We start from the raw sequence: 130,176 nt of genomic DNA, 5'->3' as shown, positions 1-130,176 counted from the left end.
TTAAACAAAAGCAAACTTGTTAAAACAGAAGGAAAAACTTAACAGATTACATAAGTTCCTTAATCGATTATAATGCGTCAAGATTCAGAAAATCCTATATATATATATATATATATATATGTGTGTGTGTGTGTGTGTGTGTGTGTGTGTGTCTTGAGCTCTATTTCAAAAAATGAGAATTACTATTACTTTCATAACTAATTGTTTCATTGAGTTTTGATTACAAGAGCGTTCAAGAAGTGATCTTGAAGAATCAAAGTGCAAATTGGGTTACTTACACATCAAGATTCTTTCAAGAAAGTGGGCTGAATTATTCTGATGTGATCTGCACCAAGAGGAGTGTGATTGGAAGATCAAGATTATCATTGACAATATGTATTTGTCTACCTGTGTGTGCTGGGCAGAGGTTTTGAGAGTTGTGAGTGTTCTCAAGTGTTGTAAGAGAGTGAGGGTATTCAAGTCTTGTTTGCTATATTGATTTTTGAGTGTGGTGAGAAGTGTATTGAGAGGGGTATCTTTGTATTTCTGTAAACTCAATCAATTTAAAGTGGAATCCCTTCAACTCAGGTTGTTGAAGGAGGACTAGATGTAGACTTAGGATTAGCCGAACCAGTATAGGTTGTCTATGTTGATCTTTCCCTTTACTCTTTCTCTTTTTATTGTTGATTCATTACTTCTTGTTTATTGATTTCAAGAAAAACACATATTTTAAAAAGTTTTTGAAAAGATTAATTTTTTAAAGCATAATCCAATTCACCCCCTCTTGGCTTGAGATATAAGGCATATCTTTTCTAACAATTGGTATCAAAGGTGGGAATTTGAAAATTACTCGAATTTTAATCGATTACTTTCTCAGTTTAATCGATTAAAATGTTCCTGATGGCCAATATATCTCAAACATTTGGAGAAGGTGCATCCACAAATAGGCCACCACTATTTGTATGTGAAGATTACCCTTTTTGGAAAATAAGGATGAAATTTTTCTTGGAATTAGTGGACAAAGGTGTTTGAGATGCTATTATCAATGGTCCCTTCAAACCAACAAAAACAGAGAATGGTAAGACAAAAGTTAAAGACTTCTCTGAGTGGAACGTAGATGAAAACCAAAAGGCTCACTAGGATGTTAGAGCTAAAAATATCATCTCCTCAGCATTCACTATTGATGACTTCTATAGGATCTCTATGTGCTCAACCACAAAGGAAATGTGGGATGTTTTAGAAGTCACCCATGAAGGCACGGATGAGGTTCAGAAAGCAAGAAGGAACTCTCTCATTCAAGAATATGAGATGTTCAAAATGAAGAGTGGTGAAACTATCTATGATGTACAGAAGAGGTTCACTCATATTGTTAACCAACTCCTTGCCCTTAGAAATTTTTTTGACAAAGAGGAAATCAATATCAAGATCTTGAAGAGTTTAAACAGAAGTTGGTAGCTAAAGGTTACTACTATATCATAATCAAGAGATTTGACAACCATAAACATGGCAACACTCTTTGGCAAATTAAGAGAACATGAGTTGGAGCTTGACAAATTAAAGGAGGAAGAAGAGGGAGAACTGAAACACACAAATTTCCCTCAAGACTACAAACAAAACAACTTCAAGAAGACACATTGAAGAAGCTGAATTTGAATCAGAAAATCTAAAACTGGAAGCAATGAAGAGTAAAAGAAAGGTTCAAGAATGCATGAATTGTCCTGCTCACCTAGAAAGAATTAAATACCTGATGAGTACTCTATCAAAATTCACTTTAGGTAGTTCAAACCTTGATGCTTTATTAGGTTCCCAAAGAAGTGTGTTCAATAAGCAAGGAATAGGGTATAAAGGCAAAAGTAATAAAACCAATGCTAAGAAGTTTAGTGATCTTAGCAAACCTTCTTCTATATCATACTTCTATTGCAATAACAATTGTCACTTATCTAAAGCATGCTACTACAAGAAGGTTAGTGTCACCGTAGGATTTTATCTTAATTTTGTCTTTGATAAGTGGCTTTACGGGTGACTTAGCTACAAGAGATTAAACTCTAAGGCCTGGTGCACTAGAGTCTAAGTAGGTGTCTAAGTGTTTTTAGTTTTATCTTTGCTTGTCTATGAGTCATCTTTTGAATTCAATAGTTAAATCTTATGAAAATTGGTCAAGAAAGTAGCCTAAGACATTATGGATAGGGAAAACTTGATACTTAAGCAGTATATGACTCATCTCTCTTACCCAGAAATTGTCTTTTGGTGAATCCTTAAAGCCTTTCCAAATTTGGAATACAATCTTGAAATTAAAAGATGTCCAATAATCCATTTCACCCTAGAATGAGTGCTCTTGAGAATCCCAATGCTTTGAAACAAATTTCTAGAGAGCTTAGAGAACTCAATCTATGGCGAAAAGAATAAATGCATCTAAGGCAAAAAGAAAATAGGATCAAGGATGAATTGCAGTATAAAGCTAAGAGAGATATTCCTTTCTTTTGTGAGGATATAAGTGCAATATCATACTTAGCTTGGGAGAGGAAAGTTGAAGAGTTGAATCCATTCTTTGCTAGAAGTAGTAAATCCTACATTCTTAGTATATGTATTTCCAGGCTTGAAAGGAATGCAAGTGAATGGTGGAGTGAAAGTCAAGATAGTGTTAAGAGAGGTAGAAAAATCCCCATTCATGATTGGAATGAATTAAAATCTTGTATGAGAATAAATTTTGTTCCTCCTTCATTTGAGAGAAGTCCAAAACTACTGAGAAAACTCTTTAAAGAGGGAAAATCATTCATTAAAGGTATAATGGTTTCTTTTGTAGGGAAGATGAGTTCAAGGAGAAACTTGAAAGAATTTTGAGTGAGAAAAGAAAAAAAGAGATTAGAAGGAGTAAGGAGAGTCAAGAGAGTTGGAGAAGAAAGATAAAGAGAAAGAAGAAAATGAAAGAAGTGAAAGGGAAGAAAATAAAAAGAGAGAAAAAGAAGAGTTTGAAAGAAGAGAAAAAGAGAGGGAAGATATTCTTCTCAAAGAGGAAATGCTATTGAGGGCAACTTCCACTTCCACAAATGCAATTGACCTAAGAATTTTAAGGGGAAGTTTCCAATCCTTCAACTTTTCTCCAATCATCATTAAGTCTTCAAATTTTAACTTCTCTTTTGAAAAAGTTGTCATTCCATCCTTTAACATGTTAAACTTCTCAAAATGTGGCAACTCACATCTTAAGTTATTGTTACCCTTGTGGTCACAATTAACTCAAGACAAAAATAAAAGTTTTTATGAAGAAGACTTCCACTTTTCGTCACAAACATAAATCAAAATATGAGAAGAATTTCTTCTAAAAATATCTTTCTATATATCTTATTGATGAAAATAAAACTAATACAAATTATATTTGATGCTTATTGCAGAAGGATATTTGATCCAAGAGGGGTGAATATGAACTTCCAAAAAGAATAAAACCATTACAAGATGACTTGCTCCCAAGACTTTGAGGAGCTTCTTCCACAATAAATTCATATATCCTTAGTAAAGACAACCCACCAGATTTGAGGACAAATCCTTCTCAAGAAGAAGGAGGGGATGGTGGAATAGGGTCAAGCCAAGAACCTGTCATAGGAAAAATATTTCAACAAAGGTCATATAGAGTGCCAAAGTCTATCAACAAGAAGCAATGAAGCTTGAAATCAAAGGAAATGGAGTAGTCAGGCGCCCACCACAAGCTAGAGCTTGCCTAGCCAAAATAGGATCCTAGTAGAGGCAGCAACTCGCCCAACGTTAGCATTTCCAAAAGCTTCATATGTTCTTTGCTGTCAGACCTGCACCAACGGAAACCATCTATCGCTCAACGTCAGCGAGCTGACTCCTTCCACATCTTTCTTTCTTCAAGCACAAGTTACACCTATAAAGGTTGAGCCTCCACGTGGCTTTTGATCCATTAATCATGATTGATGATCAACCTTGTAAGTAGGCATGAACCAGGGGTTGAATATCCTATAAATTCAGCATCCCACTCTTCGTAAACTTCGCTTTTGAGATTAATGTAGAGACATTTATTGAGATCACTCTAGAGCATTTCCTTTCTCTTGAGAGTCATTCTGAGAGAGTTTTAGAGCCTCCTATAGCCTCTCTCCCTAGCTAGGAATTATGTCCTAGTTCAAACTACACCATATGCACCACAATTGAAACAAGTTTTATCACCAATGTTCAATTCTTCCATTGTGTTTCAGTTCCACTTTGTCCAGATTCTTTTATGTATTCAAGGCATTGGTCTTCAAGTGAGAGTTGAGGATTTCATGCTTCCATTAAATGGAATTCTCAAATTTACTTATTCCATGATGAGACAAATGTCTAAACATCTTTTAATTTTAGGAGTTCTCATTAAATGAAAAGTTTGAAAGTTGAAGTGTTCTTAACAAAATAAGACTCAACATTCAAAAGTTCTTTCTACAAAGGTCGAACATTACATTTATAGCTTTTCCATGTTTGTGCTAAGCTAAACTATCGTCCTAAACATTAGTCGTGATTCACAGATTAGATTAAAAGTGTTTATACAACGTTTTTCACATCTAAACCTCAGGGACAAGAAGCTCAACAATCGATCTGGATAATGAATGAGTTTAGTAGCCGGTCTGGGTAAAGAGCTAGATAACCACCGATGAGTTCTTCCAAATATATTTAATGTGTTCCATAAAGCTTTTTCTAGAAAATATTTCATGCATGAGTGTTCTAGGAAACTCATTTCAAAAAACTTTATATGCATTATGATAATTTTTTCTAGAAATTTCACTGAGAAAAACTTGTTCCGTAATTCATTTCATATGTTTCATGAATTAGTTTTGGAAATTTCATTTTGAAAATCTTGTTCGGAAATTATATTTCAGAAACCTTATTTTGGAAATTTTGAAAAACTTGTTTCTAAAATTTTTGGAACTTGTAATTGGAAATTCAGTTTTATGAGGGTAAAATGATCATTTTGAAATTTTATGAGGTTGGGTGAAGAATTATGAGGTTCTGGAAGGTTATGTTCTGGGGCTGACCCATAACACTGAGATATCAGGCCCATTGGTTTAAAACGAAAAAAAAAGACCGTACCCCGATCCATAACACTAGTAGTATAAAAAAATGTTTCTGTCTAATTAATTCGAATCATGCTCCAAGTTGTAGCCGCTGGGAGAATGACTTCCTCTGAAACCTTGCGAAGTGTTGAAGAAGATGATTCTACAGCTAAGAAAAAACGCGACTTGTTCTACGATGTTTATGGACCCGAAGTAAGTTTATATATCTTTATTTTCCTTTTCAATGTACCTCTTCTTTCAATTTTTCTTAACTTCTTGTTCAGGAGAAGGTTTTCTTTTCGTTCCTCTCTAGTATGTTGTGTCTGAGCTTTTATAAAGAAAAGAAAAATAAAATCAAAATGTGGTTTTAATCACGAGGATGTGCAGTGGCTGTGTTTATTCAATGCTAGTTCTTTTTTTTTTTTCATTTTTTGTTATTTTTACGAAGTTATGTGGTTTTCTGTGAACAGCTACAGTTATATTGTCCCTTGAAATGATTCCCAAATAAGTTTTCTTTCTTGTGGTTGTGCTGTTTGCTTCTTCATGTGATTTTCTGCTGTTGGTGTATGATTAAAAGCAGTTGATTAATCGTTGTGCTTTTGCAGGGCAAGGCAGAGGTTGTTTTCAATTCACCAGAAGATAATTCAGTTCTTGATCTAAAGGTAAGTCTTTGCAACCATTGGTGAATTGAAATTTGAATCAAAAGTAGTCATGACTGAGGTGGTGAAGCAGGATATTCAAGGACTTGTAACTTGGGTGCTTGGGGAAGGATTTATGCCGTCATGGGTTTTTATCAAGGTACTAATTGTCTTTGATTTCAATAATTATTAAAAAAAAAAATTGTAGCTGTTTAGAACTTGTATTCCAAACTGCTTCCGTGGTTGTGGGAACCTTGTGAATTGTATCATGTTAATACTGGGATAGCAAGGTAAACAGCCACTGTGAAGTGACAAACCTAGCACTCGCTGTTCAGATGGACACAGACAAAATGAACCACTGATCAGCACATGGGGGCACCTGGCCACATCAGCAGTGGCAAGTCTCAGTTGTTTTGGCAGTCTTGCCTTGGTGTAAAGGGTTGTGGGAAGTAAAATGCAACAATGAAAGAAACATTTGTATATATGAGATAGACAATGGCAAAGGCTGGGTTTTAAATAGTGTGCTATAGTGACACTAAAACATAGCATCGTAATTGAGCAGTTTAGTTTAGTGGTACATAGCAGCTGTTGCAGATGGGGTAGCAGCATTATGTGATTCTAAAGAAAGCCCTGTGAACAACATGGGCTTCTCGGGAGGGCTATTTTAGATTTCAATTTCAAAGAATGAAATCTCCATCTGTAATCGTAGTGAGAATGATAAAGAAGACTTGATTTAGAAGATGTAGGATGTCGTGAATTTTATGTAGCTTTTCCAGAATTTGAGAATATATATATATATACACACACACACATAAACTATGTTAAAATTTTCAGAATACTACTGGTCACCATGAGACTTAAAACATTGGGCAAAGGAGAGAGAAAGAAAACAAACGAATGGAAACAAAAAAAAAAGTGATTTTTCTTTATGAGTTTTAAATTTCATGTATTGGAGATTTTCATTGAAAAATTGCAATTATGAATGTGATAACAAAATAAATAAAAATTTATTGTATTTCTGTACTTATTAATGATATATCTTAATTTACTCATTCAGTAATTTATGCTTTGCAATATAGGACATTCCTTTTATTGGGGGAATGTTGGCAAATGTTAATGTGATGATACATTACTGTTATTCCGGAGAGAAAGAGAATACCCGGAGGTTGCACAGCATCCAATTATTGCTTCTATAAATGCATTACTTGAAGATGCACTTGATTTTAGAAATTGAAAATAGGGATTAATACAAATTTGGTTAGGGTCAAAGTATTTGCTTGAAAGGCTTAGTTTTTAATTCCCGTTGCCAAACTATATCCTTTGGTATATATGACATGTAAATGCCACTTATAATCACCTAGTAAATCTGGTATATGACCTAATCATATATGGGGGGTATTTCCTCTCCCTTCCTACCAGATTATATTAGTAATGATGGATATAGACAGTGAACATTTGTAACAACAGACTTTCTCTGTTTCACTGGTAGTGATCTGAATTTTCTTTGTTATTTGGCTATATTTTGGGGTAAAATTCATTTGTTTCTCTATGTTGAGCGAGTTATAGTCTATGCAGTTTAGTGGTTCCGCTTAACATTGATTTTCTGGGGCATGTAACAGACTTGGAATGTTTAACACAACTAGTTTTATGTTAGTTTAACAAAAAGATTATTTTTGTCAATCTTTATGCTTGCATGCCACTGAATTTGGAAAAGGTTGTTAGACTACCCTAAAGTGCTTTAAGCTAAGAATAAATACATGTTGGCTGATCCTATACATAAAAGAATTAGTTGACCACTCTTGTCAATTTAAAAATAGCTATACTTTTGAATTCTGGACCTTTGTTTTGTACCACATATAACATATTACATTTTATTTCGACAGATCACTAATGTAGCAGTCTCATTACTTGCAGAATAAACCCCTTATTCCCAAAGTGGTTATGCTCTATATGCCAGGCCTAGATGCAGCCTTGTTCTTGTCGCTGTCTAAAATGCTTCACAATTTAAAGAAAATCTGTGGTAAACCAAGGCCTGTGCTGGCTCTTAGGTATGTAGACAATGTTGTATTTACTTGTTTCCTTCTTTCCTTCAAAATGTTCCTCTGCACTTAAACTTTTCTATTTTCTCTCCCTGGCTAGCTGTGTGTCAGATAGTATGCAGACGATAGATGCACTCCTAACATGCAAGATGAAAAGAAAAAGGGATGAGAATAGACCTGCTCTGACATCACATCAAGGTTTTCATTATTCAAACCAATATATACAAATGTCTCCTGTGAGGGAAATAGGTGTTGAATTTGAGGCTCTATAGATAAGTTATTGATTCAAAAGTTCCTGGAGTGACAATTTCCTCAAATGTTATCTTGCTGGAACCTGAAGTCCTCAAATTGTTTGTACTCAGCCCCGTATTTTGTCTGCTAATTAATTCTTAAAATGTTCGGTAACACAGCAAAAGGAAATAGCTTTAATCTGGAATCCTTTGTGCTTAATTATTGTGTACAATTGATGCATATTGACTGATGAGTTGCAAAAGTAAGCTATCAAATCCAAAGGATGGCTTGTCTTTTGGATTGTATATCTGTAATATTTGGGGGGTGGGGAACCAATAAACTTCTTCAATGATGGTTTATGATGGTTTATGATATTTTCTTATAAATACTTTATAATATTTATGAATTTTCACATGATTATTAGTTATCAAGAATGGAATCACTGCTAAATTAGCAAGGAAAAGTAGGCTCCTTGGCAGTAGGAATTTTTCCGGCTTCTGATATATGTACTTACACTGCTGATAATATACATACATATATACACACACACACACACATGCATATATATATATATATATATATATATATATGTGTGTGTGTGTGTGTACTCAGACCACCTATATATGTTTTGTAACTTGTCATGGTTCACTCTCAATTTTGACTAAGTTTGTGAGATTTCATTTATCTTAATTTTGAATTCATTTTAAGATTATTATTCTATAAATTAAACGAAAAAGGTTTTGAATGACAATTCAAATTAAACCCTATAGTGTGTTGTTTTTCCACTTGGAGCAACTTTATTTGAACTGTTCTTTATGGCACAAACATTAATGCATTGCTATCGCTATAAATTAAATTGCTTTATGAAATGTGAAATCTTGATGCAGAAGAAGGTTCTCATGATACAGACAGTCTAACATTTACTGAGCTTACGAAAGACATACCTTTCCCTGTTACATACTATACACTAACTGAGAAAGAGCTAGAAGAGAATGGATATTCTCTTAATCAACCAGGTGAAATTTACTCTGCTAGTGATTATATATGTGAATCTTTATGAAGTTGTTCTTACTGGGCGAATTTTTTATCTGCCCGGTTGATTACAGGTTTTCTTTCTACTTTGCCTGCACCTCCAGGATCTCCTTTTCATGAGATGTTGGCACTTGATTGTGAGATGGTATGTTAATCAATACCAGATTAATTTAAAGCTAACCTTTTATCACTGAGAAAATGAAGTTCTGGATGATGATGATAAACTTGTCCAAATTGTTTCAATTCCTAGAACTAATTCATTTAACATGTGGTACTTGAACTTCACGTTATTCCAGCGTAGCTTAAAATTATACTGACAGTCGTTTTATTGGAATGCATGGCCAAAAACTTCATTCTATATTGAGACAAATGAAAATAGTTATACCCTTTTTTATGTATATCCTTGACATATGCAATTTTGATCAATCTATTTTTTACCATTTGCTTAGTGCATAACAAATGAAGGTTTTGAGCTGACAAGAATTACTCTAGTGGACATCAAAGGACAGGTATTCACTGATTTTTTTTTCGAACTATTTGTTTGTGAAGAAAATGCATCTATTACTGTTTTTAAGAGGAATGGTCATTATTTTTAAAATTTCAATAAATATTTATCAATATTCTCATTTTTCATATCTTGTGCTTGTTTCATTCAGAATAACTGTTTCTATATTATTCATAGAGGAGCAGCAATTTCCCTTAAATAGAAAACAAAGTCTTAATAACTGAAAATCCTAATTTATGATGGATATAATCTATCCCTACAATTGAGCAATAAATATAAAATATTATGTCAGTCTATTAATCCTCTTAATTATGGGATGTAATTAAATCTCCTAATTGTGTAATTAAAACCAAACAAGGAAATATTAACTACAGCATAATTCATGGGTTTCTGACTGTTACTATGTATCTATTTCCATTGAGATGTATACAAATTACCATGTCCTTCCCTTCATGAAGCGTGTTGTTCTTGGAAGTAGTTATAAATCTCATTCTTGGGCGCAGTGATTGCCTCAAGACTGCTATAGTGGGATAGTACATGGCATGATGACCACTATTTTGAAGGACTACAAATACAATTAAACAATTTAACAGCACACATAAGTGCTCAGAAGTAGAAAAATTAGGTAAACAATATTATAATTAATATTCAAAACTCATAAGCTAGAGCTTAGTACATGAGGGACATGAAAATCAAGGAACATACGAAGAATCAACATAGAGACCAACGTGGAGACACATTATAACCTGTCTGAAAATAAAAATAATAAAACACGAGGCCCTGCCACTCTGAACTTGATATGGAAAGAAACAAAGATGCTATATAAAATTTGGGATTGGCCTGAAATGATACTTGAGTGAACGTTCAGTGGCAGATATGGAGGTCGGCCATAGCCAAGTGTCTGGGTTGTAACACTCAAATACTAGCCAAGTATGAAAGGTGTTATCCTGAATCAGATGTCAAACACGGGTATACAAAAAAACACCCCAAGAAAAACTAGAACGGTGAAAAAATTTGAATGAGTAAATAGTAGATTTGTTCTTGTGTTGTGAAAGAATAGCAGCTATAAAGTCTGCGATTTCCATGGTAGCAGCCACAAATTTTCGGCTGTGATTCCTCTCCTTCGAAACAGGTTGACTGTAAATAAGTAGCTTCACAAAGGTGTTCCCAATGCTCTTCTGCAGCAATGGCATTATAGTATGCAGTAGATAAATAGAAAGTTGTTTCCTTAGAATGCTTCATGACAAAACTCTTTATGCTATGCTGCATGTAATTGCATTTTTAACAATTCTATATTCTTTTGGCCAAATAGAAAAGAGCCTAGCTTTTTAATTGTTATTGAAGCTACCTATATATATGTCTGTAAAAGACTAAATCCTATTGGTTAGAGATTCTGTTTTGCTTGTCTTTTATTCTGTTTCATTTACAATCTTTAAGAAATTGAAGTAAGCAAGTTATATATTGAGACTCAGTCAGTTCTTTAAAATTGGGAACATTTAGTTGCATAGTAATGGCTTAATTTCTAAGATATATCTTTTCAGGTTTTGATAGATAGATTGGTTAAACCGTCAAATGCTATCATTGACTACAACACAAGGTAAGTTGTTTCAATATCAGTCAATTTGCCTGAATAAGCTCACTATTTAATATTGGATATTAAAAATGCTATTGCTTAATAAATTCATGAGTTGATCTAATCAACATCCATATTATAATTTGAGTCCCTATTTTTCAATTTGAGGATATCTCTCAATATATTTTTCCACATGCCACATGGTTTCATCATTGTTTAGCAGTTTGTTATATAGTAAAAAAAAAGTTCTTGAATTATTAATTTTTTCCAAATGTTCATTTTCCATCAAGACATTTCCTCTCAATTCCCAGCTTTAATTGCATATAAATTTATCTTTTTAAATTCAAATTTTTATTTTCATCTTAAATCTCAAATAACATTTTTTTTTCATTTTTTTACAATTTGCTTGACCCGTAGTTTTTTTTTTCTTTTTAAATTTTTTACATGAATTATACATATTTCTTATTAGTTAAAATGATTTTTTTTTCACATTTGTAAGTTCTACAAACATTAGAAGTTACCCATACAGCCATGCATTAGTTCAAAGTTCTAATGCTCTCACCTATGAAAACTATGGGTAATCCAGGTAGCGGGTGGATTATCTATATGTGTAACATTTCTCTTTTTCTTTTTTCCCTTCTGATGGGAGTAATTGTGTGCTTTGATTCTCATTTCCTTTGTAAAATCTTCTCACAAGGGCACTGTTTAGTTTATAGGAGAGGAGAAAAGGTAGTCATTTTATTGTTTGGTTAGCAGTGATAGGGTAGGGTTTTTAAAAGTTAGTCTACCTTTGTACCCTTAACATTTAAATTTCGAAACATTATTAGTGGTATTTCAGTCATTATACTTAAAATGCTTTAAATCTCCCCCAAATCCCCTGTATATAAGGGGAGAAAATATTAAATGAGGAAGGATTTTGTTCCCTTCCCTTCTATAAAATTGAACCGAACAGCAAAAATTTATAAAAATCCCTCCCTCCTCTTCCTTTCAGTTCCCTCCAATCGAACATTGTTATTGCAAAGTTGGCTTGGGGGTATGGTTTCCATCTTATATGGGATTGACTTTTCTTTTATGAAAATGAATAGATTAAATGGATGTTGTTAGGTATCCTAATGATCCTGGGAAAATACTGAGAACATATCAGAGTATTGTCAACTTTCTAGTGCTTGAAACCCTTGAATAGATTTAGAGTATTATATGTTGTTGTTTGGTATTGGCGGGATACTCTTATCTTCTGCAATTAAAATAAAGCTGTACAAAACCCGAAAATAAGTTTAAATCTAAAAAATCAAAGTTGAAATTGTTCAGTATGATCTATTTTTCTTCCTTGGATTTGAAAAAAAAATTGTCCGCATCAACTAAAAGTTATGTTGTGCAGATTTAGTGGAATAACGCCTGAAATGTTAAATGGGGTGACAACAAGTCTGAGAGACATTCAGGTTCTATTACTTTAGTTGTCTTGGTTTTGGTCTTTTGTCTTATTTCAGCTAATAGGGTCAAACTTCTGGTGCTGTGCTGAACCATTTAAGTTGAAACTATTTGTTTTGCTGATTTAGTTTGATTTGCTTCACATTTTCAGGAACTGTTCCTAAAGTTTGTTTACGAGGAGACTATCCTTGTTGGGCATTCTCTGGAAAATGATTTATTAGCATTGAAGATATCCCATGAATTGATCATAGACACGGCAGTGTTGTACAGACACCCCCGGGGAACATCTCATAAAAAAGCTCTACGGTTTCTTGCTAAGAAATTTCTAGCAAGGGAGATACAACAATCAACGAATGGACATGACAGCATCGAAGATGCTAGAGCTACCCTGGAATTGGCACTGTTGAAGATAAGAAATGGCAAGTAGTTCTTCTTCATGCATTATTGCTGATGCTGCAATCTCTATGTTGGAAGTTTTGAATGCATTTGTAGTTTAAATACATTTCCTGTTTCTGTATATAATCTGTAAAAGCAGATGATTTGCTTGACGTGTAGAGCTGTTACCCTTTTACGTGAGTGTGTAGGGTGCAGCCGTCATACCAGCAAGGTCATAATAATATGTATATAGTAATTTGGCAAGAACAAATGTGGAGAGGATGGGAAACATAGAAGACTATACTTCAGTGTGAAATAATGAAATTTTCTTTCAGCAAGCTTTTTGTTTGCCATATTGTTTTTAACGTTACTACTGTCACCCTCTTGAAACAGGGCCTGACTTTGGTTCCCCTCCATCCTTTACAAGGAAAAAGTTCCTTTCTATTCTGAGTGAGTCTGGCAAAACTTCGTCATTGATTGATGATATATCCATAGTAAAACGGTATGCCTCTGAGTCCTCTAATGCAATTCCAGTGATCTCTGATGATGAAGCACTTGCAAAGACCAAGAAGGAGGTACTTGTCATAAGCTGGTTATATTTCCTTGTTTTTTCCCTTCCCTTTAACATTTAATGACTACTTTATGCCTTGTATTTTTTTGTTTTAGGTGAAGAATGACAAGGTACATTTTATCTGGACACAGTTTTCGGAGCTACACTCATACCTGAAGAAGCAAGCTGAAGATTCTGATAGTTTGAATGAAAGACTTGCCGAGATGATGGCATTACAAACGTGCCAGAACAATTCTGCTAAACAGAAAGGCTTCAAGTTGAAAGCACCTGCTGAACTGAAGGAAATTATGGCTCGCATGGATGCTAGAATTTATAATCTCTACTTGTCTTTACCCACAAATGCTATGATGATAATTTTTACTGGTCACGGAGACACTGCTATTGTCCGCAGGTAGACATGCTTACCTTTTTCTATTCCAAGTATTTTATCTTTTGTATTTGTTTTAATTTCTATGCACTGACCACCTAACAATAATGTTGGAATAAATTAATATATGACTCTTGAATGATGCATTTTTTCGTACGAGTCCTCAATCCTCGTACATAATTTGCATAAAAGTTTCCATTTGTCCAAATCTTGACCCACCACACCCCTTTTGAAGGTTGAGGAGAATGCTTGCAGAGCAGAATGAAAGTAATTTATGCCGTGAGAAGATTGTAGAAACTTTGGCAGAATTTCAGGCCCAAGCAGAAGTAGCATTGTGTTTTGTAGGCGTAAAGCATTGAGTATTGAGTGTAATGAAAATGAACTGAAATCAATTTTTGATTGTGAACGTTGTAAATATAGTGGCAGAGGCCTTAGAGTAGTCATACGTGTATAATATGAATATGCCCCAAATGTATTGAATTAAATAGTTCTACATCCGTTAAAATTACTTAGTCATTATTTATTCTTGTTCTCATATGCATTCTTAGATACAGTATTTCTTAGTTTTGAAGTTTGAATGAACAGTTTAGTTAATCACTAGATTTATAAATTTTTTTAAAAGAATTTTATAGAACTGAACTTTTAAACTTGTTAGAGTGTTCACATTTTGATATTTTATTTAAATAAGTTATACTTTAATATTAATTTTTACTTTAATAACTATTTGTTGGAAATATTTCGGTTTTTTGCTCTGAATATCCATGGAAGGTTGGAATAGTACTGAAATTATTTTCATTTAATAGTTGAAAAAGTAAGTAAAGAATAATTTGCTTAAATAAAAGTTGAAAAATAATAATTAGAAATTGTATGCAAGAGTTATCCAAATAAAAAAGCAAAAGTAGTCCTTATTTGTAGATTTATGTTGTTTATTAAACAATTTTTATATGACAGCATGTTATTATGTTTTAATTGATTTATAAAATTATACATTAAAATATACCATAAGAAAATAATTTATTATCGTAAGTTAAATTAATGATGAAATAGTACCTTTTATAAATTTAAATTATACTGGTATTTAAAACTGCGTAAGTTTTTTTTTTTAAGTTTAAAAGTTATACCTTATATGTTTTAATTGATTTATAAAATTGTACACAAAAATATGCTATAAAATAAATAAAAAATTATTAATGTAAGTTAAAATTAATCATAAAATAGTACTTTTTATAAATTTAAATTATACCACTTGTTTCGGATGTGAGGGGCTGCGTCGTCTAATGTCTCCACGTCCTCTTCTGCTCGTACTCCGAATGTTTGGCTCTCCGTCCTCGCTCCTCAATTTCCTCCTCAGTGCGCGAGTGGGAGACCTGCGAAAGATTCTCCGATGCCAAAGTCAGTTTGAGAGCAATGACTTTTCTATCGAACAGTAATAAATGTGCAGTCAATGCAACCTCTCTACCACTCACCTTGGATCTGTATTTATAGTTTTCGCTATGGGCTTGGGATTAGTGAAAAGTTAATCACGGTCCAAATTCAGCCCAATAGCTTTTAACCATTACTTACCTTAAACTTAGTTAATTAGCGATGTGACCGGCCGGTCTCGCGAGGCTTGGCTTTATGACCGACCGGCGCATACAAGCAACCCGGCTGGTTAGCGGTATGACCGGCCGGCCTCATGCTCCCACGGGTGGCGAGCGGTAATGTTGCGTGATTGTGGATGTACGGACGCCTGGCCTACCGTGCCTAACCCTTCCTGTTTCCTAAGTAGAAAGGTAGTTTCTTGGGTCCAATGTGGTTACGTGGACGTCCGTCCTGTTTGGCGTCCGGTCCCTACTGGTACACCACTATTTAAAAGTGCAGTATACAAACTTAATTTTATCGTAGTTCATAGTTTTTCGTGCAAGAATATTTGTCTGTAAAAAAGGATTTTTGGATTTGAATATTATTAAGTTTTCTTTTTAAAGTTTAAAAGGTTATAAAATTGTATATTTAAATGCATGGTTAAATATGTTTTTAATTTTTAAATTTATATATGAAGTTGATATTTGTATTATATATTTTGGTTTCTAAATTTAAGATAAATGAATATAGTTGATTTAACCCATTAATGTTAACTCTATTTTACGTATTAAATGTTAAATTATTAAACAACTCGAATGTCAACAACTTAGAATATCATTTCACACAAAAAATAATTAACATTGTTAAGTAAAAAATATTTTTATTTATTTTAAAGTTTTAAGATTAAAATGTATTAAAATTTAAAATAAAGACGAATTTTAAAGTTTAGAAATGTCGTATACATTGTTGTAAATTTTGCGTGCAATAACATAAGAATATGTAAATGAAGGATTTTTGGATTTGAATATTATTAAGTTTTCTTTTTTAAAGTTTAAAAGGTTATGCCTTATATGTTTTAATTGATTTATAAATTATAAGTTAAAATATACTACAACATAAACATAATTTATTAATGTATGTTAATAATTTTTAACAGCTTTATATGAATTTAAAAAAAATTATAGATTTATCTAGGTACATACTTTGTGTTAATGATATAAAAATTTCATTTATATTATAAAGAGAATACTATTTTGAAGATAGATATGTTCAAGATATAAAAAACAAACTTCCAAAGAAAACTAAACCGCTCTAATGATAAGAAGTATGAAATATGTATATACTAAGAAAAAAGCTAAACTAATAACATAAAGATAAAACATCATTTAAAATCCTCTGTATTTTCAATACTTAAATGAACTAACTTATCCGCATGATGTTTCTCTTCAACAAAGTTATTAAAAACCTTAAACTCTTTTCCAAATTTTTTGTTTTTCTTCCCTTGAATCTTAGAAAATATAAACTAGACTTCTCCTATAAAATAGATGAGTTAAAGTGTAACATCCCAATAAATAGTAATTACCATTAATTAGAATTAATTACAATTAACAGTGACAGTAAACAGTCTTTACAACTAACAGAGATCAAAAGCCGAACGGCTTGAATTGTAGCGTTACAAAAGTCAAGTCCAAAAACAGCGAACGCTAACAACGAACGGTTTTACAAAATAAATAACCGAACGTCCTAAAAGATTAATAAAACCACTAACAGCTACTAAAGAGCGAGCGATCTACTGCTCGGCTTTAACCTCCACCTCGACTAGGTTGGCGTCCTCCAAATTTTCTCCTTCCAGCATATCTTCAAGTGGCGCCTCACCATCTGCTCACATCCACAACGGATGATCATTGCATTGACAAGACGGACGTACATAACCAGTAGACAACACCAGGAAATTGCAAGGGTAAGCTTAGGTAATTTAATTCATACATTTCACATACAATTTAACATCAGAAATTAACACACACGACATACATCAATGAATCACGATATAATAAATTATCCAACTCTTATAAATGACGACCGTCCGGACTGTATGAATCCATGTAACCGCAGGCGTTCGTGCACCCGGGTGATGTAGTAACTGGAACCATCCATCAGCTGCCACCCGAGGTTAACCCTATCAGCCTCAAAGTACTCAATAGGGCTAGGGTCTCCTGCCATTCCCACACATGACCTACTCCCCTCTACATGAGGACGAGCACTCACGGAATATCAGGATGATCAGCCATCAGCGATTTTACCATGGTCATACTACACAATTTCTCATATTCAGATCAGAGAGACGTTCCTCCCTGGAACGCTCGTTCAAATTCCAAAATCATAATTTCATCTCATATATGGTTCGCACATTTTATAATTCCCACAACATCACATTTTCAATCTTAGTTACACTTCTCTAAAAAGACGAACGTTAATTAACTGTATGGACGAACGCTATTTGAGATCAGGACGAACGCTATTTAAAAATCAATAATTATTCAATTAGTACGAAAGTTTAATAGGAGACCTTGCGCGATTTAGAACGGACGCTCGTTATAAGGCCGAGCACTATTTCGGACGAACGCTTGGTAGAATACCGTGCGCCGTTTAAGACGAATGTTCGACATAAGGCCGAACGCTTATCAAAGACGAACGCTCGACAGAGGGTCGAACGCTATCAAAGACGAACGCTCGACAGAAGGTCGAACGCTATCAAATACGAACGCTCGACATAAGGGCGAGCGCTACTTATCATGGACGAACGCTCGACATAAGGACGAGCGCTACTTATCAAGGACGAACGCTCGACATAAGGACGAGCGCTACTTATCATTTATCTTTTTGAACGAGCGTTCGGTCTAAGACCGAACGCCACTTAGGACGAACGCTCAATTAGCAATTCAAATGGGGACGCTCGTTCTAAGACAAAATCCTTTCCAAATGAAAGAATTTCACTCTAAATCAATTTTAGAGAAACCGAACGGTATATGACCGTACAAGGACGAGCGTATTTTATCAAGCAGAGAACATGATATTTTCCAGATTTTTTCAGTTTACAATAACTTTACAGTTTTCATACGATTCATAACTTATAATTTCTCTCCACCATAAATCTCATACATTACAAAATTCATATTATCATCCCAAACTATACAGAAACTTAATCATATTCCAAATCACACGTTTCATTCTCAGCATACAGTTCCAAACAATATTCATCATATACATCCAGTGCAACCATGCTCGTTCATGCATACTTAAACATCAAATATTTCATACATTTCAGACATCCAGTATACTTCAGGCATTTCATACACATCAGACAAGTATTAAATTAAATTACTAAAGCTTCCCTTACCTGGTTCAATAGTGCACTTCCAAATGCAAGGGTCTCGCTCGTTCTCTCACAGCTTTCTATCCAAGGAGTTACTCAACAACTTTCACTAAATTTAACATACCAAAAATCGTAATTAGATCAGACCTCTAACCCATGCATGCAACCAGAATTTGGTTCGCATGAACTAAATGGACGAATATTCAGAGACGAGAACTTACCAGTTCAGATCTCAGTTCTGTTCGGTTCAGAACGACGCTCACGGTGCAGGGAATGTTTCTACGGTATCTGAAATGGAATCGGAGTGGATGACGGTGAGTTATCTTAGAGAGAAGGTGAGTAAGTTTTAGAGAGAAGTTGGAGGATTTTAATTCAGATTTTCTGGGAAGAAGATGAAGCATGCAAGGAATGGAGAAGAGGTTTCCAGAAAATATTTTTCTCTTCCCACGCAGGACGAACGTCCATTCTCTGCCTGCCACTTGTTTTCCACTAACATTTTTGGACGTTCCCTCGGTGACACATGGCCGGCGCATGCAGAGTGGAGGTGAGTGGGTTTTGACGTGGCACAGTGCATTAAATGGGGTTCAGAGTGTGGGATTTGGTGCGTTAAATATCTAGGGTCTCACATAAAGGTAGTGGTGAGACATTCAAATCAAGTGTTCAATGATCTAGTAGAAGAATAAGTGATTTTTATGAAGGAAAACAAAGGAGGAACATGAGAGTGAAGTTTAAAGAGTTTAATTGAAACATTGGGTATCTAATATTTCCAACAAGTGCACTAGTTTAGTTGTAGCATAATAAGGTCATATTCACGTGGGTTTGGTTTAAAAAAACAATAACCTATGATATAGTTGAATTTGTATAAAGCAATTATAAAGTTTGACATATTTGAAAACAAGTTTGATTAATAACAAGAATACGTGATGTTGATCTGATGTTGGGATTGAACTTGGCTACTCTTCCTCCACTACACTATTATTAACTCAATATAAATTAAGTTCTTTTCTTTAGTGTACCTGAAAGTTCTCTTTATGGTAAGTATAAACTCATCATTGGCTTTTAAAACCTAAGGTTATCAAACTCAGTTTGATTTTTCACCCCTGATTGAATGACTCCTTACATTAATGAACAAGTTTATATATTCAACTAAAGCCTTAGATTTATTCCTAACATCTAACAAGCATTAAAATATTTGATTGGATTTAAACTTAAACTAGTTTTCACTTAATTTAAGTTCATGAAGTAAGATGAGTGATCAAGTCATCAAAGCAATAAACAAACACAAATCAAATAACCAACACTTAAAGCAAGAACATAATATATATTGGATCAAATACAATATAGAGTTAGAGAAATTACATTCAATCCCAACAAGGAAAAGTTTAGATGCTCATAATAATGAATCCTAAAACAAGCACAAGGAACTGTTATCCTTCACCCATGGTTCTCTTTCTAAGTGTATTACAATGGGTGCCTAAGAACTCTAGAATTGAACTACAAAATCACCATACAAATAACAAAACAACACTATGATTTTATAAAAATAAATTGTGTCGCTTCAGCTCCCAAGATGTTGGTCAGCCATGGTGTTTCCTCCCTAAGTAGGTTTCCTCCATGCTTGAGTTTATGGCTTAGTGGTCAACAATAGAACTTTCCTTTCCAATAGGGATGACTTGGGTCCAAACCCCTCAATTAGTCAAGGAATCATTTACTTGAAGAATAACAAAGAATGCTTCACAATGAACTTAAGAGCAAACCAATACCTCTTGGTTCACTTCAAAGAGAAACTTTATAAGCATCTAGCAAGCCATCTAGGAACATAAAATCACAAGGTAAAGGGAAGGAAGCTCCAAAATCAAAGCAACCAAAGTTAGATGGCGCTAGAGCGCCAAACACCAAGGGCGCCCAAGCACACGTTGGCAGCAGCCTCCGGGAGCTCAAGCACACGCTGCAGGAACTAGGAATCGTCCTCACGCACGAACTCCATCCAGCCAGCTCATTCAGCATGTGGACCATGTGACTGTGATGACCCAACACCAGATTTGCTTCCCTTCACGTGGCATTAGATCCCTAGATCATGGCTGATCAGCCTTGTAATTTACTGATGCACACAGGGGTGAATCATTTATAAGTTCACTCTTCATTCCTTGTAGAAATCACTTTTGAAGAATATTGAGTTTTACGCTGCTGATGCATTTCCAGCACCCTAAACTCTGTCCAAAAGTCACTCCAATGAGCTTTCCTTCTCCATCTAGCTTCCTTCCAGAGGAAGGCCACCTGAGCTAGATTCCACCCACACCAAACAACTCTTCAATCATCACCTACACCATTGAATTCACCTCTGCATCTTCGTTGCCAACTTTGGTTTCCATCTTCCACTGCATACAACCCATCACTCTTGTTGGAGCAATCTCATCAATAGGGTTTTCTCTTGAAGCCCAGCCACCAATTTTGGTGCTTGATGTTTCTTGGAATGAAGGTTTCTTCATTGTGGCTCAACGCTAATATTGATACTCATCCGCATGGCTCATATTTGAATATCTCTTGATTTCCTTGAATTTATGTGCAAAAACATCACAAACTCGTCCAATTCCATATTTTCTAATTTCTTTACTCCTTATCGTATAATCTAAAGTAAATGGGATTGTTTTAATAAGATTTATGTCAAATTCATACAAGATAAGTGTCAAAATTATATGCAATATTAAGTTAACTAGACTCTTATCAAGTGGCACCTATGAGCTTCGCCCATAAGACTCCTAGGGAGTAGAGGCACATGAGCAATTGTTGGTAGATTTCATGTGAGAGTTTCAACTAAGTTTTCCGAGCAGATATCACTAGTAATCATACTATTGATATGAAAATATGCTTTCTTTAATTGTTGTGTGAGACAACATGTTTTTGTGTGTGCATGTACGATATGTCGTTTGATTTTATGTTTTTTTATTGAAAAATATATTTAAACTTATATTGTGATGAAAACTATTATTATGACAGCTATTGTTTACATTAGCTCATTTATCTATTTGTGGTTGTAGTTTTCACCTATGATTATGGTATTTTATACGAAAGTAGATGATAATACATGTATTGAGAAAGATGCACGACAATAGAGAGAGTTGTCGATATTGGGAGACATTTAAGATAATATTTTAGTCTTATATTTTTACTTTTTAATAAAGTTTGTTTGTAAAAGACAATGTTTATTTTTAATGGAAATGAAGATTTATTTTAAATTATGTAATTTGTGTTAGTTATAGATTTTAGAAAAAAAAATATCGGATGTTACACTTATGATAGGATACGTTGAGGAAAGGAGAACAATTTTCCTCAGTTTTTTTAGTATTTTCGAAGAAATAAGCCTTTTTTTTTTGTCGATAAATATTTCGTTAAAATAATAGTTTTATATTTTTTAACAGTAAAACATATATTTCTCATATTACTTGGTGAATGAATTCTTTGATTTTATGTTTAAGTTTTTAACAATATGAGTTTTAATATTCTAATAGAGGTGCTACATCCATCTTTAATCATGAAGCAAGTGTCTATTTCTCTGTATCTATAAGTTCTTCCCGCATTAGTTAAATTTGAGAGCTAAATTTTGGTTGTGTAACTTAGTGATAATGTTAACTATATACTAGAAAGTTAAGATGAATTCAAAGTTTTATATTAAATAAAAATTAGTAAAATGAACAAAATATAAATAAAAAAGTTACAGAAATATATTATCTTAAAATTTTAGATTAAATATAATATATTGATTTCTTATCAGTTTATTCCTAGCTCATAAATACTAAAATATATGGACTTTGGATCACATCAAATTGTTATATTTGAAATTATTCTAACCAAGTTTGATTTATTGTTTTCTCTTAAAAAGTATAAGTTATTTGAACAATTGTGAAATAAAAATTATTTCCATAACCACTTGATGAGGATTACTTCCTACACCACCCCACATTACTCCCTGCACCACCACATTTTTTTGAAAATTTCAAAACTATCATTTATATTTTAAAATATCCTACACCTCTTCTTTTCTTCAACGGATATTGACATCCGTTGAAGGATGTAACCACATCCGTTTAAATTTTTTTTTTTGTTTTTTTTAGTTTTTAGTTCATTAATTTATTGTATTTTAAATTAATATATAAATATTATTTATTTATTTTAAATTTATTACGTAATTATATATAAATTAATTTTATTTTATTTAATAAAATAACTATTATTAATTTAATTTATGTATTATTATTTAATTAATTATCTAAATACTTTTTATATAATTAGTTAAACGAATGTGCCACATCCGTTAAGGTTTATTTTATTTTAATTTATTGTATTTTAAATTAATATATAAATATTATTTAATTTTTTTAAAAAATTTATGACGTAATTATATATAAATTAATTTTATTTGATTTAATAAAATAATTATTATTAATTTAATTTATATATTATTATTTAATTAATTATTTAAATATTTTTTATATAATTAGTTAAATGAATGTTGTAAGGGCCTGTAAATTTATAAAAGGGCCTTTGGACCTTATGTGGGGCAGCCAGACCCATCAGACTAAGGCCAACTTGACCTTGGGAGGGGCTCTTCAGAACCCATTTTCTTCCCCTGAATTTCATTTCTCCTTCTCTCTAAAACTCATGCCCTAAACTCTCTTTGCCTTCTCTCTAGATTTCCAGCTCAAAGAATCGTAGGAATTTGATTTTTGTGTTGCCCAAGCATCTGCGACGTAGAGAGCTCTATTTCTACCAAACGTTTTCTTCATTCCGACTAGTAAGTCGTTTTCCCTTCTCCTCCACTGTTTTTGGAACATAGGGCATGCCACTTTACTGGTTGCATGCAGCTGGTAGCTTGTCCTTTTGTTTTCTCTGTCCATCCCAGCTCTAAGAGCGATTTCCATCACATTTTTGGTGGTTGTAGGGCACTGTTTAGGTCCTTGCTGTGAGGTACTATTATAGCGTTCTAGTGGGTTGTGCTGCTCAACTTCAAGGTAAGGGGAGCTGGAACTTGCTTTCTGTTCTGTAGATTAGGGTGTGCCTCAGATAAATTGCTATTTGATGTGGGGAAATAACGTATGTATGGATTGTTATGTATGGGTGTTGTTTGTACTGGAATCAGAAATGTTGTATGTGAACTTGATTGCTCAAATGTCTGTCTAATAGTGAATCTGTGGAATTGTACGTATGAATTGGTAGGGATAAGGTTTGAGACTGATATTGAATGGTTGAATGAAGTGAAGTATGCTAAATAGGTGATTAGAACAACACTTAAGTGAATTAGGGCGTTTAGGGTCTTGTTAGAGGAACTGAGGTGGTCAAATTGAGAATTGGGTATTATAGATCATTTTGGTCAGTTTAGGTGGCTTAGGCAAGTCAATTGGGACCTAATTGGACCCCTAAAATGGTCAAAATCAGATTCAAGGTGGTAGAATTATATTTGGGCCCCTAGGTTGAGAGATTTTCAGTTTTCAAGTATAAATCAATGCATAAACACTCTAAAAAGATGTTAGGAAGGGTTAAAATCAGTTAGACATGTTTAATTCAATATATACTTCGAGTTGGAGGTGTTAGAAGTTCACCAAAATGGTTAGAATGAGTTTGGAGTGGTTGAGTTGTGCAAATCTGCAGAATTTCATTCTGCAGATTTTTCAGATTCGCAGAGCGAAGCCTTTCTCTCAGCGAGTCGCCCTGGCGAGGTGCTCTCTGTCAAGGCATTCGCATAGCGACTCTGTGCGCGATGTGAATTATAATAGAGGGTTGCTCTCTGTTTGGTAAGTCGCGTAGCTAATGTAGTCGCTTTGCGACTGTTGCTAGCTGGGAAAATTAGCCAAATTAATTCGAAGAGCGAATTTGGGGCGCTATGCGAGGGTTTAGGGTGTGATAATATTTATTAAAATTTTTAGTTTAGCATAGCGAACAAACTTGGTGCGCTATGCGAATTTTAGATGTCCCTTTGTCAGGAAAATTCGCCTATCGCATCAAGGGTGGTGCGCTATGCGAATTTTAGCTGAAAAACACTCCCTCCGTCAGGAAAATTCGCTCAGCGCACCAAGGGTGGTGCGCTGTGCGACCTGGTACAGTGAGTTTCACATTTTTCCTCATCTGTTTGAGCTGTTTGATGTTGTTTGACTGCCAGGATGTATGTATGTCTATATAACTGATTTGGGTGTATTGATTTTGCTACATGATTGAAGGTATGTTGTATTGTATGTGAATTATAGTTTGGAAGTATGTATGAAACAAAGTTGTGATTTGCGTAAGTGTAACAGTATGGTTGATGGACGTAATTCCATGGATCTCAAAGGGAGGTCACATGGTGGTGCCCTATGTTATGGACGTAATTCCATGGACCTCAAAGGGAGGTTACATGGTGGTGCCCTATGTCATTGGACGTAATTCCATGATCTTCAAGGAGAAGATACATGGTGGTGCCCTGTTGGTGTGTAGAATGATTGCATGGTAGCTCAGTCTTGGGGGTTTTCCTGACGCTCCAATGGTCTTTCATTCTCAAGTAGAGAGGATTGATCCATGTGGTGAGGAGTAGCAGGAGGTCCTAGTCTTGGAGGCTTCCAGTATGCTCCAGGACGCGGAACGGACTAACCTCGTGAGTGTGGTAGGGTGGAACCCATTGGCAACGGCTTTGCAAAGCAGTAGAGGCCACCACGAGTGCATAACCCGCCATAGCTCGGTAATCATTCTGGTTCGGACGAGTCGGTCTATAAAGCAACGAGTCGGTTTATAATGCAACAAGTCTTGTAATATCATTTACCATGTTTTGAGTGAACTATGCATGTTGTATGTGTGACTGTATAACATGATTTTTGTATATCTAGCTCACCCTTCTTCTTGTGTTTGTCTGTTGTTTGTGTCGTGTTTCTGTTGCAATGATCATCCACTTGGATGTGAGCAGAGGTGGATGAGGTACCCCTGGAGCAGGCCTTGGATGGTGATGATGCTGCAGCTTAATTTGTTTAGGATTTCTTAGTTAAGTTATACTATCTTGAAATACTCTTATGAACGTTTAAAGTTTTAAATTATAGCCATTTTTGGGATGACTGTAATTATTAAGACTTTAGCTGCAAGTTTGACTCCTAACTGTTCTCCTATATCAGAATTGTGGACTACCATAATATATATTTGTTATATTTTTGGGATGTTACATATGTTCCATATCCATTAAGGTTTATTTTTTTTTCATTATTTAGTTTATTAATTTACTGTTTTAAATTAATATATAAATATTATTTAATTTTTTTTAAAATTTATTAAGTAATTATATATAAATTAATTTTATTTTATTTAATAAAATGATTATTATTAATTTAATTTATGTATTATTATTTAATTAATTATTTAAATATTTTTTATATAATTAGTTAAACAGATGTGTCATATCCGTTAAGGATGTGTCCACATCCGTTAAGGTTTATTTACTTTTCTTTTAATTTTTAGTTTACTAATTTATTATATTTTAAATTAATATACAAATATTATTTAATATTTTTTTAAAATTTAATACGTAATTATATATAAATTAGTTTTATTTTATTTAATAAAATAATTATTATTAATTTAATTTATGTATTATTATTTAATTAATTATTTAAATATTTTTTTAGTTTACTAAAGTATTATATTTTAAATTAATTTATAAAGTATTTAATTTTTTGGTTTTTATAGTATATTACGTAAATAAAAAATATTATTAAAATAAAATTGAAAATAATAACAATAAATTAAAATATAAAAAAAAAAGTTAAAATTGGTAACGGATGTCAACATTCGTTCACGGATATCAACATCCGTTGAAGGTGAAACGGATGTTCACATCCGTTGAAGATAAAAGGGATGTTGACATCCGTTGAAAGTGAAACGAATGTTGACATCCATTTTATTGGAAAGACAAATTAGATATGAAGTAGTGCATGGAGCATTTGGTGGTGGTGGTGAAGGGAGCAACACTCCCACTTGATGATACGAGAACAATCAAACCATTTATTAGGGCTCAACATATGCTATCCTCAAGGGCAATGTTTCTTGCACCTCCATGATTTTAATTTGCACCTCCAAAGATATGATGAAATGTCCACTTTATCCTTAATGAAAAAAAATAATATAAACCAAATTCTTTCATCTCCCCCAACTTCATCTTCTTCCTTCCCAGCTATTGCACGGACAAAAATGATCATGAACTAAGAGTAACTTTAACAGGGTATCTAAAGTTGTAGATATCTTTAAAAAATAGTTCAGATTCTCTTGTTTCATTTGTATGTTGTTCAATTACCAAAATTATGCCAACAAGAAATTATGTGAATTCAAGCCTGAGCATTGATAATCGTTTAATTACCCCATTTACCTTCATCCATACATGCAGTATGACACATGAAAGTTTGTATCAGCATAAGTTGCAAGTTAGTAGTATACATCTGAGTTTGAAGCAAACATAAACATACAGATACACAGACTAAACAAACAAACAAATACTACATCAACACTACAATGAGTCTCAAGCAACAAAGAATTTATGTCGGTCACTTCCATGCTGAAGTAACAATTAAGTTTTTGTCTTCCCACCCAAAATGAAGTGCTCCCTTTTCCTCCTTTATCTTGAACCTGTCACAGTACTGTGTAATTATGAGTTTCCTAATTGCTTCTCTAACATTTGTGCTCATTGGACATGGAGTGAAGCCAGCCATGGTCAATCTTGCCCTCCATTTTCCGGCAACTTCGTACCGTTCTATTCGATCCTCGCCCTCACAAGCCACAATGTTGACAATGTCCTTTGCCAAGCATTGCCTTTCAACATTCATCCTGTCCTGGCTCTCCCTAGGCAGAGTTGCATCAAGAGTGTCAAACACAGCAGAGTAGTAATTGTATGCTTCAACAAATCTTTGGAGAAAAGGGGAGGTGTTGGTGTTCATGTCCTGCTCCACAATTGTCACAAGTTTTGGATTCAAGCACTTAACCATGCGAAGAAGTTGGTCTCTCTCGTTCACTGTGGATACAGTTTCATCACGCATGTGATGAAGCTGGAATGCAAAGTTCACTACAAGTGCTTCTCCCGGACGACAATTGAGCATTGATGGTGAGACAATTGAGGTCTTTGAAGCCACTGCTCGAAACTCAAATGACAATCCAAGTTCCTCTGCCAGCTTTTCAAGCCTTTTTCCTATGATGTTCATGCCACCAACAGAGCGCTGCACAGTCTCAGGATCATCCACCCCAGTTAATCTCACATGAGGTCGCCTACCTGGCATTGAAGCAAGTGCTTGTATTAGAGTTATGTACTGTGTTCCTTGGCTGATGTCAAAGTCTATTATGTGAACCTTCTTTTCATCTCTAACAGCCTCAACTATAGCACCATTTGCAGCGATGAATCCGAATTTAAAACACGGGCAGACCTCAAATAGGATCTGCATAGCTGCAAGACGATCTGAAGAAGGAGGTTCTTTGCATCTCAATGCTTGATAGATGCATTTTCCGGATGAAGCAACGCGAGCTGCAAGCCCTTCCACCATGTAGGCTGCAATTCTTTGAGAAGGTTCCCCCTGAATTGAGACCATTTGCCTGAGATTGTTTATCATAGATTTGGCTTGCTCTTCATTTCCTTCTGAAAGCGCTCTAGCACATTCATAAAGTAATTGTTTGGGGGTCTGGGGTGAGTTCTGTGAAGTTTCTTTGGTGGTGCTACTTATGCTGCTAATATTGGAAGAATCAGAGGATGAGGACTCCTTTGGTGAGTCATGAAGTAGCATACCTTGAAGTGGATTGGCCCACTCAGCCATGTCAGGATCAATGTCCATGATTTGGGCAGTCTCAAATATGTCTTCCTCCTCCTCTTCTTCATCCGAAAACAAAGCCTTCTCCAATTCTTGTAATTTTAATCTCATTTCACCATCAAAGTCAAGGCCATCAGGGCTCCTATTTTCCAGAAAATCTGATTCAAAACTGGACTGATAGGCATTGTGATGCCTTGTAGACAAGATACGACTGTCGAACGGGTTATTAACAATCACAGAAGCTCCTGAACTAGCTCGGAGAAGGTAAGAAGAGTCAGGGTGAACTGAGTTTCCTGATATGCTGGAACTAGACGGTTCTATCAGTTCTTCTGATGGTGAATCACGGAAGTACTTTTCATAATTCTCACTGGAGTAAGAATCTGTGATATACATGTTTCTGTGCTTATCCGGAACAAAATTGTGGGAGGACAGATCAGGTGTAACATCAGTTCCCTTTAGTGTGTAGAGCTTGGCATTCCTATATGATGCATCAGCCAACTCTGTAGATATAACCAATGACATAGTTCTCCTTTTATTCACTCAGCTCATACAAAATTTCAGTCTGCACCCAAAACATTACACAGATTAGTCAGGAAGATGCTATAAAATCAGCCATCAATTAAAACTACAAGGCTTTATTTTTTCCTCCCTTTCCTACCTTGAGAAATAGTAAAATGAATGCTCACTGATGAAATCTCGTTGAACCTTCTAGGATGTCTTCGCTGAGATTGGTGAAACAAAAGGGAAAACAACAATATTAGAAAACATTTTGATTTAGAACACAACCGATCTATAAACATATGAAGCAACTTATTAACAAAATTTAATAATTGGCCATCATCACATAAATTTATATGGAAGATAAAGCTTCACCTTGCATAGCAAAGAATTTCGTTCTTAAAATAGTGGTTTCACACAATATTTGGGACAACAACAACAGCAACAAGAACCTTAACCTGCTAGGCAAGGTCGACTACATCACACGATGCTATTCAGGTTGTTGAAAGACAAACATCTTGAGAGATACTATTCACCAAGCAACACAGTATTTGGAAGAGAAAAATATATTTAGTTTACACCCATGTGTACAATCTAGTGAAATGACTGCAGATGCTAACTGGATTAAATCCAATCACATAACCAAGCGCATTCTTGAAATCGAATGAAAATACCCATGAAATTAAAACTTTTGTATTGATCGATGATTCTTCAGACATTAATCTTATCTGACACTAAAAAAAAGGACTCATACATATATTGACAACAAATTTGCCTTTTTAAATAACTAGAAAGCACAAAAAACGAGTATCTTGGTTGGAACAAAAAATTGTGATTTCAAAAGTATAAGACTTCCAAGAACAGTTAATCACTCTGTGTTTTTTATATGTGAAACTAAAGGGTTAAAGAATCCACTGTGACGAAACAACGTTATTTCAAGACAACAAAACTCCCTTCCAAAAACTTTGTTGCAAATGCAGGAAAAGAAAAAGATGAAGGAGAAAAAAAATATATTTTTGGGGAACCAACCCTTGACAGGAAAAAGCTAAATACTCCCTGGAAAAAACACTGAATTCAGAAACTAGAAAGCAAAGACATTTTTTCTCCACTCTTGCTTTAATTCAACTTACAAAAAACACAAGAATTGCAACCGATACCTGTTATTCGGAACCACCCAATTTACAAAAATTGAACCACATAATCAATATTCTAGAGGTAGAAGAAATCAAAGAAAGGATAAAGGGTACCTGGTGCAACTTCTGGCAGATGAGGATGATGATGATGATGCTCTTGGAGACAGAGACAGAAACCCGGGTAAGGCTTTTGACCAAGAAGCAGAGAAATTTGATTATAGGCAACCCAAAGGGGCAAGCAAGACAACCTCTTGATGTCTCCTTAATATATTAAAAAAAAAGTTTCCTTAGGAAGGTCAGATTGGTGGAATAGCAACAAAACAGATAAACAAAAGATATGTTGACAAGGTACTTGAGAATTGATATACACAACCAATAAAATCTAAGAATAATAAATATAGACGTGGACAAAGGAAGAAAAGATAAGAAGACTTTTAAGCTTAAAGGTTCCAATGAATTAAGAATTGTGGTAAGTTAGGAGCAATTGAGCAACCCTAGTAAGAAAATAATATGAATTATAGTCTAAAGATGCCCATTTGTTTATTCACTATATATGATAATCATGACGACAATCTTAGCTTCTGGAACCGAGTGAAAGTGGTAAGCAAGTGGAAAAAGAAATACAAACCCACCTAGAATTAACGAAACTTCTTGGAATTCTCTGCAACTTGTCTATCAGCCGAAGACATTGGCCACACGAAACTATGATCATTCAATGACAAACGTACCCATCATAGACGGTCCAAGCTGCACAGAATGCCATTGTGGGGTTCACATAATCAGCAACCATGTGTGGCAATAGTGTCTTTTCACTATTCTCTCAACTTCAACCCTAATGTGAAAGGGTTGAATGATTCTACTACCTTGGCTCTCAAAGAGGGTGAGAATCCACATCTTTCCAAAAAAAAAAAAAAAAAATCTCATAGGATTTGGAAATTTTAGTAAAATTGTCTTTAAAAGGTGTAGAAGTAGAATTTACAACATAAATATATAAAAACATTCTAAGATTTTAGAATACTTAAGTCCTATTTGGAAAAAAAAGAGGACTTTTTGAAATAGACGCGTTGCCACATGAGTTTTATTCATGCGTTTACACCCGATCCATTTTTGGCGAATATACCTTTATCGGTAATTTATGTTTTGGATAAATTTAACATTTTAAAGTATGTTTAATTTCATAAATCAGTAAATATCATTTTAATTCTAAATTTAAGTATAAAAAATTGAGACAAAGTTTTACATTAAATTTTTAATTTCCATTCAAGTAAAAGTATTTTAAATCTCAAATATTTAATTATGAAATAAAATTATCTAATTGTATATTACTTGTACCTAAGTGAGGATTTAAGTATGGGTTTAAGGACAAATACCAACTTTTACACACAATCATTCAGAGAGATCAATTAAAAAAGTTGTTATTTTTACTTTTTGTGTAACACGAAGTAATCTTGTTCACATATGAATTGGATACTTATTAGTTTCAAATAAAAACAAGTTAATTTAACTTTATTTTTTTAAAGCTAAAAGTTTTGTAATATAACATAATCTATTTCGAATTAACTATATAACCTAGTTTACTTAAGTAGATTTTATTTTGTAATTTATTTATTTGCTTTTATATTTATTGTAGTCTAGTTAAAAGCAAATTGACTTAACAACCATATATATAACATATATATGAGTACTAATAATGTGTTAACCTACTTCACAATCATTAACTAGTGAAATAATATTACAGGAATATTAAGTGAAAATCAAAGTGATAACTTGAAAAAATAAACAAATTAAATATTTAAATATTTAAGTATTATTGAGCATGTTACTTTTGAAAGAGATAAAATGTGTTAGCTTAGATAATTAAAGGATAATAATGTTTTGACAATATTTTAACACCATCTCCGTATCATGTGATTGATCCATGTTGGTGTTTATTATTATTATTATTGATTATGGAGTAATTTTGGACTAATCAGATAATGATACGTAGATAATATTAAAATGTTGTAAAAGAAATGTTATCAAAATATTATTATCCATAATTAAAAGTAATACATAAGTATAATTATAATGAAAGAATGAAAATTATGTAAAAGAAATTCAAGGACCATAGTTACATTTAGCTAAAGTACAAGAATTTTTTTAAAAAAGATAATAAACCGAAACTAAAAATTAAGTGAAATACAGAAAACAAAATTATTAAACCATTAATTCTATATATTCATTAAATTTGAGTGCAATATCATTTGAAGGCAAATAGTCCACTTTAATAACTAACCGTGTTTTGTGTCAAAACTAATATATTTTATTCAAATATTAATTGTTTTCAGTTTTACTAATTATTACAATTTACAAGACATGTTGAAGTTTTCTATTCATTTTAAGAATAAAATATAGACCCATAATTATTTGCTCATCTCAGTCTTTTCACATAAAAATGTTAGAAACGCGCTAGAATCACACGCGTGGGACTACCCAACATAGCATTGTAACACTTTTTTTTTTATATCTCAAAATGTCGTGTGAAACTTCAATAGTGCCTTCTAGAGATGTTAAAATGGGTAACTCGGCCCGATCCGACCCACCACGGGTTGATCACTTAGTGAGTTAATCCAACCCGGCTAATTTATTAGCGAGCCAAAAAAATTCAAACCCGATCCGACCCACCACGGGTTGGTGAGTTAAACGGGTTGGCTCATTGACTCACTTAATTAACTTTTTTTTCACCTTCTTCTTCTCAGATTCTTATAACATGTTACTTTGATGGATCAAATTGAAACAGTAATAATTGAACCAATTGATATAAAAGAAAATGAAACAAAAGAAATACATTGTTATATATATTCTAAGCTATCAAGCGTAAAATTTTGCCAATTTAAATTAGTGAGACATACAAGAAACTACATATAGACGTTAACAAAAATATATAGCACAAGGTAAAATTGTCATGCTTGTAGATATGTCTAAAAACAAGATAAAACAAATGATATATTCCCGAATTATCCAATTTATAATATTATCTATCTATTAAATTAGAGTCCTGAATGGATAAATCCATAGTATTATGCTCTCTTGAAACATCTTCTTTATCTTCATCTATAATATTATCCAATCTATAATCTTAGGGTTTTATTTGAGAAGGAGAACTTTTGGAAAGACAGCAACGCGAAATGCTCTAATGCTAAGTAAATGTTGTGCATTTTGAATAATTAATTTAATTAATTTGATTTCAATAAAAAAATAGGATTTGAATAATTAATTTAATTAATTTAATTTAATTAAAAAAATAGGTGGGTTTGTGAGCCAACCCGACCCACCACGGGTTCAATCCGTGTGAGCCGGATTCTTAGTGAACCGGGTCAAAATTGGCTCGCATAAAAATTTTGCATTTTTTTCCAACCCAATCCAGCTCAAACTCGTGGTGAGCCGGATTGGCTCACGAGTTTCAACCCATTTTGATGACACTGCTTTCTCACTCATTTTCACTTTTATAATTTATATATATTATTGGTATAAAAATCATTTAAATTTTATTAATAATAACTTTGACCATATCTCTCCGTCCAATTGTATTCTTTTCATAATTTAAATATGAAATTTTAGATTTAATATTTTTTGTTCAGTTTCACTACCACACAAATAATACAGTTAATTTGTTGATAAAAACGTTATACAAATAACAAATTTTACATATCTAAATTAAAAATATTCAAAAATAATTAAGTAAAATTTAAAATATCATCATAATAATTGTTCCGGTAATTCAATACTTACACATTATTTAAATATATTTTCTTCCTTTAATTTCAAAATACATAAAATTGTCAAAGAATTTTATATTCTAAAATAAATAATACTTAAAATGATGATTGAATTTGAACAATTACAAAACTAAATAATAGTGTTAAACCACTAATTTTCTTTATAAATTTAACTCAAATTATTAACTTTTTCATTTTCTTTCCAATACCCATTACGTTTACTTCTTGGATTGGTACAATATGGAGATAGACTTAATTGTGTCATCAAGTTTCAATTTAACTTTTGAATAAAATAATTAAAAAAATGTTCCTTTATTTTAAGTTGGAGAATAAAATAAATAAATGAATGCAACAATGGGAACCAACTTTTTAATACCTAAAATTCCAAGAGTGGAAAATAGAAAATAATAATTGAAGGTTTGGACCAAGTCAAAGGTGTGCAAACCTAACATTTTCCATTTCAAACCTTACTTGTTGTCACCAACACCAATGTTGGTGGGTAACGTTGGACTATTTTCTTTCCCTTTTCTGCTACCGCGTGAGATCTTGAAAGCGAAAAGACATAAAAGCCCTCATACCCTATCACGTTATTCTTGAATAAAATATGAAACAATGCTTCAACATAGAAGTAACATCTTCAATAATCAAACTGCTTCCTTCTTGCAATTTTCAATTTCAACTCATCTTAATCTTATAAAATGCTATATCAATACACTTTTGATTTTGGTTGTTATAAATATTTAATTACATATTTATCTTGTATTAACATATCATTTATTTTTTTAATAATAACATAAATTGTAGAAAAATAAATATTTTTAATTTCAACTTATCTTGTATTAATGTGTCGTTTAATTGTTGAAAAAATAATGTTAATGTAAATTTTTAATTTTTTAATAATGACATAAATTGTAGAAAGATAAAATATTTTATGAAGTCTTAATTTATTATTTATAAACTTCACTAGTTACATTTTTTTAACTTTGTTGGCAACTTTTCTTGATTTTATAAAATTTATATTCTAATTAATGTTTTATTTAATTGTTCACAGAAATATATAATCTTTTTAAGGCAAAATTATTTTTTTATTCTTGTAAATTAAAATTTAAAATGCAATATAATATTAACATATTTCAGTGAACAATATTTTATAAAATCAAATTTTACACTTATAACCATGTATAAAAGTAATGATTGATCTAAATTGTGTTTAATAGATAATCTGGAAGAAAAAGATTAGTCAAACAAGTATTTTTTTTTTCTTGTGAAAAAAAGAACATAAGATTACTTACTAATATAGAAGTGGTGTTCAGATGATCTACTATATATATTTATTAGGTTTAATCATCTTAACTAATTTATATTATTTCTTCAATCTTATTTGAGGATTCATTTTCCTCTGGAGTCTACATTTTTATTTAATTTTATTTTTTGAGTAACATTTTTTAAAATTTAAACTGTTTTCATTTAAATTTAACTATTTTTTAAAATTAAATAAAACAAAATCATCTAAAATATATTATATTATGGAAAACCTTTTGGGTGTAAAACATTTGTAGTGATACTAATATATATATATATATATATATCCTGCAATGAAAATTTAATTGTGTATATGAACATTATTTAGTGGGAGGAAAAAATGAAATACTCTATCCAATGGATTTAAGACTTGTAGTGTGAAATGAATCAAACATGTAATCAATCACTCTCGTGTTATTCATAGAAATTGTAAAAATTGAAGTGATTAACATCCACACAAGTTATATTTATTAGTAATTTAGTCTTTATCTTTTTCCTCTATCTTATCCAAACCACCAAAACAAGAGAGCTGGAATTCTAAGATAGGAAAATAATTGACGCAAGAATTTTAAAGATGAGATGATTTTACTCGTTTGCTATTGTTTATTATTTATTATGTTTGAGTTGTATGATTAGTATAATCACCCTTTGATTTTATCTAACAGATTTTCATTATCGCATTTTCAAAGTGTGTAGACAGGTACAATGAATATTCTCACAAACTTTATGACTAAGTGCATATCAATGTTTTGAAAACCAAAATTTGATAAGCCATCTTTTAAATCATATTAAGTTAATTAAGAAAAATAAAACCCTAATTGGATTTTATCTAGTGAAATGATCTAATGTCAACTTAATTTTTTATTTATTAAAAGTTGTAGTTATATTTAATGTTTGACCAAGTTTTAAATAATATTATCTCTATAAAAATATACAAAATGTTGGGTTTTTTAAACAAGGGACCCAATGTGTCCATTTCAAACAAAGGAACACAAAATGCGGCTTAAAAAAAACAAAGGAGAGAAAACTAAAACTGTATTCCATTTAAATTTAAAATAAAAATAAAAATAAAATGGAACTAATTTTATCATTTTCTTCTTTATCTTAGAAACATGAGTTAACATGGAGAGGACGAAAATGGAAGCAAGCTTGTTTTCCTCCTAAAGTCTATTTTACCTTTTTTTTTCAAAAAGCTGATTATGTTTTACTTTTCCTTTTATAAAAAAAATAATCTTCTTAAACTTTAATTGAATTCTAATTAATGGAGATTATAATTATTATTAAATTTAAGTTTAACAAATTACAAGTTTGATTTTGAATGTTATTAAATAATTAAGTGTAAAAATAAAGTTTTGTATATCACGTCACCTCAATCGCAAAATATTAAGTTTAGTCTAATAGACATAAGTTGTGAGTGGACTTATGCAAGCACAGTTTAAAATGTGATTTTTTTTATAGACATAAGTATTAAATAAACAATAAGTATATTTTGTCTTATAGAGGTAAATCTTAACCATTTCAATGTCAAACTTTAATAAATGCTTATTTTATATTTGTAAGAATTGTACATTTTTTCATTCTTGTATGAAAGATCTCCTAGCGTCTTGCCAACATCAAAATATCATATAAGGTATGTTGCAAGATAATGCTTCATGTGAACAACTTTTTTGGAAAAAAAGTAAAATGTCAGTATTGCAAAGCTAGTTATTTATGTCAAAAATGGAGAGAAGCAAGCTACCTAAGCTTGTGAAGTTTTATCATATTCCATGTGTTTCATTATTTTAAAGCATACATACATTTAAGAAGAAGTAGTAGCAAAAGAAAATCCTTATAGATTTGTCAAATTAGTCCATTTTAAAGGACTTGACTCTAACCCACAAATAGAGATAAAAAAAAGCTTACAAGCATAAAAGATCTTTTATTAAAAGATTTCACAAGATCAAATATCCATATAACTCATGAACTAGGATTAGTCCATGACCTTCTTTTAATGTGTTAACTATTTTATTCTTAATAATATATTCATAATAAAATTAAAAGTTTTTTTATTAAGTTAACATATCCACTAATCGTCATGTTGTTGAATCAAATTATGCAATTGTATTAACATCTAGTTTCTTATTTTTCTTTATAAAATTGTTATATTTTTATTCAATTTTAATATACAAAAATATTTATGTTATATTAGAATTGTTTTATAAAAATAATAACTTATTTGATTTTTATGGATTGGTTTTGAGAAAAAAAACCATTTCTTTTTAATTAAATTAAATTAAAATATGCTTATTATATTTTAGATATCAAAACTAAAAATTAGTTAAAAGCTTATTTATATGTAATCTTTTTAAATATATCAAAATAAATTCATAAAAACTTTCAAAACACGAAAAATTTTAAAGAAAATGTCTTTTTGCAATTGTATCCAAAATATAAGTAATTTCTGAACTTATAAAAAATGGCTTACTTTGAACATTTTTTACTTATCCGCATTTTTAAGCTTAAACAAAATCAACATATATTATTATATTTTCAAGTTTTCAAAATCATGAAATTATGTATCTAAAATATGGTTATAATTAAAAAATTATTTTGAATAGTGTTTTATAAAACCAATATTTATATATTCTTTAGGAATAATAGATTAGAAGCAAATATAAATTAACTTTCATTGTTCAAAATTTATACAAAATAATCATTACACTACTTTCTATCAACATTGCAAAAAGATGTTTGGAGTGAAAAATAAGAAAAGAATATTAGTAAAATATCATGGAAACTGGACAGAGATTGTAAAGCAAATGAAAGGAAAAATTGAAAATGCATATGTGTAACTTCGGGGCTTAGGACTTTTAAAAATCCCCCCATTAAGTGCTGAGCCATAGCCACTAGTGTTGAGCCATGGAAGTAGAAAATACAGGACAACATATTTTAACTTTTTGGCTAAGCATAACAAACTATAGCACTATAGTTCAGCCACATGATAACAATTATTTTATGTGTTTTTATGTATATATGTTCATAAATAAATTAATTTCTTCATAACTTTTACCTTGTTTTAACCCCAAGTTTGATATGTTTTTATGTTTTCTTGAATTAGTATATGCTTGTTTTTCCTTTAGTTTCTCTTTAGCCCTAAACATCTTTCTTTTAGTTCATTTTTCTTCTTCTTTAGTTCCTATACTTAAAAGGAGACCTTTTTTTTCTTAGATAAGTTTTAGTATCTTGGCATTCTAATACACATCCTAATACACATTTTTGATCATTTTTAGTACCTATGCCAAGAAAAAAAGAGAGTTAAAAATGCCATATGCTTAATTACTACTAAAATAATGAAAAAAATGAGTTAAACATATTTTTCATCTTCCTATTTAAAAAAATATGTTTTGTTCTTAAACTAAATTATATTTTATGAGTAATGATATTTTAATTTTAACATTACAAAAAGACAAAATACATTCATTTCATACTCTAAATTAATAATATTTTAACTATATTTATATGCTAATGATTGGTATATGCAACGAGAGTCTCTTGAACCAAGTTTTTTCTATGATTTAATTTTGAAATGTAAGTTGTTTTTAAACGAAGCCAATGTGATTTTAAAAGTTAGAATCATAAGGAAGGGAAATAGTATATAACTATCTCAAAAACAATACATTGAGAAACTTCTTGGAAAGTTTGGATATTATGACTTTAAATCAGTGAGTACCCCTTATGATACTAACTCTAAATTAAAGAAAAATAGTGGAGAATCTCTTAATCTAGTATACCCAGATAATTGGGAGCTTATTGCACTTAATGAGCTTTTGTAGTAGGTAGATTGAGTATGTATACTCCATGTCCTAATAAGGAAAATTGAGATGTATTTAGTAGATTTATGAGGTACTTAAAAAGTTCAATGAATTATATCATTGATTATAGTGGATTTTTCGTTGTATTAGAATGGTATAGTGATGCTAATTGGATAAGACAAACTTGGGATGGTGTAATTACATGAAGATCAACCAAACAACCAATATTATTATTGTTATTGAAATGACTAATAGTGATGTTGAGTGGTTGAAAAACTTAGCAAACATTTCTTTAGGAATGAAATTAACCCATATGTGATTTTGAATCGACAATAGTTATAACTAAAAACACTTGAGACATATATATTTGAGACATAATATAGTGATACAGTTTCTGAGGAATGAAATTATTTCTATTGATTATGTGAAGTTACGAAATCTAGCAAATCGTCTAACAAAACCCTTAGAAAGAAATATGATTTTAGAAACATCGAGGACAATGAGACTTAAGCCACTTACAAACAAACAAGTTATGGTAACTCAACCTTATTGATTGAAGATCCCATGAATAAGGTTCATATGGGGAAAAATAAGTCATTTGTTAGTTCTGATAGCACTAAATTGATTTTGAGTTAGTTATATCTATTCCTATGACGTGTGTGAAGTTGTTAGAAACTGCATTATTAAGAGGTTAAATGTTGTAATAAAAATTTTATGTGGTTTAACAATGTTAGTTTAAACAAAGTTTGTAATGATTTTCATATCCTTTATGGGTGGTGTATGATTTGCAACATACATTTGATAAAATTACCTATAAGAGTGTCGAGTGAGGTGTATTATGATTGATAAAATGCTGGTTCATATAACTTGCTATACAAACTACATTGTGTGTTGAGTTTTTCAATCTAAGGTTGGTTCATATAGCTTGCTATATCACCTTTGATGCATAACGTCTAACGCTCAACGTCGGATAACCAAGTACCCAACATTAAAATTGACTGGTGGCAATATTGTAAATAAAATCACACGATTGACGTCTGTTGGTTAGAGGAACAAACGTTAATTACCTTTTTGAAGTCTGTTGGTGAAAGAACAGACGTCTTTTAGTGTTCAAATTCATAAAAAATTAAGCGCAAAGATATTTTAAGAGACTCATTAGACGTCGGTTGGTTAGAGGAACATACGTTAATTGCCTTTTTGAAGTTGTTGATGAAAGAACATACGTCTTTTAGTTTTCAAATTCATAAAAAATTGAGTGCGAAGATATTTTAAAAGACCCATTAGACGTTTGTTGGTCAGAGGAACAAACGTTAATTGCCTTTTTGTAGTCTGTTGGTTAGAGAACAAACATTTTTTAGTGTTCAAATTCATAAAAAATTAAGCGCAAAGATATTTTAAGAGACCCATTAGACGTTTGTTGGTTAGAGGAACAAACGTTAATTGCCTTTTTGAAGTCTGTTGGTCAAAGAACAAACGTTTATTGGTGTTCAAATTCGTAAAAAATTGAGCGCAAAGATATTTTAAGGGACCTATTAGACGTCGGTTGGTCAGAGGAACAAATGTTAATTACCTTTTTGAAGTTTGTTGGTCAAAGAAAAAACGTCTTTTAGTGCTCAAATTCATAAAAAATTAAGCGGGAAAATATTTTAAGAGACCCATTAGACGTCTGTTGGTCAGAAAAACAAACGTTAATTGCTTTTTGAAGTCTGTTGGTCAAATAACAGACGTCTATTGGTGTTCAATTTCATAAAAATTTTAGCGCAAATATATTTTAAGAGCGCGAGAAAGAACACTTGCTTCACTATATGTTTGTGTGCACTTTCTTCATTGCAGGTCGAACGTCTCTAGGGAAGCTTTCGGCAACCACCAAAAGTAATGTTTCTTCCACTTAACACAAATGTCCGTTAATTAATGACTTTATGTATGATTTCCTTTCATTTTAGCCGATTAGTTTCGTGCATATAAACCATTTGGAGCACCTTTGAGTTCTTTTTTCCTCTTCGACGATGGTTGTCTTCTCCTCACCCTCACAATGACACCAGTCTACTACCTCACCTTCACAGTTAGTTTCATTTTTTATTTTTTATGTGTGTTGGTTGTTGCATTTTCATTGGTTATTGCACTTTTCTTTGGTTACTGTTTCTAAAATTCTAGAAATTTTTGTGGTGTATTCTTGTGTTGTATATTGATTTTTCATGGTTTCAGTGAAAGAAAATATTGATGAAAAATTTTAAAAAAGCCCATAAATTGACGTATGTTGTTCTTACAACAGATGTCAATTAACGTCAGTTATAAATGCAACAGACGTTAATTGACGTCAGACATAGAGAAATATCTGACGTCAATTTGCTCTATGTCAGACGTTGGATTGTTCTATTCTGACGTCAATTGACGTCAGTTAATGTCGAATTTTTTAAATTCGACGTCAATTTAACGTCTACCAATATGACGTCAGTCTCGAATTCAACATGATAGGCCGAAAAACACCGACGTTATACGGTATTTTTGTACTAACTTTTCGCTTTTTTTATTATTTGAAACACATGGGTTTATTTATTAGTTCTGAATCCTTAGAGAGATATAAGAAGTTCTTGTTGTATCCTATGAGATGTGCGAATACACGGTAGATAAATCCTTAAGGGTAATGATTGTAAACACTTTAAGAAGTCTGACTTGCTTGTGATTTTTGTTAGCTTATACAACAACATCCTCCTACATCAAGATTAATTATATAGAACATTGTAAAACTTCGTTTGTTACCTAATAAACACTTAATTGTATGTTGAAAATGATGTTTTACATTTGTAAGATATAAATATAAAGTGGATATATAATTAATTTAGAAAGGAAACACAATTTTTAAAAATAATTCCGAAACAAAAAGAATATTTAATCTAAAAAAAAGTTTAATGTATGAGGTTGTATGGAACATACAGTTTTGCTAAGCTTGGGTTAGTAGTTATAACCATTGATATTTGGAATATGATTCCTCTTTAATTTACCATTTTTTTTTCCTTTTTCTCAATTTGTTCCTTATACTCTTAAACGGTGGTGAATGAAGTGCATTAAAAGACATATAATATTTTTTATGAAATTAATTAGTATGCGAATGTTAGTTAATTTTAGGATTGATAATAAACTTCATTTTAAGTGGGTTAAGTTTTAACTCCTTCTATTATTTTATATTTTTTAAAATACAATTTTCATTTTGTTTAATATGTTAGTTAATTTTAGATTGATAATAAACTTCATTTTAAGTGGGTTAAGTTTTAACTCCTCTTATTATTTTATATTTTTTTAAAATACAAATTTCATGTTGTTTAATATGTTTCAAGGAATTTATTTTTGTATTTTTATAAAAAGGGTTAGATTGGTCTCCCAAACTTTTGTTAATGCTTTTTTGTATGTTATTTTTCGTGATGGCATATAATTAATGAATTTTTAAGTGTGTAACTGAGATATTAAGATTCATAATGATATATAACATGTGTTTATAAAAGATATTAAAATAGAAATTAAAAATAAAAACTTATCTACAGGAGGCAAATTGATAATTAAATGTATTTGTAATTAAGTAAAAATGAAAGAACTTTTAAAAAATTTGAAATACGTTAATTGATTTTAATTAATGTTTACTTTTTTATATTTGTTTATGACATGTTTATTCTAACTGACTTACAGTTATTTGACTATTTTTTTTTTCCTTAGTTTGTATAAAAAGACAGTTGTAGCTAGCTAGTATGTTGGGCCTGGGCACATCGAAATCTTCTTAATCTTTTCCATTTCACAAAAAAAAATGAATAATCTTTAACATTGACAATTTGCATTACCTAACCAAGGAATTTAAACACTCATTCAGACTAATATTTAATATTTAAACCAAAGTCGTTGAGATTAAGAAAGGAATCCCAAGGAAATTATGTTACAACGTCAAAGGGTGCTTTTAAAGGTCACACGAAGCAGAGTTAGTGTTTTTGCCTGCCATCCCACGTTTGTTTATGTATAAATTTTAGAAATAATCTTTTTAATGAATTTTAAAATTTATTGAATAAAATTTTTTTTAACGAATTTTAAAATTTATTGAAATTTTTTTCAAAAATTTCAATAAATTTTGAAATTTGTTTGAAAAAAAATCTTTCAAATTTGTTGAAGGAAAAAGAGAGTAAAATATAAGATTTTTTGAAACGTAGAAAATAATTTTTAAATTTAAAAAAAATGTGGAATTGCATGAAGAAATATAGAGTGGTGTAAGAAAAAACACTACGCAGGAGTTTTGTTGTGTTAGAAGTGGAATTGTGCATTTGTGCCTTTTCCTATTATGGGCCTTTTGAATCAAATGGAAATTCATTTGTGTATGGAATTTTCCTTTTTCCATTATTCTTAATATCATCAAACAATGTTAAAGAATTATTCTTTTACAAGCGCAGCTTAGGTTGACATTTGCTAGTTTTAAGTCAAAGTCTAAACTTTGAATTTTCAACGACATTGAACCTTCAAATTGGAATATAAGTAGTTTGAATTTATGTTATTATTTGCATACATTATGGTTCTATTAAGATAACAATCCACCTTTAAGCCTAGATTTTTTTCACAGTTTTATTTTTAAGACATTTCGTTTGTTTTCACATAAAACACTAATATTTTGATTTCCAAAAATACATTAGAATAATCAATTTAAAATATGAAAATTCATCACATTTTAATCTTTAAAACATACACTAGAAATACTAGAGTGAAATAAGGTCAATTGACTATGAGTCACAAGTTAAATTATTATATTGTAACTTGTTTTGCTCCATCTAAGTTGTCGGTGAGCTGAGTTAAACCAACCCATTAATCTATTTTTTTTAAAGTGTATTAAAAATTTAAATTTAAAGTTTATAATCTTTAACATTTTAAGATTTTAATGTTAAAAAGTGAAAATTTACGTTTATTGTCAATTTATTTTATAAACTTAATTTCTTTAGTATTAATAAAATTAATATTTAAATAAAACTTAGACTAAATTATTAATACACTTTAACCCTTTTAATAAATTTTTTATTTAAATAAAATTTCTAAAATTAAAAAGTTTATTCAAATTTTGACAAGCTAAGTGCCAATTCACTCCTAGGAGAAATGGATTGAGGCGTGTAGTCTTTTCAGTTTAGTGGACCTCACCTCATCCATTTTTGGTGAGTTTTTGTTCCCTCCAAACGTAGTTGTAACAAAAGACATATTACTAAATATTGTTTCTTTTATTAAGTTTATATCCACTCTAAAGAGTGACATTATATATAATTATATAATTGAAAAAAACAAAAATAATTTTATCTATACTTATATATATTTACATTTATTTTCAAATTTTTCCTTTAAATATATATTTTTTAATTAATATAATTTTTTACCAATTTTAATATTTTCTTAAATTTGACCATTTTTTTTATTTTACAATTTTTTTAAACTTAATATTCTTTTAATTACAAATCTATCTATAAAATGAATAAGAACAATTTGCAATACAATTATAAAACTTATTTATATTTAATTTTATAATAATAATAAATTTATTATTTTTCATTATCATATTTCACTTGTGTTAAAATAATATATGTCTATTTTTCGTTAAAGATAGATACCAAAAATTACTTTATTTACTCCAAATTTTAATAAATGACTTTGTGTACACCAGGAGATAACTAAAATATTTTAGAATAATTTATTATAGCCTAAAATGTGGTAAATAAGGTGAAAACAAATAAATAAGTATTATATTATTGCGCCTATTCCTCTTATGCTAGCTCTTAGTTATATGTTTCACAAAAATATTTATGAATTATTTTCAAAAGTTTTAAAAGAAAACGTTAATGTATTATTGCAAAAATATTTTAAAATATTTTAGAAAACCTATTCAATTTTCATTCGGAAGCTAGCGTACTATTTCAGAATAACTTTTATCACACTAAAGTTATTATACAATGAACAATTGTTGTTTAGATTTCTCTGAAAGTTTGGTAGAATGTCTTATTATTATATTAAAATTATACAATGGACAGCTGTTTTCACATTTCTCTGAGAAGTATCATAAAACAATGATTATTTGTAAACTCTGTCGTATTATATTATTGGATAACAATTCTAAAACAACATCGTCTTAGTCTAATTTTCAAAAATGCTACCAACACTATTTTACACCATAGTCATCATGGTTAAAATTCTAGTCTAAAGGTGTATTTTTACAGTAGTGTCTGTCCCAGATTTATGTCATTTTTCACATTACTAAGTACTTGCATCTCGTTAATCATGCACCAACCAATGTCAAAATCAGTTTAATTAAATAATAGAATATGTATAAAAATATTAATAAAATATTTTAGTTTTTATAATCTGTTATAATTATATAATAAAAAATGATTTTTTGTGAGTTGTTTGTTTGTCATAAAACCTAAAAAGCTGGTTAATAAATATAAAAATACAAAAAGAAAAAGAGATAATAAATATAACATTCCATCTCATTATTAGTTGTTATAATTATAAGTTAATTTTAAAAAATTTCATAAATTTATATTAAATTATAAAATTTGTGTCCAACATCATTAAAATATAATTTTATTAATTTTTATAGTGTTCCAATTAAATAATAGAAGAACTTGTAATTTTCCATCAAAAATAAAAAAATATAATAAATACATATGGTTACTTATTAAATATTTTAGTTTTTATTCATGATTATAATGATACAAAAAAAAAATGTTAATCTTTGTTCTTAGCTTTTTTAATCATGTATACTAAAAGTTGGTTGATAAATATAAATTTACAACTGGTTAAAAAGCTAAAAAAACATTATATTATATTATATTATTATTATTATATTTAGAGAGACTAAGGACCAAGAATATGAAGTAGTAAAGAAAAACCTTTTCAACTTTTCCCGAGAAAAAAATATGCTATCAAAAGTATTCAGACTTTGTGGGCTGAGACAGATGCTATTGTAAAATGTTTAAAACCTCAGCCACTTTAGTCTCCAAAAAAAAAACAATTTCAGCCAAACAATAAGACTGTAAAACAACATAAACTTCTGTAATAAACTTACACAAGGTGTAACTTAAAAATCAAAATTTTCATTCTGACAAAGTAAAATTATAAAGTTCTTACCATATTTTTAGTGTAGAAGCTGACAAGAATAAAAACCACAGACAAACAATTTTCTAAAGCGTATAATTATTGTCCTTAAAGATTTATCTGCAGTATATTGCACAAGTACCTCAGGATATTCACAACAAGAACTTCTCAGAATTTTTGATGATCTCAAAACTAGTAAGAATCTCTAAAAAGAGAATAAAATAAACCTAAAATATTTTTAGGAAAAGAAGAAAAGATAAAGAATGCAACTAAGAGAAGAGAGAATGAGAGAAGAGTGGTTTCTGATTATGTATTTTAGAGTGAATGAAGTGCTCTATTTATAGAGCTTGTGAACCAGGCCCATGATCCAAAATATTTGCTAAAATATCTCCTAGAGAAACTAATTTTTTAATAAAATAAGAACGTTGCAAAGTTTGTAAACTAAAAAAGATGTTGGCAACAACGTGAAGCACGAGACTTGCTTACGAGTGGTTTTGACCATTTGGAGTTGCAACGTTCCAACGTTTCTTGCGGAACGTGCACAACTAAACCAACACTAGATATTTTGCAATATCAGTATAACAACACTGTTTTTATAACAATCTCCCACATATTTCAAAAAATATATATATATATATATATATATATAAACGAAAGAGAAAAGAAATTATTCTGGGTTTCATAAGATGTAATGCATCAGAGTTAGTATAACAAGCTATATGAACTAGTCTTAGATCAAGAAAATTAACACACAATAGTTGTTATAACCAATGACACTCGACTTGTATTAGAGGTTTATCAATCACAATACACCCCTACAATCCTTGTTATTATCGCTATATTGCGCTTACTAGGCCATGCGCTGTCCGATATTCATGAGTGCTTTAGAGATCATGCCAAGATCTCATGTAAGCGGCCCCACTTGACACTTATATAAGTGATTTCATCAAGTCTATGTTGCAAATCATACACCTCCATAAGGGATATGAAGATCATTAAAAACTTTGTTTAATTACAAAGTTTAACCTCTCAATAATGTAGTCTCTAGCACTTTGACACACATCATAAGAATGGACATATTTGAATCAAATTAGTGTTATCAGAACTAACAAGTGACTTGTTTTTACCCATATGAACCTTATTCATGGGATCTCCAATCACAAAGGTTGAGTTACCATCACTTGTTTGTTAGTCAATAGCTTAAGTCTCATTCCCCTCGATGTTTCTAAGATCATATTTCTTTCCAAGGGTTTTGTCAGAGGATCTGCTAGATTCCATTCTGACTTCACATAGTCAATGCAAATAGTTTCACTCTTTAGCAGCTGCTTCACCAAATTGTGTCTCAATTGTATATGTCTATTCTTTCCATTGTAATTCTTGTTTTTAACTATAGCTATTGCCGATTGGAAATCACAGTGTATTGACACCGATGAAGTTGGTTTCATTCCTAGTGGCATGTTTGCTAAGAAGTTTTTCAACCACTCAACCTCATTACCAGTCATCTTAAGAGCGATAAACTCATATTCCATTGTTGATCTTGCAATAATTGTTTGTCTGGCTGATCTTCATGTAATCGCACAACCCCAAATGTGAATACATAATCATTAGTGGATTTTGTCTCATCTGAATCAAAGATCCAGTTAGCATCATTGTACCCTTCTAGTACAACGATAAATGCACTGTATTCAATGATATAATTCATTGAACCTCTTAAAAATCTCATAAGCCTAGCAAGTGCATTCGAATGTTCCTGATTTGGACATTAAGTGCACCTACTTAGTCTACCTATTGCATAAGCTATATCAGGTCTAGAAAAGCTCATCAAGTGTAGTAAGCTTCAAATTATCTGGGCATACTGAGGTTGAGATAATGATTCTCTTCTATTTTTCATTAATTTAGAGTTAGCATCATAAGGGGTACTTACGGGTTTGAAATCATAATACCCAAACTTCTTAAGAAGTTTCTCAATGTATTGTTCTTGGGATAGTAATGTACTATCTCCCTTCACTATGATTCTAACACCTAAATTATATTGGCTTCACCAATGTCTTTCATTTCAAAGTTTGATCCTAGAAACAATTTAGTTCCACCAACAATCTCATTGTATGTGCCAAAAACTAATATGTCATCCACATACAAACATATAATGACACAATCACCATTTTCAAATTTAGAGTATACACATTTATCAACATCATTACACGAAAAACCATCACATAGCAATACATTTAAAACCTTTTGCTACTAACCTTGCCTTATACTTTTCTATCGATCCATCAGGATGACACTTTTTTCTTAAAGATCCACTTACAACCAATGAGTTTTGTTCCTTTAGGTAAATCTACTAAGGACCAAGTATTATTTTTCTGAATTTATTCAATTTCAATCTTAATGGATTTATCCCACTATATTGCATCAGGAACACTAATGGCTTCTATAAAGCTACTTGGATCATTATCAACTAGATAGGTATAGAAATCATTATTATTAATAATTCCTTCATCCGTCTTTTACTTCTTCTTAATTCCTCACACAATGCATTATTATTATTATTATCTACAAGTTGAAACGTCTCACTAATCTTTAAAGGAAAAACATATTAAAAAAACTCAACATTTTTCGTCTCCATTATAGAATTACTTTCAAGTATATCACTATTAGTGTTAAATGAGAGATTCCCACGTGGTAGTCCCTATTCTCACCCTACTGTCTCCTCCACAGTTTGACCCACAACTAAACTCCTTGAAGATGCTTACTCCAACGACAACTCATGGTGACATCAATCTCTATTAAAATAAGAACAAACTATTATTTCAATCCCAAAATTTAAGCAAATTTGAATCTAACATTTTAGGGTTCAATAACTACTTTATTTGTGAGAATGTAATAACATATGAAGCAACAACAGTGGGCGATGCGAGAATGCAAGACATGACAATGGAGTTAGCAAGAACGAAAGTTGAGAAAGGAAACTTCACTATGCTTGAGAGATAATGCAAAGAGGAGAAGTGAAATGCTTGAGAGAAAACACGAGTAAATTTCAAACATGCTGTGAAGGGTATCAAATTAGTAGACATTGTAAACATATATTATGATGAGTCACGCAATAACCGATGTAATAATTGTTTTCTCTAATTATAATCGTGTCACCGTGTTCACTTATTATGACAACTCACCTACACTAGTCATAATAAGTTTAACCTTTATTAAAAAAATGTTATCGGTTAACTTATTATGATAATACACCTGTTATAACAAGTTTAAGTTTTTATTACAAAATAGTCACCAGTCAACTTCTTATGCACACTACACTAATAACAACTATTTTTTTTTACCTATTTTGTGTGTTTGTTTTTTACTAATAAAATATATTGTTTCATAACTTTTATCTTGTTTTATCCTCAAGTTTAATATGTTTTGTATTTTCTTCTATTTTAGTTAGCTTATGCTTGTTTTTCTTCTGATAAATATTTTAATTGTGTTAAATAAGTGAATAGGAAGCATTTGTGGTAGAGAAAAATGATAGTAACCCTCCAAGCTAGGTTGGACCAAGGCTAGAAGAGAGGTTAGCGTTTGGTCCCTTGGGTGAAGTTAGTGCGGAATATGGTGGGCAAAGGGATCAAGTTGCGGAAGCTATGGGTGGAAAATGAAGAAGGCTCACGACCTTATGTAATGATATGATGGTGGTGTGATGTTTGATGGCTCAAAGAGAGGTTAGGCCAACTATAAGAGGAAGATGACTAGAGGGGCCTCATGGATTGCTCTTGTCTTGATCTAAGATGAATAATATGAAAAAAAAAATAGAGAACATAACATTACTCAAAAATAAAGATGATTACATGAGAGGAGACACCTATATTTATAGGCTAAGGGTGTCTCCCAAAAACCGTAAAAATCAAAACTTTGTGTGCTTACCAAAGTGGCTCTCAATGGAGTGGACAAGTGTCCATAAATTCTCTCCAATGAGGGAAGGGCATGTGGCCACTAACTTTTAGAAATTCTCTCCATTCCTAGAGTGTCATGTGACCACTACTAAAGTTAAATCCTCTCAAATGAAAACATGACACATGACACATACTTTTCACATGATTTGGATGATTAGCTTAAAAAAAACCTACACTAATTATGTTTTAATACAAGCCTAAGAAACTTATACTACTTGGCTGAAATACATGGCTTAAATAAATCCTACTCTAGGGAGCTCCATGATGACCCAAGATAGCCCAAGAGAGAGAGAGTCTAGGCCTATTTTGCATATAGGACTTCAACTCTTCTTGTAAGTGTTTGATCATGGCTAGAAGATATGCCTCAAAAAATAAGCCAGAAAATAAGACTTTGACATCACCTTTCACAGATGACTCTAACCCTTCTTAAATATGATTGGTCCAACTTCCTTTGATTGGTCCCTTGACTAAGAGTTTGTCATCATTCTCATGCTCGTATCTCCTCCATCCATAATGATTTTTTTTTTATTTGCACATATCTCCTTTATCAGATTTTTACCTTTTATTCTTCATCCACATTCTTTTCCTTAGTTCATAATTATCCTTTTCATTTTATTCATTTATATTAATCTCCTTTATTCATTATAATTATTTATTTACATTTTTATTTATAATATTATTTAAATAGTGAAGTATTGTACATGTTTTTTAAAGTTATTGTTATTAGAGTCGGAGAAACCAACACATATTAAACAATTTCTTTAATTAAAATCTAATTTAAAAATTAATAATAAATCCACGCTAACGAATTAATATATATGATTTTAATGTTACATACACATACATTACAAATGGACACTAATATTTATTTAGCATATCTTTACTTTTTAGCATCGAATTTGATGGACAATAAATAGTAATTTTCTTGTTGTGTTATTTCCTTTATTGATGAAAAGTCTAATCCTATAATGTATATATACAAAAGTATAATAGTAATAATATTAATATTAATAATATTGTGAAGATCTATTTAAATTAGGAAAACGATAATAAAGAGGTAAGTAACTCGTTCAAATTTGTATTTTAAATTTACCCTTATTTATTAAATTCTTCGCCTTTATTATCGTTTCCTAATAAAGGGGTAAATAAAGAGGTAACATGTTATTTATGCTATCACATCATCTTTCACATCAACATTATTTGTTTACTTTGATTACAGATCTAGAAAAGAAAATTTTGATTTATTTATTTGATTGATGCTTTATGTGGTATATTTATAACATATATTATTAATTAAACTGAACTTTAAATTTCCTATACAAGTATATAGTTAAATAACATATTTCCTATATAAAGTTCATATAATTAATGTAAAATATATTTATTGATTAAAATAAATGAAGACTCGTGTACATTTATTCATTGAATATATAAAAGATCATTAAAGGCAAGTATTAATTATAAAAAAAGGTTAAATGGTTGGAAATTGTGACATCCCAAAATATAGTAACCACATCATATAATTCAGGAGTCAACATTCCCAATAAAGAGAACAGTTAGAGTATGACTTGCAATTAAATACGAAATTACAGTCATCCAAAAGATAGAGGGAATTAAAACGAAAAGCAAACTTAATTACAAGTTCACAATTCTCCAAACCACAGATCATGCTAAAAAAAAAAGAAGGCTAGAAGTCTTTCAAACTAAAGAGCTATTTAACATAATAGCTAGTAGAAATCCTAAGCACTAGGAGCTGGGTCTTCCTCAACCTCCAACGCTTGCTCCAAAGGTACATCATCACCTACTGCTCACATCCAAAGGATTGGATGATCATCGCAAGAGGGAAAGCAAACACATGCAACACACACAAATGCAAGGGTGAGCTAAGTCTCAAACAATCATACAATTCATTTTCAATCAATCTAGCATTTACCAGAATATCCATACACATATAAACACCTTAGTCATCATAAACATAAGCATTTATTTCATAAAACTCATCAAGACAAGCATCCTAGCATGTTAAGACTCTAGACACGTCCGGACATAGAAATTATGTAGAGCTGGGGCGGGTTGTGCACTTGTGATGGCCTCTACTGCTTTGCAAAGCCATTGCCGAGGGGTTCCACCCGACCATACACAAGGCTAATCCGTTACCGCAGAATAGACCTCCAGTGATAGCGTCTACCCTAGGACCTCCCACTACTCCCACCACACGCGTCAATCCTCTCTAAGTGAGAATGAAAGACCGTTGGAGTGTTAGGGATAACCCCCATATGGAAGCCTCTTACATTCATTCAATACACTAACTGATCCCACCGAGAGATCTAAATTTCCGATTAAATCCGACCATCTTAAATGTCATGATATTCCTTTTGGATCGACAATGTACATCATAAACCACTTATAACCACACACTTTCAACCAATTTGGATCACATGAAAATGCATTCATAAATTGTAACTGAAATATTTAAATAACATAGCTTACTGGATGAGAGGAAATAAAACAGAAAACACCACCACTTAAATGGACGAACCCTGTTTGGACGGACGCCAAAAGCACTTGGACGAACCCTATTTGGACGAACGTCAAAAGCACTTGGACGAACCCTATTTGGACGAACGTCAAAAGCACTTGGACGAACCCTATTTGGACGAACGTCAAAAGCACTTGGACGAACCCTATTTGGACGAACACTGTGGGATCAAACACTAGGTCGAACGCCTCCAATATGAACGCTCGCTACTACTTAAGGACGCTCGCTACTACTTATGGACGCTCGCTACTAATTCAACCCCTGACCGAACGCTAATTAAACCTTCAACTGACCGAACGCTACTCAGCACATGGCATGACCGAGCGTTCAACTACGACATGGACGAACGCTCAGTTTGCACATTCTGCAGAATTTAATTCTGCAGAATTCTGCAGACTGTATCAGAATCTCCCTTGACCATTTCTAACCACTTTTCTCAACTTCTTAGACTCTTAATTCTCGTTTAGACTTAATTACACTTATCCAAATGATTCTAAACATTTCTACTACCATTTTTAAGTGATTAAAGTTCACTTTCAGCCCAAAACACTAACTTCAACAACTTAGGGACCCAAATTTGATTCTTACCACTTTGCACCTATCTTGACCAAATGAGTGACTCAAACAAGTCACAATACAGTGGGTGAAACTGTCCCCACAGTCCAAAAACATGACAAACCTCATTTGCTCAAAATCACTACCTCACTTCCTCTAAAATGACCAAAAAGTGACCCTAAGACACTTGATTTTCCTTCCTATCAACACCACAGCAAATTTTCCACACCAAAGCAGTTCCAACATACATAATTCATCACTCAAAATCATCCCAAACAGTTCATATCCATCAATCACCAAATTCACATAACACTCACACTTCCATACATGCATTTCAAGTTAGCAAAAATCAAAATTATGCTTCCAACAACATACCAATTTGAAAATCATCATGCATTCACGTCATACAACTAAATCGAAAAAGAAGAACTAGCTCCCCTTACCTCTAGTGTAGACAACCCAGCTCAAGTAGGAACCCTAGACCACTTGCTTGCACTTTCAAAATGTTAGAATCACCTATAAATCATCAATCGATGATAGAAAACGAATCTTAGCACCAAATAGAAGCTAGATTATGGAAGAAAACGAAATGGGTTGCATGCAACAAGTTCAATCACATGCTTACAACCCTAAGGCACATGAGAAAGGGGTTTTTCTTACCGGTTCAGATTAGAGAAAATTGATCGACTAAGAGCAATACCCGCTACTTTGTGATCGTTGGGGCAACACCTAATCGAGAATTTAATGGTTCAGTGTGAAGAATGGAAAGGGAGAAGACATAGGAGGAGGAGAGAGCTTGCAGGAAGAGGAATGGTTTCTCAGACAAGAGGAATGAGTTAAAAACCAATGTTTCCAAACTAATGAAATTTTATTTTAAAGTACTCAACCTCTCATCCTTTGCCACTTGTCATCCCCTTTTTGCTGACTCAAATCCAAGTCCTTACAGAAATAAACTACCAATTTACTACTTGAAAATAATTTGTTAAATTGATTCTTCAAATTAATAAAATGGTCTCCAAAACTTACATCATTAATTCAATCAGTCATTGATATTATAATAAAAATTAAAGTCATCCTTGATAAAGATAAAAATACAATATTATTCTTAAAATTATAAATTTTTGCATCAACTAGTCATTTAAATTGTAATAATAAAATAAATTTGACCCAAATGATAAATTTATGAATCAATTAGTCATTTTGTATTTTCACTTAGTTTTCACAGCGAAGTGTGGTAATTATTTATTTATTTTATTCAATTTGACGTTGTTGATTAATAAATCTTTTTTTTGTGTTTCTTTTTTATTTTTCTTATTTCTCTTCTTATATTATAATTGTTTTTGTTTATTTCTTTCTCAATTGTTATCGTTATAAGAATTATTTAAAAAAATCATATTTTTTATATAAATTGTGATCTTAAACTGATATGAAAAATAACATTTTCTATATAATTTTAGAATTGGTATAAAAAATTGAAACTTTTTATATCGATTTAAAAATCATATAAATTTTTTTATAAACCAATATAAAAGAATTTTCCTACTTTTAAGGTCCATGCCATTATTTTATTTATTAAAGGATCAATTAGATTCTCAATATGATTGTAACTAAATTGAAGGACATGCAATTGAAATATTGTTTTATCATTTTAAAATTTTTAAGGACTAATTTGATAAATTATCCATGAAAACGTTAAAAGAGACACGTTTTTTAAAATTTTTATACGTTAGAAATATTTGAAATTTTCAAATAATATATTCCTAGTTTATCCATTGGGTAGTGTATTTTTTTTAGTAATGAATTTTTTCCTAATGTGGAAAGTAAGACTAATTAATATCCACAACATATTCTATCTTTAATGTATGAACATATAGAGTGTCTAAGTATACATCAATTTATTTTTTTTCAGTATGTAGTGGTGTAACAACTATTTACATTACCAAATTTACAACTAAAATTAAATTAGTGAATATCTTGAATAGGTATGCAATTTAATCATTAATTGAATTTAATGAATATTATTTTAAATTAAGTAATCAAATTAATTGTCGGTTCCTAGACACACTTTTTTCCTTCTAGTTTAACTCAAGAGAACATAACAAGAAAATAAAACTATTTTTATGTTTGATTTAGTTTCCCAAAAACTTAAACAATGTATTATTATATTCTCTCAAAGGTAAAATATGTTTTTCTTTCCTAAATTATTATAAAATAATGTGTTTCATCTATACACTTTATAAAAATTTTGTAAACTCGGTTTCTTACATGAAAAACACTCACATGCCGTTTAATGGAAAAGGTGTTTATATAATTTTTATAAAATTCAGAATCTAAATAATTTATAATTTATTTTAGAAACATATTTTTTTATAATAGTTTGAAGAAGAAAAAATATTTAACTCAATATAAAAATTTCCTATTAGACAATAAAGTTATTACAGTTGTTATGGCAATTGTAATTTCATAAGAATTTGAATAATAACTAAACATGTTCTACAAATATTTTTGCAAGTAATCTTATTTTAACATAATAATTAATATCCTTTCTATTTTCCCTCTTTTATTTTTGTTCATATTTATGAAGAAATGAATAAAAGCAAGAGGATAAGTCTGTTTTCCCAGAAATAGTAAAAGAAAAACACAGAAAAATTGAATATTTTGTTTTTATGAGGTAAGAAGTTAAGTATTAAATAGTGAGCAACAACCCTAAAAAAACGTGACCATCTTTGTGCCCTTTTTCTTCACTCTGAACTTTAGGGCTTCTCTCTGCAGTTCCTGATTTTCAAGAATTGAATCCATGGCCATGGACAATTCTCCTTCAGCTGCTCAGAACATGCCCAATTATCGTGTTAATCACTGGAGGAAAGATGAGGATCAAAAGCTAACCCAACTTGTTCAAGAACATGGTCCCCAAGACTGGAATGCAATTGCTCAACATATACAAGGACGAACTGGTAAATCTATCAATTAATTAATTAGAGTTGTAATTAAGATCGTTAATTACATATATGTCCCCTTAAAAATATAATTGGATTAGGTTATTGGAATATATATGCAGTTCATATGTCCCTTTTTTTTTTAGCATTGCTGCATGTCTAGAACTAAAAATTGAGTACCCCATCACGTTATTTGTTACGAAAATCTAGTGGAATAAAAATTAGAATATAATTTAGCTTTCGACGGAGAAAAAAATGAGGTTTTTCTGAAAATAAAATGATAAATCTTAACTGAACAATTATACAAGAGTGATAAAGATTGGTTTGTGGATCATATGGTTGGAATCATGTTCTTATCTTTCGTGTTCTTACCAGGTTTTCAATATTTTAATTGGTTGAATAAAATGATTAAATTTTAATGAATTAATTAATGAATTAATTAATCATATTTGATATTTCTTTTGTCACATACCAGCAGATAAACTTGGAGAGAAAATTATAAACAGAAATTAAATATTGTATAAAATTCTTCTGACGCAGATACGGGTATCACTCTATTATAGTATATATTTATAGTTTAGTAAATATTGTAATGTATTTTGAAAAGTGGTTTTGATTATTGTTCAGGGAAAAGTTGCAGATTAAGGTGGCGCAATCATCTTGATCCTGGTGTTAACAGAAACTCTTTCACGAAAGAAGAAGAAGAGAGGCTAATTGCAGCTCGAGAGGTTTATGGAGCAAAATGGGCAACCATAGCCAAACTGTTCGAGGGGAGAACCGACAATGCCTTGAAAAACCATTGGCACGTTTTGATCGCACGAAAGCGAAAGGAAGGCAACAATGGAAGTTTGCAAGAGCTGATGAACGGTTCAAGTTCTTCCTCTTCTCATGATGACGCATTGTTTGACATGATGAACTTCAACGCTACACAAAGGGCACTTGCACCGGTGTGTCCCAGTGATTCGTTGAGCCCTATGAACTTTGGATCAGTGCCATCCTTCTCAGACTCTTTTCCTGGGAAGGAAGAGAGTGATCCTTTTGGGCTGTTGAATCCTGCTGCTACTTCTGGCGGAATGATGAAAAAGGGCTTGTTTCATAGCTCATCATCGGCATTCACTAAATTTAAGGGTTCTTCTTCCTCGGACAGAAAGGAACCACATGACGCTGGATTCAAGGATGTTACTTTCTATGATTTTCTTGGTGTCGGTGCTGATGATGAGTGAAAGTGTTTTTAATATTAAACTTTACTATGTTACTGGACTCTCTTTTTTCTGTCTCCTTTTCAAAACCTTGCGCTAACTAAACTTTTAAGTAGTGATTACAGTTACGCAGATTGTAATCACAATATGATTATTGAATTGAGACTTCTAAAATTATGATATACTGTGATCAAACCTGGATGTGATGCACTATATGTAGGGTTTCAAGGTAGTGAAATATACATCTTTTTATTGAAATTTCAGAATTTTTAATAAAAAGATGTATAAGATGCTTCCATTTATAAAATCATACATATATATATATATATATAATAGGATTGTCAATAATATATGAGTGAATACGTGATAATGTTACTAGTTAATTTTCATCTTGTTGGTATGTATTGTTAACTACAATTATATGTGAGTTTAACCATATAAATTATTGACACAATTTTTTACCAAAAACCTTAAAGTAATGGTTCTTTTATCTTTTTATAGTGTTCTACTTTCTTATTTCTATTTAATGTGGGACTTAGACTTAAACTTGGATTCCCAACAATCTCTTCTCAAGAGTAAGCCCCTTTTACATAGGTACATTTTTTCTCCAGCCGAAACATTCCCAACCAACTACAACCACAAGTAGCCTTTTCCAACTGTCGTTCTTGAATACTTTTTGCCAAGAAGACTTTCAGTATATAATGTTCTACTTTCTTATTTTTATCCAATGTAAAACTTAGACTTACATTTGGATTCCCAACATATATCCACTAGGAGAGAAAATTTCTATTGGGTATTAACTAGTTAAGCAATTGCAACATTGCTTTTTTTTAAGTGAATTTTGTTGAAACATTTTTAGAGGAATAAAATAGGAAGATGTATTATATGTATTGCATAAGTTGTTCATACAGAATATTTGATAACACTTTTAATATAAAATTTTAAATTTTAATATGTATATGTCTTGTTTGTTTTATGTTACTTAACTTTTTCGTTTCTTTAATTTGTAGTTAGATTGCTAACAAATATTTGAGAACTATTCTGGTTTATTTGGTGAATGTGTGATATTAAATTATTGAAGGAATAGTGAAAATGAAAAGTTAATGTAAGAAAACGTGTGAGAGCATATTAAATTTGTTATCTTTATATGCTATCAAATATACTTTTATGAGATTTGTTAACATATGTTTACTTATTTTTTTAGTTGAAATAGATTGACAACCATACCTTAAATTATCTTAAGTTACATACTTCAACTAATAGATGTATCTTAACAAATGGTTTGATGTTTAATTATATCCGTTTCCTTTTCTGAAGAAATATATTCAGAAGTTATAAATACAATTTTCTTATAATGCATCGTTAAGGATAACTTACGACTATTCTAATTTAAAAGTAGTGCATGTATGTGAATAAATCCAATTTTTAAAGGTAAAATAAGTTTGATTCATTTCTTTTTATATTAATTTTTTTTTATAAAAATATTTGTTTATCTCTTTTATATCTTTTCATATTTATTTTTAAATTGAATTGGAATATTTTTAAGGAAATTACCAATAATTAAACAAATCTAAGATATAAGCTATTTACTGAAGATATTATTTGTCATATAATTTATATATTTAAAACTTTTCATTTATTTTAATTTTCGATATATATAAAATAAACATTACTAGGGTTATTTCACGTATTAAATTATATATTTTCTAAAAGATGTTCGTAGGTAATAGATGCGCCTATTTAAGAATAATTTATTACATTTTCATTAATGGGAACTACTTGTCTCCTTCAGTAATAATCTCCAATTGGCTTTCACCAAAATTTAGAAATATAATTTCATAACCAAATTGAAAAAGTTTTATTACTTATCAATTAACAATTAAATTTTTTAAAGAAGTGTTAATTATTAGTTATTTATTGCTTTTAAAAATCACAAAACATTTTAATATGTTTTCAGTTAATTACAGTTTTAGCTCTTCTACATAATCAATATGCCATTAGCTCATGTATATTTTGTGCTTAAATTGAAATCATTATCTTCCTTTTTCTTCCCTAAAAGCTATGCAGAGTTAAACGATTAAATTGTTTCAAACTCTCGAATCAAAATCGATCAATTATAACATTTTCTAATAGGAAAACGTTAAATTTTTTATTATCTTTTTTTGAAAAATTGAGTTTAGTTTTTTTATAAAGTTTCCTAGTTAAGTTTATCATTATTATCATATTTTTTCTTTATAAAACATTTTCAAATTCATCATAAGTTTCAAATATAGAGAGTGCGGAAAATGGTTGCCTTAAAGCAGCAGACGACGCAACTAAGCAGCCTCCACACTCAACATCTTTTTGATTCCAGCAAACCCTAGATGATCGTCATGTATGTCGTATGGTAAGTTTAAACATTTAATAAAACTCCTATCTCTTTCTTCTCATGTTTTATCAAGTTATGCCAGACCTAGGGTTTGCCAAACTAGTCGACCCTAAAATCAAGGGTTATAGGTCCAAAACCTTTTTTCCAATAAAGACCATTATCAACAAACCCTTAGCCACCAACTTCACTTCTTTTTTTAATTAGCATTAACAAATAAATTAGTAAAAAGGATACTTGTTATACAAAGTCAATTATATATATATATATATATAAAACCAAATATATATACATAGATGGTATACTATCCTTATAAGATTTCAAATGTTTTGTTATCTAAAAGTATGTATTTTTTAAAATATGGATATTTTTGTATATAGTATATGTTGTGCATTATTTCTCATGTTACTAGTGAAATAGTTTTCTATACAATGAATTATTATGTCGGTTATAATCCATCCTACCTAAGGAGTAACAAAATTGTAAATATGATAAGACTTTTCGTATGAATTATCATTAGAATGAACATAGAAAATGGATGTGATGACCATTTCATAATAAACACTATGCAGTCAAGAGAAACGACAACGGTTATTTTCATCCATAGATAGCGGTTCCGCAACCGAGGTATATACTGGCGAGGTAAAAAGTTTACCCCTTTTTGCCTTGGTTCTGAACCGAAGCAAAAGGTGTATGCTTTTGCCTCGGTTGAAATACAACCGAGGTAGTAGAGGGGTCTTATGCCTCGGTTTGTAATTGAACCGAGGTAGTAGAAGAGTTTTTTTTTCTCAACCTTTCTACAGCAAAGGCTACAATAGAGGGGGTTTAAGTTTTTCTTCCTCAATCAACAATCATTTGGGCAAAGCTCCAAAGCATTGAAACCAAAAATTGTAAACAAGAAATGATGAGCTACTTTTGAAGTATACTAATTTCATTCACAAAATATACAAGTGTGAAGTGATGTGAATATCATCATCAAATAGAATGATGAGGCTAAGAGCAGCACCTATTGAGGAGTCTGAGCAGTGCATCTGCTTTTCTTCTAGCTATCAAAGATCCATCAGAAGTCAGGCTTTAAAGAGAAGGAATACTTCTTGGATTTGCCAAGAGTCTTCTTGCTACTGCTTCTCCCTCTTCTTTGCACAATCCAAGCAAAGGTTATTGAATTTTTCTTCCCTTTCACTAAACCAAATCTCAGAAGATCAATAAGAAGTGGCACCAATGCTCTACTATTTCTTATCTCTTACAATCCCTCAAAGCACCAATGCATCATCGTTATGCCAGCCTTGTCATCCATGAGCAATTCTACCAGCACAACAACTACACTAGCCTTAACAGCACTAACTTTGTTAGGATTGTAAACTACAAAGGCTTTTGTAACACAAAATCAAAGTACCTGTTTAGTTTGGTGTCATAAGTAGCTTCAGGCTTCCAATTAGAAGGGATAGGGATGTTTGGTGTAATCCAATTAACGCCAACTTGAAACCTCAGCAAGATTGAACCTCTCGGTGGATTGGCAAAGTCAAACACTACCCCATACACTTCTTCCCATCATGAGCATTCCATCGAACAAGTTTTGCGCGGGGGTACCCATCCTGCTGGGGGAGAACTAGATGAGGAGAAAGGGCGACAGAGGGCGGTAAAGGAGTCTATCGCTGAAGTGGGTGGCTTCATCGGTGCCGCCGAGGGCCTTGACGCAGACATCCCAAAAGATCTTCTTGTGATCGGAGACGACCTGGAGGAAAAGAGAGGGGTAGTCGTACCGGTAGCGGTAGGGGTTGAGGTTAGGGTTGTTGTTGGGGTGGAGCGGAGGTGGACAGTGGTGGTGTCGATGGCGCCACACATGTTGGGGAGCGATGTGAGTTCCTCGAAGGCCTGGGTGGTCTCGAGGAGGTGGCGGCGACTAACGTGTATTTTGATGAACTCGGGGTAGAGCTTGGTAGCGAGGAGGCGGGTGACCATGTTGGTGATTTTGGAGACGAGGCAGGGATCGAGGGAGTAGCGGGCGACGAGGGTTTTGGCGGAGAGGTCGTGGGCGAGGCGGGGAGGACCATGGTGTTGGCGTAGTCGGAGGGTAGGGAGATATTGGAAAGGGCGATGTGGGACTTGAGCTTGTCGACGACGATTGTGAAGACGAGGTAGGAGTGGCCGTAGAGGGAGCACCATTGGGTGTCGCGTGGTGGTGTTGGAGTTGCTGTTGTTGGTGGTGGCGGCGGCGTTGGGGTTGGGAAGGGAGGAGGAGGGGCGCGTGGAAGAGATGTAGGAAAAGACGGAGGCAATGGTGAAGAAAAGGAGGGTGGCGATGGAGGAGGAGTGGAGGAGGAGGGGTTGGCAGTGGTTGATGAGAGTGAGTCAGAGAGGAGAGAGGTGGTTGGGTCGAGGGAATTGTGGAGGTGAAGCAGATTTGACAACAACGATTGATCCATCCTTTTTTCCTTTCACCTTCTTCCACCTCCTTTATTGCCTCGATTAGTTAGATAACCGAAGTAGAAGCTCTATATCAGAAAAGCTGTCAAGTGAAAAGTCCTTTTTGCAAATGGAAGTAGAGTTTTTTGCCTCGATTGTTCTCAGAATCGAGGCATTATCCCCCTTTAGGCATCGGTTCCTGGACAACTAAGACATATACTTTCACTAAAACTACAATAATGCCACTGTGATCTTATATGACAATATGTATTCAAACGTGTATATTTCTTTCACCGAATAAAGAGAACTTGTTTAAAGATTAATTAAGAAAAAAAAAATAACAGGCAATTTGCCTATGTGTTACTCTCCTAGATTAAAATACCAATATCAATCTTTATAAAACAAATACAGTCTATATATATATATATATATATATATATATATATATATATATATATATATATATATATATATAATATGTCTATAGATTGTCATATCCTTCCTTATGTTTCCCGTCAACTAATTGTTATGTTAAATTTCTAATAAAATTAGATAGTATGCTAGATCTTGGACAGATACACTCTTAAAAGTATATAAGAATGTATGCTAACCCAAAAATTTCCGCTTTATCCTTTTACCATTCATAAATACAGTCATGTTCTTATATTCCCAAATATTTATCATCATCGTTATCCACGTAACCTTTCAAATCATGTCACTTATATTATTCAAACTTGGCGTGTAAAATTGATAAAAAAAGGTTGTAATATTTTATTGTGACGGTATATTACATAATTTGTTTTGCTGCAAAAGGGAATGCAAAACATATGAGTTTGACAGAATTCTTAAATGTTGAAAAGGGTGGTTCATATAGATGAATTTATTCCCTTTATTAAAATTGGGCACTGTGACAACGAATGTCCAACGTTTTTGCACCATTGACATTTTCCTAAGTAGGATCCTGGTTCTGCTGAACGAGAGGTGTACTGTTGTTGTGGCACAAACCAAGAAGCATTTGGTGGAGGAGACGACCATGACTGTACAGATGGCCTCGGTTTGACTTTGTTGGGTTTAGCCTAAGCAATGAGTGTCGTTGTGGGACCTATGGTCAGTTGGTGAGTGGTTTTTAGGTGAAGTTCATGTTGGATGAGCTTCTCATGGAGTTCATCAAAAGCAATGGGGTTGTCCCAGGCGTTGATGCCATCAATGACGGGCTTAAAGCTTTCATCAAGACCACGAAGAACGTTATCAGTAACGTCCTCGACGGAAACGGAGTGACCGATGGAAGCAAGTAAATCAACAACTATTTTGATGTTGTTCATGAATTCTGTGATAGAAAGTGTGCCTTTTACCATGGAACATAAGCGATCCTTGAGTTGCTTGACGTGTCCACGAGAGGCACATGCGAAAGTGCCCTTGAGAGTTGACCAGAAAGCAGCAGAGGTTTTGGTCTAGGTAACCAGCGAGACAATGGAATCCGAGAGAGTGGTAAGAAGAGCGCCATAGATGAGACGATCTTGGCGTTTCCAGGAAAGATACGCGGGGTTGGCTTGACTGATAGGTGGGGTATCAGTGTTGTCGATGAGGGTTGCCGGTGCTGGATGAGACCCATTGAGGAATTTGTAGAGGTCAAAGCCATCTAGAATTACTTCTATTTGTAAGTGCCAGTTGAGATAGTTGGATTGTGTCAGCTTGACGACGCCTGACAAAGTAACAAAGGAGAAGGGCTTTGTGGGTTCATGGGGTTAGGGAAGGTTAGATTGGATTCCGCAGCCATGCGTGAAGAGAGGGAGCGACGCCCTAGACCGTAAAAGAAATTTGAAGAAGGTGGGAGAGATAGGATCAAGAAAATATATCTGATACCATATAGATGAATTTATTCTCTTTATTATGTATATGAATGCAGTATTTATACAAGATGAGCACTACATAATAAGAAGAGATATATGCTATCAGTGGTTCCTGAAATATCTCTTTAACAATCTAATAAGTTAAGATTATGATTCCTGAAATATCTCTTAACCATTATGACTAAATCAAAACCCATTAATAATAAATTATTGTTGCTGATCATTTATCAATAACAGTTCATTTTTAGGGTTGGGGAGTATACCAATCCATATATGTTTTTGTCTGTAAAAGTTTGTATCAATCTTGGAATTTAGTATCTAAGCAGTAGATATGTTACCATGTCTAGGATATGCTTCAACAATGATTCTGATACCATATTAGAAAATGATTTTAAACCTAACTTAATCACACAAAATCGGTTTGTAGAGTGAGGTTTGTATCTCACTTATATATTATAAATTGGTCTTATCATTAGTCGATATGAAACTTCCTTTGAGAAACAATATTCTTTAAATTAGTCATCATTTCACAGTATAAAAAGATACGAAACTTATGCATCTTGTAATTTAGAGAGTTTAACCAATGTAACTGGTAGTTCTCCAATAAAGTTATTGGAAAGAAAGTGCTATGTGTGATTAACAAATAAATTACAACGGATTAAGAAATCTAAGCCCTGCAAATTATACTAGTTTCAAATATAACTTTACAATTTAATTAACACATAAAACAAGTATTTTCGAAGGCCTTTTATAGGTACTGCTCAAGTAATATCTTTAAACAATATGGCTCAACACTCGCTGTCAAAATTGAAACTAAGGCAAAGGAGACACAATTAAGGGGATGAAAAGTTAGAAGAAGTTCTAGATTTTTTATTTAAAATAAAAATAATTTGAAGGCTGATGAAAAGAAGGATATTAAAAATTGAAAACAACGTTCTTCATTTGGGTTCATAATGTGGTTGCATTGATTTTATTACGTGTTCTGGCTATTTTTATGCATTATTCTTGATTATTGAGCTATTAAGGTGTTTTTGTAGGAAAATGCTATCAGAACCTGTTATGGCTATGTCTTTGTTGTTGTATATGGAGATTAGGATAAGCTAGCTAGCACCGATCACGTATCATGATTTGGCTTTAAATTGTAAGTGTCATGGATTTTACTTTTTCCATATGATAATTCTAGAATGAGTACTCTTGAATTCGTTGGTTGAGTCATGCTGTCTTTAAGCAAGCCTTTCCTCCAAAGTGGCTCGTTAGACGAGAAAATGAAAGCCGGATCGAAACTAAATGTTTTAAACATATGAAGAAGTAAAATTAAAGGCTTAATACCTGTTTTTGTCCCTCTTTTTAAGGGAAATGTTCACTTTCGTCCTACCTTTTTCAAAAAGTTCAATTTGGTCCCACTTTGTGAAAAAAGTGTCCAAGTTAATCCTTTTTGGTCACGGCGTTAAATATTTAACGATTCTGCTGCCAGCTAGGAGTGTGGTGTGCAACGTGGCTTTTTACTTGCGTAACGTGGCAGTGACAGTTTAGGGTTTAATTGAGAACGTGGCAGTGGCAGTGAGATTAAAATTCTGAGTGTTAGGGTTTGATTTGGGTATTTCGAAATTGGTCTTTGAGGATTGAGAATGGGTTCCCAAGGGTGTTCTTCGTTTTCGAAAAGCTGGGCCAAAGGATCCTCTCGTTCGTCCCATGGTGGTGCTTCTAGGGGAGGTGGGTTAATCCCTACTTGTTACTGTGGTGATATTGCAGTAATGAAAGTGGCCAGAACCACGAAGAATGCTGGGAGAAATTTTTGGGGTTGTCCTCATTACAAGGTTTTAAGTATACCCTTGTTAGTTAATGTTTTCTTTAGTTGATTTGATGCATTTGTTCATAGATTCCCTAAGAAGATGTATATAAACTGTGGTAATAAGATTACCTTGGCAGCCAAAATCTAGACAAATTACATTCTTTCTTAAGCCTGTTCTTTATTTTTGGGCATATTGTGAACTCCATAGATGCCACCTTGCTTCTGTTGGTGGCCCACCTTTTCATGAGATACAATCTGATATCCTCCATCATTGTTATAATTGGTTTTCCTCTTGCATGAATGAGGACACTGTTGAAAGCTTCAGTGATGTTGTTATCAAGGGTATCACACATTGGTTGAGCTGTGAAGCGAGACCTTGACCAAAACCTGTGGTAATAAGATTTCTCAAATGGGTTACAATACATCTGTGATAGTAATGTGTATATAATGGCTAATGGGTTACCTTGGGGGAATGGCTATGAGGTATTTATATGCTTCAACATTGACTTCTTTAATTTTCAGCATTTCTCTCTCCCAAGCCTGGGGATATGTGGTGGTTGCAGCACTCCACATCAGATTTTTTAATACCTGCCCACCAAACCTTTTCCTAAAGTTTGCATACATGTGCCTTAAACAGTATCTTTGTTCTGCCCGAGGCAAAAGCTCTTGGATAGCTAAGACTAACCCCTGCACAATTAAATTTAGTAATAAAACCATATCGTATACAAAATCATTAACTAAATTGCAAAAACCATATCCTATACCTTCTGCTGGTCTGACATCCATGTGCACCCTCCACATACTTCACTGCCTCCAAGGTCTTCAATTAACAATTGCAAAAACCATGTCCAGCTGTCTTTGTTCTCCACTTCTACTACTGCATAGGCAAGGGGAAGCATTTGGTCGTTTGGATCCCTACCAACAGCAGTGAGCAGCTCCCCCTTGTAAACACCTTTCAAAAAACATCCGTCTAAACATATAATGGGCCTACAACTTATGAAACTATCTTTACAAGCTTTCAGACAAACATACATTCTTTGAAAGATTGGGTCACCATTATGAGAGTCAACTTTAATTTGCACTGTTGAGCCTGGATTACACCTCAACAGCTCATGTCCATAGTCGTACACCCTTTTATATTGTTCTATGAAATCTCCTTCAACCATTCTTGTGGCAATTAACTTTGCCCTTCTTGCCTTGGATATTGTAACATTTGTATTCCATTTTCTTAATGCTTTAGTACGAATATCACTCACCTTTAAACTAGGATTCTCAACTAAAGATGTATCTATTTCTTGACTTAACCACTTAGCATTCATCAGTTTAATATTAAGTTGTCTACTACAACTATGAGTATCAATTATCTTCCTCAATTGCCAAATCTTTCGTGATGGCAAATAACCACAATAAGCTAGCCATGGGCACTTACCTTGGCCACCCATGCATGTCACCCTCACCCTACGGTTATCATTTTTCATAAATTTTAGATCCCTCCCAGCATGAACAGCATACCTTCTAATAGCATCCTTAAACTCTTCCCTGTCAGTAAAAATAGTGCCCACTTCCCACTTGTAATCTGCCATGGACTTCTGCTTTACATATTTTGAAAAAGGACCTACATCTATTGTATCATCATTGTCATCCTCCTCACTTGCACTATTTTCAGGAGTTAAAAGCTTATCAGACTCCCACTCATCATCTGACAACCCCCTACACTGTTGGGTTTCTTTTTCACTGTCTTCATCATCCACGTATTCATCACCCCTCAAATCATCCATTCCTGCTGCATCATCACTGTTCACTTCCACTTCTTCTTCACTTTCGACCTCAATTTCAGCCTCACTTACACTCTCAACTTCATCGTCATTCTCAACCGCCACTGCAACCTCATCATCTTCTGCATCCTCATGCTGAACATCCTCATTATACACTGAATCCTCCTTCTCAACCTCCAATGCATCGTCATGCTCAACATCCAACCAATCCTCATTGTCAACATCCAGTAAATCCTCCTTCTGAACCTCCAATCCTTCACTTACATTCTCAACATCCCGTGCATCCTCATTCTCAACCTCCACTGCACCCTCCACTACGTCTTCCATTCCTTCTTCACCACCCTCAACATGTGCTTCTCCTCCTACGCCACTATCCTCACCACTTTCTGCATGACCTTCACATAGCAAAAGAATCTCATTCTCATCATTTTGTAAGATAGTTGCTTCCTCCACCCCATGCACAACATACAGGTTCACTTCCCCCAAATACTTAGCCACATTTATCATGTTCATAGCTCCTTTATCATCATCAACCTTATGTAGAACATGTTGGACACTGTAATATAATTCTTCTACTTGCATGTATCCCATATCGTTAAGTGAACCTAAAACTCCAAAATAACACCATTTATCGGGGTCTACGTCCCAATTAGTTATCTCTCCCCCTATATAATTAAAGGGGACTTCTTTGATCAAGGTCCCACCATGGTGGACCACTACCCGAAACATGTCATCAGACATCCCTACCCGAACCCTGCAAATGCAAACAGGGGACCACTAATTTCAGTTCAAGTAAGACCTATGGGACCACTATCATGCATCAAAAGAAGACAACTTTCCACATAAAACAATTTCACCTTTCACCCATAGTTAAACCCCCTCAAACGCGACAACAATGAAAACATTTTCGAAAAACCTCTAACCTGATTTGATTTGCGGAATTCGATATCCTCTGCAGATTTCACCTTCACTTTCACCCAAATTTGATTTGCAGGTTCTCCAAAATGCTTATCCTCAGAGACCAATTTCGAAATACCCAAACCAAATCAAACCCTAACAATCACAATTTTAATCTCACTGCCACGTTCTCAGTTAAACCCTAAACTGTCACTGCCACGTTACGCAAGTAAAAAGCCACGTTGCACACCACACTCCTAGCTGGCAGCAGAATCGTTAAATATTTAACGCTGTGACCAAAAAGGATTAACTTGGACACTTTTTTCACAACGTGGGACCAAATTGAACTTTTTGAAAAAGGTAGGACGAAAGTGAACATTTCCCTTAAAAAGAGGGACAAAAACAGGTATTAAGCCTAAAATTAAATTTGTTCGAAATCTTGTGTATATATTTAGCTTATTGTTTATATTAGTTTTGACTATGTGGATGAGGTGATAGTGAAAGGAAATGATAAGTTTTAAAGAAAATTCATATTTCTTTATTCATAAAGTTATTAATATAAATATATATTACAAGACTTTATTATACAAATTAAGGAAAAATTATATTTACTAAATATATCTATCAAATGTATGTAAATATGATCATAATTATATTCATAAATAGGTTAAAAATGTATTTCCTAATAAATAATAAAATGAAATAAATAGTTATAATGTTAAAATATATCTAATATCTCCTTATATCATACGTTCATATATCATTTGATAGCATTTTTTAACACATTGTACTGATATATTTGATAATTCATTACGTTAGACGTTCATTGACTCAATATTGTTTGGATATTAAATCTTGAGTTTCACCATTAAGTTCAACATGGTAAATGATTATTTCATTCAACACTTTGAATAGAAAGTTGTATTGATAAATTCATTATTCACGGTTAGTCTTAGGCAAATACAATTTGTTAGACCTTCATTCTATAAATAATATTTCGTTAAGTATTGTATGTTAAACTTTAAAACATGAGTTGCTAGACAGTTTAGTCTCTCTAAAGGATCTTGTCTTAACAAACATATCAATGTAGACACTTATCATGTATTTAAATGAAAAATTTAAAGAAAAAACAACCCTTCTTAATTTACATTTGTAGAATGAAGGGTGCAGAAATCAAGTTTAAGGAATTCTACTATATTATGTTGTTTTGAAGTTGTTTAAGGCGTTTAGTGGTTTTAGCTATAGTTGTGTTCTTCACTAGCTTAACATTTTTCAAAAAGAGATTTTCATTTTCTCGTTTCAAAATAATTAGCTTCCTTTCTAGGTTGCTAGGAAGGATTTTACATCAAACTTAGATCATGCCAAATCATTTTTCCAAATCTCATTTTCTTTTAAATAATTTTAAATTGTTTTCTTAAACTTTGATAAGCTTCTGCCATTTTTGAGGAATTTGGCATTAATTCATCATATGCTTCAATGACAGAATGAATATCACTAAAATCTACCTCCTCGTTAGAGTTATCTAATGTATCACCAGTTGAGTCAAACATTAGACATAGTTTTACTTCTTCATCATCTTTAAATGAGCTTAGTTCTTCTAAAGTACTTATTGCCTCTTCTTCTTTGACTTTGTTGGTTTCTTCGTATGTGTGTATTAGTATGTCCCACATATCTTTTGCACTTTTACATTGTTATACCTTTTCATACTCTTCTTCACACAGAGCACACATTAATATATTGTTAGCCTTAGAGTTCAAAAGATAACTAAGTTTATGATCTTCTGACCAATAGATTCTAGCCAAGGGCTCTCCTTCTCTATTCAGAAGTATAAAGTTTCCATTTTCTACAATATCCCACATGTTGACGTGACATGATTCAAAAAAAGTAATCATTCTTTGCTTCTAATGATTGAATTTTTCTCCTTTGAATAGAGGACGATGTTTGATGGCATATCCTTCATTTTCCATTAGGATCTGGATCATTTCCTCAAGTTTTAATCTTTTTCGCAAATCAACACTTAATGACTATTGTACGGATTAGACGATCTGCAATAGTTGTTAAACATGTGTATTTTTAATAAAGTGTTTAGGAAAACATTTTAAGCAAGAAAAATAATAACACAAGTATTTTTATATTGGTTCCCTCAACCTGAGTTACATATACTCTCCCTTAAGACTTTTTAAAGAGTTTCACTAAAAATTTACAAAGATTACAACGAGTACAAACCACTCTTGGTATACACGAAGTATTATCAATCACTCTTGATTCCAACCCTAGTCAATCTGACTAAAACGAGTTTAACCGCTCTTGATATCCATACTAGACAACCTGTCTAGAATGTTTAACTCAGTGGAGTTAAACAATATAAGTGTTTGAATTCACTTCTGAATATAACACGAGTGTTTTGGTTTGTTACAAAACAGAAGACAAATCTCGTAAATAAGATATATGAATAATACAATGTACTTCTGAAAGCTTGTAAGGGTTCTTTCTCTTTGAACGAAAGGCTTTAGACAAGATAAACTTAGAGGTAGAGCAACAGCGTAATGATTCAATGATAGCAATTCCATTTTTTTCCTTGTTGTTCTTTATCTCTTTATCGAGTCCTCTTTATGTAGCCTTCTTTGAGATATGACCATTACTTAGAGATTTGAATTTCCTTTAGGTATGTAGCCTTTATGATAAAGTCATAAGCTATGTTGCTTTCTTGTAGAGTAACTGTGTTGTGTACGGATGAGACAGGCAAAAGGTATTCATGAAACTTTATTTGAATATCCTCATGTTTCTAAATGTTCTTCTTATTATGAGCATGCTTTTGAATAAAGTTGATAATATACACAGAAAAAGAGAGCACAACACAATGCATTCAAACCATTACATGACCTAGGCATTTGATGTATTAGACGACTTAAGCGCTTAAGCGTGATGGTTGGTTTAATTGTTTGATGCTAGTCTGTTTTAAGTAACTTGTAAAGTTATTTAATTTCAGTTGTGTTGTTCATAGGCTTTTTCTTTTTGTTCAAACGCTATGACGATTAGACGCTATGTTAGGAGCTCTATAGTGTTTGGTGCTTTTTAAGTTTATGCATTATATGCAATTGTGATATCAGATATTCATATATCATTTGATAGTGTTTGGCGCGTTATACTAATATCCTTGATGATTCCTTTCGTTAAACGCTTATTGGCTCAACACTATTTGGATGTTAGGTTCAGTGTTTACTTAAAGGTTTCCATTATATCAGACATTGTTTGTCAATCATGTCGGTTAGATAATATTTATTTTAAAATGTTGTATTTATAAAAACATTGTAAATGATTATTTCATTCAACACTTTGGATAGATATTTGTATTGATAAACACTTTATTCAGTGTTATTCTTTAGCAAATACAATTCGTTAGACGCTTCATTCTATAAGTAATATTTCGTTAAGTATTGTATGTTAAACTTCAAAGCATGAGTTGTTACAATTTAGTCTCTCTAGACGATCTTATCTAAAATGTAATCAGATAGTTGTTTGACTTGCAGGCTAGTCTCAAAAATGTTTATGAAGCAATGCCCTCATCATATACCTTTTTTTCTTAAACCAATTTAAGAAAATCTTGTTATATTTATACAATGCCCATGTTTCGTCCATTTAGGTGTGCAACCTTGATTTTGTTTTTGTGTTATGATATGTAAGTGATTACTTTATCAATATTGTTCAACATTTACAAATGTGTTTCGTCCCTTTCTTTTTGAACCACATTTATGATCTTCACATTTCAGGAACCTATATACATTTACATTTTTCACCGTGTTAACTCCTAAGAATTCTTGTTGATTTATATTTAAATGTATCCTAAACAAAATTCAACGGTGTTTTCTATAATATACCTTTCCAAAAAAGAAGTTTTTGGATGGTACTAATTCCTACCATATTCTTTAATCCTTTAAACAATTATTCTACAATAGATTTTACTCCATCTAAACAAAATTTTCCTATAATTTTCATGCAATATATTTTGTAAATTTTTTATAATTCAATCACTAAAATTTTAAAAAATCTAATGACTATATAATTTAGTCACTCTTGAGGACAAAAATAATTAATTAGTCAATATAATTTATACTATTCCTAAAAACTAAATTACAATTTTAAACAACTTATAATATTCACTGCTACAAAAGTAATTTAATATTTTAAATTTACACAACAAAATTACAAATTTCAAATTTAAAAACCAAAATTTCAAACTCAATCAACACTTATATCGATAAAAATCTAATGGAGACAAACATGCACTCATACACTAGTACAAAAATCGCGTACAACGTCAAATATTTTGGGCTTTTAACGGCGAATTCGCGAACGAAATCATATCAGGAGACGTTAAATTTACGTTGAATTTAAAAAATTCGATGTTAAATTAACGTCGAATTTTGTTAATATTCGACGTTAATCAATTTTTTTGTGTTTTTAAATTAATTATGATCCTTTTTTACAACTCTACGAGACCTGAAAAGCAAAAAAATAACAAATTTTAGTGTTTGGTGTTTTATAAAGCATGTGTAGTGTAGTATCAACAACAAACAATAATAACCAACAACAAACAAGTTCACTCAAACAACAATAACAAACAAGTTCAACTAAACAACAACAACAAACAAGTTCAACAAAACAACAAACAAGTTCAACAAATAAGTTTTTCAAAACGAAAACGAAAACTAACCTTCAAAAGGTGGGTTCGTCGGAATAAAGTTTCATCATAGTGAGAGAGAAAGCAGAATGCGCCTGTGAAGGACAAGAGCATGAAAATAATCGGTTAAAACAAACAAAAATCATATATAAAGTAATTAATTAACATGCATTTGTATCAAATGAAAGATTACATTTGATGCTCGTCAAACTTCGTTCGAGAAAAGTTTAAGAAGAGAAGAGGGTATCGCGCGCTAAGATAAAGTGAATGAATTTTCAATCTCCCGCTCAAATTTTTATTGAATTCACTAACCTTTTGACGTCGAATTTAAAAGTCATTCGACGTTTTATATTCTTTTACGTCGAATTAAAATTTTAAACAATGGTTAATAATTGCATTTATTTACAAAAATGTCACCTCTCATTTTTAACGTTGGTTATTCAGTGGTTGAACGTTAAACGACCACACATTCATTTCATTAATAAAATGAAGATAGTGCATCAACCTTAATAAAATCCATTAACCAAGATATGTTGCAGTGTGATCAAAGTGAAACCTCCACCATAATAAATGGACAAACAAAATGCAAGGAGATCATACTTATGGTGAAGAACCACTACAAAAATGTTCTCACTAATGCCAAAGAAGAAAGAAAACACAACAAATTCGTTGACACAATATAGCAACGATATTACATTCTCAACTATATATGTGATATTATCATAGAAACGATAGATGATCTATCTAAAAATTTTAAAGAGTGTAGAAAAGCTTAAGGTTTTAAAAGGTGAAGTTTTAATAAATGATAAATAATTGTTTTAACCTATTTATACATATTTTATTTATTTATTTTAAAACATAGCTTCTACACTCAATTCAACTCGTTCTATACAGATAAAATAAAATCATGATTTTTATATTTAAATGGACTAAAAATAAAAAACTTAAAAAAAATAGATTTGGCTCGTTTTTATTTTTATCATTTTACAGAACAAAAACATAATTAAACTTAAAAAGAAAAGTAAAAAATGTTAAATTAATCAAGGTCTTCAATCAATCGTAAGCTGATCAATGTCCATCTTAAATCGAAACTCAAAGTCTAGTCTTAGATTGAGAACTTTCCAAGAAGGAAAAAAAAAATCCAAAGCGCGTGGATGTGTAGTCTATGCCAAATATTGACCTAAACCCCTTCATTTAATTATTATAGAAAGACTATTTTGTAGTCTTTGCGTCGACGTGAATGACTCCTTGCCTGGTGGGTTGGTCTTGCCTTTTCCTTTTCCCCCAAATACTACCCATTTCCACGCAATTTTACGCCTTTGCCATTTTCATTCAATTCTCTTATTTTCCATTCATCTTGACCTACAACCAAATTCTTGATAAATGTACTTCATCCACCAAATTAAATTTAAAATGTCCATGGATCTAATAAATACATTAAACACACGTTAATGCTTTCCTTTGTTAAATATATATTCATTTTTATTTTTTTAGTATTGTGTTTATTCCTTTATATTTAAATTATAGATGAAAAAGTGTGAAGATAAAATATAAAAATCCTTAAAATTTAAGTATAAGTTTAAAGTTGTAAAAATAAAAAAAGTTATATGGTAGATCTTAGGAATCAATTTCCTCCATTTATCCTAGTAAAAATATTCTAACAAAAATGATAAAACTTTATTGTTTAAAAATAATAAGCCGTTCACCAAAATTTTATGTTTCGCATCTAATTATGTAATGAGTTGAAGAATAATTAAAAGAATTAGGCAACATTGTGAAATAAACCGACACAAAGTACATAATAAATAACACAAAAAGATAAAATTGAATCATTGTCTAATGTATTGTGTAATAATTTTTTTCACACAATCCTTTTAAATCAATTTATACAATAAACACGATGTACTCTTATACAGGAATACACAATTGTAATATTAGTTATAAATACACAATAACAACTAACTAATATAAAATAATGTATCCAGTAGACTATTAATTTATCACTTGATTATTAAATACAATGTCCCAAAATAGTTCAATATATTAAAAGTTACATTTTTAAAATATTTCAATAATCAGTTAAAAGAGACAACATAATAGTGGGGGATACAAATAATTTGTTTGTTTGATGAAATTAAACCAAAATTATACAATTTATAAAGTACACAAAATGAAAAGAAAATATTGTATTTGGGTAACGAAAACTTATTTAAGACAAAATGGTAAATATATATATTAATGGTTATTTATTAGCTAAGGAAAGAAAAATAGTGATTAATTGACTTTTCAACAAAAGCAATTCATTTGAAAAGTAAGGGTACTTTGTTGAGGAGAATTCCAAACCCGTTCTAGATTTTTGCTATAAACCATTCATCCTCTTTCCAATACACGATCTCCTTCCACATCTTCACCCACCGACTAAACCATTTTTCAAGCCAAAACTCCATTGAAGAAAAGTTCCAAAGCAGAGCATGGATAGAGAACAAGAAGAGATGCAATTTGTTGGATTCTTTGGTGTCTACAAAGAAGCCTCCAAGATCATACTTTCATGGCGGAAAATCTTCTCCTACATCACCCTAACACTCATCCTCCCTCTCTCTTTCATCTTCCTCCTCCACATAGAGGTCTCCTCCCTCCTCTTCAGGAAGATTCTCTACAACTCAATAGTCATGGATGAGACAAAGCCCAACACCCCTCAATACAACAAGCTCTCCGACATGATCTCTTCTGAATGGGTCACTCTGGTGCTCTTCAAACTCGTTTACTTCACTCTGCTTCTCGTCTTCTCCCTCCTCTCTACTTCAGCAGTGGTCTACACCATCGCTTCCATCTACACAGCGAAAGACGTAACTTTCAAGAAGGTGATCAGAGTGGTCCCAAAGGTTTGGAAGAGGCTCATGTTGACGTTCTTATGTGCCTTTGCTGCTTTTTTCGCTTACAATATCGTCACCATGGTGGTTATCTTCTTGTGGGCAATTTCAATCGGGTTCAACACCGGTGATTTTGTGGTTTTTGGTGTGATAGCGGTTTTGTACTTCGTTGGGTTTGTGTACCTCACCGTGGTGTGGCAACTGGCGAGTGTTGTGACTGTGTTGGAGGATTCGTGGGGGGTTCGAGCCATGTTGAGGAGCAAGGAGTTAATAAAGGGAAAGATGGTGTTGTCCATATTCGTGTTTTTTACTCTTGTCGGGTCTTTTGTTTTGATAAGAATTTTGTTCAAGGAGACTGTGGTGGATGGATGGAGTGTGATTTCTGTGGACAAAACAGCATACGGTGTTCTTTGTTTCCTTCTCTTGTCTTGTTTGTTCCTCTTTGGGCTTGTTGTTCAAACTGTGATCTACTTTGTTTGCAAGTCCTTTCATCATGAGAATATTGACAAGTCAGCTTTAGCAGACTATCTTGAAGTTTATCGAGGAGAGTATGTGCCTTTGACAGCCAAGGATGTTCAGCTCGAGCAGTACCAAGTTTAACGTACAACGTAGCTTTGGTATAAACTAATCAATCATCATGTGTTTCATAAATTCGGATTCTCTCATGAATTTTTTATGTTGTTTATATGTTATGTCTTATCAATATACTGATACATACATATATACTTATTTTTATGTTCTAAACAACATTGAAAAACACAGCAGAGAACCTGAACTTGTGTTTGATGATGTGGTTGTATCTGCTATACTTTATCATCATGTCATCATTTTGAGTGTGAAATTAAAGGGAAAATGAAGAAAACTGATTGAAGAGTTCTTATGTATGTATTTGATTTGCTGCTACAAAATGGAATTGTGATGTTGCTTCTTTTGCAAAGGTGTTTATAAATGGTGCGAGGTATGTTTTGTTGGTATTAGATTGAGTTTGTGGGTGTGAATAATGTTATGGTAAGCAGTATCTATCAGCATATTAATTTAGGCACTGAGTATGTGGTGGAGCAAAAATAGAATCACGAGTTATAATTAAATGACTCATTTGTTGTTCTGAAATGGTAAGAATGAAATTTCATTGGTTACTTCTACAAAAGGAGAAAGGTTGTGAATTAACTATGACCCTACATGAATTTATTTTATTTTATTCTATTTTTACTGCACTTTTTACGATCCTGAAAAGTTCATTTGCAATAAATTGTATTGAACCCGATGGATATCTAGGCAAAATTAAGCATGTATTTAGCAAAAAGAAGAAAAATAGAATCAATTGTTTAGAAATTAAAATTAGTTTCTGCGTTAGCTCAAGTTAAAAAATTTAAAGAAACTATACAAGAGATTTTTTTTTAAATTAGTTTATGCATAAACTAATTTCAATATTTTTCTTATTTTATTTTTTTAGATTTGCTTATGAAGAACTTCAAAATATGTCTAGAGAATGAATTTTTTTATCACTAATATTACCTATAGATAGGGGAAAAGGGATTTTGAATTCTAATTGGTTTTACAATAAGTTGGACTTCTTTGGTTAAGCTACAAAGGAAGGAGAAATTTCTAAAATAATCTTATTGGAATATGAATGAGAGTTCTGGATGATAATGAAAAATAAATTCAATTTAAATGACAAGTTGATACAAAATGGAATGATAGTTTATCCATAAATGACCACTTAAATGACAAATAGATGTAAAATTGAATTAACTACTCATAAACGACACTCTAGTGAGTAGATGAAAAAGAGAGTAATGAGTGAAAAAAGTTGTTAATATTGAGAGAACGATTCAAAGTTATTCTCCCTTTTTGTAGAGATGTTTTTATATGTATTTTCATATCTTTATATTTTTTTAATAATATATTCATATTAAATCTCATTATATTATTGTAACCAAATAACCATTAATATATATATATATATATATATATATATATATATATATATATATATATATATATATATAATAACAGTATCAAAATAGTAATTGAATAAAGATCAAATAATTTTTTAAAAGAGTAAAATTGATGAAATATGTTTCTTATAACAACCAAATTAAATTTTATTATAAGCTCTTCAAATTATTTAATAAATTAAATGTGTTTTAGTAATTTAAAATAGGGATGAATATGAAAATGGGGTATGGGGATAAGTATAAGGAAATGGATAAGATGAGTAGGATATGTATATACTCATTATCATGTCCTTGTATCTAATTTAAAAAATTGACTATTATCCATATCCATATTTGTAAGACCTAGAAAAAGTAAAATATTTAGAAAGGTGGTAGGTAAAGATGTCATTAAGTAAAATAAGAAAAGATAAGTTATACAAAAATGAAGTGTAACATTGGATAGAGTTCTTTCTTTGGATCGGTGACTATGGGTTTGATTTGTGTTGTATGCATAATACATGTTTTATTTCTTTTATTTAATTATATTATATAATCGTGTATGTGTGATATTGTTTGTAATGTTTGTTGTCCATATAGTTTGTTTGGTTTGAAGTGTTTGTTTGAAATTTGAAATGATGTGTTTGAGCTTTGGCTAGAGTAAATAATATATTGTTTTTTTTTTTGGATTTTTTCTTTTGGTGAAAATGGATGGGATAAGGAAGCTTAGGAAAAATTAAAATAGAATATTTAATTAGGGATTAATTTAAATTTAAATATTTTTTTATTTTATTCTACAATGATGGGCTTTTGTAGAGGTTTGAAGGATAAACCTAGACACTTTGAAATTAGGGTTAGACATGTCTTCTATTTATAATAGGTTAAGACAAAAACCTTGTACAAAAAAAAAGAGGCAGAAATGTGTGCACCGTGAGATTAAATAATGTTTGTGTTGAAGGTTCATGAGAGCTCGGAGGTGTAGTAGAATGGTATTTTATGATCAAGGAAAGGGATTAAAGGAAACCAAGTTAAGGGGAATATCCTTCTATGTGTGTAATTACGTTAACTATGTGTTAGCTTCAAGTACGTTGTTTTGTTGTCAAGTCTGAGTTGTTCTTTCCTTTATTTTATATGATGTTGGTACGTTTCTCTATTTTGTGTGTGATGACCTTTGTGTTAGGTGTTGACCATTGTGTGCCATGGTTTTTTTAAGGCTTGTGATTGAGCTCTAAAATTATTTGTTGTTGGTCCATGATTAGTGCATGTGGTAGTCTTTCTAGTTGTTTTCAAAATAAAACCAGTTAATGTTTCTGGCATTGATAATTTTCTTGTGGGATCAAGATGATGTCGTTATAATGTTATGTATTTTCTTTTAATGGTTAAAATTGTGTTATGTTTACCTTGGCCTATTTTATTAATATATGTATTGTCCAGTGGCTATGGGCTAATGCTATGAGGCTTATGGCTCATAACTTCTTGCTAAAACATATCTAGGCATGTATACACATAGCATTTATTGTATAGAATTTGTTTGTGGTAAAGATCACAAATTATGCTTTAATACACAAAATATTGGGGTTTTATTGATGATTATGCTTAATTGTTAAATTGGTGGACTAATGTGGTGTGAAGTGTGCAGTGAATTAATGTCAAAGGGTTAATTAATCACATAAGAGAAGGTTGTCAGACTGTAGAAGTTTTAATCTATGTTGTTTATGATGTTAATCGAGTTGTTTATAGGTGTACCAAGATGGTTATTAATTTTACCAAGTTGATTGTGCTTTGTTTCGTGTTGTTGAAAGACTTAGACACATTTGTTTCATGTTAAATACTATTTAATATTTGATTCCAAGCTATTTTAGTATGCTGCCATATTACATGTTGTTCTAGTATATAGCTATGCTGTTTTGGGTATGTTGCCATGCTACTTTTTAGTTGTTGTGTCGGATCGGGTTGTTTGGCCACGCTGGGTTGTTTGGTCAGGTTGTGCTGCTTGGTCGGGCTAGGTTGTTTGGCTAACCTGTGCTATTCGGTCGGACTAGGTTGTTTGGCCGGGCTGGGTTGTTTGACTAGGCTGGGTTGTTTGGTCAGATTAAGTTGTTTGGTCAGGCTGATTTGTTTGGTTCAAGTTGTTTTAAGACCTCAATTAAGAGGTTTTGGAACTCGACCTTGATGTTTTGGAGGTTAACCATGAGGTTTTGACCTTGGTCAAGTTGTTTGTTATAATTGTCAAACTATGTATGTTATTAGTTGTGATGTGTTGCTTCATTGTCAACCTGTTGGTTGTTGAGTTTTGTTTGAACGTGGCCGGTTTGTGTTGTGGTTGGCCAAGTTGTTTTTTGTTGTTCGTTGAGTTTATGTTGATGACCTGGTTATGTGTTGTGTCTCATCGGTTCAGTTGGTGCTAGAATATGAAATTGTGTGTTATGTCTTGTTCACTTAACTATAAAGTTGGGTTAGTTTCTTATCACCTAAAGGGATTTCGTGAGCTGGGAAAAATGAGAAGTTGTGTTTTGCTTGTAAGGCTTTAGCTTGAGCTTAGTATAGTGCAATGCTCGTAAGGCTTTTGTGGAGTAGACAGAGTTTTTACTTGTAATTCTTGTGGAAAGAAGGGGAAACGAGTCCTGACCATAATACGTTTTGCGAAGCAAGCAAAATGTCGTTGATCATAAAGCTTTTGTGGAGCAGGCATGGTAACTCTGATCGTAAGGCTTTTGTGGAACAAACAAAGTAAATGGTAGGTTACATGGGTAAAACAAATTGGTTGAGTAGGATGACCCTGACCATAAGGCTTTTATGGAACAGGCAGTGTGACTCTAACCATAAGGCTTTTGTGGAGCAAGCAGAGTAAACGTTAGGTTTTGTGGGAAAGTCATATTGTTGAGTATTACTTGAAATCCTATTCCTTGAAAATGTTCAGATATGATTGAACCATTTGTAAATATTAATGATTTATTAAATGCCATGTTGGACAATATTCTTTGTGACTTAAACGACTTGTGCGACTATGACAAGAAAAAAAAATATTGAATTGTTATATGATATATGTTGGAGAAAAGATGAGTAAAGTTAACTTTATCCTAATTAATTTTTTATTAAGTTCTTTTACAATGAAATATTAAAAATATAAATATATCTTTTATGAAAAACAAGTGAAATACACAAGAAAGAAAAATATCTTTTATGAATAATTTTCTACAAACTTTGTCTTATGGCCACAAATGGAAGAACTTTAAAGTTATTTCTCTTGAGAGATATGTTTGATGAACCTCATGAGACACAAATTTAACAAGGTATACATTGCAAATAACCTTTTAAAAAAGAGTTTTGAAAAAATCTCCTTTGATTAAATGAAAATAAATAACAGGCAATGTAAAAGATAAATGATAGAGAGATTTACGTAGATTATTTTCATATCGGTTTGTTTGACAAATCTAGACTATGTTACTTCTTGATCAATCTCATGAAGTTTCCACTAATTCAAACTATAACTACAAGATATAAATATTATTTGAACTCAATCACTTTTGACTAAACTGTGATTATTCTTTGAATATTACCACTTTTGGCTAAGCTACCAATAATATTTGGACTTAATTACTTCTTGTTAAAAGCACAATTGTTCTTTGAACTTGATCACTCCTAACTAAAACACTTTTATTACAAAGGTTATGATCTCAAAGATAATAAATTTCATTAACTAAAAAAGACAAATGTCCTAAGACAAATATATGATTATAAATACTTTCTTAGATAGCTATGAACATAAACATTGTTCTTCCTCGCACACAAAAATGCTTAGGATTGTTTGAAATTGTTAAGATCAAATTTTCATAAGCATCGCCTACCTTTCCTCTTTAAAGAGAATTATTTTAAATAAATATAAGAAGAAAATAGTTGTTTCAAATTCCTTTCGAGAGGTTGACAAGCCTTTCATCTTCAACAATTATTTTCTGAACAAGAACGTAAATGTGTAAATGTTTTCCATGCAACATTAGATGTACATGACTTTCTTACTCTACTTCTCTTATACATGACATGAGCCTAGGATCAGTAGTTTCCTTCTTCTTTATAGTAAGGCACAAAGTCTAATACAATTAATTGACTTTGCAACATTGGTATTCCACATTTTCAAAAAAGTTAGACTCTCTTAAGGAGATCTTGATGTAGACATATTTCAAATCCTAACAATTTTTATGTTAAATACTCTGTAAACCAAGAAAATCAACACTCAACCACAAGTGCATCCTGGATGCTTTAGAAGTTCAACTCATTTTAGATCATGGTGACTAGAAAGAATTCATAATAGAAAATTGACGTCCCATTTATATTTATAATAATACGATTATTCTTGAATCGAAGTAGGATGAATGTTGAACCAAATCGATGTAGGCCAAAAGTCAAACTGAACTAGTGCAAGCCAAAGGTTGAGTTAATCTGACACATAACGAAGGTCAAACTGAATCGGCTATAGCTAATGGTCAAGACGAGTCATTTAGACCGAAGGTTGAGATGGATCGGAAAGGCCAAAGGTTGAGACAATTTGACAAGAGTCTAAGGTAGAAATGAGCTTGTATGGACTGAAGGTCGATAGAGGTTGCGACAAGTCGAAGGAAGAAACAAGTTAGCTTGGGTTGAAGGTTGAGCTGCTTCAACTCGAGATGAATGTCGAATTGATCGATCATGGTCGAAGGTCAAGAGGAGTTAGTCAAGGCGAAGATCGAGATGACTAGACTTGGGGCTGAAGCTTGAAACGAGTCAGCCCTAATTAAGGGTCTAGATGAGTCAGTCAAGCCAAAGGTCGAGCCAAGTAGATTGACTCATGTCTGGTCAAATGTTGAGCTAAGTTGGCCTTGGCCGAAGCTCAAGCCAAGTCGGTTCGGGCCCTAAGTGTTAAGAAGTGAACTTTAAGCCTAACTCAACCTTACAAAACCAGCTTGTAAGATAAAATTTGCATCCACTTATATACTATAAATTGACCTTATCTCTACTTAATGTGAAACTAGACCTTAATGGGTGGTCCGATAATAAGTTGGACAATAGATCCAACAAACAACAAAACTCGTTAGGATAGACTTTAATACCATGTTAAGAACTGAACTTTAAATCTAACTCAACCCTACAAAACCAACTTGTATATAAGGGATGTTTGCACCCCACTTATGTACTATAAACTGACGTTATCTCTAGTCAATGTGAGACTTCTAACATGAAGTTGAGTCGAGTCAATCCGAGTTGAAGGTCGAAAGTAATCAGTCCAAGCTAAAGATCAATACGAGTTTGTCAGGCTGAAAATAGAAACGAGTCAGAAGATCAAGACAAGTCATTCTATACCAAAGGATAGAAATGAGTTATTCATATATTTTAAAATTTTTTCAAAGAGAAACTAAATTACCAAGGTAGTTAAAATCACAATTATGCTTAAGATCGTGAAGGGGTTCGTATAGTTAGAGGATCTTCATTAACTTTATATCCTTCATAAAGCACATTAATAAGAAAATTCTCTTCATCTAAAAGAGTAGGATAGGAAGAACATAATTTTCTTCACCACCATCTTGGGTTTGACCTTTAACCAAAATAAATGTTTCGTGTGTATCCATAATTTATGTCGAAAAAAAAATAAAATTTTAATTTTTAATTGGATAGTGTGATGGTGTTACATATTTGTATTAATTTTTGATTGGGAAATAAATTTTAATAATAATTGGATGAAATGTGGTGACAACATATAACATTGGAATTTTTTAGTTACATTAACTTTTAGTTAGATTTAGGTTTCATTTACTTAATAAGGTGAAGAGGGTGCAACAAAAAATTTTAAAAAATGTAAATTTATACGATTTTACAAGTTTGTATGATGATCTTACCAATTCTATTATGTTATATTACGATTATGCCTGAAATTTAACTTTTAAATTTTATATAAAATCATAGCAATTTAAATTTAAATTTTAACTAATAAATTACTATATATAAAAAATTTAAAATATATAAAATATTTTAATTACTCCATTCAAATAAAATATTTTAAAATTAAAAAAAAATTCAACTATAAATAATTTAAATATTATATATTTAATTTTTTAATCACTAAAATTCTTATCTAAACACGATTTAAATTTTATTATAAGAAGTATATAATATGATTTTCTCCCATTAATCAAGGAAGCGTAAAGTGTGGGTGCGAAAACACCGACAACCAAAACAATCACCGCAAAAGGCACGCGACAAACTTTAAACGGGTTTTCCATAACCTTCTATACACTCCTTCACTTCCATCCTTTCCCTTCACTTTCTGCTTCCTTCCACTTTCCATCGAATCGAAGCAATTTCCAAGGAATCGAATAAAAGAAGAAAAATAAAGAAAAGCAAAACCCTTCTTAGATCCAATCCAAAATTGAACCTATCCATCAAATTAAGAGCCAAGTCCAAGCATTGTCGATTGAATTTCTCATCTGGGATTCTCAATGGATGCTTCGTCTTCCTCGACTCAACCCGAATTCGATTACTTGTTCAAGCTTCTCTTGATTGGGGATTCCGGCGTTGGCAAAAGCACCCTGCTTTTGAGCTTCACCTCCGATAATTTCGAGGATCTTTCTCCCACCATCGGTTGGTAACATTTAAAATATATATATAATTCTCCCACCCTGCTTTTGTTATCTATTTTTGTAAATTTTAGTTCAAGAGCTTCTCTCTGATGATCGGTGTTAGAAGAAATTATAAGGGGTAGAATTTGTAGTTGAAGGTCTGAAGTGTTAGTTACCTGGTGGATTTGTGATGCGTAGAAATGTTACAAACTTACAATACAATCTCTAACACTCCTTTGAAGCACTCTTGAAATTATAAATTTTGGATGGTTCTCACTTCTCATCTATATCCTCTGTCCTGATTTGAAATTTTTTATGATTTGTAATCAATTTCCACCCCAAAGAGTGTTGCTAGCATTTTTCTTCTTTTAAGTGATGTGGTAATATAATTATCGATGGAATTGGATGTGGTTGGTTGGTGATGTCTTTCTAATTCATCTAGACTTATAGGGGTTACTTTTATTTTATTAACGTTTCATCCTCGAAGAGCTCATTGAGATCTTGGTACTCATTTTAATTAGTCATGTGTTCTTGTGAACTTAATTGTATGGTTCAGTGGCATTGTAGTCCAAGTTACTGGACAGGGTTGAAGTCACCACTCCCAATATTAAGGGTGTAAATGAGTGAACCCAAGCCGAGCACTTGAAAGTCCAAGTTTGGCTTGCAAAAACGTATGACTCTGACTGACTCATTTGTTTAAATGAGTCAAAGTTTTTCTTGGCAGCGACTTGTTTAAAAATAAGCAACTTTTAGCTTGTTCATATATAAGTGGATTACAATTTGCTAAATATATCTCGTTTCTTATTTGAGATAAACATGTATACACACTCTATCCCTCACACGAGCTTTTAATGTCAAACCGATGATGCTTGAGCATGAGTCATTTGTATAAGTAAGCCTAAATCTTAGCCATATGCTTAAGATTATTTGGTTGGTAAAACAAACAAGCTTGTTTGAGCAATTAATGAAATAAGCTCAAATAATTTATTACTAGATTAGCTCATTTACAACGCTAACTTGTATATATTTTGACTCCTAATACACAAGTCAGTACCTAGTCTACATGATTGACAGGTTATGGCCAGTCAGATCAGGCTTCATACACTTGATTGTTTACTGGATCTAGTAGTATCTGTTATAGAGGATCAAATATAAATCAGGATTGGAGAATACTGGCTTCAATGTTGTGTTAAGTAACATTCTATTGTTTCTAATATTTTATTTTGGTTAAAAGAAATATTGAGTGTTTGTCTGCATCAGTCATGATAACCCCATTACGAAAGTTTATATCCATGTGGTTTGTTACATAATTGTAGAGATTCGTGCAATTATTTATGAGAAAGTTATATTTTCTACTCGGTCAAATATGCATTGATTCTTCTTATAATCGTGTTGCAGGTGTAGATTTCAAAGTTAAGTATGTTACAATTGGAGGAAAAAAATTAAAACTTGCTATTTGGGACACAGGTATTTTCAATTTTCAATTATAATTTCTTGATAGGCCAAATCCCTTTTATTCTGTGTTGTTTGCTTTTGTTGTATACTTTCAAATTCTATAGTAGTTGGGGCTTAAGGCAAATAACTTTTACCATTGCTATGAACTCATACTGCTAAGTGAGCGTGAAGCTATGGAGCTCTCATGTTTTGATCTTTAGTTATAACATTTTCCATCACAATTGAAATGAAATTTTTGAAATTTATTTTTGAATATCTCACTGTTGGTTCATTAACATATATTAGGATGCAACCTGGATTTGGAGATCAAGATTAAAAATCTTAGCGCTCAGCTTTAAACAGAATTGGGAAAGTTCTGTAACATTGTTTAAAGTCAGCATACTGGAATGCATCTTCTCAATGATATTGATGTTGCTAATTGATTAGTATAGTATATCATAGAATTATATCTCAAATATATTTTGTTGATATTCAGCATATATACAATGTATATTTAAGAGAACACGAAATGCGCTGCCTATTTTGTGCAGTATATACAGAGATCAGAAGCATCTGATATACTGAATTCTGCATTTGTTGCAAATTTGTTTAACTTATCCTTTAAAGAATGCAAATTTGTTTACCTTATCCTTTAAAGAAGTCATGTCATCCTTCATTTGAATAACTTAATTGCAATACTTTGTATTTTCTCTTTGTGCAGCGGGGCAGGAAAGGTTTAGAACACTTACTAGTTCATATTATAGAGGAGCTCAAGGAATAATTTTGGGTATGTTTCATGATTTTCTCTGTACTTCGCAATATTTTTTTTTTGCTATCCAATGCATATGCTGTACACTTCATTTCTTATTTGTTTAATTTTTGGTATCTTGTTCAACTGTAAATCATACAACATGGCTCTGTATAGTTTGCACATATTTCAATTTTATCAATTATGAATATATACTGTATAAATTTAACAAACTGGTGATTAAAATGGATTCATTGATGACATGTATGTTGTCATTGTTTTCCTTTGATGATGACCTTGCATGTGTATGGTGTCATTAAATGCTGAATTTATTGTTGTGCATAAAACACATTTTGTCAAATGATTTTGCAAGTTTATTATTATATGTGAAGAGCTGTCCAGTGGTAAGGTTACACCGTGGTACGTTCCCTTAGTGAGGAGCCTTCCAGCACTTGGTATGGTGAGATGTCATGGTTAAGTTTCTGTCAGCGATATGACCTTGACTTGCAGGAAATTTGCTTCAGATTGAATATATCGTAAACTAAATACAACTGCAACGAGAATGTTGGACATATTCCATAGATTATTTATAGATGTTGGACGTGTTTTGTTTCCAAATATGATGTGACTGTTTAAATTGTTTAAGCATAGAATCATATTCTTCTGCAGTTTATATTATAAGTCTATTCAACGATTCTTGGTTGTTTGTGTACAGTATATGATGTCACAAGGCGGGAAACTTTTACGAATCTATCTGATATATGGGCTAAAGAAATTGACCTTTACTCAACCAATCAAGATTGCATCAAGATGCTTGTAGGAAACAAAGTTGATAAGGTGTGTTGTTAGTGAACTTTTGTGTTACTCTTAGTTCTAAGAAATTGAGGGTCATTCTTGATTCATTAATACTGAGTTGCAAATGCTGCTCATGTGAACTGTCATTCAAAGTTGGCATGGAAGAAAGTAATCCTCGTCCTAATAGGCTCTCTTATTTCAGGAAAGTGAAAGGGTTGTCAGCAAAACTGAAGGGATAAACTTTGCAAGGGAATATGGATGTCTATTTACTGAGTGCAGTGCAAAAACAAGAGTCAATGTTGCACAATGTTTTGATGAGCTTGTAATGAAGGTACACATATAATGCAACTCTTCCAAAATCCTCAAATCAAGGAAACAGCAAGCAAGGGGACACAAAAAATTTGAAATGGTTATTATTGCTATTCTTGTGTTCTTTGGTGATGCCTTCTCATAAAATATTTTTGGAACAACTTAACTTCAAGCAATGAAATGAATAGTAACTTAGGAAACTTTGTTACGATGAACAGAATTAGCCTCTTGTTATTAGGATACAAGCTGTGGGAATGGTTGAAAAGAGAAGTGAAACCTATTATATGGTTGAAAATATTTTCTATCACAATTAAAGATTCTTAAGTTTATTAATGCAACAAAAATTACCCATATGCTGCAGCCAGTATGCCTGTTATATGGGATATAAATCTCCAAAATAAAACAAATCCTGGCCCTATGGGAAGGGAAATCTTAGTTGTCTGAGATAACTGGAACCAAAAGAAACAATAGAAAATAAAATACAAAACAACTGACAAAATGCCCAAACTTTTGTATGTCCCATCTATTTTTGTTCACAAAGTACTATTTCTTATTGACATAGATTGCAAGATTTACTTTTTGGAAACTTTTTGTCAATAGAATTTAGGGTGTTGTTACTTCTATTTATTTGTATAAATTACAAGTCAACACCCTCATAAAAATGAAAGAAATGCTTCAAATTTGAGTTTTCATGTTTATCTGCAGATTTTGGAGACACCAAGTCTTTTGGCTGAGGGCTCATCTGGTGGGAAAAAGAACATCTTCAAGCAGAAAGCACAAAATTCTGATGCTACAAGTGGTGGCTGCTGCTCATGATTTACATGTTTAAGGGGGCTTTCACCTTCCACTTCTTGGTATGATCTGGATTTCAAGGGCAATTAAATTCATTACGTGTAACAAAATAACTTTATTATAGGATGTATATCAAGATTAAATTATTTTTCTTCTCAAGAATTTACCTCATGTTTAAAGATCTCCATGTTATTTGGTTTGAGCAATCATCTGGGCATAGTTCATAGTGCACCTGCATATGAATACTGTTTGTATATATAACGCTTTTGATGTTTTAACATGATCAACGCTGTGCTTCAAGGGGACATTTTTCGTCGACAAACGCGTAGCAGTTATTAAGCTACCATCTTCTTCGACGTAAAAGTTGTATGCAACATCATATATTTGTTTAATCTGCAACCGAGTGTTCAGATATGGCAAAGCAGTAAATTCATAGCCATGACCCAACGTATCTTGTTAGCAAATTAACAACTAATTATTCATGGTCATTGCATATTAGAGTCAAATTATAATTAGAAAAGAACAATTGGAACATTACCTTAATTTGACTCAGTGGATTGAGGACAGGGCAAAAGAAAACACTTTGCGTCATGCTTTAAATGTGTATACAGTCTTAATTAGAAGCCTGTCAGATATTGTCATTTCATGATGCTGATAAGGATTGATTTACCTCTGAAACATGAATTCTTATGAGAGGTTATGTACTCGACGGTTGACATTTAATTAAAAATATATCCCACTAATCTTAAATTCAATGAAGTGCATGTTTGTATTATTAAATTGTTAAAATCTAGAATACTTACAGTTTTTCTCGGAAAAATGTCTATAACACCTTGTAAAGGACAATATCCCAAAATAAAAAAATGGTAACGTAATAATTTGTGGCCGCTGTAAATGGTCTTTTTCTGCATGTAACACAAATCAAACGTTCTGATTCATATTATTATTACCTTGTTTCCTTTAACAAAAATATGTTGGTGGGGGAAAAATCCTGAAGATATTTGTTGAAAATGGTTCAGTAAAGACTTATTACAAGCTAATATTTTTTAGTTTGTTTAAAATACAAAGATGTTACTACTAATTAAGAATATGTATTTTTATTTTAATTGATATAGTAAACCGAAGTTACTATTAGTCCTTTTAGTTTGGATTATTTACAATGTGTTTATTTTTTAGTAATTTATTTAAATTATGTGGGATAGAGAGAATTTCAGAACGTCCGATATTATATCACCCAAACAAATTTCTCTAAAATATTCCTTAAGAAACTCTAATACATGAAAGTGTATTTTTAAGTCTAAGTTAATATAATAAAATCAATTTATTATGTATATGATGACATAATAAGCCAACAAGCATATCGATAATGAACAAAACTAAGAAAATAGGTTCTAGAAAATAGGTTCTCTACTTAATTTTTTCCATATTTTTTCAAGAAATACTTAGTGTAAGGATCTAAGATAGAGTACTAAAGCTAATAAATATTTTAAAATAATAAGATAGGGTATTTTAAAATTAAAATAATTCGTTAATATAAATAGAATTTTTTAAATTCGTCTCATTATTTAAAATGCAAATTATCTTTCTAAAACTATTCTTCTTAGTTTTATCTCCATTCTCTTTAAGAAGTCTTTCTTCTTGATAATTTGTTTAACGATCATAAAGTTTTTATGAGATCACAACTGAGTAATCTTTTTTTCTATCCAATTAGTTTTTCGTTTGGAGTAAGTAAGTTTCTATCTCCTTTTTCTTTTGTTTTGGTTTATGATCATGCTTAGGAAATCTCATGCATATATCATTGGGGTTCATTTTTTGGTCATTTGTCAATTTGTGGTCCTAAGAACTCTTTTCTACCATAATTTAGTAATTCGTAGGTGTTTCTAGAGATCATTGTGCGGAGCAAAATGTGTTCATTCTTAAAGTTTCGTAACTTCAATGTAAGGTAAGGGAAACTAGTTGTTTATCTTTAAATTATGTTTATTGTAAAATTTTGGTGCTTGCATGTATAATAATAATTTGATTAAATCATAATCTGAATATTTATGTTACTATTATTTCGTTTAAGTAAGTATATTTCATTAATTGATGATTAATTTTTGGTGAGGTGTAATTTTTGATACTGTTGTGATAATGAATGTTGTGATAATGAATTGTATGTTATGATGTTGTGTTGATGAATTAACTTGGTTGGAATGTTTAAGAGTTGAAGAGTCATCAAAGTTGGGGGCTTTGTAATTAAAATGTGGATTTTGATGGGCAAGTTTTTAACAAAATGGTAGGAGTCAGAAATTTGAAATATTATGTCTGAATTCATGTCAATTAAACCTTGTTAACGCCTTGGGTTGATGAAAATGTGATAAGCAAAGAAGTGTCAATGTGGTGGTTTTAGAAGAGTTTAAGTCCATTTTTGGGGTTTGGACAATTGAGATTTTGAGATAAGGGTTAAATGAGAAAAATCAAAAGTTCATGGTCATTTCTTAGGTTATATAAGACTTGTCTAGAGGTTGAATTACATGAAATCTAGTATGGAGTATGTATGTTGTTACTGTATGATGTTTTAAGTTCAACTTGGAGGTTTTAAGTAGTGAAGATCTAAAATATAGAGGTTGTAATGAATTTAAGGTGTTGGGATATGTTATTGAGTCAATTATGACTTATTAAGACTCTTAGTTTGCAGAAATTTCAGTTAGAAAGTGTTGTTTTGAGTTTAGGCATTTTTGGGAGTTGTCAAATGAACTTAATGCACCTAATTTCGGGTTTAATAATTAAATGAGTATTTTATTTTAATTCTAAATATATCAATTCTAGGGTGTAAGGAATCAATTTGATCACTAGGACAAGTCAAGTGCATCAAAGTCCATGAAAACAAAGTTCACTCAATTGATATGGTGCTAAGCACCCCTCGAGCGCCCCATGAACGCCCCTTTCCAATGTCGCTGGGGATGAGCGTCGGGTTTCTGGGACTGAGCGCCACTTTCCAGTGGCTGTAAGGCTGAGCACTAGTTTCTTGGGTTGAGCGCTACTTTTGTATGAATGATTTTAAGGTGATTTTTGCGTTGTTTAGTGGTTCTTATTGGACTGGTTCTTATGTATTGATGTATATGTAATGGTTTTATGTGATTTCTTACCCTATTTATGTGTGTTAGGATATTTATCCTATTTTATCATCATTATAGTGTGTCAAGGGTTACCCTATTTATCATGATTATATTATGTCTAGGATTACCCTATTTATCATGATTATATTGTGTCTAGGGTTACCCTATTTATCATGTATTTGTGTATCAATTTATTCTTATAAATAGAAGATTGTGAGAGGGATCAATCAAGCCCTCTAGAATTATTTTACAGTTTCAATCTTAAGTTGGTATCAGAGCGGGTCGATCCCGCTCTGGTTTCTGTCTCGTAATATATATTTGTCCGGCGCCACAGTTCTTTGTCGCCCGCCGCTGCCCGCCGCCGACCACCGTCAACCGTCGGCCACCGTCGGCCGTCGCCGGCCACCGTCCGGCCACCGTCACCGCCGGCCACCGCCCGCCATTGCCGGCCACCGTCGTCCATCACTGTCAAAGTTTCCTTCGTCTAAACCCTTAGGGTTTTCTTGTTCTTCGTTAGTACTATTCGTCTTCTTCAGAAATGGCGTCTGGCAGTACTCTTTCCTTCTCTGGAAGTCCATCAATTACCTCCGAGAAGCTAAATGGAAAAAATTATCTATCATGGTCTGCTGCCGTTGAAATGTGGTTCCTTGGCCAAGGGCATTATGACCACCTTGAGCGAGATGGAAGCCATGTGCCTACTGAAAAAGCTGATCAGTGGAAACAAGCAGATTTCCAGTTGTGTGCCCTGTTATGGCAATCAGTGGAACCCAAACTTTTTGTATCTTTGAGGGCTTTCAAAACTTGTCACTCCTTTTGGAAGAAAGCCCAAAGCATTTATGCCAACGATATTCAACGTCTCTATGACACTACGAATAAACTTGCATCTCTTAAAATGGCAGACCATGATATGGTGTCCTTCATGACTGAAGCCCAATCTGCTGTCGAAGAACTTAGGATGTTTTTGGAAGTAGATCCATTAGAGGATATAAAAAAGAAACTAGACAGATTCTACATGGTGTTGATCCTTCGTGCCCTACATCCCGATTTTGATCATCTCAGAGATCAACTTCTAACTAGTCATGAGGTCCCCTCTATGGAAACATTGACCACTCGCCTTCTGCGTGTCCTGGTATCTCAAACTCAAGAAGCGCATGAACTAGTGGAACCATCTGTCATGGTTGCCACACGAGGAAGAGGAGGACGTGGCACTAGAGGAGGAGGACGAGGAGGTCGGGGACGTACTCAATGCACATATTGTAAAAGGATGGGTCATACTCAAGAGAATTGCTACTCCTTACATGGTTTCCCTTCCAAAACCGCCAATATTTCGAAGACTGAAACTTCCACTTTGAAAACTGAAACCTCTACTTCTATGTTTTCTGAGGATGAATATCAAGAGTATTTAAGGTTAAAGTCTAACAGCTTGGCACAACCATCTCAATCTCCCAATACATCAACAGCCTGCGTTTCTCAATCTATGGAATGTCAAAATTCATGGGTAATTGACTCAGGTGCTTCTGATCACATTTCTGGTAATACCTCTTTGTTCTCATCTATTTCCTTTCGAGAAAAACCTCATTTCATAACCCTTGCAAATGGATCTAAAACTTCTTCCAAAGGAGTCGGTCATGTTTCTTTGTCTCCCTCCCTCAATCTCAACTCAGTCCTTTTTGTCCCTAATTGTCCTTTTAATTTAATTTCCTTAAGCCAGTTGACTAAAATGTTAAATTGTTCAATAACCTTTGATCATAAATCTTTTGTTATACAGGAGCGTGGTTCGGGGAGACAGATTGGAGAAGGATATGAAGCTGGCGGATTATACCATTTTGGATCTCGTCCAAGGGTGTCTTGTGTTGCTGCTCTTAATCCTAAAGTGCTACATGATCGACTTGGCCATCCTCATTTGTCCAAATTAAAAAAGATGTGTCCTGAACTTAGTGGTCTCCAAACCTTAGAATGTGAGTCATGTCAATTAGGAAAACATGTTAGATCTTCCTTTCCTAAAAGGTCTCAATCAATATGTAATTCTAGTTTTTCCATCATCCATTCTGATATATGGGGACCTAGTCGTATCTCCTCCTTTGGTTATAGATATTTTGTTACCTTTATTGATGAATATTCAAGATGTACTTGGGTTTATCTTATGAAAAATCGTTCTGAATTGTTAGCTATCTTTACATCCTTTTTGAATGAAATCAAGAATCAATTTGGTCAAGTAATCAAAATATTAAGAAGTGATAATGCCAAAGAGTATTTTTCATCCTCCTTTTCTGCCATCTTGAGTTCCCATGGTATCTTACATCAGTCTACTTGTCCTCATACACCACAGCAAAATGGTATAGCAGAACGAAAAAATAGACACTTGGTTGAAACTGCTCGTACCCTTTTGCTTGGTGCCCATATTCCTGTCCATCACTGGGGGGATGCCATCTTAACTGCATGTTATCTTATTAATAGGATGCCCTCCTCCTCTCTTGATAATAAAGTCCCTTTCTCCATTTTGTTTCCTAATGATCCTCTCTTTCATACATCTCCCCAAGTGTTTGGCTGTGTATGTTTTGTTCATGACATGTCTCCAGGTCTAGACAAACTCTCCGCTCGCGCTCTCAAATGTGTCTTCTTAGGCTATTCTCGACTTCAAAAAGGATATCGGTGTTACTCTCCTGAAACTAAGAAGTATTACATGTCTGCCAATGTCACATTCTTTGAACAGACTCCTTACTTCTCTCCATCTGTTCAGGATGTTTCTATCCTCCAGCAGGTCCTTCCTATTCCAATGGTTGAGTCAAATAGCTCCACTGTCTCTGTCATTCCCAGTCATGATCACAATCTTTCTACACCTGTTTCTCCACATACTGAGATCATCCCACACAGGGCCCCAATGGATAGTCCACCTCCCCAAGACAATGGTGAATCTCCTACTTCAAATTCTTCTCCCTCGTCACCTCCTCCCACGCCTCCTGGTGCAAATGATTCAGCATGGCCTATTGCCCTCAGAAAAGGTACTCGTTCCACTCGGAACCCTCATCCCATTTATAATTTTCTAAGCTATCATCGATTGTCGCCCTCCTATTTTTCTCTTTTATCCTCAGTGTCCTCTGTTGTTATACCCAAGAATGTGAAAGAAGCACTTGATCATCCTGGATGGCGACAAGCTATGATTGCAGAAATGCAGGCTCTTGACCACAGTAATACTTGGGAGCTGGTGCCCCTTCCCCCAGGAAAAAAGGCGGTTGGTTGTCGATGGGTGTATGCAGTTAAAGTTGGCCCTGATGGTGAAATTGATCGGCTCAAAGCTCGGCTTGTTGCAAAAGGTTACACTCAGGTTTATGGTCTTGATTATTGTGACACTTTCTCTCCTGTAGCCAAGATGACTACTATTCGTCTCTTCTTTGCCATGGCAGCCATTCGTCACTGGCCACTTCATCAATTGGATATCAAGAATGCCTTCCTACATGGTGATCTTGAGGAAGAAGTTTATATGGAGCAACCTCCAGGGTTTGTTGCTCAGGGGGAGTCTGGTATGGTATGCAAATTGCATCGATCTCTATATGGCCTCAAGCAATCCCCACGTGCTTGGTTTGGAAAGTTTAGCTCCATTGTTCAAAAATTTGGGCTAAAACGCAGTGAAGCAGACCATTCAGTTTTTTATTGTCATTCTTCTCTCGGGAAATGTGTTTACTTAATAGTATATGTTGATGATATTGTCATTACAGGAAATGATGCTGTTGGAATATCTCAACTAAAAGAGTACTTGTGTAGACATTTTCAAACCAAGGATCTTGGAAGTCTCAAATATTTCTTAGGCATTGAAGTAGCGCAATCAAAAGATGGAGTTGTAATCTCCCAAAGGAAGTATGCTCTTGATATATTACAAGAAACAGGCATGATTGATTGTAGACCGGTAGACAGTCCCATGGACCCAAACCAGAAATTAAGGACAGAAGAAGGTGAATTATTCTCCGATCCAGAGAGGTATAGGAGGCTGGTTGGCAAACTGATTTATCTCACTATTACAAGGCCAGATCTATCCTTTGCAGTTGGAGTGGTTAGTCAGTTCATGCAGGCTCCATGTATTGACCATTGGAATGCTCTCATTCGCATTCTAAGGTATGTAAAGAAGGCTCCCGAGCAAGGATTGTTATATGAAGATAAAGGAAGCATTCATGTCTCTGGGTATTGTGATGCAGATTGGGCAGGTTCCCCTATTGATAGACGGTCTACAACAGGATATTGTGTTTTTCTGGGAGGAAACATTATTTCATGGAAAAGTAAGAAACAGAATGTAGTAGCTCGATCAACCGCGGAAGCCGAGTATAGGGCAATGGCATCACTAACATGTGAACTTATATGGGTGAAACAATTCCTTCAAGAGGTTAAATTTTGTGACATCCATACTATGAAGATGTATTGCGACAATCAAGCTGCTCTCCACATTGCATCAAATCCAGTGTTTCACGAGAGGACTAAACATATAGAAATTGATTGTCATTTTGTTCGTGAAAAGTTGTTGACCAAAGAAATATGTACTGAGTTTATTGGGTCAAACGATCAACTCGCAGATGTATTGACCAAGTCATTAAGGGGTCCTCGGATTGAGTTTATTTGTTCCAAGCTTGGTACATACAATTTGTATGCTCCAGCTTGAGGGGGAGTGTTAGGATATTTATCCTATTTTATCATCATTATAGTGTGTCAAGGGTTACCCTATTTATCATGATTATATTATGTCTAGGATTACCCTATTTATCATGATTATATTGTGTCTAGGGTTACCCTATTTATCATGTATTTGTGTATCAATTTATTCTTATAAATAGAAGATTGTGAGAGGGATCAATCAAGCCCTCTAGAATTATTTTACAGTTTCAATCTTAAGTATGTGAAATATATGTATATGATTATGTGGAAAATATTTGGATGGTGATAAGTATGTTGTTGTTTAAGTGAATAATTGATTGACATAATTCCATGACCTCTTGGAGAAGTTACATGGTGGGTGCCCTATAATATTGTAAGTATGAATATAGGAAGTTCAATCTTGGGGTTCATCCTAACACTCTAATGATCACTCATTCTCAAGTAAAGAGAGGTAAGGCATGTGGTGAAAGTAGAAAGAGGTCATAGTTTATGGGTTTTACCTTAGCGTAAGGCAAGTGATAACGGACTAACCTTATGTGGTAGCTTGGGGTGCGTCAGCAGATTGACCATTACAAGTGCACGAACTGTCATAGCTTGATATTCATACTATATATGGATGATCAAGTTTAAGTCTGTTGCATGATTAAGATGGATGTTTATATTGTGTGAAGTGTAATACATGATGTAATGCTATTTTATTATGATAAACTGTTTTATGTAACGTGTGAGAAGAACGTTGATACTGAAGGGCAAAATGGGTAGAAGAAATAAGGGGTGAGGATGAGTTAGTTAGAGACCCAGGACACCTGGCACCTGCTGTAGAAGATAGTGGCAGACAACATCACGTGAGAGAGAGAAAAGTGAGCACACGGTTGAAGGATTTTTAGTGGGGAAATAAGGGATACAAAAGGGAATGTAGTGGCCTCTAGGAGATAGGCAATGATTGAATAGTCTCTCTCTCTCAGATGTATTTCTTTCTATTGCTGAAGTTTTAGCAGAGGTAGCACGTTGTACCCTGTGTTTCTTTCAATTAAAAGGCAAGAACCAACCCTTAGTCGGTGGGGTTCTGGTTCATTCGATTTTGGTACTCATTTTTCTATGCTTATCACTGTTGCATTGATTTCTTTATATTGCATTTTACCACTAGCTTACCTTTGTTTTTGTGTTGTTTGTTTGTAGGTTGTATTTCTCTTTTACAATGATTACCTAAATGGTGTGAATTTAGTGAAACGTCTTTTCAGATATTCCCGCGAGAAGTGAAGGTGAAGTAGATGGGTTGTTAAATAGTTCTACATATAGAGATATTGTCTTTTGTAGGTTTGTTTTCATTTAATGATTTTATGTAATATTTTATTTTAGTAATTTTATATTATTATAATGAGATGGTACACTTACCCGTTTATAATGGATTTAAAGTATGAAATGATTTTAAAACTTTGTTAGTTGGTGTGTTTTCGAAGTTTTAATAAAATTTGAAAGATTTTATAAGATGTCATCTTAGGGTTGAATAGGCAGCATATTTTCTCTATTTTGGTAACTATGACAGGCGGAAGAGAGTTTGTTTACTTTTTAAAAATCTAAACTTAATTAACTTGAAATGCGTTAGGAAAAAAAAAGTCAAATAAATACTTAGTCATTTGAACAATCTTTAACTTTTAATAATCTCTACATTTAAAATCATAAACTAAAATTTTATAGAAACATTAGAAATGAAATTATATTAACAAATAATTTGCATGACGTCAAAGATTTTTCTGGGACTCGCAACTCTACTTAAACTCATCGTTCAACTTGTATTGAATTGGAGTTTCATTATCGGTTAAAGTGGTAAATAATTTTTAGTGTTGAATTTGTCCACAGTTGGTTCTATGGTGTAGTGGTTAGCACTCTGGACTTTGAATCCAGCGACCTGGGTTCGACTCCCGGTAGGACCTTTTCCTTTTTTTTCTTTGTCAAAGTTCTTTTCCTTTTTCTTTTTTTTGTCAAAATTCTTTTCTTTATAGTCTTCAGGTCCAGATGATATCGAAAAAGGTGCACTGACACCAATACACAAAATGATGACGCAACTTTCAGGCAGAGAAAAAGAAAAAAACAGTTTTATTTTCCATTTTCAATTTTGATATAAAGTATTTCCCAAATCCTGAAAGCCCAAGAAAGAAGGAAGAGAGAAAAAAGCAGCATTGAGAAGTCCAAAAGGAAAGGCCCACAGACAGCTCCAAAAGCCACTCTCCATCTATTGATTGTATTCCGAAACGAAAATGATGATGATGAGATAGGCACTGTCACTGGGACACAATGCGCTTAAAAAACTGTTTTCTCCCGCGAAAAAGCACTTCCCGTGAATTACAATATTGCGCATCAGAACTGTAAAGCCTACACTTCCTCGTGACCCCTTCCCCTTCTCTTCCATTCGTTTTTCCTTCTCTCTTTCTCTCTTTCTCTCTTTCTTTCTCCTCTTCGCTTCTCTTCTCAGGTTTGCGTATTGCCACGCACCATGGTCAAGGAAACGGAGTACTACGATATCCTCGGGATCACTCCCTCTGCCTCCGAAGACCAAATTCGCAAGGCCTATTACCATAAGGTTATTCAATCTACTTCAACTAACTATTCTCCTTCTTGCTTTGATTTGATTTAACTTTCTTTTTTCTCATTTTCTTAATTGCTTGGTTACTGCTACAGGCAATGCAAGTTCATCCCGATAAAAACCCGAACGATCCTCGCGCTGCCGAGAAGTTCCAGGTAGCTCCACTCCACCACTGCAATCTCTCACGCTTAACTATAATTTAATCGTAATGCACTCATACAATCCTATATTGCGGAATAATTGCTTTAAACTATGTAAAAAACATATCAAAGGGATTTTCCAATTAATAATAATAATAATAATAATAATAATAGTAATAATGACAATGATAATGATAAATGATGATTCAACATTCTTAAATACTGTTATATTGCTTTTCCACAGTATATAATCTATTTTAATATTATGGTTAGAGAAAAAAGATACTATGTTTGTGTGGATAAATTTTTTTATAAATATTTTCAGGAAAAAAATTGTTTTTTTATAAGTTAAAATTAGGTTATGTGTAAATTGAAAATAATAATTTAAAGAGATTATATGAAAATAATTTTATAAATCAATTGATGCAAAAACTGTTTTTTCTATATTAGAAGGACTTTGTGAACAAGTATTCGTGTAATGTTTTTAAGTATATGTTTAACTTTTTGTGTTAGCAGATATTGGGTGAAGCCTACCAAGTTTTGAGTGATCCAGTTCAGAGGAATTCGTACAATCAAAATGGGAAGCATTCTGTATCGAGGTACTTATGATGATGAGGATTTTCAGCTTAAATACCATTGTGGAACGTCATTGTATTTGCTAACAATCTGATTTGATTAGCTTTAATTATTGTGATGAATGTTATTAAAATAAAGAAAGAAATACTAGGCCTGATTAGCGTTCAATGGTAATGTTACTTTTACCCAAGGCTTTTGGCACATAATAGTCATTGTGATTTGTGAATACACATCTGAGCCCCAATCTTACCTTGACTTGACTAAGAGTACAATCTGGGTTAAGAAAGTGCAAATTCCTCATTCCTCATGTGTCATAAAGAGAAAGAAAAGTAAGAAAATAATAAGACTATGGTCGAATAAATAAAAATCAAAAGAGGATCAGTATACGCTCTGTTTTATTGTCATAAGGGTTCATTGGTATTAATAATTTAATTAAGGAGTTATTTATTTAACAAAAGATTTAATTGTAGAAAAACCGTAATTTAGTAAACTCATTTTAATCAGCTTCGTAAATTATAATTGAAATACAGTTAAAAAATAAATCATGATAAGTTGAAAGCTTCCTAAATTATCAACTAGAATTGGTCCAGTGACTGAGGGTTTAGGGAGTTTAACTTGGATTGTAGGATCAAACAAGTCATTTAAAAGTAAAGGTGTCCTTAATTGTGATCTTCCCTGAAGAAGTTTTTCTTTTAATACATTAATGAATGGATTCCTTGACAGGGAAACTATGCTTGACCCCATGGCTGTCTTCGCCCTGCTCTTTGGAAGTGAATTGTTTGAGGACTACATAGGGCATCTGGCTGTGGCATCAATGGCTTCTTCTGAGCTTGCTGATGAAAGTGAGGATCCTGATAAACTGAATGAGAAGTTAAAGGCAAGAAAGTTTTACATTAACTTTTCATCATTCCTTTGGCTGTATTCATGTGATTTTTGTTAGAGAAAAAAAACTAACGTTATTGGGCCTTTAGGTTGCTATAATCGTTTTCAATTATAGGTTTCCCGATCTCACTATATTTCATTTCTGAGTAGAATAGCCGTTTTCAAGTAGTGTTTCGATCGATTACATATTAATTAATATTCGATTGATTGGTACGAGGTTATCGACTTGTCTAAGTCACTTTGTTTATTTTTGTCCAAGTTACTTCTTTTTTTGTCCAAGTTTCTTCCTTCTTTTTTTCTTTGTGAGTTTTTTTCGCACCTTTCTCTTATTATGAGAGAACAATATCAAATTAGGAAATTGTCGAATATGTAGAAGCTCATAATTTTGGTTTACTATGGCAATAACACAAATTTCTGACACGACCTGCCTTTTCCTTTCAATTGGAGCAATTTTTGTTTATCTTAAAATCACGATTTATCATTAGTGAGACGTTTTGATTCATTGATCAACAAAAGAAAATGTGAATTTTATTAACTTAGAAGTCAATGCTGAAGTAGTGAAGATTAATTTGATGTGTTTTGAAGAATAATTTTCCTTTTTTTATTTTTTGTAGTTTGATATTATATTATTTAGTTGTGCTAAATATTCTATACCCAGTGTTCTCTTGTAAAAAATCATTTATACTCTATCACTGATTTTTCTGCTAGGAAACTGAAATATGTGCATAATCCCTACTGTCATATATTGCTTCTGGATCTTTTGTTCAATATTTCCCTTGACTTTGAGTATATAAATAGACGATTTTATAACCATTCCCTTGTTGCATCAGCTGGTGATAGACAATGACATTGACATTGACAATTTAGCTATGCTTTATATAGTTGATTTGAGAGAAAAGCGGCGAGAGGTTTTCATTTTCTTTTAATTTTACCTTCATTTTCTATATTTCATATAGGCTGTCCAAAGAGAAAGGGAAGAAAAGCTAGCAAGAAATTTGAAAGATTATCTTGCCCAATATGTTCGTGGTGACAAAAAGGGATTCTTCCTACGAGCAGAATCTGAAGCAAGACGGCTTTCTCGTGCTGGTTAGTGAACTTTGAGCTGCCTTTATTTGTAATACTTGGGACGAACCACATGATGCCATCGCTTATCATTCAATGTTGTAAACGTTGAACCTTAAACAGAGGATGCCCCATGAAACTCCTAACATTTCTCTGATTGAAATTTAAACGACTTAGGCCAGACATTTTGCCATAAAAAAAACTCGAATGGTTTTCCTCATGATAGATGGTACAGAATCTCATAGTAAAGACTGACATCATGGATAATTGTTCGTAGCATGTTATTTATCGATGACATAATCAATTAGATTAGTCTCCGCTGTCTCTGAATGCAGCATTTGGAGTTGACATGTTACATACCATCGGCTACATATATTCAAGACAGGCAGCACAAGAACTAGGGAAAAAGGCCATTTATCTTGGGGTGCCATTTTTGGCTGAATGGGTACGCAATAAAGGACATTTCTGGAAATCACAACTCACAGCTGCTAAAGGTTAGTTACATTACCAAAGCCTCACTTAACAGTCTGTTGGATTTCCTGAGGTTAGCTATTTCAAATGATGTTTTAATTTTATTGAGCACATGCAATTTAGGTGCTTATCAGTTAATTCAGCTTCAAGAAGACATCCGCAAGCAATTTAAAATGGATAGTAGTAGTGGCCCTGAAAATGATGTTGACTCTCACATTCGCCTCAATAAGGACACATTGATCAGTTCCTTGTGGAAGTTAAATGTAGTGGACATAGAAGTTACCCTTGTACACGTGTGTCAAATGGTGAGTTCATAACTCATTTTAATTATTTAACACGAAGGGATGCACTTTAGTAGCTTCATAGTTGATCAGGACACATGTTATTGTATTAATTGTCGTTTATACAGATACAATGACGCTCTTGGCGCGAAAAAGTAACTACTATTTCCACACGCTGAAATGGTTAATAGTATGTTAGCTAGAAAGCCTGAGACAGTAAAGCCTAACATAGTCCGAGACGAGTTATAATGAATTCTATATGACTTCTTTTTTTTATCGCCTGCGACCAGAACAAAAGACGTGAAATGGCTAACTAGCATATTGTTCTTCATACATTTATCGTTGCAGGTGCTAAAGGAAAACAATGTCAAGAAAGAGGAACTTAAAGTTCGGGCTACTGCTCTTAAAATTCTTGGGAAGATATTTCAGGTGCATATTCAGTTACCTTAGCAACTAGCTTTCAGGTTTCTCTGAATATATGCTGTCAATTGTTCTTCATAATAACTTTGGGTAAAATAACATTTTATTCCTATAATATATGACTGATTTCGTTTTATACTTTTAAAAATATCGGTTTGCTTTAATTCCAATTAAATATTTATTCATTCTATTATATAATGTCATGTTAACGATGACGTGACCAGTAGAAAATATAAAACTATTCCAATGTTTTCTGAATAATACTAAAATGAATATATTTCAATATAAAGTGAACTAAAATGAAAATATTTAATTATAAGAAATAATTCTTTTTTGCTGCTTGTTAGAAATACTTCCTTTTTTTGTACTTATAAGAAATACTCATACTGCAAACTTTATAGTTTTATAGGTTTCCCCCTTAAAATAAGACTATATATATATATATATATATTACAGAGATATAAACAATTTCTTAAAGTAGATCCATGAAAACATATACTACATCACTAAAACATTGTTTCAGTGTAACTGTTGTTATCTGCACGATGCTCTGCCCCATGCCACCCTTTCCCCACGGTCTAAGCATGATATCTATCTGTCTCTGACACGAGGTAAACTTCAAAATGTTTAGATACATAAAAGAAAATCAAAGACAATTATGTACCTTTCATAATATAACAGTGAATCTGTGTCTTCATATATAAATTCTTTGCAATTTGCATATTATTTTAAGGCCAGATTCGTGTCCCACAAGGGCGCAAAGCAAGTTACCATCATCAAGTTTGCTGATAAAACTAATGCTTCCTTCAGGACAAGTATCCAAAAGGAGAAACTTTGAGGAAGAAGATTGCAGCTAGTTCTGATGACGAAGGAAGCACTTCTGATTCTTCAGACGATGAATCGCCTAGAGCAATTTCCTATCGAACTCCCTTTTTCACGCAGGTATATGTGGAAATATTTACAACTAATCACAAAAATTATGTTTATACCACCATGTATTCACGATACTCTGATTCGAAAATACGTACACATTTATTCTTTCTTTTGCAGGGTCTCGGTAGACTTTTCAAATGCCTCTGTAATCCAGCATTTGATGTGGATGATGAAGAGATAGTTTACAAAAGCAAATGACTCATGAACTTAAAGACACTACGAAACAAAAAAATCAGTCCTTTCAATATTTTGTTCGTGAGATGATATACTAAAAGGACTTTTCTGATACCCTCTGAAGCGTAGTTTTGGGAAGAATGGGGCAAGCCGTGAATAATCAATCATATTTCGTTGCTTGTTGTCATAGTCTTCGCCCTCAAGTTTTACATGTGTCATAACACTTGGTCAAGTGTAACATTTCTGTCAAATCCACAACACTTTTCTTTTTCTTTTCCTTTTGTATCTCACAAAATTGGAAATGAATAGTAACTTCTATATCGAAATTCACAATGTCATGCTTTTAGCAAATTATCGATTCCAAATACGGCACTATGAATTTCTTGACACTACCGTATAATACTATTACACTAGCAAATGAGTATCATAGTTTTAGATGCTGACTTTTCTTATATAAGCATGTTATTTTTTTTTATTACTAGCAAGGATTCAATTTTTTTTGTTAGAAAATTATTATTATATAAATTAATAAATAAAAGGATAAAAATAAGACTTCCTAAGTGTATCTGTGAGTAAGTTTTTTCATAAAAACTTATCAGAGATAAAAGTAAACTAATATTGGTTCATACAAAATAAAAAATATAACTTTCTACTTATTGTGAAATATTGCAAATAAATTTTAGTTTATAACTGTCTCAGAAAAGTGTTCGTGGACATGAAAACCGTTTTTCACGGATCAGTAATGTACTTGAGTGTATTGTATTGTACATGAAATTTTAAGAAGATGAAAAAACTGAATTTTTTCTAGTCACTTGAGAGGAAATGAAGATGATGTTGCAGATAGAAAAATAGGATCGTTTATCAACTTGCATCTATCGTATTAGCATATATTTGAACGAAAGTGTTGTACTTTTATTATATTATCATATGATTTTAATAATAATAATAATAATAATAATAATAATAATAATAATAATAATAATAATAGTAATAATAATAATAAAATGATAATAATAAAAACAATAATATAATTTTTTTTATTTTAAAAATTAATTTTTATTTTTTTCTCTTCTTATAATAATTTTTACAATTATATATAATATTAATAATTATAATTTTATATTACTTTTACTATTAAAGGTATTTTGGTAATATTAAATTTTTATCAATTAAATAATTTTTTTATTTGTCACATTGGTCAAATTCTAAACTAATTTTCACAAATTTTACTTCAAAATCCATTCTCATTCACCTCCAAATCTCTTCAAACAAACAACAATCAATTCACTCTCAAATTTCTTCAAATCCATCCACTCATTCTCTCCCAAATCAATCCTTTAAAGTGAACACTCCCTAAGTGAGACATAACTTACTACGAGCAGAACATATAAAGTTTTGGTATCCTCAAAATGGTTAGAGCAATGGCCTGATTGTAAACAATATATTCAGGCTAGACAAGTCTCAAACCATTGTGCTCTGGTTCTTAAAACATCAGTTATTGACTTGGGTCTGAAATACATAGAAAGGGTTTAACGATACGGTGAAAAGTGTTGGGTTATTGGGCTCCCTTCCTATGTGGAGAATAGGCCCAAATAATGTGGACCTTTATGTCTCACTAGGTTAAATAGAGATGGGTTAGATTAGTAGGGAACATTAGAGTCATTTGAAGAGAGGCAAAAGCCAAGTGAGAGAAAAAGGAAGAGAGAAAGTTAATCCCGCATAACCCTAAACCTGCATTGGTGTTTTCGTCACTGTGAAGTCGTTCACTGTTGGATCGAGCTGATTTTTGGACAGTAGGTTCCATACATATGGTTCTTCATTCTAACCGCTCGGATCATCAATCAGAGGTCTAGATTGGGAGAAATCGGTCACGCACCAACAACCCTATTTTGGAGAATTTTCACCTTCTCTGTTCTCATTTGTAAGCATTTGTGCCTATTTAAATTAGCTTATTGAACACACCATTTGGTTTTATTATTGGAGACTCTTTTGTATCCCATTATTGATCATAGTGGATTTTTCTTTGGTCTGGACGACTTGTGGTTTTTACCCTTGCATTGAGGGATTTTCCACGTTAAAATTTGTTAGTGTCTCTTTGTGATTTGGATTCTATTTTTGTTCTATTTGTTTGGTGCTCCTCACAGATTCTCGCAAGAAGGGGGATTGAATTTCCGCTGCGTTATTACCTTTTTCTAAGTTGTTATATTTTTTGGCCCTTACCCCATTACAGTGACATTAGAGCTCTTTGGTTAAGGGATTGTTTAGTTTGTGTGAATGTTGGAGGCACATACAAAATTGATTCCTTTGAATGGATAAAATTATCACCTATGGAAAGACAAGATGAAGGACTTGCTATTTGTGAAAAATTTGCACCTTCCTGTTTTTGCTTCCAATAAGCATGAATCCAAGTCAGATGAAGAATCAGATTTTGAACATCAACATGTATGTGGATTTATCAGGGAATTGGTTGATGATAATGTTTATAATTTTGTTGCTAATGAGACACATGCGAGAAGCCTATGGGATAAGCTTGAGTCCTTGTATGCTGAAAAATTTTGTGGAGTTGAAGTACAAGGAAGGAACTCGTGTTTCAAATCACTTGAGTGAATTTCAAGGACGTTATGATCAATTAGCAGGAGTGGGTATAAAATTTGATGATGATCTATTGGGCTTATTCCTATTAAACTCTTTACCGGATTCGTGGGAGACATTTAGGGTTTCAATGATAAGTGCTACCCCTAATGGTGATATTTCTTTGCAAATGGCAAAGAGTGGTGCTCTTAATGAGGAGATGAGAAAGAAGACACATGGTACTTCATCTCCTTCAAAAGTGCTTATCATAGAGAATAGGGGGAGAAGCCAAAAGAAAGAACAAAATAGTGGTAGAGATAAAAGCAGGAGCAAGTCCAAGTTTCGGTACAAGAATGTGGAGTGTCACTATTGTCACAAAACAAGGCATATAAAGAAGAACTATTTTTTGTTGAAGAAAGAAAGCAAAGACAAAAAGGGTAAGCAAAGAGAAAAAGATATTGATAATGGTGATCATGTTACTACTACTACACGTGGTGATCATATTTGTCTTCGTGATTATGACACTATTAATCTTGTATCTAATGAGAGCATGTGGATAATTGATAATGGTGCTACGCTGCATGTTACATCCAGGAAGGAGTTCTTCAAATCTTGTACACCTGGTGATTTTGGAGTTTTGAAGATGGGTAATGATGGGGTGTCTAAGGTTATTGGTGTTGGTGATGTTCACTTGCAAACCAACATGGGGATGCAGTTGTTGCTTAAAGGAGTTAAACATGTTCTAGATGTTCGGTTTAACTTGATTTCTATGCAGGTATCTGATGATGGTGGATTTGATAACCACTTTGGTTCTGGAAAGTGTAAGCTCACCAAAGGTAACTTGATTGTGGCTAAAGGGGAGAAAAACTCTAAGCTTTATAGGACAAAAGCTTTGGTTGATAAAGATAGTGTGAATGTCATGTATATGGAGTCATCTTTGTGGCATAAAAGGTTTGGGCATATTAGTGAAAAAGACTTAACTTCTTAGCTAAAAAGGATGTTCTTATAGGATTGAAGATTGTAGAGTTGGAGAAATGCTCTCAGTGCATGGCTGGTAAATGAACCAGAGTATCCTTCAAGAAGCATCATCCTTCCAGGAAGTCAGAGTACCTTGAATTAGTGCATTATGGTGTTTGTGGCCCATTGAAGGTAAAATCTTTTAGTGGTTCGCTTTACTTTGTTACTTTTATTAATGATTGTTCCAGAAAGCTTTGGGTTTATGCACTACAGAGAAAGGACCAAGTGTTGGACAAGTTTAAAGAATTTCATGCTTTGGTTGAGAGACAGTCAAGCAAGAAGCTGAAGCGCGTTCGTACTGACAATAATGGTGAATATTGTGGACTATTTGATGCTTATTGTAGAAAGTATGGTATTGCACATGAGAAGACTCCTCCCAAAACTCCTTAGTTGAATGGTTTAGCAGAGAGGATGAACAAGACATTGATTGAAAGAGTTAGGTGTATGATTTCTGAAGCAAAATTGCCTAAGCATTTCTGGGGTGAGGCATTGTTTACATCAATGCATGTTATTAATCTAAGTCCTGCAGTTGCTTTGAACTTTCAGGTGCCATACAAGATTTGGTTTGGCAAGAATGTTACTTATGATCATTTGCGTGTCTTTGGTTGTAAAGCATTTGTTTTTGTTCCAAAGGATGAAAGATCAAGTTGGATGTGAAGACAAGGCAATGCATCTTTATTGGCTTTGGTTAGGATGAATTTGGCTACAAGTTGTATGACCCCGTTGAAAAGAAAGTTGTTAGATCGTAATGTGCAATTCATGGAAGGTCAAACCATTGAAGATATTGATAAGGTGGAGAAGTCTATACCTAAGGAAGATGGTAATGTGGTTGATTTTGATCCAATTCGGTTGTCTATTAATGATTTGGATATTGATGTTCATGATGATGAACAACATGGTGATATTGATAGTCAGCAGATTGGAGATGACTTGGAGGTTCCTATTGATAATGTTGATGAAGAGGAACATGATGTGTCACTAGATGAGAGTCTTGGTGATATACCTGAGTTACCAGAAGCTCAACCCAAAAGATCTAACAGGCCAAAACAACCTTCTAAGAAGTACTCTACCAATGAGTATGTGATGGTGACTGATAAGGGGGAACCTGAATGTTATGAGGAGGCCATTGAAAGTAAAGAAAAGCAAAAAGTGGTTGGATACAATGTAGGATGAGATGAAATCTCTACATGATAATCACACTTATGACCTGGTGAAGTTGCCTAAGGGTAAGATAACCTTAGAGAACAAGTGGATTTTTAGGGTGAAGCAAGAGAGCAATTCTACATCTACTAGATATAAAGCCAGATTAGTGGTGAAAGGTTTCAGACAAAGAAATGGTGTTGACTTCAATGAGATTTTCTAACCTGTGATGAGGATGACATCCATCAAAACTGTGTTAAGTTTAGCTGCTACTATAGATTTGGAGGTTGAGCAGATGGATGTGAAGACAATTTTCCTTCATGGTGATTTGGAGGAAGAGATTTACATGAAGCAACCAGATGGTTTTCTTGTTGAAGGCAAGGAAGACTATGGGTGTAGGCTACGAAAAGCCTATATGGTTTGAAGCAAGCTCTCAGGCAGTGGTATAAGAAGTTTGGGTCTGTTATGTGTGAGCAAGGCTACAAGAAGACTACCTTTGACCATTGTGTTTTTGTTAGGAAATTTTTTGAGAATGATTTCATTATATTGTTATATGTTGATGACATTCTTATTGTTGGGAAAAATGTATCCAAAATTGATAGGTTGAAGAAGCAACTGGACGAGTCATTTGCCATGAAACACATGGGATCTGCTAAGAATATTCTTGGTATAAGTATCACTCGTGATAGAAAAGAGAAGAAACTTTGGCTATCACAAGAGCACTACATTCAGAAGGTGTTGCAAAGATTCCAAATGAAAAATGTTAAAGTTGTAAGTACTCCTCTTCCTACTCATTTTAAGTTGAGTGTTAAACAAAGTCCTTCAAATGAAGCTGAGAAGATGAATATGAGAAAAGTACCTTATGCTTCTGCGGTGGATAGTTTGATGTATGCAAAGGTATGTACAAGGCCTGATATTGCACATGTTGTTGGTACAGTTAGTAGATTTCTGTCAAATCCAGGTAGAGAGCATTGGAATGCTGTGAAATGGATTTTAAGGTATCTTTGTGGTACTAGTGGTTTGAGGCTTTGTTTTGGAGGTGATAAGCCTACTTTGGTGGGTTACTCAGATTCAAATATGGTTTGAGACATTGATTCCAAAAAGTCTACTTCAGGCTATTTGATTCAGTTTGCAGGGGAGCCTTGGCTTGGCAATCAAAGTTGTAAAAGTGTGTAGCGTTGTCTACTACTGAGGCAAAATTCATTGCACTTACTGAAGCATGTAAGGAGTTGTTATGGGTGAAGAAATTCTTGCAAGAGCTTGGTTTTGTGCAAGGAAAATACTTGTTGTATTGTGACAGTCAAAGTACTATTCATCTTGGTAAGAATCCAATTTTTCATTCTAAATCCAAACATATTGATGTGATGTATCATTGGATACGTGATATTTTGGATGCTAATTTGTTGGAAATAGCGAAGGTTCATACAGATGATAATGATGCTGATATGATAACCAAGACATTGCCAAGAGGAAAGTTTGAAGTTTGTTGTGAGATCGTCGGATTAGCGGATATCTCCACATAGTCGTGAGGGGGAGATTTGTGAATGTTACTCTCTCCACCACCACACAGTGCTCCCTATACCTCGTTATTCCTCTTTTACCCTTCAGTAGTATTTAAACGGATGTGAATAAGCGTTGAATTCTTAAACGAATGTCAATATCTGTTGGATTCTTAAAGGGATGTCAATATCCGTGAAGGACAAATGACTGTTGATATTCGTTCACACGGATGTTGACATTCGTTCAAGAAGAAGAGAAATAAGGAGACCAGTGTTAGCCTAGTGGCCGACGTGGGTCATGGTGCTGGTGGTGGTGTTGAGAGTTCTGAGAAGAGAAATGATGAGTGCGGTGGTGAGACTCGTGAGCCACGTGGTGAACGACGGAGGTGGTTCCATGAAGGGGGTAATAAGCTACAGTGGGAGCAGGGGAGTACCCGTGATCGAATTTATGGTGGTGATGAGAAGTGGGAGCTGAGTAGTTGAAATCCTATGACACGTGTCCTGGTGGCGACAGGTGAGAGGTGTGGAACACGTTGGTATCGGGCTGAGGGGGCGGTGGTTGAGGAGCGCCATAGAAGGGTGGTGGTGGCTATTGGTGGGGGTTGGGGAACGTGTATGTCGGTGAAGGGTAAGCAATTCGTCTTTCGTCGTCGTCTCTACGTTGGTGAGTGTGGCTGAAGGGAAACAACATGGTGGATTTTGAGTTTCAGAATGGGAACAGAGAGAAGGCTTGTTGTCCAATTCTTGCCACTATGACCAGTGGAATTATCTACAATTTTGTAGCCGGCTTTAATAATGGATCAAGTATTTTATCGGTTTTTGGTATGAAGGGGTAGACGTCTACTGCATAAATCCATCACCCACAACCAAAATTTAGAGAAAAATTGTAAAATTTAATAAACTATAAATAATTGGACAGCAACCTCAAAACATATATTAAAATCTGATTTCAATAAGAATGCTACTTTTTTTTTTGGCATTGCTGCATTTTTCACTAACTTCCATAAGTTTCTTATTTCAGGATGATTACCCTTCTAGGCGTTGTTTAACAGCAGAGTTTCACAATTGAAATGAAACAAATGCAATAGATGAAACCAGAAACAAAAAAATAATCATTATTTATTATTTTATCTCAACTATTAGCTATTATTCGTTTCATTTTAGGTTGTGTTTATCTATTTAATTTGTCATGTTATGTGTCTCGCTTACTTTTATGGTGCAATAAGAAAAGTCCTACTCTCGACCAAATATTTTACAATTTAAGATAAAAGTAAGAAGAAGAATGAAAAAAAAATGTAATAAAATAGACCATTGTACAGGAGAGAAAGAAAAAGTTGTAGAAGAAAAGAAAAAAGAAGTATACTATGTGAAATTCTATTTCTAGCTTATTGAAATTATTTATCATTCCATAAGTTTTCTAGGGGATGATTGATTTTGCATCCACCAAGTTGTGTGCAATCAAAGAAAGAGCAAAATGAAGGGAAGTAGAGAGATTTAGGGTTTTAAAAAAGATAAACAAAGTTAAATGGTAAAAATTAAATTAATGTAAGGTATTTTTGAAATAAAAAAATAGTGAAGAAATGTAGGGAGTATTTGGGGTAGTGGAGGGAGTAACTCTCTAAAGTAAATATATATAGTTAAAAATAAAAAAGGTTACTTTTGTAATTAAAAAAATTTTGGAATGGGTTGGGGAGGTGATGGTGGAGGGAGCAACACCCAAGATTTGTTGGGTTATTGGATTTCCTTCCTATGTGGAGAATAGGCCCAAATAATGTGGACCTTTATGTCTCACTAGGTTAATAGAGATGGGTCAAATTAGTAGGGCACCTTAGAGTCATTTGAAGAGAGGCAAAAGCCAAGTGAGAGAAAAAGGAAGAGAGAAAGTTATTCCCGCATAACGCTAAACATGCATTGGTGTTTTCGTCGTTGTGAAGTCGTTCACCGTTGGATTGAGCTGATTGTTGGACAGTAAGTTCCAGACATATGGTTCTTCATTCTAATCGTCGTATCGTCAATCGGATGTCTAGATTGGGAGAAATCGGTCTCGCACCTGCAGCCCTGTTTTGGAGAATTTTCATCTTCTCTGTTCTCATTTATAAACATTTGTGCTTATTTAAATTGACTTATTGAACACACCATTTGATATTATTATTGGAAACTCTTTTGTATCCTATTATTGATCATAGTGGATTTTTCTTTGGTTTGGACGACTCGTGGTTTTTACGCTTGCATTGAGGGGTTTTCCATGTTAAAAATTGTTGGTGTCTCTTTGTGCTCTGGATTCTATTTTTTTTCTATTTGTTTGGTGCTCCTCGCAGATTCTCGCAAGAAGGAGGATTGATTTTCCACTGCGTTATTACTTTTTTCTAAGTTGTGATATTTTTCTGCCCTTCCCCCATAAGAAAGAATGTGAGATTCTTACCCACTAATGAGTAATGGCATGGTAACGATGAAAGAAAAATTGAAAAGGTTAAAAAAGGATCTAAATTTATGGAATAAAGAAGTGTATGTCATAACAAAAATAAAGAGACGCGAAATTGTCATGAATATTATTGAATTGGATAGTAAGGATGATGAAAGGAGAATTAAGAATGAAGTGAAATGGGTAGAATTGAATGGTAGTTGGTGTGAAGCCAAGTCAGGTTATAGGAGAAGTCAAAGAATTTTTTGAAAACAAGTTCAGGACTATAAGTATGAGTAATATTAAGCTTGATAATATTGGATTTCCATCCTTAACAAATGAAGACAATATAGGACCTTGATTAGTAACACTGAGGTGTTGGAAATAAAGGAAGATATTAACCAATGTGAACTTCAAAGAGCTTTGGACCCGATTGGTTGAACTTCCACTTCATTAAAAACAATTGGGAGATAATTAAGAACGATGTTATCCAAGTAATCAACTGCTTCCAACACTTTTGGACATATACTAAGGAGTTGTAATGCTTTATTCATAATCCTAGTACCAAAAAAAGTAAACCCAGTTGGTCTTCATGAATTTAGGCCTATATAATTTAATGAGGGTGTATGTATAAGATTATATCCAAGGTATTGATAAATAAGATGAAGAAAGTGCTCCAAAATGGATTGATAGCTCATAATGAGCTTTCTTAAAGGGAAGAGGGCTATTGGATAGTATTCTTATAGTTAATGAAGTTGTAGAAGAATTGAAAAAAGAAGAAGAAAGGGGTAATTATAAAGGTGGATTATGGAAAAACATATGACTTAGACATGATGGGATTTTTTTTGTATAACATGATGGGTAGACTAGCCTTTTGTTGTAAATTGATAGAATGGATACACATATATTTGGAGTCTACTATAATTTTTGTTTTGGTTAATGGAAGCTTGACTAAGGAAATAAAACCAAGAGGTTTGAGACAAGGGAATCCAATGACCCTGTTCTTATTCTTAATATATAGTACCTTAGGGGTTAGTAGAGTTAGTAAGGTAGAAAATTGGTAAATAACTACTTGAAGGTGGAAGAATTCGGAAGAATGAAATTAGGGTTCAATTACTACAATTTGCAAATGACACACTTTTTGTATGTCAACCTAATAATAAAAATATTGTGGTAATAAAAATTATTTTGGGTAGAATATGCTTTTGTTGTAAATTGATAGAATGGACATGAATCTATTTGGAGTCTACTACAGTTTATGTTTTGGTTAATGTAAGCTTGACTAAGGAAATAAAACCTATAAGAGGTTTGAGACAAGGGGATCCAATGACTCGTTCTTGTTCTTAATAGTAGCTAAGAGATTAGAAGGGTTAGTAAGACGTAAAATTAGCAAATAGCTACTTGAAGGTATAGGAATTAGGAACAATGAAATTAAGGTTCAACTACTACAATTAGCAAATGACACATTTTTCTATGTTAACCTAGTAATAAAAATCATTTTAAGATGTTTTGAGTTAGTTTTAGGTTTTAAGGTTAACATCCATATGGATAAGATAAGAGCTATAGAGATTCAGAAGGCAAAAGTGGATAGTTTGTTTAGGATACTAAATTGTAGCTATATAAAAATCTCATTCAAGTACCTCCATTAAATTGTCGCAGATTGTTGTGTGTAGATGAGAGAAAGGATGAAGATAAGAGAAAAACAAATTAGATAAGTGAAGAAAGTGGGTTAGTGATAGGTGAGTTTTTCTTATTTTTTTTATTTTTTTAAAATATGTCTTTTTTTATGAATGAGAAGTTTTTTGTTTATTAAATCTTAATACAATTTGTTAAAATGTATCAACTGAAAAGAAAATAAATAAACCATATACATTCATAAATAAAATACTAAAAAAAAACATGCCCAACTACTAAACCACTTTTACCCTTATATAGTTAATTCTAGTGCATCTCATGTACATTAAATATTTTAATACTTAGCAATCCCGTGAAATAAGTTTATAAAATTACAACACATCAAGTACCAAAAGCTTATATGAAGTATATGTTTACTAAATAACGTTTTATTCAAATATACCTATACCCTATAATTATCAAAGCTGCCCCTACCTTATAATATATACATGTTATACGTTACTATATATTTTACTATATAAGAAAACAAAACCACCATTGGCTTTTGTTTTATATAAAAAAAAAAAACAAAAACAAAGTCACATCCATCACGCCTAATAACTATTACACATTCATAAAAGTCTTGCAACAATTTCATATACTATTAAAAAAAACAATGTAGTAAAACGCCCAATTCAAACACCAATTATTTTAAACATTTGTATATAATATATTATGCCAAACACAAAACCACGATTATGTAAATAAAATAAACCATTTCAAACACGTAATTATTAAAAACCCGTTTCGGCTTTATCCACTTAAAACGCCAATACCTAAAAAAGTACCAAATATGTCAGCCATATTTAATAAAAACATCCTCATAATAAAACCATACCCACCGAAAATTGCAAAAGCTATTTTGTCTTTATCCCAATTAAATAACCAATGCCTAATAATCGAAAACCAAACCGGAATTTATTTCCAATTATGTCTATACAAAAAAAAAAAACAAAATTACGACTTTCACACCAAACTGCAAGGATGACAAATTCACTCTCACATTACTTAACTTAAACTTTACTAAAATAAAATAAAAATACGATTATTTTAATATTATAACGTTTTTTTAACTTTTATATATATATATATATATATATATATATATATATATATATATATATATATATATATATATATATATATCTTTAACCTAAAAGAAAACGACAACCTCTTTTACTGCCAAACATATTATGATTAAAATAATTCAATCCTTTTAACTTTTATATACAATACACATTATAATAATTTCAATGCTCCAAAAGTCTTATAATAATATATGGTTATTATAGAATATACATTCATATTACTATATAACGTATATATTACTATATATGAAAACGATTCCATCATTTGCTTTTTGATGAGTTTCGAATGGGATTTGTGAGACCGAGACACTAACCTTTGACTGGTGCGCTCCACTTGTCTGCTTTTCGTTTGTACCGATCGGTCATCGACGCTCAAGTTAGGAGCGGTTTTATGAACTGTTCGTGACAGTTAAATATTGAAATAAATAGAAAGTACTGTAATCTAAGTTCCAATCTGTCTTTACCTTCCACCTAAACCCTTGTTTATAGAGTTTAAAGGAATGACACATTAATTTACCTCTTAATGGTCATCAATGCAAACTTTAATTACTTAACGACAGTCGTTACGACATTCATTGTGCGTTACACCTGCTTAATTGTTGTCGAGACCGAACGGTTGAGAAACTGGTCGAGACCGAACGGAAAGCTTTGTCGAGACTGAACGGCTGATAAACTAACCGAGACCGAACGGTTGAGAAACTGGTCATCGGCTGATAAATTAACCGAGACCGAGCGGTATGGACCGAACGGCTGAACGGCTGAGAAAGCTAGTCGAGACCGAACGGTAGCCTGCGAACCCGTAGTAACATGATGTAAAACATAATAACCATAATAATAATAATAAAAAAGAACAACACTCACCCACTATTTAACTTTATCCCATGAAATATGCACTTAAATAAATAAATAGAAAAATACCATTTAACAAATGCTAAAACCCTTTTAACTTTATAAAGATAAAAAATAAATAAAAATGCCGTCTAGCAAATGATTAAATATTTTAGAAATTTAAATAAAATATAATTACATAATTTAATAGAAATAAACCAGTAAAAAGAGTGTGACAAAGAAAATATAATTTACTCCCTTACCTAAATTTTCCAACTTAAGTTTAGCGTACTCAGATATTCTTCTTCCAAACCGTTCTTCTATCTGAATGTGAGCTTTCCTCATAATATTAATAGGCCCATTTTTTAATTCTAATTATGAGCTTAATTAAATCTATTAAATTCACACAATTCCATTCAATGCAATCTTAACTTAATTCACTTTTCTCATTTTTCCAATCTTAATTAGAGCAGTTTCCCTGCATCTTTATAGTTTCTTCTATATCTCCAAAAATTTTCATTGTCTTTTTCATTAATAACTACCGCTGTTCGAATCGTTAACACTTATTTGAATATCAATTAAGATATTTTATTTTAATTTCTTTTAATTTATTTTTTTAATTTTTTATTTAATAATAATAATAATAATAAATTACAAAATAAAATTTAATATTTTAAATTAAAAACAAAACTAAAAAAATATTAAATTAAAAAATTTATTTATTTTAATTCAATAATAAATAAATATTTTTTTATTTAATAAATATTTAATTAACTTAATATTTTTCATATAATTAAATATACATTAATATTTTAATTTATAAAAATATTAAAAAAAAAAAAACTTCAAAGAAAGATAATATATTCGATTTGAATTATTTATATGTTAACCGAATTTTCAGTTATCATATTTTTTTTAAAGTTTTTTGTTTTTAATTTTATAATATATTTTATCAATTTTTGTTTAATAAATAATATTTTATAAATTAAAATATTAATATATATTTAATTATATAAAAAAATTTAATTAATTAAATATTTATTATATTAAAAAACAATTTTCTGATTATTAAATTTACAGAAATAATTTTTTAATTTAAAATATTAAGTTTGTGATGTTTTAAATATATTTTATTATTATTATTGTTAATGTTATTATTATTAGTATTATTAAATTAAAATAAAAATGTGAATTTTAAAAGAATAGTTTAACCAGTGTTTAAACACTGGTTAAGTAAAGAAAAAGATTTTAACTGGTGTTCGAACGTCGGTTAAGTAAAAAAAATTCTAACCGACGTTCGAACGTTGGTAAAATGTTAACCAAAATTCAAATGTCAATGGCTATTAATGAAAATGGTAGAAAAGAAATTTTTGGAGGTGTAAGAAGAAATAGTGGAGATGAACTTCTCTCTTAATTATCAGATTTAATTTGTAACTATATTAGTCTATATATACACAAAAGACTCTATTGTTAGCCTCATGAGATGTTTAGGTAATCAAAGTTTTCAATACTTATGCCATAAAATAAGTTTTGATGTTGATGTGAATGTCATTAACTAGGCTACAGTTCTTATAATAACCACAAACTCTATACCCATAACTAGATGAAAACCCAAGACACAATATAAGACTTAGGAGGTCCATGATAAGGGCAAGAGATAAATTAATCTAGAAAACATTACAAAAGATTATGACTAATCTAATAGAGCTACAACATGCTGAGCACCACATGAGGGGGGTGCTACTCACATGTATTACTCGCTTGGAATGAGAACAAAAGGGTCAATTTTGTGTTATTTTTCATGTATAAATTATATAAATAATTTGGGAATGAATGGAATAGACAAAATATTTTAGTTATCAAACTCCTTTGCTAGGGTTTACCCCTAAATAATTTGATCTTATTAAAAATTTCTTAATTCTTGTGATGATCTCATAGCTTATCAAACATTGTTCTTTATGGTGCTTAATTTTATGTAATTTTTTTCGTCTAATTGTAGTGTTGTAGGTCAAATTTTTTTTTTTCCAATTCTGCAAATTTTAGGATTCACCACTAGTAACATCATCATCTAAATTTCATATGTGTAGGTATAATTTCGTTGGTAACATGAGTTGCATCTACACTTTAGTCAGGTCTGAAATTCATTGAAACTAAAAATAATCATCTTTAAATTAGACATATGAAGACTTACCACAAGGAACATTCTCCATCATTATTATATGAGAGGGGAGAGGCAGATTTATAACTTGATGGCCTATTCATAGCACTTCCCAAAGATCACCAATTGGAGGCAAACTTATAACATGATACCTCGCCATATTTATAGCTACATAACTGCTTTTAGTACTGACTCTAAAAATAGGAGGTTGATCTTGTTGTATTGTTGCAAGTGGCTCTTTTGAGATTTTTAAGGTTAATATTTTACATTTATTCAAAATTTATTCATTGTTCCTAATTTATCCATACGACCTCAAAATCAAGCAAATAATTAATCCATGAAAAACTTATATACCTTTTAACAATCAGATGGAGATGTTTTTTTTACTCTACGGTGGTAGTTTGTCTTGTATAATGATATACAACACGTTATTATTTTTTTCATTTTTTTGGATGACTTTTAATGATGGTTCAAGAACAATCATTGTTTCTTGAAATTTTTAATGACAATTATTTTAATCATAGTTATTTTTGTCAAACTTTTAAAGATGTGAACATTTACCATGATTCAAAAATTGTTGTTTGGAGGGTTGTTTCAGTAATCGTGAAAAGTTCATTATATAGTAATGTAAATAAAAAGATAGTAATGTAAGAGTTAACCAAGAAAACACAAACAACCACCACCAACTAACTCCGGTAGGGCATGCTTGATCAACAACAAAGCACCAACAAAGGAAAATTAAAAAAGAGAAAAGTGAGTGAATTTCAAAGTTAACGTAAGAAAAAAACTTTTGTAATTTTTTATCACAATAAAATAAATTATGATAATTTTGTAATTGTCATTTTTTTTTCAGTTTTTGACTTTCAATAATGATTTGTAATAAATCATTATATTATTTCTCTTAATTAACGAGGATCTGAATCAATCATGATAAAAGATCTTTTCTATTTATAAAAGTAACACCGTATTTTTTTTCTTGAATGAGAGTGATCTTTAAACCATTATAATTTTGGTCATTTTATGGTAATTTTGCACTAGAGGGAACTATTCCCCATGTACTTGACGATGCTGTGTATTTCCAAAGCTAAACCAAACCATTCGGTTGAACTGAGTTTTACAGCTACCAATCAAACTACGTCTCTTTCTTTGCACCTACACTTCCATGATATGCATTATTTACTGTTGCTTGGGGAAGATGCAATGCTACTTGTTACTTTTACCTAATTCATAAGCTGAGACAATCATTACTGAACGCATATTCCAAACAGAAAAAGCAACCATTATTGTTTGTGAAGGCAAATGAATGAGACAACATGATCGATGATAGCTTTATGATTCACTCCACACATCTTAGTGCATCTGATTAAAGACAATGATGCCATCGTAATAATTATCTGTGACCCACACTTCATTCTCCAGTATCTATATTTTTTTCTTTTTCACACATAAACTGAAGAAGCAATTTCCATTAATGGGTTCCTTTGTTATGATGTTTTCCTTGTAACAACAATTCATTATAATTAAAGTAGACCCAAAGAAAAAGCCAAAGGAGCAGAAGATACACAAGAAAATCCCTACTAGAAAGAGTGCAACTCTCATCCAATAATCTTCTTGGTCTTTTGTTAGGTGTGATTGACTTCATTTTGTCACCATTGAATCTTCCTTATATGCCCATTTAACTTTTCAGATTTACTTCTCAAAAGAATAAGTTTACTTTAAAAAGTAAAAGTAAAAAGTTATAGCCATTAATTTTAAATAGAAGTTTAGATGGTTGTTGTTAGGTTGAAAAAGAAACTTTTTTATGTCACTGTTTAATTAAGAGTTGTTAGACTATGTTAAGAAATTCTCAATGAGTAAAAATAAATCAAAATTGAGTATTACATAAAAAACTATTATTTTAAGTTTTTGAGTTAAAGATAACTTTAATTTTGTGTGGATTGAATTTATGTTTCATTATTATTGATTCTTCTAAGTAATAAATTATTTCTCAAAAGATATTAAAAATATAAATTATTTTTTTTCGAACATCCATCAAAATATGTTAGTTATATATTTATTTGCTATAATTTCATTAAAAGAATATCTGATGTCACATAGCCTTCTTATTTTGGTTGAGTTTAAATCATCATGGTCCTAGTTTGTGCAATTATTCCTTAAAAACAAATCCTAATTTTGAATGAGGTAAAGGAGCGTGCGTCATGTCTTGTCAGTTAAACAAAGATGGAGAATACGAGGGACAGATGCGGTCATTGCCTTTTCCTTCTTCTACGCAAACAAAAGACAAATGTTAATGGATCTCTTCATGATTCTGGTTAAAGAATCTGAGGAAAATATTTTATAAAAAAATTGAAGGAAAATCAAAAGTGATTGTGCGTGTGAAAGGAGTAAATTCTTCTTACTGGTAGTATATTTTTTGAGAAAGGATTCTAATTGTAATGTTTTATTTCGAAAACATGTTTCACATTCCAGTCTATCAAAGTTTAAAAATAAAAATAAAACGAGAATAAAAAAAATGGGTTTTTTTGTGTGAAGGGAGCATGTTTTGTGAAGGTGAGTATGTTTTGTATGATTAAAAATAAAAATAAAACGAGAATAAAATTCATTGTTTAGGAATTTGCATGATTATTTAGATGCATAGGTTCAAAATGCGGTTTTGTAAAGATAAAAATCCATCACAGGTAATATAAATAAAGATCTCAAATACACTTATATTATTATTAACTTGAGCATTAAATTCTCTTTTACGGATATTCACTCACACAATTTTCGATAGATAGAAGGATGAACGAATAACGTATGAATGATCATTAGTGAACCCATTCGATCTTTAGGACAAACATAGAATGCTTGAGTAAGGGAACTCAACCCCAAATTCGAAACAACTACTATTTTTTGTTCGTTTTTTAATTTTTAAAAACATATATAACAAAGCCATATTAAAATTCCGAGTTCTGAAACAATCGAATTTTCAACATATTCATTTTTACACAAAATAATCTATTAGAAATGGATTTTCAATGGACAAAATTATAACTTGATTTTCCAATTTTCTTTTTAAAACTTGATAAAGATAACGAAATTGGAGACTTTTTCATATGAGAATTTGGTTCCTGACTGTAAAGAAGTCCAGTTTGGAAATTAAAATAAAAGGTTTAATTATTCAGGAAGTCCCTATTTTTGGGCAGAATCTCAATTTGGTTCTTTTCTTTCTCGGCATCTCAATTGGGTCCTATTTTTGTAAAAATTGCAACAATTCGGCCCTTGCCGTTAAATTGAGCCAAACGGCGTCAGTTTCTAGTTGACGTGGCACACTGGACTGATTTGTACTGATTTTTTTGCTTGACGTGGATAAATGATGTGTATTAAGATAGTTTTAAAATTAAAAACTTGGTAAAACTCTCCCTAAGCCGCACAAGATTCACGTGTTTAATATTCCCAATCGTGGAGACCTCCACCCTGAACTCCTTCTCCTCACTCCATGGCCTCTCCAACCTCTTCACATCCACAACCGAAGCATCACTCAACTCCCCCTGAAACACAGTCCCAAACCCTCTGTGCCCGATCTTCTTTGAAAAATAAGCTTGAATCTGAATACCATGAATGTACTATGAACTGAGTTTGAGGAATCCCATAAATAGGAACAGTCATCTTCCATGGAAGACGAAACAGAGAAACAGAAGAAGCACTTAGCAATGGTGGAAAGGCTTTCGAAGCGCCTCCAAAGCCGTTCAACAAAGCCCAAATATTCAATAGAATCTACCTCCTCCGTCCTCTCACACTTCTCCCAACTATAAACCTCCACAGAGTTCCAACTCCAACAATCCCAATCTCTTTCCTCCGATCCACCAAACCTCAAACTCCATTTCCAAAGCATCTTCGAATCAATCTCCGATCCACATGTTGCTTCTACTTCAGCAGATTCTTTCCCCCACCATGAGTCTCGACACTCTGAAGAACATCAATCGCACTGGTTATACTGTAATCCACGTCAAAAACAAACACAGGCACAACCCTAACAAAATCTGGTGCAACCGTTTCGAATCCAAATATGGTGTAACCATTATTGTTGTTATCAGTCTCAAACCTAAAGCTCTTCTTGATCAATTTCCAATCGAGGCCGGAGCTACCCGTGCTATCGAAATCGCTGTGGATGTGGATGAACTGGACCGTGAGGGAATTCTCGAACGGAACAGGTATCTGGAGGGAGGGAGTGAGGAAGACATTGTAGGCACTCCAGATGAGGGAGGCGATGGGGTGGAAAGTGGCGAGGGGGTGAAACTCGCCGCGGGGGATAACGCTGTCATCGGAGATTGTGGGGCCGAAGTCAACTAGACCGGCGCGAAAGTCAATCCAGAAGTAGCGATCTCCGGAGGTGAAGAAGGTGCCAGAGCATTTGGTGAAAGCGGGGGAGAATTCTTAGGGGGAGTAGGTGTAGGCGTAGGGTTTGGGATCCATGGAGTTGAAGAGGTTGGTGATGTGTTAGAAGAGATGGGTGATGTGTTATCCATTTGTTTGTTTTAAAAAAAATATAAATATACACGTCAGAGGTGCCCTCTACTAATGTAGCCACGTCAATTAAAAAGTCAGTTCAACGTGCCACGTCAACTACAAACTGACGCCGTTTGGCTCAATTTAACGGCAAGAGCCGAATTGTTGTAATTTTCACAAAAATAGGACCCAATTGAGATGCCCAGAAAGAAAAGGATCAAATTGAGATTCTGCCTGAAAATAGGGACTTGAATGATTAAACCAAAATAAAAATATAATTATTTTGATAAAAGAAGAAAGATTTATTTTAAGAAGAAAAGAAGAAGAAGCAAAAGACAGTGGTAAAAAACAAAAACAGGGTAAAAAGAAACAAGGAGAGGAATAGGCCCACGTGTCAGTCCATCTAGAATCCCTTGACTTTAAGGACGCTCTCTCTCAATCTATTCTTTCCTTCTTTTAAAAATCTTAGTCTCCAAGAAATTAAAGAGCAGCATCACCTTGAAGCTACACTTGTTGTGATTGTGAAGAACAAATCCCCTGCTAATCTCTCCCACCGTTTCCAAACCAACCACACAGACATAAACACAACCCTCATTATTTTTGTAACATGTTTCATCCGCAAAGAGACCAACAACCCACGATTTCTTTTCCTCTGTCGAATGGAAAAGGACACACAACAACTCATACTTATGACGCTTGGGGAGCCACAAACTCTGGTTTAGTACCTTCAAAGAAGCCACCTAAAAACTACAAGAATTGTCACAGCTGCAACGACATGGAAGTGCAATTCGGAACAGGGTCAAAGGTGGATGATGAATCTGGCATGTGTTCCCCTCCTTTGTGGTCCACCAGTCCATCAAAGAGTCCCCATCACCGCAAAAACCACTACCGCTGCCTTTCCCCCGCTTCCAAGACTCAAGCTATTGCAAGAGGCCAAAGGGAGCTCATGGAAATGGTTAAGAACATGCCTGAGTCAAGCTACGAGCTTTCTCTCAAAGATCTGGTGGAACACCCCAGACTTGAAGTTGGACAAGAGAAAGGGGTGAAAGGGGTTAAAGGGGTGAAAGGGGTGGAAGAGGCAGAGGAGAGGAAATTGAACAACAAAAATGTGCATGCTAGAATGGTTGATAAGAAGGGTCAGGTTAAGAGAAGTGGGAAAATTGATAGTGGAGGGTTTTATCTGAAAATGGTGTTTCCAATGTCTCTGGGATTCAAAAAGAAGACCAAGAACGAGGCCTTGGTGAATAATAGTCCAAACAAGGTGTCTCCTAGAACATCGGTTTCTGATGGATCTGCTAAGGGTGTTGATAAAGATTGGTGGAAGAAAAGCCTTTCAGCATCTGGTGGAGAGAGTGATAGTGGTGTTTCCAGCATTAACAGTGGAAGCATGAAGAGTTCTGCTAGCAGCAACAGTAGCAGTAGTAGCAGAAGTAATAGCAGGTATGTTCAAACAAGCCAATACAAATGGATATTGAGTTTACATGTTGAAACTTGAAACCATAGAAAATGTATTGCCTAACTAAGTTGCTATTCTCAAAATGGTATGAATTTGGCATGACAAAAAGTATGAATTTTGCTGGAGGACTTTGATTTGTTGTGAATGATGACATGATCAGCATCTTTCTAAGATCATTTAGCAGTTAAATGCATAAAGGAAATTAATACTGATGGTGTAGATTTTTATGAGTAAATTCTGCAGAAATTTCAATGTTCTTGTACTTTTCCAAAGTATTTAGCAGTTTGATAAATTCTTAATTAATGTAAAAACTTTTATGGCAATACTATATGTTTAACTTTTAAGAAAAGGTATCTGGCTGTACTTGAAACACGTACATAAAACATAATTATAAGGTAAAGTTACTGTTATGTAGCATTCGTGGTTTCTTATTATACTTTGAACCATGTATGTTTTCAAAATTCAGAACACCTCTTTGTTTTCTTTAAGTATAATCTTGAATAAAAGTCTTTTAAACCCTGTAGCTTTCAAAATGCTCTTTTGAGGATAGTCACAACACCAAGTTGTTTCCTGTAGGAAATTGTGTTTCTTGGGAAATATGTGCTTGAAATCTTCACTGTCTCTGGTAAATGACAAAGTCAATGAAAGTAAACAAAAGTATGCACGCATTGTCGGTTTATTGGCCTTACTTCACGGAGGTTAAAGGGTCAAAGGCACCACCTGTTGTAGTCTTTTAATTGATAAAGTTTGGTGGCGTAACTTTTAAGGTCTTTAAATCAAATCAAATGTTGCAGTGCTCAGTTGTTGGTGGGTAAAAAAAAAAACAGAGTGGTCTTGTTCGTGAGCTAGGTACATTTTTGTCGGACACCAAGATTCTAATTAAGAACATAAATTGTTGATTTGTTGCATCACAACAACCAAGTTTTATTCTTCCAATGAATAAATAATCTAGCACAGATTGCCGAACAATACTAACAACTATTTATTTGTGTTCACATAGATTCTAGTATTTCCAGTTCACTTGTTATCATTGCTTGAACATGGTAGCAACTTCTGTTACTTAATTACAATGTTTAAAGTTTTGGAGTTTAATTATGTCATTTTAGGTATAATAAGTAAGAGTTAGGCTTAAGATCTTCCATAATATTAGGTATTAATTCGAATCATGAATTTTTGTCAACAATATATCATTATTATGAGAAAATTGACCAATAACTATTTTTGGGATGCAGGCATGAAGTGAGTGGTAGTAGTTGCTGGCCTTTCATGCGAAGACTTGAAATCCAATCACAAAAATAGAAGTTGGCTGAGATTATTATGAGTACAATTTGATATACGTATATGCAATTATAGTTTATTGGGTTTTAGACATGACATGACACATAAAAAACATAATAATAATGTGAGGAGTGTGTTTATGAATATTTTCTCATAAAGTTTAACGAAGTGGTATATTTTATTCTATGTTTTCTCGAAGAACATCAAACCACCTCGAATGGCATTTATGTGATGAGTTGGATAGCTTAATAGGGCATAGTATAATGGTAGGGACAAAAGCCTTTTGATCTTTTAAAATATTTAGGGTGGAATAGTCTGGTTTTTCATTACGCGAGGAAAATACGTTATAAAAACTATTTAAATCTTAATAAATATTTAAATTAGTTATGAAAAAACTATTTTTCTTATTTATCTTAGATAAAGAAGTTATTGAGTGTATAGCAAGGTTCCACAATTTTATGAGGCATTCCAATTCTAAAATAGTGAGTATAAAACACCACACAAAAAGTGACTTGGAGATGTTCGATCAACAGTTATCAAGTTGAACTCGAAATCCTACTAGACAAGATTAGAACACTGGTCATAAGATCATAGGGATAGGTGTATCGATTAGAACATAGTTTAATCACTATCAATTTTTTTCTGAACTCTTCCTAAAATTTGCAATATAGCGAACAATAACTTAAGTCGTTATTCATGAAGACACAAATCTATTAAATTCAAAATTATCACAAATGTTGTGGGAATTATGAGACAGGTTCAATTAAATGATGTAAATTATTATGAAACATCAATCAACATATCCTTAGAGTCGTGCATTATTAATTATTATAGTATTTTAATTCAATTGAATAGTAATTTATGAACTAAATAAAAATATCATTCCAATTAATCCTAAAATATTTATCAAATTTAGCTATCAATTAATTATCTAATTCAATTTTCACAAAAATTCATATCATAATCAAGATTTAACAAATTTAGATTTAAAAGAAAAGAAAGAGCATAATTGAGTTTAATAATTATGAAACGAAACATAAATAATAAGAAATGTGAGTCGATTAAATAGTTTAACCTTCCATAAATCCATGAGCAGAAGATGAACCAAGATAGAAAAAAAAGGGTAAGAGAAGAAAAATTTAAGATCACAAGAAGTCTCCTATTTTATCACTCTCATCTTAAAACCTATTAATAAACTAAATTTGTGGGCTTATCAAATTAATCAAACTCAATCCCTTGTTCACGAATACTAATAACAAGTAATTCTCTAAAAACATGATTGGAGAGTTGTGACTTTGTTACATATTTTTAGGTCTTTGTACATGAAAATTGGTTTTCTTTTCTCAAACGAGAAGTTTGAGATCTTTCTCTTGGATTTTCAAGGAAGCAAAGAATGTCTAAACCCAAGTTTAACAACTTATTAGATAACCTTTATAACATTGATAGTTTAAGTGATAAGACGAATTAAGAAAATTAAATATAGAATATGGACTGTCTGATTTAGGAATGGACTGTCCGGTTAAGGAGTGAGTTTAGTCCAAGCAACCGGTTGGTTGAACCCAAGCTTGTTATTTTAATAAGAAAACTGAACTCTTACACCAACCATTTAAGGCAACCAAGTAATCTTGATTAGACCAATGATCAAGGTTTAATTCGATTTGGGTTGTAATTAGGTGGACTCTAATCAAACTTTTCAAAAAAAAATTGAGATAAAATGTGATGCAAGTGATGTAGGGATAGGTGGAGTCTTGTTACAAGAAGGGTATCCCATTGCTTATTTTAGTGAAAACTCAATAGTGTCCATGTTAGGTCCTATGATAAGGAGTTATATACCCTTGTTAGGTCCCTTCAAACTTAGGAGCACTACCCAGTCTCCAAAGAGTTTGTCATTCATAGTGACCATGTTAGGTCCTATGATAAGGAGTTATATACCCTTGTTAGGTCCCTTCAAACTTAGGAGCACTATCCAGTCTCCAAAGAGTTTGTCATTCATAGTGACCATGAGTCACTTAAGTATTTGAGGGGACAACACAAGTCGAATAAGTAGCATGATAGATGGATGAAATACCTTGAACAATTCCCTTATGTGATCAAATATAAGAAAGAAAAATCAAATGTTATGGTTGATGCTCTCTCTAGAAGGCACATCCTTTTCTTTAAACATGGATCACAAATTCTTGGATTTAAACATATGAGAGAGTTTTATGCTCAAGATATATTCTTTTCCTCCATCTTTGCTAGTTGCCAAAAAAGGTCTCAAGGAGGTTCTGTGTGTCTAAGGGGTACTTGTTCAAAGAGGATAGGAAACTCCTCATCAAGGAGTCACATGAGGGAGGTCTCATGGGTCACTTTGGAGTTGATAAGACTTTAAGCTTTCTTCAAGAAGATTTTATTGGCCACACATGAGAAAAGATATTAAAAAACATTGTCATAAATGCATTACATGTTTGTAAGCCAATGCCAAAATTATGCCTCATGGCTTGCACACTCCCCTCGCCATTGCCTCCTCCCCATGGGAAGACATTAGCATGGATTTTATCCTTGGTCTCCCCAAAACTCAAAGGGGATTTGATTTTATCTTTGTGGTTGGGGATAGGTTTAACAAAATGGCTCATTTTACCATACCAAGGGGTAGATGATGCAAGTTACATAGCAAAATTCTTCTTTAGAGATGTGGTTAAACTCCATGGCTTGCTTAAGACCATAGTGTCCGATTGAGACACTACATTTCTTAGCCATTTTTGGAAAACTCTATGGTCAAGGTTAGGAACTAAACTTCTCTTCTCCACCTCTATTCACCACCAAACGGATGGGCAAATCAAGGTTGTGAATAGAACCTTGGGAACCATGTTGAGGGCTCTTTCAAAGGGTAACCACAAATCTTGGGATGCCTATCTTCCCCATATTGAGTTTTCATATAATAGGGTGGTTCACAAAACCATCAAGATGTCACCCTTTGAAGTTGTGTATGGCTTCAATCTTGGCACTCCTTTAGACCTCATACCTATCCTAAATTGTAGTGATTTCTTTCATAAGGAAGAGGTATCTAGGTTTGCATTTGTCAAGAAGATAAATGAAAAAGCGAAGTCACAAATTTTGATGTTTTTGAATGTTGGCATTTAATGTCATTAATGTTTGCTTAGAACAACAAAGTGCTTTGTGATTTCCTACCATTAGGTAGCATTTTGCAACTAAGCTCTTTTAATTTGAAGATACCAAATATGTAGATACTACATCATAAGATGATGTGTCTATTTCGCTCGTGGTATCATATGGATATAAGTAAACGTTTCTTTGTATGTGTACCTTGTAGGCAGATAGCATTTAACTTACTCATGTTTTCTTTTATCGTTTATTAAGTTGTTTTAGTCGAAGACATTGTCTCGACCCGTTTTTCGTTTTCAAGAGAAGCCAAATACCTAGTTTGGGTATCTTAAGCATTGAGCTTTTAACTTAGTTCTCTCTAAGACACTTTTAGACAAGACATCGTCTAGTTAAACATCTAATTATTCTAGCCTAAATGTTTTTCTATTTCCTAGGACCTAAGTGTTTAACCATTACTTCTAAGTTTTGGGTTTCAGGTTATAGTTTTGTTTGTTTGGGTTTTTGGCTCTACATTTTTATCCTAGGTTGGTTTATGATCTTTTAACCTATTTTAATGTTACTTGATTAAACTTCAAAAAATGAGATCGTTTGTTCATATAAACGATTTTTTCCTTAAAAGTGATTATCCTTCTTTTCTTAAGCTCTTCTCTTTTTCTTTCTCCTTCGTTAGAGGAATTTTGCTTTAATAGCTCAAAGAGATTTCCTTGCTCAATTGATGATGATATATCTTCATGTTCATTTTTGCTTCATCATCATCTTCTTCTTTTATCTTATATTTATACACCTTGATGGTATAGTTGTTTTAATGATGCTTGTCTTAAAATTTGATAATATGACTATTTGACGAAGTTGATCTCGACATTTGTTCTCTTCTGGCCATTGGTGTAGATGTCTGACATAGGATGAAGTCTTTTGTTAGAGTATATGTGCTTTTGAGAGCTTTATCAAAGGCATATTTGACTTCTCATTTGACACACCTTTTAATGAACTGATCACTCTTCCTTTACTTTCGTCTTTCCAATGTTCATTTTGATTCTTAAGAGATGAAATAGATGAATGTTTGTAGTAATAATCTTGCACAAGATAAATCAGAATTTTGTATACCATGAATGTTGTATTTCCTATTTGCTTTGATGTTTTCAAGTTCTTTCATCGTTTGTTCAAGATTCTATGTTTTTTAATGTTTTGTTTGTGAGTGTAGTTCATATCATTTAACTTGTAAGAGACTCGTTCCCGATTTATGTTTTTGTTGTTTTCATGATTTGTTTTAGACTTAGGTATTGTATCTCAATTTCCTAAGACAAGAATATTCTGTGAATGTCTTTCTTGTTACTGATACCTATTACTGATATGTTTAGGGTTTTGATGTATAGTCCATTTATCAGATATCATTTTTGTTTTTTTTAATGTTGAGCATTTAATATCATTTAATGCTTGCTCAGAACAACAAAGTGCTTTTTAATTTTCTACCATTGAGGTAGCATTTAACCATTTATCTTTTCTTCTAATGATATCGTTTAGACTAAGTATACGTATTTTGTGATTTTATCTTCTTACAACAATAACGTTTAGCATTTTGTGTGTTTTCTTTGGTGTTTTAAGTTTTAGTCTTTTAGGATGTTTTTATCAAAGATATTCTCTTAACATTGTTTAGCTTTGGTATAGTAAGCTTGCACGTTTAGCTTCAATTCTCTTAGACGGTTTGACCTAACATTCGTGTAGCATAGTGTCTGAGTGTTTTGACTTAGTTTTTTTCTATTTTCTAAAGTCCTAATTGTTTTTCCTGATTTGGCCTAATTTTAATGCTTTATTTGTGTTTTTCTATAATCCTATTATTTTCTAAGAGTTTTCTTTAGTCTTTCTTTAGGTAGTCTAATCTCGTTTCTCTTGTGTTGTATCCAACTAGTGTTTAGTTTTCTGCTTATTCTATTT

At 32.5% G+C, this 130,176-nt stretch overlaps 7 protein-coding genes, 1 long non-coding RNA gene, 1 other non-coding gene and 1 pseudogene across 13 annotated transcripts; 7 read left to right on the top strand and 3 right to left on the bottom strand.

Moving 5' to 3' along the window:
- Window positions 1-5,109: 5,109 nt before the first annotated feature.
- LOC108338644 (small RNA degrading nuclease 5) lies at window positions 5,110-14,297 on the top strand. Of its 5 annotated transcripts, XM_052866671.1 has the most exons (15): window positions 5,110-5,228; window positions 5,621-5,677; window positions 5,748-5,813; window positions 7,568-7,701; window positions 7,793-7,890; window positions 8,811-8,939; window positions 9,030-9,100; window positions 9,405-9,464; window positions 11,002-11,057; window positions 12,412-12,472; window positions 12,613-12,880; window positions 13,230-13,286; window positions 13,371-13,411; window positions 13,503-13,798; window positions 14,010-14,297. In XM_052866671.1, exons 1-15 carry the CDS (start codon window positions 5,136-5,138, stop codon window positions 14,131-14,133), a joined length of 1,611 nt encoding a protein of 536 aa, XP_052722631.1. In that variant the 5' UTR covers window positions 5,110-5,135; the 3' UTR covers window positions 14,134-14,297. The 5 variants fall into 5 exon arrangements, with proteins under 5 accessions (XP_052722631.1, XP_017431139.2, XP_052722630.1 ...); XM_017575650.2 differs by having other exon boundaries at window positions 8,814-8,939; window positions 13,230-13,411; XM_052866670.1 differs by having other exon boundaries at window positions 13,230-13,411.
- A 12,585-nt stretch (window positions 14,298-26,882) lies between these two features.
- LOC108338457 (scarecrow-like protein 1) lies at window positions 26,883-30,436 on the bottom strand. The gene is made up of 3 exons (XM_017575354.2): window positions 30,031-30,436; window positions 28,944-29,007; window positions 26,883-28,847 (listed from the first exon to the last, which is right to left on the bottom strand). The coding sequence occupies exon 3, from the start codon at window positions 28,805-28,807 to the stop codon at window positions 27,038-27,040; it is 1,770 nt and encodes a 589-aa protein (XP_017430843.1). The 5' UTR covers window positions 28,808-28,847; window positions 28,944-29,007; window positions 30,031-30,436; the 3' UTR covers window positions 26,883-27,037.
- A 21,111-nt stretch (window positions 30,437-51,547) lies between these two features.
- Window positions 51,548-53,632, bottom strand: LOC108333806 (uncharacterized). The gene is made up of 3 exons (XR_008244616.1): window positions 53,570-53,632; window positions 53,353-53,425; window positions 51,548-51,619 (listed from the first exon to the last, which is right to left on the bottom strand). It is a non-coding gene; the product is annotated as an uncharacterized LOC108333806 (long non-coding RNA).
- Window positions 53,633-55,679: 2,047 nt separating this feature from the next.
- Window positions 55,680-57,068, top strand: LOC108336946 (transcription factor MYB54). Its single transcript, XM_017573388.1, has 2 exons — window positions 55,680-55,863; window positions 56,473-57,068. Exons 1-2 carry the CDS (start codon window positions 55,707-55,709, stop codon window positions 57,066-57,068), a joined length of 753 nt encoding a protein of 250 aa, XP_017428877.1. The 5' UTR covers window positions 55,680-55,706.
- Window positions 57,069-60,931: 3,863 nt separating this feature from the next.
- Window positions 60,932-61,835, bottom strand: LOC108336945 (uncharacterized; annotated as a pseudogene).
- Window positions 61,836-75,146: 13,311 nt separating this feature from the next.
- LOC108337092 (uncharacterized) lies at window positions 75,147-76,560 on the top strand. Its single transcript, XM_017573539.2, has one exon. It carries the CDS (start codon window positions 75,282-75,284, stop codon window positions 76,278-76,280), a length of 999 nt encoding a protein of 332 aa, XP_017429028.1. The 5' UTR covers window positions 75,147-75,281; the 3' UTR covers window positions 76,281-76,560.
- Window positions 76,561-83,776: 7,216 nt separating this feature from the next.
- Window positions 83,777-88,584, top strand: LOC108338706 (ras-related protein RABC1). Its single transcript, XM_017575753.2, has 6 exons — window positions 83,777-84,223; window positions 85,600-85,668; window positions 86,357-86,422; window positions 87,099-87,220; window positions 87,381-87,509; window positions 88,193-88,584. The coding sequence occupies exons 1-6, from the start codon at window positions 84,082-84,084 to the stop codon at window positions 88,301-88,303; spliced, it is 639 nt and encodes a 212-aa protein (XP_017431242.1). The 5' UTR covers window positions 83,777-84,081; the 3' UTR covers window positions 88,304-88,584.
- Window positions 88,585-97,880: 9,296 nt separating this feature from the next.
- Window positions 97,881-97,952, top strand: TRNAQ-UUG (transfer RNA glutamine (anticodon UUG)). The gene has a single exon. It is a non-coding gene; the product is annotated as a tRNA-Gln (tRNA).
- A 217-nt stretch (window positions 97,953-98,169) lies between these two features.
- On the top strand, window positions 98,170-103,845 carry LOC108337618 (chaperone protein dnaJ 10). The gene is made up of 10 exons (XM_052866669.1): window positions 98,170-98,599; window positions 98,698-98,757; window positions 99,259-99,341; window positions 100,042-100,195; window positions 101,157-101,286; window positions 101,598-101,756; window positions 101,857-102,038; window positions 102,363-102,443; window positions 103,245-103,376; window positions 103,485-103,845. Exons 1-10 carry the CDS (start codon window positions 98,513-98,515, stop codon window positions 103,563-103,565), a joined length of 1,149 nt encoding a protein of 382 aa, XP_052722629.1. The 5' UTR covers window positions 98,170-98,512; the 3' UTR covers window positions 103,566-103,845.
- Window positions 103,846-122,866: 19,021 nt separating this feature from the next.
- LOC108337335 (uncharacterized) lies at window positions 122,867-125,283 on the top strand. Its single transcript, XM_017573837.2, has 2 exons — window positions 122,867-123,845; window positions 125,094-125,283. The coding sequence occupies exons 1-2, from the start codon at window positions 123,013-123,015 to the stop codon at window positions 125,158-125,160; spliced, it is 900 nt and encodes a 299-aa protein (XP_017429326.1). The 5' UTR covers window positions 122,867-123,012; the 3' UTR covers window positions 125,161-125,283.
- Window positions 125,284-130,176: the final 4,893 nt, after the last annotated feature.

The sequence above is a fragment of the Vigna angularis genome, chromosome 7 (assembly GCF_016808095.1).
Source record: "Vigna angularis cultivar LongXiaoDou No.4 chromosome 7, ASM1680809v1, whole genome shotgun sequence".
Classification (NCBI taxonomy): Eukaryota; Viridiplantae; Streptophyta; class Magnoliopsida; order Fabales; family Fabaceae; genus Vigna; species Vigna angularis.
Note: the sequence above shows the minus strand (reverse complement) of the source record. Positions and strands in the feature narration are given on the sequence as shown.

Bases quoted from the DNA above. Each gene is read 5' to 3' on its own strand.
- LOC108338706 (XM_017575753.2), top strand. From the start codon at position 84,082: ATGGATGCTTCGTCTTCCTCGACTCAACCCGAATTCGATTACTTGTTC. The intron at 86,423-87,098 runs GTATGTTTCATG...GTTTGTGTACAG, and splicing joins AGCTCAAGGAATAATTTTGG to TATATGATGTCACAAGGCGG. The intron at 87,221-87,380 runs GTGTGTTGTTAG...CTCTTATTTCAG, and splicing joins TAGGAAACAAAGTTGATAAG to GAAAGTGAAAGGGTTGTCAG.
- LOC108337092 (XM_017573539.2), top strand. From the start codon at position 75,282: ATGGATAGAGAACAAGAAGAGATGCAATTTGTTGGATTCTTTGGTGTC.
- LOC108336946 (XM_017573388.1), top strand. From the start codon at position 55,707: ATGGCCATGGACAATTCTCCTTCAGCTGCTCAGAACATGCCCAATTAT. The intron at 55,864-56,472 runs GTAAATCTATCA...ATTATTGTTCAG, and splicing joins ACATATACAAGGACGAACTG to GGAAAAGTTGCAGATTAAGG.
- LOC108337335 (XM_017573837.2), top strand. From the start codon at position 123,013: ATGTTTCATCCGCAAAGAGACCAACAACCCACGATTTCTTTTCCTCTG. The intron at 123,846-125,093 runs GTATGTTCAAAC...TTTGGGATGCAG, and splicing joins AGTAGCAGAAGTAATAGCAG to GCATGAAGTGAGTGGTAGTA.
- LOC108338457 (XM_017575354.2), bottom strand. From the start codon at position 28,807: ATGTCATTGGTTATATCTACAGAGTTGGCTGATGCATCATATAGGAAT.
- LOC108338644 (XM_052866670.1), top strand. From the start codon at position 5,136: ATGACTTCCTCTGAAACCTTGCGAAGTGTTGAAGAAGATGATTCTACA. The intron at 8,940-9,029 runs GTGAAATTTACT...GGTTGATTACAG, and splicing joins ATATTCTCTTAATCAACCAG to GTTTTCTTTCTACTTTGCCT. The intron at 12,881-13,229 runs GCAAGTAGTTCT...CTCTTGAAACAG, and splicing joins ACTGTTGAAGATAAGAAATG to GGCCTGACTTTGGTTCCCCT.
- LOC108337618 (XM_052866669.1), top strand. From the start codon at position 98,513: ATGGTCAAGGAAACGGAGTACTACGATATCCTCGGGATCACTCCCTCT. The intron at 98,758-99,258 runs GTAGCTCCACTC...TTGTGTTAGCAG, and splicing joins GCGCTGCCGAGAAGTTCCAG to ATATTGGGTGAAGCCTACCA. The intron at 100,196-101,156 runs GCAAGAAAGTTT...TATTTCATATAG, and splicing joins AACTGAATGAGAAGTTAAAG to GCTGTCCAAAGAGAAAGGGA.